Below are 144,179 nucleotides of genomic sequence, written 5' to 3'. Positions count from 1 at the left end.
AGTGAGCCAGGTGCCACAGCTGAACATGTCATCAAGAATCTTTTACAAATTTGGTACATAATTCATATAATACAGATTAATCCTTTTGAATTGTATAAGTACATAATTTTTGGTATTTTCATAATGTGAAACTATCAGCAGTATCTAACTTTAGAACATTTTTATACCCACAAAGACGCTCCAGACTCATTTGTAGTCTCTTTCATTCTTTCCTTTGTCTAACTACAGACAAGCACTAATCTAGTTTCTCTCTCTATGAATTTGTCTGTGCTGGTTCAATTGGATCTTGGATGTGGTAGACTTGAGGCATATTATTCATAATATAGTCTCTGGACATATAAGGACAACAATATCTATGTTGTTGCATGTCTCAGTATTTCATTCCTCCTTAATTTTTAAACATTTTTTACCTAGCCAGGCATGGTGATGTATGCCTTTAATCCCAGCACTTGGGAAGCAGAAGTAGTAGAATCTCTGTGAAATTGAGGCCAGCCTGGTAATACAGAGTGAGTTCCAGGTCAGCCTGGGACAGAGTAAGACCCTACCTCTAAAACACAGAAACAGAGCTGGAAAGATGGCTCAGCGGTTAAGCTCTTGCCTGTGAAGCCTAAGGACCCTAGTTCAAGGCTTGATTCTCCAGGACCCATGTAAGACAGATGCACAAGGGGGTGCGTGCATGTTTCTGGAGTTCATTTGCAGTGGCTCAAGGCCCTGGCATGCCCATTCTCTCCCTCCCCCCCCACCCGCCTCTTTCTCTCTGTGTCTGTTTGTCAAGTAAAGAAACAAAAATAAACCAATTTATTTTTTTAAAAAAACAGAAACAAAAATTTTACCTGGTACAAAAGAATGGCTCACATTTATGGGGTGAAGGGTGATTGTTCAATCATGGTACAGTATGTAATGGGATGGGCAAATCAGGGTAATTACCATTTCCTTCTCCTTAAGCATTTATTATTTTTGTGTTGCAAATATACCATTCTCTTATAAGGCTGAAGAATACTCCTTGTATTGGCATGCTTCTTTCTGTTCATCAGCTGATAGGTATTGGGTTGTTTGCACTTTTGGGCCATTCTGAACAATGCTGTTGTGAACATTCCTGTACATGTTTTTGTGTGCTATATGCTTTTAATTTTCTTGGATGTGTGACTAGGAATGGAGCTACTAGGTCATAGACAGCTCCTTTTTTCAATTTTTTGAACACGGCCAAACTTTTCCAAAGTGGTAGCACCATTTTATAATCCCAGCAACAGTATGTGAGAGTTCCTGTTTCTCTATAGCCTCAATACTTTTTATTATCCATGTTTCTTTTTTTTACTTGAATTCTATTTTTATTTACTCATGGTTTTGCTGTTGCTATTGTCATTACTGCTTTGTTATTTAGCTCCCTTGTTTTGTAAAAGGGTCTCCCTGTATAGACCAGGCAGGCCTTGAACTCCCAACCTCCCAAGAACTGGGATTCCAGTCATGAGCCACTGCGCCTAACCCCATGCTTTTATTTCTATCCTTCAGTTATCTTTTTTACAATATGCCTGGTTTGTACTGTCAGGGTACTTAGGTTGTGCTATATGACTGATGGGAGCAAGGTTTTTGTGGGGTAAATGCACTTGGCAGGGTCAGATTTAGTGTAGCTTCACCTTCTTTTTTTGTTTTTTTTTTTTTTGAGGTAGGGTCTCACTCTGGTCCAGGCAAGCTTCACCTTCTTAATACCATTCTCCTTGTCAGAAAGTGTCAATCCCTCCACCTTGTCTTTACCCTCGGATACCCTGCTTGATCCCTTCTATTGGTAAGGCTTTCTATAGAGCTTTTTAAAAAAATATTTTATTTATTTATTTATTTAAGAGATAAAGTGAGAATGGGTGCACGAGGGCCTCTAGCCACTGCAAATGAACTCCAGACATATGCATCACCATGTGCATCTGGCTTACATGGGACCTGGAAAATTAAACCTGGGTCCTTAGGCTTCTCAGGCAAGCTCTCCAACTACTAAGCCATCTCTCCAACCCTCGATAGAGCTTTTTATTTGACTTACTGTGTTTTTTATTTCTAGTATTTTAATTTGGTTTTCTTCAGTCTTTCTAACTTTTTTCCTGGTTTGTTTTTTTTTTTTTTTTTTGAGGTAGTATCTCACTATAGCCCAGGCTATGTAGTTTCAGGATGGCCTCGAACACACACCAAACTTCCTACCTCAGGCTCCTGAGTGCTGGGATTCAAGACATGTACCACAATGCCTGGCCAGTATTTCTAACATTTTTGTTTGTTTGCTTTTGTGTTTTGACCTAGGGTCTCACTCTAACCCAGGCTGACCTGGAATTCACTAGGTAGTCTCAGGCTGGCCTCAGACTCACAGCAATCCTCCTACCTCTGTCTCTCGAGTGGTGATATTAAAGGCATGTGCCACCACACCAGGCCAGTATTTTGAACTTTTTATTGAAGTCCTCTTTCATATCTTGCATTTTAAAAATTTCATTCAGCTGTCTGTGTTCTCCTGGAATTCAGCTTATTTTCTTCTTTGATTTATTTGAACATACTTATATTCATTATTTTGAGTGCTCTTGAATTTCATCTAATTCACTCTCACTGGAGGACATTACTGTGGGATTGGTCAATTTTTTTCTTTTCTTTTCTTTTCTTGTCTTGTCTTGTCTTGTCTTTTTTTTTTTTTTTGTCTCTCTCCCCCTGACCCCCCTGCAGTATCCCTCTCCCAGCAACAGGTGGGATTGGTCAATTTTGAGTGATAATGCTTTAGTTTTTCATATATTCCTATATTACTGCATTGGGATTTACACATCTGGGGTTATTTTGTTACTTGAGTTGCTTTTTTGTTTTGTAATCAGCTATATTCTTTCTTTGAAGCCAAGATTATTATTAATTCATTTATTTGAGAAAGAGAGAGAGGGGGGAGGGAGAAACAGAGAATGGGCATGCCAGGGCCTTCAGCCACTGCAAATGAACTTCAGATGCATGTGCCATCTTTTGCATCTGGCTTACGTGGGTCCTGGGGAACTGAACCTGGGTCCTTTGGCTTTAAGTGCCTTAACCACTAAGCCATCTCTCCAGTGCTCAACTATATTCTTGTTTGGTTTTTTGAGGCAGGATCTCACTCTAGCTCAGGCTGACCTGGAATTCACTATGGAGTCTCAGGGTGGCCTCGAACTCATGGCAACCCTCCTACCTCTGCCTCCTGAGGGCTGGGATTAAAGACGTGTACCACCACGCCCGGCTCTCAACTATATTCTTTTTTTTTAAATATTTTTTGTTCATTTTTTATTTATTTATTTGAGACTGACAGACACAGAGAGAAAGACAGATAGAGGGAGAGGGAGAGAATGGGCGTGCCAGGGCTTCCAGCCACTGCAAACGAACTCCAGACGCGTGCGCCCCCTTGTGCATCTGGCTAACGTGGGACCTGGGGAACCGAGCCTCGAACCGGGCTCCTTAGGCTTCACAGGCAAGCACTTAACCGCTAAGCCATCTCTCCAGCCCTCAACTATATTCTTTAAGTTGAAGTATTCCTAGGGCTCAATTGGAGCTTGGATGTGGTAGACTTGAGGTGTATTATTCAGAATATAGTTTCACACTGCAAGAGCTCAGGAGACCTAATGTGACCTCTCTGTTACTCCCAGAGTAGTTTCAGCTATGGCAGCAACCACAGCTGCTGGATGTGCACACTATGCAAACGTCATAGTAGCCAACTACCCACAGTGGCCGCTTTGATCTTAGTGCTATCCAAGGATAAATGAACAAGCATAGAATGGTTCATTCTAGGGCTTTAGGTACTAAGAATAGGTGTAGGAGGGAAGTAGTTAAGGTGAGGCTAGGGATATTATGAATTTCTTCTTTTTCCTCTTTCTCCTCTTCCTCCTTCTCCTTCTTCTTCCTCTTTTTCCACTTCTTCTTCCTCCTCCTCCTTCTTCTTTTTACTTTTGTCTCCTTCCTAGGCAGAATCTAACTCTACTGAACTTACAGCAATATTCCTACCTCAACTTTCTGGGTGCTGGGCTATAGGTATACTTCACCCCCCAACCCTAACTAGGGTTAAGTATTAGATTAACTTTGAAAACAATGAGATGGGAAAAGTAGATGGGATATTGTTAGTGTTCACAGATTTTAGACCTTGTTAAAGCTAAGGAAGGTTTGTAATTAAGAATGATATATAGGAGAGAATATGGAAGAGGGAAAGCAGACAGGATTAAGAAGGAAGGAAAGTCTATGAGACCTATGTGAGGAAAACTACATTAACAGCAGAGGGGATGGAGACCTAGCCTAGGTGCACAGAAGCAAAAAGCAGAACTATTATGGGATATACATGCAAAATGGAGAGTAAAAAGTACAAGATAAATAAAAACCACTTATGAAGTGAACTACTTGCCCTGCTATGCTGAGTTGAAGGGGAATTCGCAGCTTCTTTCCCCACCCTGGCAAGCTCTGTGGTGCTGTTGGCTGAGGGCCGCATGAGAGCCCAGGTCCCAGTGATGCAGGATTTTTAGGGCTCAAGGAGTTTATGAACCCTAACTTTCAGGCTTTTGTCAATTTCAGCAAAGAATTGAAAAAAAAAAAGACTAAGAAGGGTAAGCTATGAAATAGTGAGTTTATTTAGAGATAAATTATGAATTATGAGGTTTGTTCAGGGAAAATGGATATTTAGGGAAAGGTTGGAGCAATTTAAATACACACATGGAGGACAGGATTGAGAAGCCCATGCCAGAAGATTTAGGGGGAAAAAAACCCCACTCATGTGGGAACAAAGCATAAAAGTTCCAGCCCCATACTTCCACATAGACATGAATTAAGAGACAAGGAAGTGAAGGGCTCAGGCTTAAGGAAGGATAACAGAGAGAAAGTACCATAGCAGGAAAGTACCAGGAAATTCGGACACCTGGAAAATGAGTAGTGAAGAATGTCAAGGGGGTTATTACGCACGTGGGGAGTGCAGAGCGCAGAGGAATTACAGAATCCATGAGAGGACCTGACAGAGAAGTACCCAGACAGGTAAGGAGATGCCCCTTTATCCAGCCAGGCTGGGAGAGGAGAAACACTCACTGTTCAGATGAAAGGACCACAGGTCAATCTGGTGACCAAAATGGAACAGGAGGCCATTATTCTCCTTCCCGCTCCTAACCTGGCTGGGAAAGGGGGAAGAAGAGAGGGCCAGAGCTGGAGCCAGGAGAATACTGCCAAGAGGCCTGCCATACTTTCAAAAAGCCCTTTATAAATTAGAATGGATTTTGTCATCAGACCCAAATACGTAAGGGGATGACCTGATTGGTTCATAGATTCAGGGACAGGAGTTGATCCAGAGGCTAGCCCACCTAGGTATTGTGCTAAATTGGGGAAGTAATAGTGGGCACTGTGGATGAGTCTGAATCAGATTCTGAATTCCAGTTCTGCCAAGGTGGGTGGGGTGACATCTTTTTGTTCTCCTTGGACTCCTGTCCCTAACTGTCTCCAAAAGTTATCTTTCTCCTCTTTCTCCTTCATTAGCACCTGGGTTTCTGCCTGGTTCTAAATCCGTGGTGGTTCTCTAAAGCCTGAGCCAGGTCACTGGACCCAGCTCCTCCTCCTCCTCCTAGACTTCTGGACTGCAGCACAGATGTGTGCGAGAAGAACTTCCGGGACTGTGTCCTTTGACTTTTTCTGGCGCAGCAAGATTTGGCCCTACTGGGTGCAGATTGGAGAGGATTTGTGGCCAGATGCCAGCTCCTAGGGGTTTACACCTGTTTGCTCCTCACACACTCCTTAATAAGTTTGCTTATAGATCTTGCCTCTTGCAGAAAAACAGATTATTTTGACTAGTTTCTTCCACCAAGTTTCACAGGTGAAGCTTTTATTCCCCATAAGTCTCCTGGAGCAGTTTCACTTAAACTGCACTAGCAGTCAAGGAAGGTGATCAAGCTGATAACTCCTAAACCTGTCTTCTGGTTTGGGACTTTAGTAGTTTCCTTCTCCTTGCTGGAAAACGCCTGGCCAGAAGCAGCTTATGAGGTGGGGTGGGGAGCTTCGTTATGACAGGGAAAGCACATCATCGGGATCTGACAGTCAGACGTCATGTCACACCTACTGGGGCTGGACTGAACCCCTAGGCCCACCTCTAGTGACATGCCTCCTCAAGCAAGGCTCCGCCTCCCAATGACTACCAGCTAGTGAGTAAGTATGAGACTCAGTCACAAGCCCATGAGGCTGCAGGGACACACCACAGTATGTGTTTTGGGAGGACAGTTTAATAATATCCCCCCCCCCATGTGCTCATAAAGCATTCATATGGCTATATGTCTTACGCCTTGTGTTCCTTGGACCACTGGACATTCTTGGAATTTTCCCATGGCTCTTCCAGATCCTAAGGTTCTGATGAAATGGTGGTACTGAAGAGTTTAGTGAAGTTATGGGTGAACAGATAATAAAAGCAGAAGCAAATTTCTGTGAGAGTCGTCATCTACTGTTAGCAAACTCCACAGAGGTTTGGAACTTCTGCTGTCCTGGTTGTGGAACGCCCAGCAACACGTGGGCCACTCTTCTGGCACTGGACTGGCAGGCTCCATCAGTGTGTGAGTAATTAGCAGTTAGTGGTTACTGGGAAGTGTTAAAGAGATACTTCAAAATGGACATGTAAAGAAGGCAAATGGGGCTGAGGAGATGGCTCAGTGGGTAGAACACTAGCCCCAAGCATCAGAAACAAAGCTCAGATTCCCAGAACCCACATAAAGCCAGACTTGATAGCACGCATCTGTAATACTGGCACACTATGGAGGAATAGAAGGCAGAGACAGGAGAATCCCAGGAAGCCCACAGGGCAGCTAGGCTGGTAAGCACAGAAGGCAACAAAAGATCCTGCTTCAAACAAGGTGAGAGTCCAAATACCCAAAGTTGTCCTGTGACCTCCACAAGCACACTGAGGCATGTGCATGGACACACACACACTTGCTCATACAAAATAGTTAAAAGGACAACAAGGCAAACAGAGGGATAGTATTCACGGATAGAAAGAGAATGCTTTGAAGTCAGAGTTAGAGAGCAGAGGGGCATCAGGGGTTACGATGTGGAAGAGCTGGACACTGGGTGGAGAGTTTGTTAGAGTGGTTCAGGAACATCACTGGTGAAAAATGAAGTCCACAGGACTGAGTCCAGGGTATTAGAAGTAGGTACAGGGGTTCCTTAGTTCCCGGCCAAAGATCATGGGCACTTGACCACTTAATGGGTCATAATCATGGTGTGGCCACCATGGCTAACTGCAAAGTGAGGCAGAAATCTTTAAAGGTGTCATGAAGCATTGCTGGGTTAATATGTCTCGAATGGGTAAGGACAAATAGCTGGCAAGAGAAAGTGATGTCTCTTTACCCTTTATGTCCCCATAGCCCTCACAAGAGACTCCAGACATGACTTACCATCTACATCTCACAGATGCATAAGCTGAGATTTAAGAGAAGTCAGTCAACTTCTTGAAGACACTTGTAGAGCTCAGGTTGTAGCCCAGGTCTTTCTTTTTCAGGTTTGAGTCCAAGGCCTAAATTTACCCACTCTGTTCTAGTGCATTGATATATTATGGAGTTAGATGAGGACAAAGACAAAGCTACACAGCAACTTGCCAAAGGGCCTCATTGATTTGGAACTCAGCTACTTGGCAAACTAGTTTGCATACAAAAAATTAGAAAATCAGGGAAAAGGCAAAAAGGGTGTATAAGTAGCCAAAACAGACTCTTTAAACTTCATGCAGTAAACATCATGCATGAAAAAATTCTGAGACTCTGTAAGCTTAATTGACTAGTTCATTTAAACGGAATTCCTGTGTCAATGCAAATCAAAAGCTACAGCTGGTCACCTGTCCTGCACACACCATGGGCGCCAAGGTTCTGGAACATTCTAATATAGTTAAGAAGTTAGTCAGCTGAGATCATGTAGGTGACCTCTAGGGGGCAGTGCTTCCTATTTTCACATAGTAGCCAGCAGAGGCTCTGATCTGATTTAGCAGAAGTATCCACCACTCCCTAGCCCTGGAACTTTTTTTTTTTTTTACATTATATACGTGTTATTATACTTTGTTATTGGTTTTCTCCCCCATGCCCCTTCCCTTCTCCCCTCTGGCTGGTTCTTTTCTTCTCCCACACACCCCTTTCTGCTTTCTTATCAAGTATATTCTATGACTTTCTATTTTTCCTCTCTCCTTGATATCTTTATTTATTTATTTATTTATTTAACAGAGAAAGTAGAGAGAGAGAGAGAATGGACACTGCAAACAAACTCCAGACACATGTGCCCCCTTGTGCATCTGGCTAACGTGAGTCCTAGAGAATTGAACCTGGGTCCTTTGGCTTTGCAGGCAAACGCCTTAATTGCTAAGCCATCCCTCCAGTCCATCTCCTTGGTATCTTGCTTCTCATGATCCCCTTTCTAATTTTATGACCTATACATATATACACAGACACATGTATGCTCATACATATCATTTTAAGTCTAGGTTTCACATATGAGAGAAAATATGGCATATTTGCTTACTTTGGTTAACATAATTATTTCCAGTTGTATCTATTTTTTTTTTACAAATGTTATGATTTAATTTTTATTTACAGTTGAATAAAATTCCATTGTGTAACACTTTGTGGTTTTTGTTTGTTTTTTGTTATTTTGAACTAGGGTCTCACTCTAGCCCAGGCTGACCTGGAATTCACTACATAGTCTCAGGCTGGCCTTGAACTCATGGCATCCTCCTACCTCTGCCTCCCAAGTGCTGGGATTGAGGTTGTGTGCCACCACGACCAGCTTTCCTCACTATTCCTTGTGAATAGTGAAGCAATTAATACAAGTATGAAAGCATCTCTGTAATATGTTAACTTAGACTCCTTTGTGTCTATACCCGAGTTATTTTTGTATTTTTATTTCATTAAAATGAAGTAAAACAATAATTTTATTAAAGCATATATGCACATATATAAATCAGGTTTTCAATAATATGTTTTTTTTTACAAAGCTAATATATCCTACATTTACTTTGAGTTCCTTTTTTAGTTTTATTGATAATCTCCAAGCATATATATACATAATGTACCTAATCACAATCCCCTTCCACCACCATCCCTATCCTCCGTATTCCTCCTCCACTGAACTCTGCTTCTTTACAACTAGTCCATCTTCTGTTTTGGTGTTACTTTTTTATATTTTATTTTTATTTATTTTTTATTTATTTGACAGAGAAAGAGGGAGATTGAGACAGAGAGAGAGAATGGACGCACCAGGGCCTCCAGCCACTGCAAACGAATTTCAGACGTGTGTGCCCCCTTGTGCATCTGGCTAACGTGGGTCCTGGGAAATCGAACCTGGGTCTTTTGGCTTTGCAGGCAAGTGCCTTAACTGCTAAACCCTCCCTCCATTCCTGGCGTTACTTTTTGTCCCCTCATTTTATGCCGGTCTTGTACAGGTCAAGTCAGCCACTGTGAGGTCATAAGTGTAACCATTACTTTGTGTCTAGAAGACAGCATTTCAAAGCACTCCTCCCCACCCTTTGGCTCTAAATTCTTTTGGCCATCGATTCCTTAAGTCTTGGAGGGTGTACCAGAGATGCACAGTTAGTACTGAACACTCATCTGTCACTTATTCTCACTACTTTGATGAGATTTGAGTCACCCCAGAGGGCACCAAATCTGAAAAAAAAGAAGCTTCTCTAATCAAAAGTGAGAGAGGATAGCAATAACCTTTGGGCATAAACATAACTACTTTGAGGGCAAATTGGTGGGCATAATATATACATTTAGCCAAACAACAGTAATAGCTTCAACCCCAGAGCTTATGACTTCTGCAGGCATAGGCTTTGACTAGATTTTTAGTACAAGGCATGAATTCCCCTCCTGTAGAGTGAGCCTCAAATCTAGTCAGAGAACAGTTGGTTATTCCCATAGCAGATATGCCACCATGGCATTAATAGACATATCTTGTCCTGGTTGGACCAGTTGTATAGTTATGCAGTTGGTTAAGACTTTTGGTAAATTTTGATGAAAAGTTCTGGAGAGCCTGCATAGCACTAATTAGCAGAGAGAGGAGGCTTCCAGCTCAGCTCCAGCTTCATTTTTCAATGTCCTATGGTCAAAGCATGTGGTGTCTTCAGCAGTAGGATCTTACCATCTCGTTCTGGTGGGGAACCAAGAGCCTCAACAATCACCTGTGTTGTTTTGGGGGCCTTAGGGGCTTCCCTGACCAACAATTCACTGAGAGGTATCACCTCCCTGATACTAGGATTTTTTCTGTAACAACCTATGGCTTGTGGGTGCAGTATTATGCCCCTTCCCACATATCTGCAAGTTTTATATCAGGGCCACATGTATTTATATTTTTCATTTTTTGAGAAACCTCCATCTTGATTTCTATAGTGGCTGAACAAGTTTACATTCTCACCAGTAGTGAATAAGGGACCCTCTTTCCAACATTTGTTATCATTGGTTTTCTTGATGATAGCCATTCTGCCTGGAGTGAAATGGAATTGCAAAACTTTTTTTTTTCCTAGTAGAGTCTCTCTAGCCCAGGCTGACCTGGAATTCACTATGTAGTCTCAGGCTGGCCTAGAATTCAAGGCAAGCCTCCTATCTCTGCCTCCCACTCCCCGAGTGGGCTTAAAGGCATGCACCACCATGCCTTGGGGGCAAAGCAGTTTTAATTTGCATTTGCCTTTTCACATATTTATTGGCCATTTGCATTTGTTCTTTTTAATACTATATATTCAGTTCATTAGCTGATTTATTGACTAGATGATTTGATTTTCTGGTGTTTAATTTTTATAGTTTGTCATATATACTAGATATTAATCTCCTGTCTGATACCCACTTAGTAAAGCTATTTTCCCATTCTGTAGGCTGCATCTCCATGCCAGTGATAGTCTTCTTTAGTAAACACATTTTTTTGTCATCATTAGCTTCCCATGACACTAGTGAGCACACACAAGCTCATGGATGCACATAGGTATATTCACAGACATATATAGTATATTTCTCTGATGGAATTCTATATTGATACAAAAATAACTAGTATAAAACATGTGTAACAATGTATGTATATCTAATATACAACATCTACCATTTATTGAGGGTTTTCCATGCTCAGGGCCATATATTTTTTTCTGTATATTTTATTTTTACCTTTTTATTGACAACTTCCATAAATGTATACAATATACCATGATCATAATCCCTTCTCACCACCCTTCCTTTTTCTCCTCACAAATTCCTCCTCCACTGAATCCTTTCTTCTTTCCAACTAGTCTCTATTTTATTTTGAAGTAATCATTTTCCCCCTCCTATTATACAGTCCTTGGGTAGGTAGCATCAGTCACTGCAAGGTTATGCATATTAAAACTGCTTTGAATCTGGAAGACAGTATTGTAAGTATCCCTCCACTTCTTTTGGTACTTATATTCTTTCTCCCACCTCTTCCACAATGGTTCCTGAGCCTTCAGGGCTTGATAGTCTCACTTAGTCCTGAACACTCCACTTCTCAGTATTTTGGGACATTCCACTGTTACTTCTCAGCACTTTGGTGAGTTTTGAGTCACCCCAGTGGTCATTGCCATGTGAAAAGTGAGGCATCTCTGACCAAAAGTAAGGGCAGCATTAACATGTAGGTATAAGTTTAAGTATTTAAAGGGCAGTTTGGTGAACATAATATGTCCATTTAGCCAGACAACACTAGTAGTTTTCCTTCTAGGGCTTATGACTTCTCTAGCCACAGGCTTTTGATTAGGTTTTCAGTACCAGGCGAGAATTCCCTTCCCTGGAGTGGGCCTCAATCCCAATTAGAAAAAGCAGCTGGTTTCTTCCATAGTAGCCATATCACCATTTCACTGTTGGTACATTTGGCCTGTCCTTGCAGGGTTCACTGCTGGTAAAGACTGTTGACTTTTCTCCTCCAACAGGCTACATAGTGTTGGGCCCTGAAAGGCCTAGGCGTGAGGCCTAGTGGAACTTCCTGAGCCTAGCTAAAGTTTGGCGACCTGTCTCTGGCCAGCTATGACTCAGCAGGATGCCTAAGGGCTTCTGGCCTGCTACTTCCTCGTGGTGGTAATTGTAATTACCATTTCAATAGTTAAAGTTTACTATTGGCCCTTACCTCTTCTCCCACCCTAAAATCCCCGCCTTCGTCCCCAACATGATATAAGCAACTGCTCAGAGTAATAAAGCGAGTTGTTCCTGCATTGCAAAGACTCCCGACTCAGTGTGGTTTGTCTCCGGTGGCCAGGAGAGGTTTCTGAGTCGTCCGACGCTCATCATCCCCTCAACCCCTAGGGAGGAACCAGCAGGCCTGGTCCTTCCCTCGGTACTACCTGTGTGGGAAGGAGCCCCGCAACATAGCCTTTCGAGTATCCTATCAGTTAGTCAATAGGGAAGCTCCAGCTTGATTTCTCAGTGACCTGCAGCCCCAACATGTGGAGTCTTCAGCAATAGCATCTTACCATTTAGTTCTGGTGAGCAACCAAGAGCTTTTGCAACAGTGTATAATGTTTTGGGGGCATCAGGGGCATCCTTGGTCAACAACTCACTGGCACTGAAATTTTTCTATAACAATTTATGACATATGGGCACATTATCCACCTCCACAGGAGACTTTTGCAGCACCATATAGTAAGTATGTTATGGATATTGCTAATTTCTGTTTCATAATAACCATGTAGGGGAGAAACCAGACCTATTGAAAAGTCTCTTTTAAAACATTATTCCTTCATGCTTGTGTTAGACGAATTTCTGTCACTCTGAAAAAGTACCTGGGATAAATAGCTTGTCAAGAAAAAAAAATTTACTTTGGATTGTAGTTTTAGAGGTTTGGCTTCAGATTTGTTTGGGTCTGATGTTTGGACTTGCAGTATGTCAGAATACTATCATAGGGAGTATGTGATGTAGCAAATATTATCATCCTGTGGCATCAAGGAATGAGAGAGAGAGAGAGAAAGTAAGAAGAGGAAGAACAAGAAGAGGAGGAGGAGAGGAGAGGAGAGGAGGGGACACTAGGAGCTTAAAGGGTATGCCTCCATTGGTCTAATTTCCTTCCACTAGACCCTATTTCCTAAAGGCTCCATCACCTTCTAATAGAGAAACAGGCTGGTGACCCAGCCTTTAACAAATGGTCATTGGAGGTCAGTGAAGATTCTAACTAGATCAGTAACCCCTGCTTCTTTCTATCTTTTGTGGATGACTTTCCATTTTTACTTCTTAGGAAGATAAAGGTAAGAAGCTCCTAGCCAATACCACATCCTGAGCTTTTCATAGCTACCCTAAACTATCTCCTCTTTATATGACGCTAAGCAGAAAATAAAAAAGGAACCCTGTTACAAATTGTTATGTGTACTACAATTTAAATTTTAAGCATGTTTTCTCAAAGGAAATTGTGGTGGTTTGATGAAAAAAAAAACATAGCCTTATGTGTCTGAATGCTCAGTCTTCAGCTAGTGACACTGTTTGGGAATATTGAACAACTTTTAGAAGGTGGAGCCTTTGGTGGAGAAAGTGTGTCACTGAGGCTGGATTAGGGTGTTATAGCCCAGCCTCACTTGCTGCACTCAGCTCACACTCTCCACTTTCTACCTGCTGATGTGAAGATGTGATGCTTACCTGTCTGCTCCTGCCATGCTTTCCCTGCTATGATGAAATGTCCACTTGAAACTGTAAGCCAGGAGTAAACCTTTTCCTGCTATAAGCTGCTTCTTGTTGGTGTTTTGTCACATCAATAAGAGGGTAACTGCTACAGAAATAAAAATCTAGAAGTAAATTTATAGAGTTGATAGCTTTCTGAGAAAAGTAGAGTTTTAGATGAATTTGGCCCCCAATAGGCTGTAATAGAGTTTAATTGTTCTTATAAGCTTAGACACTTTAAGCTTTTAAAGTAAAAATAATTGTGTTCTCAAATGATGGTTCATTTTCTTGTCCTAAAGCATTCTTTATGGTTATCATAATGTTGTTTCCTCTATTTTAAAATATTCTGAGCAATGAAAATGTCATCTACAACATTTGCAGAAGTAATAGTGATTAAGCATCAAAGTTTAAGAGTTTAAGGAGAGAAATAATAGTAATTCATAAACTCACCAGTACAGTCTGTTGGAGGTGTTATCTTTGCATGCATTGTCTTATCTGAGTTTCAGGGTCTGAAAAGTAGAACTTCAACTTCCTGAAAGTTGTCCTAAAAGCCAGTTCCCTAAAGGTTCAGGTTAGCTACAGCTCTACCATATTTACCCTCATTACCATATCTACTGACTAGTTTATATACCCCAGCAAAAAGCCATAGGGTACTTGGCATCTACATCATCCATCCATACTAGACACATGCAGAAATAGCTGTACTATGCAGCTGGCTGAGTTCCTCTAGTAACCAGAAGGGAAAGGCTCATGGCAAGATTTCTTCTGCACCTCTCCCAGCCCCTCTAGGCTGACTTCTTCTTTCTGCTTAATAGGAAGGGCAATTCTACTTACTATTGCTAAACAACAGGTGGTGAAAGATGCCTGCACTGAAGGCTCTCCCAAATGTGGCAGTAACAAGGCAGCAGCTAATACTGCCCCCACCAGGCCAAAAACTCAGCGTAAGCTGCATCTTTAACTCAGACTCCCAACACCTACCAGGAAAAAAAAAAAAAAAAAACCTCAAATGTCACTTGTCTTTTTAATGACTGACATTTTTATGATTACAAAACAGTATAGAAAAAAGAAAAAATCAAGCTGGGTGTGGTGGCTTATGTCTATAACCCCAGCTGAAGAAGGAGGAGAACCATGATTTCAAGGCCAACCTGGGCTACAGGGTGAGTTGTAGGTCAGTTTAGCCTGGGCTAGAGTGAGACCTTGGCTCAGATAACTAAAACTATAATAAAATAAATAAAAATCACCAAGTCTTTTCAACCAGAAATAGCCACTAATATACATGTATATGTAATGTTTATTTATATAGTAAACATTTACATGATATATTTAAAATTCCTGGTCTTTAAAAGATATGGAATATATATTTTAAAAACATGTATGTGAATTTTATTTTAATTCTGACTCCTGAAAAATCAGATTGATGTACTGTTTCCCATTTTATCCTTAGTTAACATCACATACATCTCAGAATTGTATTAACTATGCTGCAACAAAGCTTTGAATGCTTCATGCCTGACAGCAGAACTTCAGACCCATTTCTTGCTGTGTTCTCACCCCAGCACATCTGACTCCTCTTCCTATATGCCTGCACTCCAGAGAACCCTGGCTCTTAACACTGTCTGGCTTCAAGAGAATTAAGCACAGGAAGGGGAAAAGCAGGCCATCTGTGCAGGAAGGTAAAACCAGTGTAGATTAAATGAGGTGTGAAAAAAGGGTACTTACTCTCTTTAACTACGTGCTGCTTGAGAGAAGAGCTTACCTGTGTACAGAGCTAATCACAGGACACACAGAGCTGAAGACCAGCTCTGTGTTCTTTGTTCAAACAGCAAAAGCAAATCCCCCCCCCCCAAAAAACCCCTAAATTTTGATAGCTCCAAATTGATCTCAGGGCATCTGATGAAGCATTAAATATTTCAAAGATGATAAGCCAAACACACAATGCCTCTTCCTATGTAGGTAGCACCACTTTTCTCCAGGCTCAGCTCATTTGTTCAGAGCATTTGGAACGTTTTGCATTACTCCAGGGCCACCTGTTCACATATCACCATGGCCTTCCCAAACATTACCTGATAAGGTTTGCTTCACCCTGTCTTCTTCTGTCTATCCCAAAATGCAGTTCTCTGTGTATATTGGAACACCTTGGTGACACATGGTTCAGGAGAGCTTAGAATTTGAAAACACACAGAACATTTGATTCTGTCGGTGACAACTTGGGGAAAGTAGCAGATGTGCGCTGTCCACGCCCCAGCATGACTCCTGGGGATGACAGTACCTACCTCCTGGGGTGGTCATGAGAACTCAGCTGGTGCCCAGTGTACAGTGAGTGCCTGACCAGTGCTGCTGTCTTAGCACTAGAGGCACCGCTTCCTATTTCCCCTGCTGTATAGTCTCTCAGCCCTCCAAGAATAATGACAGCCTTCTCGATTGCCTTGTTTAGAGCCTGCTATGGCTCAACAGTGGCATAATAAACTGTGGTCTATTCTCTTCTCTTTCCTTCTTTCTTTTTCTTTTTCTTTTTAAATACATTTTTGGTTTTTTGAGGTACAGTCTCACTGTAGCCCAGGCTGACCTGGAGTTCACTATGTAGTCTCAGAGTGGCCTTAAACTCACAGCAATTCTCCTACCTGTTCCTCTAAAGTACTGGGATTAAAGGTGTGTGTGTGTGTTTAAATTTATTTATTTGAGAGAAACAGACAGAGAGAGAAAGAGGCAGAGAGAGAGAGAGAGAATGAGCAGAGTGGGTGCGCCAGGGCTTCTAGCCACTGCAAACAAACTCCAGATGTGTGTGCACCCTTGTGCATCTGGCTAGCATGGGTCCTGGGGAATCAAGCCTTGAACTGGGGTCCTTAGGCTTCACAGGCAAGTGCTTAACCGCTAAGCTATCTCTCCACCCCAGGTTTTTTGTTTCTATGGGAGAGAGTAAAAAAACAAAACAATTCCTGAATCAAAGATACAATGATTATTACATATAGGGAAAATTCTGCAACACATCATTTGAACAATTTCTCACTGACAAACAAGTCTATCCAAGGTGGTCTAACTGGCTGGGGTGCTTGAGACAGCACTTGTCAGGCTTCTATGTGCATAGCAGCCGTCAATTAGGGTCCTGATCAGAGACAGATTATGGTTTCAGAAACCTGGGGTGGAGTCCAGGGTGCTACATCTCTAACCAAGGTGCAAGGGAGGCTAGAGCTGTTGAGCCGTGAAGAGCAGGGGTGAGTAAACATTCGGAGGAAAGAAACTGAAGAACTCATTGAAGTCAAAAGAAAAATATTAACTGCTAGAGAAAAATGAAAATAATTTACAGAAGACATATCAAAGTTGTACAGGATTTTGTGTACAAGTGTGATTGTGTGCATTTTTTTTTATATTCTCTTTAGACCATAGCACTCCTCTCATACCCCTCCTCTTGACCCTCTTTGGTCACTCCTGCCTGCCATGTCCACTAACACTTTGAAACTAAGTTCTTTAGATGGTGGCACCTTTTTGGTACTTGTTCAGAATATTTAGGAATTGATGGGCTGGAAGAGGGGAGAGAACAAGTGGAGAAGTCTGCATCAGATACTCTAAGACAGTGGGGTGGTGGTCCAGAGTAAAATCTTTTCCAAACAAAAATTGGACACAATTCATGAATCAAAGGGACAGCCAAAGAGAGGGGGCCATATGACTGGAAGTCTAAAGCACAGATTGACTTTGTTCTTCCCTGTTGGTACACATAGGGGGATGGTTGAAGGAACTGTGTGGACTAAAGCAGAGAAAGGAAAGGGAAACACAGACCCTGGAGCCAGTGGCCTCAGTGTGATGGTGGAGGCTGCAGAGAAAATACATGAGAAGTTACTCCCCAACATTTTGAGCATCTGCCATGTGGCAGAGGGTTAAATTGGGTGGAAGGAGATGGAAGAACAGAGCTAGGATAAACAAAATCACCTCAGAATGTCATAACAAACCTCAAGAGACTGGAAGACCACGAACCAGGCAGCTATCACAATTATCACAGGAGGAATATGTTATGGAGAAGTTGCTTGTAGTTTGGCTTGGGATGTTAGTTACTTTTTAAGCTGACACCTGAGTTACTAGTGACAAGTGCAATCCATTCAGGGAACTTGTCAAACTTCCTAGGAGTCTCAAATCTACTGGCCTGAACCCCTTCCTCTCTGCCTCTTCCTCATGATCCTATGGCTCTGCTCCTTTTCTCCCAAAGTTTCTTGTGGAACTGAAGTAGCAGAAACTGACTATATGCATGGTGACAAACTTTTCTACTGGCTGGATGAAGCTCAGAAGAAGAGAGCACGTTTACCATGTGTAAGACCCTGGGTTCTACCCCAACATTAAGGAAGAAAAAAATTCTGAACCAATATTAAAGAAGAAAGGAAGGGAGAGAGGGAAGGAAGGAGGTATGGAGGAAGGGAAGAAGAACACCAAAATTCCTGCTTTGCCAGAAATTGGTCGAGGGAGCAGATCTCTGGTGTTGGCTTTCCTGAGCACGGCTCATATCCCACCTGCCCCTGTGTTGAGAGAGCAGAAGAGCGGCAAGGCCCCACTGTCCATCTGCTGCGGCTCTCACACTGTGGGGCAGACACCCAGAAGGGAGGCCTGAGGGCTGGAGGCAATAGATCAGGCCTTGCTCCTTTGACAGGGAAGGTGCCCTATGAGGCTTTGTACCCATTGTTGTCAGCAGACATTTTAATTACTTGAGCAAGAATACACTGCTAAAATTCATTCATCAGGGACAGGACATAGGAGAGGCCCTGATAGCCACAGAGGATGAGAGAGGCAGAAGGAATGAGAGGAAGTGCCAGGATACCCTGGTGTCAAGCTGGCTATGACAGGCCAATCCTTCCTCCTGTCTTATCTTGCCCTTAGATTCTATGATAGAGGTTGGTTCTGTTTCCCAGGGATATAGTTGGAAGTAGAAAGGATTTCAGCAGGGAAATGGCTAGCTGGTTTTCTCAGAGAAGGATTGTAACTGATTGTAGTATGTGTGTGTGTGTGGGGGGGGTGAGCACACAAGCCTGCGCATGTATGCACATCAGCATGTTCGTGTCCATGTCTAAGGGTACATGTGTTTTGTAACTTCAACTGATCGGGAGAAGTTCATGCCTCCAACAACCCAAGAATGTTTATTATTGGTGGTGGTGGTGGTGGCAGAGGCGGCAGCTAACATTTATGTGGTTCTTTCTATATGGTGTTGCTCCAGAGGCTTTATATATGTAAATTCGATTTCCTCAACACTATGAGTAGGAACTGTTTTAATTCCCAATTTGCAGACAATGGGGGCATCTGGGAACCACTTGTTTAAGTAACTTGGCAAGATCACACAGCCAGCACTGGTTTGACCAGGCTGTCTATGCCAGTCTACTTCCCAACCACCAGCTGCACTGTCTTTCTTAGCAAATACAGAAGAGTTAAATAAGCGCTCAAGTGAATAATACTTATTCCTATCAACAGTAAACAAGTATCAAACACTAATGTTAGCCTTTTGTTCCTTGTAGGTCAGAATTGTGCTATAAACTTGTGTCGTGTGAAATCCACAAACCAATGTCATGAGGGAGTGCAGCAGGGAAGCCCCTACCTCACAAGTGAAGAAACTCAAGATTAAGGAGGTTAATGAGCTGACCTACAGTGTCTGGGACAGGGATATAACTGGACTTTAAGTATATTTACAGCAACCCATGCTTGTATCCAGCACCCAATGCCAAAAGTAAGGATGACTAATTTGCTATTTTGAAGTTCTTCATTAAAGTCAACAAACGACTCAGGAAAGCTCCCCCTAAGTAGTTGATCTGCTCTCTTCACATTCCACTAATCTACTCAGCCTGAATTAGAAAAATGGGTCTCAATCCATGCCACTACTTCCTGCTTTTATCTCCAAAACTCTACCTCAGAGCATGATCTATGCTTCAAGCATCTTTCAGATGCTGGCTCCACACACACATAGGGAATGAACAAATGGTCACAGGCCTTTCAGCCACTGTACCCTGTGCATAGGAGTGACACAGCAAAGCCAATGCCCAGAAATTAAGAAATTAAGGGGATTTATAAGTGCAGTATCTCAATACATTGCAATTTTACTCAGTCCATGAGGAAACCTGTACTTAGCTCATCTCTTGTTCATCTCAGCAAGTACCCAAGCATACCACAAACACATATCAAAGGAAGGAAGGATACAACTAGAATATTGTAGAGAAAAAGTGACTTCTAAAGGCGCCCTCATTTTCACAATAAACAACATAAAGATATTAGATTATCTTTCCTATCTGCCCTTCAAATCCTGCTTTTATACACAGGGATTAGTGTTTGTTTCAAAGGTTGCTGTGAAGGTGAAACAAGCAACGTTCCAACATAACCCAGAGCTGGGCACTGCCCACAGCAGCACCTACGCTTGCGTTTCCACCTTCTGTTTTCCTTCCGTCTCTACCCACTCTTCCCCTGTACCCCAACCCTGCTCATAAAGAGAGAGAAAACAAAACTACATTTCTTAATATTGGATGTGTAGCTGTCAAAGGCTGCTCTCCCTTTCCTCCTCGTCCTGGGGATGCCTTGCACCTGTCTCAATCCCAGCTCCTTCCCTCTATTCTTATTATGATGCTTCACTGTGAAGGGAAAGATTAAAAGTTCTTGCATTCTATGGTGTCAAGCCCAAGAATTAGATACATGACAAAACCGAGAACCTTAGAAACTCTTTTATATTTTCTTATCTGTTTACAACACAAAATACACTGGGCTTTTTTTTTTTTTTGAAAAAAATTCTCTCAGCAATTATTGCCTACTTTCCTACTTTTAAAAGTTTGTTTGAAACAAACAAGTCCCTGTAGAGTACACATTGGTGATATGGAGGTGTAAGAGCTATTTTAAGTCATGACTTAGTGGATGCTGTGACTCACTTCCCCCTCCCTCTTCAGGACAGCTGCTGGCATGGTGGTTGGCAGCAAGGTCTGACTATCTGCCCTCTTAAGGAAGCATCTCTTTCTGGGAGAGCTACTTTGCCCAAGGTCACACTCCCTTGGCCACCTGCATCCAATGATTGGCAATGTAAGAATGAAATATGTGGCCATGTGGCCCCTACCCTAGCTCAGGACACACTGCTCGGGGGCGTCACAGCCTCAGAGCTCTCTGTAGCATTGGCTGAGTGAGGCCTTTGCTGCCAGCTCCACTCTGTTTCCCCAGCCTGCATTCCTCTTCCCCCTCGTTTATTTCTGAGGTAGGGTCTTGCTCTAGCTCAGGCTGACCTGGAATTCACTCTGTATTCTCAGGATGGCCTCAAACTTACAATGATCCTCCTGCCTCTGTGTCCTGAGTGCTGGGATTAAAGGTGTGTGCCACCATGTCTAGCTCTTCTTCCCTTTGCTCAAGTTCAGACCCTAAGAGTACTCCCTCATAAACTTTCTGCTTATTAATCTTGCTCTTAGAATTTATTTCCCAGAGAAATCAACCTATGACAGACACCTAAATGGTTCATTTTCAAACATTACGGTTAGACTATGATTCATTTCTACACCATTTAGCAAATGCAAGCTTTTTTTTTAAAATCTTTTATGTTTTATGTGTCTTTTATGTTTACCTATAAAACAAGGATGTCAACAATTACATTGTAGATAGTTAAAAGTCAAGCACAGAAGGAGTCTATATCCATGCTTTCCTAATATAGAAATGTAATTTACCAAAAAAAAAATGATAATCTTGGATGTCCATGTTCAACACAGTGCATTTTTTATTGAAAATAAATAGAATTTTGTGTGTGGTCACTTTGCATAAATTAGTGCAGGATAAATTCACAACTTGAAATTATTCAGATGTGTGGTCTATTTCCCACATATTCATATCTACAGATATGTATTAGGAAGTCTTGAACTTTAAAAATATTATTTATTCATTTGCAAAGAGAGAGGGAGAGAATGGGTGCACCAGAGCCTTCTACCACTACCATGAACACCAGATACATGTACCACTTTGTGCATCTGGCTTTACATGGGTGCTGGGGAATTGAACTCCAGTCATTAGGCTTTGCAAGCAAGCACCTTTACCACTGAGCTATCTCTCCAGCCCCCATGTAGATTTTTTTGGGGTGTTGAGGTAGGGTCTCACTCTAGCTCAGGCTGACCTGGAATTCACTATGTTGTCTCAGAATGGTCTCGAACTCATGATGATCCTAGTACCTCTGCCTCCCGAGTGCTGGGATTAAAGGCGTGTGCCACCACGCCCGGCTCCATGTAGATTTTTAACTCTCACTAGATCAATTCAAGAATCAAGTAGAGGAAGCCAGGCATGGTGGTTCATGTCTATAATCCCAGAATTCAGGAGGCTGAGGCAGGGGGATACTGAATATGAGGCCAAACTGGGTTATATAGTCAGATTCTGTCTCAAAAAAAAAAAAAAAATGAATGAAACAAAATTAAATACAGAAAAATAATCCAAGTCATAAGAGCTAAATCCAAACTGGCGAATAGTGAGTTAGGATGATATGAGAAATAGCTGTGAAGGCCTAAGAAAAAGCTCAAGAGTCCATTGACATAAACTTAAATTTTTAAGTCAGGGCTGGAGAGATGGCTTAATGGTTCAGCACTTGCCCATGAAGCCTAAGGACCCTGGTTGGAGGCTCAATTCCCCAGGACCCATGTAAGCCACATGCACAAGGGGGCGCATGCACCTGGAGTTCATTTGCAGGGGCTGGAGGCCTTGGCACACCCATTCTCTCTATTTCTTTCTATCTCTCTATCTGCCTCTTTCTCTTTCTGTCTGTTGTTCTCAAACAAATAAATAAAAATTAAAAAAAAAAACACCTTTTAAGCCAGATGTGTGGCTCATGTAGTAGGCTGAAGCAGGAGCTACATAGCAAGACCACACCTCAAATAAACAAAACACTACATTTTAAACCTTTAAACATAAAAATGACAAATCAAAAAATAATGTTCAATGGAGGAGGATAGAAGAGAGGAAGAGGTAAAGTTATGGTTAATCAAAGTTAAAGATGTTATGAATAAGCCATATGAAAACCTATTTCTTCACTAGCTAAAGATGTGTGTGTGTGTGTGTGTGTGTGTGTGTGTGTGTGTGTGTGTGTGTTTGTGTATGTATAATACATTATTATTTTTTTTTTAAAGAGAGAGTTTGGACAAAAGTACCCTGTGGAAGTGGATAATGCTGTGCTCAGAAGCCACAGGTTGTCACAGAAAAATTTCAGTGCTGGGGTAGAATATATCTCAGTGAGTTGTTAGTGTCCCCAAAACAATACAGGTTATTGTCAAGACTCTGTTTGCCCACCATGACTAGAATGTAAGCCTTATTTTATTTTATTCTTTTTGTTTGTTTGTTATTTCAAGGTAGAGACTCACCAGGGTGACATGGAATTCACTATGTAGTCCAGGGTGACCTTGAATTCATGGTGATCCTCCTACCTCTGCCTCCCAAGTGCTGGGATTAAAGGTGTGTGCCACCACACCTGGCTAAGACTTATTTTTGAAGACAACATGCTTGGGCTAAAGGACATTGAGAAATCAAGTTGGAGCTAAACTAGAAGCCTCCTTCCTGTTAGCTAGCTGTCATAGAGATTGAAAGTGTTATGCCCCACTGGGAGAGGAAAGTCATCAACAGTGTTAGCCAGCAATGGATCCTGGAAGTTTTACAGTTAGCCAGTCAGGCCAAACATACCAACTGGTGCAATGGTGGCATGCCTATCATGGAGGAAACCAAATGCTGTCTGATTGAACTTACGGCTCACTTCATGGGAGTGAATTTGAGTGAATTCATCCCTGGTACTGAAAACCTAGTCACAAGTCTATTCCTGGGTTATAACTCTAGGGGAGAAGCAACTACTTTCTTTTGGACAAATGAATATATTATGCCCACCAAACAGCTCTGTATATATTTATGTTTATGCCCATATATTAATGTGACTCTCACTTTTGGTAAGAGAAGCTTTTCTTTTCATATGGCAGTGACCACTGGAGAAACTCAGAACTCACCAAAGTGTTAACAAGAAGTGACAGTGGAAAGGCTGGGCAAGAGGGCTCACACCTTTAATCCCAGCATTTGGGAAGCAAAGGTAGGAGGATCACCATGAGTTCAAGACCACCCTGAGACTACATAGTGAATTCCAGGTCAGCCTGAGCTACAGTGAGACACTACCTCAAAAAACAAAACAAACAAACAAAAAAGCGATAGTGGAGTACGGAGCACTGAGACATCTCTAGCTCCAAGGCACAGGGATAATTGTAGAAGAGGTGGCAAAAAGAATGGAAGAGCCAAAGAATGGGGAAGAGTGCTTTGGAACACTGTCTTCTAGACAAAAAGTGAGTGTTGTATTCATGACCACATAGTAGCTGACACTACTTCTACAGTTAGTACATGATATGAGGGTATAGAAGACACGTTTAGGTTGCTGGGATAAACTTCCAAACCAGGCATGGTTATGAAAGAAAGGGAATTAATTGAAGATAGAGGGGCGTTCCATAATGGCAGAAGCAGCTGTCCACCTTTACCAAATCTATCCACAGAGAGAAAAGCAACCACACCAGCACCACATGCAAGTACACTTCAGGAATAGGAGGCAAAGCTCAAGTACTTTGCATATCTTTAGGCTGTAATTCCAAATCCACCCTTACACCCCAGGGTTAGACCCTAGCATCTGCCCACTGACACCAAGTTACAGGCTTGAATAAAACTCCTGAGTCTATTGAGGGGCATCCATTCAAACTACCACACTCTTTCCCTGGCCCCCAATGGATTCATAACCATTTCACATTGTAAATTGTATTCAATTCAATTCTAAAGGGCCCTACAGTCTTCACCAACTTCAGATAGTTCCAAAATCCCAAGTATCCTATGAAATTTAAGATTGTCTCTTAGTTAGGAGTCCTATAAAATCGAAACAAAATTTATATATATATATATAACATATAAAGGCACAGAGTAAACATTTCAACTGTTATAAGGCATAGCAAGGAGAGACTACAACAATGCAAACTCAATAATCATCAAGAAAACATCAAACTTCTGTAGTTCAAGTCCAATATCACTAGTGACCAGCCAGTGAGGAGTCTCTGAATTTTCCAACTTCACCCCTCCATTCCAGCTGAATAGCATGGGAAAACTTCCATCCCTAGCCAACAGCCTCCATGGTAGCTCTTGCACAGTCTTAGTATATCAAAACACCTTTAGGTCTCCATGAAAACCATGGTCCATCTTCCAACGGCTTTGCTAGCCTATTAGGGTCTCGATGCCCTGCCTCATGCCATGTCTAAGCAAAAGCACCTAGAACCATGTTACTTTACCTACTCCATGCATTGTTTATGCTTCCAAAACCAATATCAGGTATTTAAATCTAGGGATGAAATAAACCAGTGATTTTGAAGAGCAGATTTTTGTTCTTTACAGATATGTCTTTTCAAAAGAGTTTGTATTCCTACCATTCATTCTTTCTGGGATGGGATCAGCTCAGGCATTCTCTCTATTGTTTTAATGTAAAGCAATTGTGCCATCTTCCTTAAGATTGTTAATATGTTTAATAATAGCAGCTTTAGTAACCTAAAAGTAATTTCTATGACAGTAAATTTTAAACTTGTTTGAGTTTTTCAACTTATTATTATTATTTGGTTATTCAAGGTAGGGTTTCATTCTAGCCTAGGCTGATTTGGAGTTCAATATGTAGTCTCAGGGCAACCTCAAACTCTTGATGATCCTCCTACCTTTGCCTCCAAGTGTCAACTTAAAATTTTAAATATTTCAGTCTTATATCTTTAGCCAAGCACATGAGTCCATCAAAAATTTAACCTTGATCAAACCAACTGGGTATGGGCATTAGAATACAGCCAGCCCTTATTTCAGAATCCCAATTTTAACAAGGTCCTCTGCAGTATTTCCTTCCCCTTAGAAAGTTCATAAGCCAAGCATCTAAATATAATTTTCTCTGCACTTAGCATTTTTAAATTCTCATCAGGGCTGCAGGGATGGCTTAGTGGTTAAGGCATTTGCCTACAAAGCCAAAGGATCTTGCCTCACTTCCCAGGACCCACATTAGCCAGATGCACAGTGGGGCGCAAGCATCTGAAGTTTGTTTGCAGTGGCTGGGGTCCCTGGCGCACCCATTCTCTTTCTCTCTCTCCCTCTCTCTTTCTCTGTTAAATAAATAAATAAATAAATGAAAATATTAAAATTCATCAGAGTAGTCCATAAAACTTAGTTTACCATTCCTGAATGTGTTTTCAGTGGCAAGCACCAAGATTTTCATTCCTCCAGCACACAAGCTCCAAAAGACCAAAATCCACATAGTCAGATTCATAGTATAGCACTCGACCCCACTTTTGGTACCAATTCTGTTGTAGACAGCTTCAGGTTTCTGGGATGAGCTTCCAAACTAGCACAGTTATGGAAGGAAGGGAATTTATTGAAGATAGAGGAGAAGGTCCATAATGGCAGAAGCAGCTGTCCACCTTTACCAAATCTACACACTGAGAGAAAAGCAACCACACCAGCACCACAAGCAAGTACACTTCAGAACAGGAGGCAAAGCTCAAGTACTTTGCACATCTTTAAGCTGGAATTCCAAATCCACCCCTACACCTTAGGGCTGGACTCTAGGATCTGCTCACTGACACCAACTTACAAGCTTGAATAAGACTCCTGAATAACCCATCAATTTGGGGTATATCCACTCAAATTACCACAGATAAGAAAACAAAAACCTAGAACCAATTGGAAAGAAGAAGGAATTCAGTGGAGGGGGTGGGGGGAACAGGAGGATAGTGGGATGTGCCACTTTGTGTATCTGGTTTTATGTGGGTACTGGGGAACTGAACCCTGGTTGTCTTACTTCCAGGCTTGGCAAGTAAATAAATTTATACCTTTAATTGCTGAGCCCTCTCTCCAGCCCCTTTATATTTTAAAATTGTAATTTATTTCACATAAGATTCAAAAAGTTAATTAGATAGCTATGTTTTATATGCTTGTATAAGCTATTGAACTTTAAGAACAGGTAAATGTAAATATGATAGTTTGCATATCTTTCATGTCCTTTGTCTTTTGAAGGACCTAAATGAATACTAAATACAAAAGAATTAGAGCCATTAACAGTAAAGATATTTGATTACTCCTTCATTCAGCTTGCATGTCTGCTATGTGTTAGATGGTTGGAAATCATGGAGAACTTGTTATCTGCTACTGTGAAGCTTGCAACTTGCTGGGGATGGCAGTCTATCTAACAATTTCAGTACATAGAAACATATCGGCTAGTTTGGCTTAGCAAATTCTAACCTTTGTGGAAAGACTAGGTGGTCAAGTGTGGGTAGAGAGAGATCCCAGTTAAAAGGCATTCATGGAGAGTTGGGCATGGTGGCACACACCTTTAATCCCAGCACTCGGGAGGCAGAGGTAGGAGGATTGCCATGAATTCAAGGCCACCCTGAGAATACAGAGTGAATTCCAGGTCAGCCTAGACTAGAGTGAAACCCTACCTCAAAAAAAAAAAAAAAAAAAAAAAAAAGGCATTCATGGAAAGCTAAGTATGGGTCAAAGTGGACTGCAGGGAAAAGATACTGGAACTCCAGTTCATGTTAATAGTTTGATGGTGTTCTTTACCTTTGCCCCCACATCAGATGGCTCTTGTCACTTACAACACTCTATGTTCCTTAAGGAAGGGAACATGGGGTGATCATGTAACTTTGTTGATTTGTTCCCTTTTGTTGTGTTCACACATACTGTGGTTTCTGTGTGCTTAGGTGAATGATTTTACAAATTATATTACCTGATTTATGTTGTTCAACTTGTCCTCCCAAGATGGATCATCAGATTAAAAAAATTCCTATAAGAAAACCTCACTGAAACAGAAATAATATGAGCATAAAGAAGCAAAAATAGTCAAGTGGACACTGCAAGTTCTAAGAGCTGTTTGGTGAGTGACAAGTGAGGTAAGGCAATTGTTATCCATTCATTTGCAACAAGAAATCTCTTCCAACACATTCAGAATTAGGAAGTAGGATTCATGGGTTTACTCCCATAGTCATTAATGATGACCCTCATCTAAGTGTACATTTATAGACTAACAATAAAAAACTATAAATCCTCCTAATTTGGTGGATGGGACAGACAAATGGATGGCTTGATTTATGATCTCACAGTCCATGGGACTGTGGCCTCATTTGGGTTCATTCTAGCTGTAGTAGCCATTCAACCCAAAAATCTAAATAAGCCAAATTTGGAGCTAGACAGACTTTGCTACATCACTCACCAACATGTTAAAATTTTAATAACAGTTAGGAATATATTATTAGTATTAGAACAAAGTATTATTAAAAATAAATCTGAAATCACTATTTCAATGTTCACTTTTGTGACTGCCTACTGAACATAATAAGCAGTAGTACAAATACATCATTGCCAACATGTGCATGTAGGGACAATGTTGGGTAGGTATAATGAAAATGTTGTCAATAAAGAGGTGTGTTATCAACACTCTTGGGGGAAACCTTGGCCAGGAGTTAGCTGATAGAAACACATGCTAACAGTTAATATGAAGATAAAGGAAAGGGAATACATGCCCCAAACTCTAAGGAGGTGGAATGATTGGATTGGTTTTATTCCTTTGGCAATGTGTACTAAGTAATGTCTATCATGCCACCCTTAGCATAAACAGAATAGAGTCCCAAAACAGGTCACATTCCCAAGGGAGCCTTCTCTGATCCCTAGCACTGGACCTGCCCTTCTGACCTCAGAGATCTTCTCTCCATGTGCCTTTGTCCACTTACTGTCAAGACCATTTCAGCAATATCAGTCTCTCAACCTAGTGCCAAGCACTATGACAGACTTGTCGAATACCTGGCACTTGGTAAGTTTTAGTTAAAAGAATGAATTAATTAGATGTGAAAAGTGAAGGAGACCAGCCAAGATGCCCCCCGGCCCCCACCACTCCTGGCTTATGCCCATGTGGTACCATTTCCAAAGACGAGGCTTATTGGAGAAGAGGATTTTGGTAGAGGAAAGAACACTGAGTTCAATTTTGACATGTTTCCTTTGAGTGAAAACTCTGGACATTTGTTTTAGAAGCATGTAAGTGTGCATGTATAAATAACCACAAATATAGATCTATAGAAGACTATCAATTTTAAATCTTTCTCGTTAATATTACCCTTTTTGTGATTTTGTGATAGCTTTGTATGCTTGAAATGTAAAAGTCAAGCACACTGAAAATTATCTTGTTTCTTATTTTAAGAATAGTCATTTAGAATGGAAGTTCATTTTACTAAAGCATTTTACTTAAGTTATAAATAGAAAAATTTCCCTAAAATTAAGTCAGCAGTAGAAAGAAAACAAAAAGCCCAAACCTTCACAAAATAATTTACACCTAAAGTACCCCTTTAACAGAAAATTCAAAACCTTATTTTTACCTATTAGCACTAAACAGGACGCAACGGCAGCACACCACCGATGCCCCGAGAGGAAACAACAACTCCTGTCCAGAGAGCCTATGCTGTGCACTTGGGACTGGTCTCAAGATTCCTTGCTCTTGATCTGGCTGTTTCTTTTCCTGTTTCCTTAGAGACTTTCCTCTCTTCTTAGCTATCACTTTCATTTCCCAGATCTTAGATGAAGAGTCTTTCTCCAGTTACCTTACCTCTGGATGCCCAGTCTTATAAATAAAAAAGTAAGACTGATCACACTGGACCAAAACTAAGGAATAGCTCTGTATCCTGTTTCTCAAAGCATCTGTGAGGGCTTATGGAAGGTGTAGGGCCTGCCTAAGCCTAGCCACCCAGGAATTTGATTTGGATGCCATTTATAAGTCTGTTACACTTTCTTTGGAATTTTAAAAAGAATATTTGATTTGTTTATTTATAAGGGGAGAAAGAGAGAGAGAGAGAGGGAGGGAGGTAAAGAGAATGGTCATGCCATGACCTCTAGCCACTGCAAATGAACTCCAGATGCATGCACCACTTTATGAATTCAGCTCTACATGGGTACTGGGGAATTGAACCTGCATCATTAGACATTTCAGGCAAGCACCTTAACCATTAAGCAATTTCTCCAGCCCAGGAAGAATATTTTTCAAACATGCCTTCTAACTTTGCTTCCTTTGTGGTCAGGCCCTTAACTTCTGTGCTGTTGGGAAGCAGTTCTGCACATCATTCCTAAGACTCACCCAGGCCTGACACATACCCACCTAGGCTTCTCCTACTCTGGCCCAACTGCTTTCTGATAATAATAATTATTTATTAAGTACTTAAAATATATGGTGACTCCTGTAAGTGACACGCATATATTCCATGTACCTATGTGTATGTGTATGTATGTATGAATGTATGTATGTATGTATGTATATATTCACATGACTATGCAGTAGTGCGTAGCTAAAAGGTCTCTCGAAGGGTGCTAAAGTTTTAGCTGTGAGCTGATAAGCTTTTGGGAAGTGATTAGATTACAGGGGCTCTGTCCTCATCAATGGATTAACTCATTAGTTCATAATAGGATGGGCTATTGGGAGATGAGAAAACTTGTGTGATATAACCTGGATGGAGTGTGCCCTTATGGACTATATCTTGTCCCATGACTCCCATTTTTTCTGATTTTTGTGTGTGCTGAGCAGCCTTATCTACCACGCACTCCTGCTGGGATGTCCTCTGCATTGCCTCAGGCCGAGAGATGGAGCCAGCTGACCATGGACTAAACTACCTGCAGCCAAAATAATCCCTGCCTCCTTTAAATTGTTTTTCTTAAGTATTTTTCATAGCAACACAAAGCTGATTAACACAGTAGTTACTATTATTTCCTTTTTAAAATATGAGACAAAGAATACCAAATAGGACTAGAGAAGAAATTCAGCCCATAACATTAGAGTTAAAACACCAAACAGAAGGTAGGTAAGGCGGCACACACCTTTAATCCCAGCACTTGGGAGGCAGAGGTAGGAGGATCACTGTGAGTTTGAGGTCACTCTGAGACTACATAGTGAATTCCAGGTCAACCTGGACTAGAGTGAGATCCTACAAAAAATAAAAAAATAAACACCAAAAGAGAAAACAGAGAATATTAAAAGCTACAAGAGAAAAACAGATCCTCCTCTACAAAGGTAAGCCCATCAGAATTACATCTGATATTTCAGTGGAAACTCTAAAAGTCAGAGGGCTTGGAATGGAGTATTTCAAGTTCTGAAAGACTATAGTTACCAACCCAAATGACTATAACTAGTAAAAGTATCCCTCAGAATAGAAGGTGAAAGAAAGCTTTGCTGTGATAAAAACTCCTGTTAATGAATATGAGCACTAAGCCAGCCCTACAGAGAATACTGGATGCAATTATCTACATTGAAGAGAAGAATAAGCATACATAAGAAGCTATAGGAGGAGAATAAACAATAATCAAAGCTAGAACATATGAAAGCAAATGAAGATCAAGAAAACACCAAACTTCACAAAGTCTACAACTTGACACCTCTCAATTATAACTCTGAACATCAATAGACTCAACTCCCCAATCAAAAGGCACAGGTTAACAGGCTGGGTCAGAAAACTGGATCCATCCATTTCCTATGTTCAAGAAACCCAGGTTAACATTAAAGATAGACACCACATTTGGGCAAAAGAATGCAACAAGATAGTCCAAATAAATGGAAATAGAAAACAAGCAAGTGTAGCTACACTAATATCTGAAAAAATAGACTTCAAATCAAAAGTAAAAAAAAAAATAAAGAAGACTATGTTATACTCATCAAGAGGATGTTATACTCAACAAGAGGATATTATAATTGTAAACATACATGCACCAAACACAGGTGCACCAAATTTTATAAAGCCAAATTTATCCGACATTAAATAAGAAATCCCAACAAAATAATAGTGAAAGATTTTAATATGCCACTATTGTCAGTAGATAGATGATCTAAACAGAAGATAAACAGTGAAGCTAAACAAGATCATAGATCAAATGGACTTAACAGACATCTACAGAACATTTTGCCCAAAATCTATAGAACTTTCTTCTTAGTAATTCATGGAACATTTCCTAAATTAGATCATACATTAGGACATAAAGCAAGTCACCACAAATTTAGGAAAATTGAAATATGTCCCCATATTTTTCTGACCACAATGCAATAAAATAAAAATCAACAAGAGAACTAGAGAGATTGCTCAGAAGTTAAAGGCACTTGTTTGTAAAGCCTGATGGCCAGAGTTCAATTTCCCAGGATGCATGTAAAGCCAGATGCACAAAATGGTTTGTGTACCTGGAATTTGTTTGCAGTAGCAAAAGGCTCTGGTGCACTCATTCCCTTTCTCTTTCTTTCTCTCTCTTTCTTTCCCTCCCTTCCTGTACCCCCTGTTTGCAAACAAACAAACAAATAAATAAAATATTAAAAAAGAAATCAACAAGAGAAACAGCATAAAATATATCAACTCCTAGGGATTGAACAACAATACACTATTGAGCAATGAATGTGTCATTGACGAAATTAAGAAGGGAATAAAAGTATCCTAGAACTGAATGAGAATGAAAACACAGCATACCAAAACTTATGGGACACAATAAAGGTAGTCCTAAGAAGGAAGTTTATATCTCTCAATGTCTACATTACAAAAACAGACAGACTTAAATAAATAGCTTAATGATCCATCTGAAGGTGTAGTGGTTTGATTCAGGTGTCCCCCATAAACTTGGTTGTTCTGGCTGCTAGATTCCCAGCTGACAGATATTTGGGAATTAACACCTCCAGGAAGTAGTGTTATTGTTAGGGGCAGGCTTATGGGTATGATAGCCAGTGCCCCCTTGCCAGTGTTTGGCACACTCTCCTGTTGCTATTGTCCACCTTATGTTGGCCAGGGGGTGATGTCCAACCACTTCTCATGCCATTATTTTTCCTGCCATCATGGAGCTTCCCCCTTAAGCCTGTAAGCCAAAATAAACCTCTTTTTTCCCACAAGCTGCTCTTGGTTGGGTGATTTCTACCAGCAATATGAACCTGACTGCAACAGAAGGAATTGTTAAAACAGAAATAACCCAAACCCAGGTGGAAAGAAATAATCAAGATCAGGGCAAAAATCAATGAATTGGAAATAATGAAAACAATTTCAAAAATTGATAAAACAAGGCTGGAGATATGACTCGGCAGTTAAGTCACTTGCCTACAAAACCTAATGACCCCAAATACTCATGTAAAGCCAGATGCACAGGATGGTACATGTGTCTGGAGTTCGTGTGTAGTGTCTAGAGGTCCTGAAGCACCCATTCTCTTTGTCTGTCTCTCTTCATCTCTCTCTGCTTGCAAATAAATATATAAAATATTTTTAAGAGCTGGTTCTTTGAAAAAAATTTTAAAAAATTGCTAAACCATTGGCTGGATCAATCAAAAGACAAAGAAAGACTCTAATTAAAAGTGTTAGAGATAAAAAGACAATGCTACAAGAGATACCAATTAACATGAGACTCATAAGGACATATTTCAAAAACTTATATTCTACCAAACAGGAAGAATATGGAAGAAATGGATGAATTTCTTGACTCATGTTACCTACCAAAGCTAAACTCAAAAGAGATATATAATCCAAATAAACTATATTATCTAACAAGATTGAAGGAGTATTTAAAACTCGTCTAATTAAAAAATGTCCAGTTCCAGGTGGATATACTGCTGAATTCTACCAAACCTTTATAGAACTAAAACCACTTCTCAAGTTATTCCACAAAGTTGAAAAGGAGGAAATATACCCTAACTCCTTATATGAAGCCAGAATTGTACCAATACCAAATCCAGAGAGTGACACAAGAAAAGAAAATTTTAGGGCCAATATCCCTGATAAACATAGATGCAAAAACTCTCAGTAAAATTCTTGTAAGTCAAATCCTAGAAAACAACAAAAGTATCATCCACTTTGATCAAGTAGGTTTCATCCCAGGAAGGCAGGAATGGTTCAACCTATGTGTTGCAGTCAGCTTCTTGTTGCTGGACAAACACACAGCAAAATCAGCTTATGGGAAGACAGGGTCTATTTCAGGCTTACAAATGCAGGGAAACAGGGCTGGAGAGATGGCTTAGTGGTTAAGCACTTGCTTGTGAAGCCTAAGGACCCCAGTTCAAGGCTCGTTTCCCCAGGACCCACGTTAGCCAGATGCACAAGCAGGCGCACGTGTCTGGAGTTTGTTTGCAGTGGCTGGAAGCCCTGGCACACCCACTCTCCTTTCTCTCTCTCTCTCTCTGCCTCTTTCTCTCTCTGTCACTCTCAAATAAATAAATAAAAATAAACAAACTCAGGGAAGCACCAGGAGTGGTTGCTCCCTTTCATAGACCCTACCAACAGCCAGCACCACAAAACACAAGCAGCCACATCTCAAACTGTTCTCTACAACCTTAGGGCTGCACTGAAATCTGCCCCCAAACACCTTGGGGCTGGACTCCAAGATACATCTCTCATGATACACCTCTTCCCCAGTAGGGCTCTACCATTCAAAACTCAAGAGTCAAGCTAAAATCTAGAAGGTGATGTATTTAAACCACTACAATATGGAAATCAATAAGCATCATATAAGTAGACTTGAAGTCAGAAATTGAACAATCCTTTCAATAAATGAAGAAAAGACCTTTGACAAAATGCAACATCCCTTCATGATTAAAATACTGAAGAAATTAGAGATAGAAGGAACATATCTCAACATAACAAAGGCTATATACAACACACCTAAAGCCCATATTGTATTAAGTGGGAAAAAATCTGAAGCATTCCTGCTAAGATCTAGTACAAGATCTCCCCACTGCTATTTGACATAGTGTTCAAAGTCGTGGTTTGAGCAACTGACAAGAGAAAGAAATAAAAGGGATACAAACAGAAAAGGAAGAAGTCAAAAGCCTTATTTTCAGATTATATGATTCTACACTTAAGAGCCTAAAGACTTCACCCAAAACTCCTAGAGCTGATAAATTCAGCAAGGTGGCAGGATATACAATCAACACAGAAAAATCAGTAGTCTTTGCAGATACCAATCATTACAAATATATGGAGAAAAAAGCAGTCCCACTTATAATAGCCAAAAAAATTAAATATCTTGGGAAATCCCTAACCAAGGAAATTAAAGACCTATGCAATAAAAACATTAGCACACTAAAGAAAAAGTGAAGAAGCCATAAGAAGATGGAAAGGTCTCCCATTTTCATGGAATGAAGGAATTAATATCATGAAAATATCCATCTTACCAAAAGCACTGAACAGATTCAATACAGTTCCAACCAAAGTCCAGCATCATTCTTCACAGAAATACAAAAAACTCTCAAAATTCATATGAAAGCACAAAAGGTGTCAGATAACCAAAAATGCCCTCAGCAAAAAGAATACCAGTGGTGGTATCGCCATACCTGAGTTCAAGATACTGTTATAGTAAACATCAGCAGTACTGGTTAGGAAGCTAGAAGGAGGCATGGGGAGAGCAGAAGCATGAGGGGACCAGAGGAGGGGAGGGGACAGTAGGCAGGCAAGCGGAGGGACAAAATAAAGAGTATAGAAGGACTTGGGGGGGGCAGGGATAAGGGAGGGAGGAGGGAGATAAACCAAACTCATGATGGTATTATCAGTGCCATAAACATCTACCTCTTTGTTAGCTAATTAAAGATAAACTCTTTTAAAAAGAGTTAGAGATCTGGGGTGATAGCTCAGAAATTAAAGGCACTTGCTTGTAAAGCCTGCTCGCTTGGGATTGATTTTCCAGTACCCATACAAAGCCAAAAGAAAGTAGTATATGCATCTGAAGTTTTTTTGCAAAGCTCTGGTATTCCCATATTCACTCACTCTCTGTCTCTTACTCTTATTGTTTGTGAATAAATAAATAAATAAACATATAAATAAAAATTAAAAAAGAGAAAGTTAAGGTGCTTGCCTGCAAAGCCTAAAGACCCATGTTCAACTCTCCAGATCTCAGGTAAGCCAGATGCGCAAGGTTAGACAAGACCAAGGTCCCACATGCCCACTAGGTGGTGCAAGCGTCTGGAGTTTGATAGTGGCTGAAGCCCTGGCATGCCAATTTTCTCTCTCTCTCTCTCTCTCTAAAGAAAAAACAAAAAAGAAAAAATAAAGAAAGAAAACGAAAAATGAAATGGTGTGGGGTGGGAAGAGAATGAGGAAGGAAGGGGGCTGAGTAGCAGTTCCCTGCAAAGGTGTAAAAAGCTTTACCCTAAAACTATAGGCTGTTGCTGGTAAATCCCAGTGCTAACCCTATCAGTTCACTGTGGGGGAGGGGGCACAATTCTAGTGCTGGGATTTAGTTATCCACCAGAACTAAATGGTAAGTTCCTATTGTTGAAGATACCACAGGCTGTTCAGAAATCATGTGCTAAAACTGAGATTGAAGTCAGCTCCCTGACAGCTAGCTGTGATAATGGTAGAAAGCCCTACTGAAGCTGCTGGGGAACAAAAGTCATCAACAGTGTGACAAGCAGGGGATCCTACAAGCTAAAAAAAAGTTAACCAGCCAGGCAAGAATTATCCATCAGTGCAATAGTGGCACACAGGCCACAGAGGTAATCAACTGCTATCTGACTGGATGTGAGTATAAGGCCTGCTCAGTGGGAAAGAATTCATGCCTGGTAGTGAGAACCAAGTCAGAAGTCTATGATGTAGAAGGCCATAGACCCTAGAGGGAAGCTCCTGTTCTTTGGCTAAAAGGAGAGGTTATTCCCATTAAAAAGTCTTCAAGCAGGCCATGGTGACAAACGCCTTTAAACACAGCACTTGGGAAGCAGAGGTAGAAAGATGTACATGAATTCAAGGCCAGCCTGTCTACAATGGTGAATTACAGGTCAGCCTGGGCTACAGAGAGACCCTACCTCAGAAAAACAAAACAATAACAACAACAACAAAATTATAGGTAAGCCAGGCCCAGAAAACAAAACGCCACATGTTCTCTCTTCTGTGTGGAGCCTAGCTACAAATGTATACACTTCTGTGTGAGCTGGAACCAAAAGGAAGTAGCAGAGACCAGGAGAGGGAAGGTTTTAAGTGTTTGGTATTGCACATATATATTGTATATATGTAAGTAGAAGAACAGATTACAGGGAGGGGAAAGGCTTAAGTGTGGTTAGGGGAAGAGATTGCATAAAAGAAGGGTGGGGGGGAGGGTCAATCAAAATTCAAGATACTCTGAATAAGACATATGAAAATCTACTTTCTTCAATAATAGCACAGAAGCCATAGATTGTTACTAGAAAATTTTCAGTGCCTAGTATGGGATACCTTCCCCTGAGTTTTTGGCCAGGGAGGTCCCTGTTGCCTCCAAAACATTATAGGCTATTGCCAAGGCCCTTGGTTTTCCATGAGAAAGAGATGATAAGACCCTATTGGTGAAGACTTCACATGCCTGAGAGGCACAGTCATTGAGAAATCAAGCTGGTGCTGGGCAGAAAACTTTCTGCCTGTAATCCAGCCAACTGAAAGCTGGAAAAAGCTGCACTGTATGCAGTGTTATGGGAGACAGAAGACATCAGTGGTGAAAACAGTGGACACTGGAAACCTCAAGTTTGGGCAGACAGGCCAAATGACTGAACAAGTGCAATAGTGGCATGTCTGCTCTGGGAGAAACTGACTGCTCTCTAATTGGACTGAAGGCACACTCTATGGGAGGGAATATGTGCCTGGTACTAAAAACCTAATCAAAAGCCAATGGCAGGGGAGGTCATGAGCCTTAGTGGTATAAAGCCTGCTCTTGTCTGGATAAATATATATATTACTCTCACCAAATTGCCCTGAAAGCTCTACAGTTGATGTTCATACTCATATATTATTAATGCTACTCTCACTTCTGGTTAGAGAAGCTTATCTTTTCAGATGGCAGTGACCACTGGGATGACCCAAAAGGCAACATAGTGCTGAGAAGAAAGGGCAGAGGGCTGTCCAGCACTGAAAATCTCACACCCTCCAAGGCTCAGGGTCCATTGCAGAAGAGGTGGCGGAAAGAATGTTGAGCCAAAGGAAGGGTACTACTCCTTACATACAACTGTCCCAACAGAATTTGACCTCTATATCCAAGACTTCTCAGTCCCTAGCAACACTCACACAAGACCCTCATAATAGGAGAAAAAGATTACGACATCAAATTAAAAGAGAGACTAATGGAGAGAGGGAGGGGATATGACAAAGAGCAGAGTTATGAAGGAGAAAGTGGGGGAGGGGAGAGGAGAGCAATACCATGGTTTGTTGTCTGTAAGTATAGAAGTTGTCCATGTATGTATGTGTGTGTGTGTGTAGATATATATATGTATGTATGTATATCTATGGATATACATATATGTGTGTGTGTATATATATATATATATATGTATATCTATGGATATACATGTGTGTGTATATATATATATGTATATCTATGGATATACATATATGTGTGTATATATATATGTATATCTATGGATATACATATATGTGTGTGTGTGTGTATGTATATGTATGTGTATATATATATATATACACATATATATATATATCTCAACAATAACAAAAAGAAAAATCTTTGAAATGTCTATGTTTAAAGCCCCTCTGATCCATGCTACTCTCACTCTTACCTACAGAATTTGCTTTTTTAAAAATTTATTTATTTATTTATTTGAGAGTGACAGACACAGAAAGACAGAGGGAGAGAGAGAGAATGGGCGTGCTAGGGCTTCCAGCCACTGAAAACGAACTCCAGACGCGTGTGCCCCCTTGTGCATCTGGCTAACGTGGAACCTGGGGAACCGAGCCTCAAACCGGGGTCCTTAGGCTTCACAGGCATGCGCTTAACCGCTAAGCCATCTCTCCAGCCCGAGAGTCTGCTTTTTATAGATGGCAACAAATACCAGGGAGACTCAAAATTCATCAGAATGACAAGAAAAGAAAGCTGACTGCCCAGCATGAGATGAGTCATCTCTATCATATTTTCCAAGACATCCAGGAAACATGACAGAGGAAGGGGAAGACTGAATATGAATGCTGCTCTCACTGCTAGACTGAGACCCTCTTCCAAGGAGATCATTGTAGATACCAAGGAGACTCAAACTCATTAAAGCAGAAAATTAGAGGCTGCTGAGAGCTCAACACTACAGGAGACTTTTAACATGCCTTCCAAGGCTCAGTGAACATTATAGAAAATGAGGTACAAGGATTGTAAGACCCACAGGATGGGAAGGTATACTCTGAGGCATTGCTTCCCCCTGCCCCCACAGAGACTGTGTATCCATGACCACATGGTGATTACTGATGGATAACCCCACTGAAGAGGGCCCTCAGTGGAACTGGGGTAATGGAGAGGGCACATAAGAGAATAACCTGATAGAAATATGACCAATTTGTAATAAGATTATATATATTAAAGTTCTCAATTAAAAATAAATTAGTAAAAATATAAATGAATTCATTGCCTTTGTGTATTTGTGCAGAGTGTACAGAATAATAGCAAGTGCCATTTTCTGAGCACTTGTTATACACTGAGTATTGTGTGTGTACTTTGTAGCCACTGAGCCATTTGACCATCAGATGGGTATTCACTACCTCATTTTGCAACAAGCTAGGGGATTGCACTCACAGTTGACCTACATCGTGGTGCATAAATGCCAGGAAAATTAGACGCTAAATTTCTAGGACTGATCAGCTGGTTAAATTCAATGAATGGGCCCATGTTAGCAGTTACAAGACCTAACAAGCCTCACCTCCAGCTCCCCTAACAATTAAACAAAAACAGATAAGTGATTACAGGGCTGACCTAGGCCCAAACCACACACTTATGAGACTCACTCTGGAATTTTGATGTAAATTCTGTTTGGAGTCAGTGTGGGTTGATGATTTCTTTCCATAGCTAATGATAAATCTGGGGAGGTAGCATGTCCATCACTTACTGGAAATAAAAGTGATCCACTCAGTGCTACCTACCCAGAGGTTTTCAGCACAGTCATGGATCTGCAGAAGAATGGCCATGACAACTAGGGGTTCCTGTTACTGAAAATTTACTTCTATGTTTTGGTGTGTATGCATGTGTGGTGTGAGTGTGGACATGCATATGCATGTTTGTATGTGTGTAAGTGCACTTGTGTGTGCAGACTGAGCATGCATATCTGTGTGGAGGCCAGAGGTCAAGGCAGGTTGTCTTCCTCAATCACTCTCCACCATATTGTTTGGGGCTAAACCTGCAATTCACTGATTTGACTAGACTGGTCAGCAAGACCCAGAGATTCTCCTGTTTTCACCTCTTTAGGATTATAGACACACACTGCTGTTCTTGGTTTTTATGTGACTGCTGGGGACCTGAACTCAAGTCTTCATGTCTGAGTGGTAAGAACACTACCCATTGAGTCAACACCCCATCTCCAATTTACTTTTTGCTGTGGTTGTTTCACTAACTACTAGTGTCAAACTCTTGTGGTGCTGGAGCAATGGTTCAGTGGTTAAAGCTTCTTGCTTGCAAAGCCTACCAGCCCAAGTTCAATTCCCCAGTACCCACATACCACCAGATACACAAAGTAGGTGTTGTGTCTCGAGTTTGTTTGCAGTGGCATGCCAATTCTCTCTCTTTCAAACAAATAAATATTATTGTTGGGTGTGTATGAGATCCAGTGATCCTTAAGGATGGTAAAAAGGGTTAATGAAGCAAGGAAATGTGGTTCTATCAGTCAAGAAAACCCAGTGACTTTAAAGTCTATTGATCGTTTTAGGGAAGATCCTATGAATGGGAATAAAAGACTGATTTCACACTAAACAAATTATTTTCCACCAGGATCTGACTTACTGTCTGATGGCAGGAGGGAATATGCAGGACACTGGCTCTGAAATGACCCCACCAGTTAGTTGACTTCCTTATTCAAATTCAGATTGTTCTAATAGTCCTTTACATATTAAAATAGTTTTGATCTTATTGTTAAAAATTCTTATACAAGAAGTATGCTATCAGACCAGATGTATTTGGAAGGCTTTAAATTCCTGTAGGGGTGAGCTTCACAGCTATCTTCATGAGTAACCCAGACAGGAACAAATGGTGTTTGGGTGTTACGGAGTTATACTGGGATGAGAATAGATGTGGCTTCAGCTCAGATTTAACCCTCTTCTTCAGACTGCCATTTCCTCCTGAAGCTACAGAGAAGGGGCTTATGGACTACCAGAAAACTCCCAGGTAAAGTTACCCAATTCTCTCTTTTTAAAAAATAATATATTTATGTGTGTGTGTGTGTGTGAGAGAGAGAGAGAGAGAGAGAGAGACAGGGAATATGAGCACACCAGGGCCTCTAGCCACTGCAAACAAACTCCAGACCATGTGCCCCCTTGTGCATCTGGCTAATGTGGGCCCTGGAGAATTGAACCAGGATTCTTTGGCTTTTCAGGCAAACACCTTAACTGCTAAGCCATCTCTCCAGCCCCCAAATTCTCTTTTTATAATATGAACCCCATCCCTAGGCTCACTTTTATAGCAGAAACAGAAATTTTATTTTCTCTGATCCTGGGGCAGCCTGTGATGAAAACTGCCAATGTGTCCTAACTACTTATAGTACCATGTTGGGAAATGTGCTCAATCAGGAGAGGTCAGCAAATAACATTTGATACTAACAGTAGTGTTCTTGGAGCTCAGAAACTTAATGCAGGGCAACTTGACCCCCAGGCCCTCTGGAAGAAGCATGTTACATCCAAAAGCAGAGTGGCCTGGACCCTTCCCATCTCCTAACCCTTCAACGAGGGCATTTGCACAACCCAGAAACCTTTCAGAACCAGATGTGGATAATTGGCTCTGGGTTCAAGACTTAGATGTAACCATCAGAACTGTATGGATTTAAGCGGATAGGTGGTTTGGTGGTAGAATTCTCTAGAACTGTGTAGACTTGGAATAAATCCTTTCACCCATGAATCTGGGATTAGGATGGCTTGTCCTCTTAGCAATGCTCTAAGGATGGAACCAGAGGTCCTGTGTAACATGCTTAACCTGTTGCTGATCTCTTCCTAAGTGCACAGTCAACAGCAGAAGGCATTCACATGACATTCCTCAGAACCTATTTGAGACCATAGCATTGGGTCTATGTGCTGAGTTTCTGAAAGGGCCTCAGCAAAGACGTTTCCCCTACAAGTAGTCCTGGAGAAACACACAGATGTTGCCCCTCACTGACCCCAAACACACTTCAATTCTGAAACTGATGAGCCCCTCCACTTCCAGGGTCAACCTGCTCCCTGGCCTTTCCTGGCTCTTAAGATTTGCAGAAAGCTATCTTTCCTGACCACCTCCTTCCACCAGGTGTGCCCAGGACCAGTTAATGCCTTTCAACTGTTAGGGAATTGACTAACTCTTATGTCCCAGAGCCTGGATGAGGAATGAGACCTCCTTCTGCAACCCTGAGTGGAGATGTGCCAATACAAACCTCACTTTCCTGAGGAAGCTTCTGCAGGCACTCCAGAGAGAGAACCCTAATAATCTAGATCTCCAAAATGAATGTTTGCCTGACATACATACACGTCATGTAAGCTTGAGTCACAGTGAGCTAGAAATTGGCTAGGTCACCCAAAGTGAACAGTTTTTTCCTAGTCTAAAAGCAGGAAATGCTTTTGAGCCTAGAAGGAGAAATCTGGTTTTTCCTTACCTCTTTTTCTTTAAGGAAAAAAAAAAAAAAAAAAGAACACCTGATAAAGCACATGGACACCTGGCATGGAAAGTGGACTGACCAGCCCAGCCTCCACCAAATAAATTTCCATAAAAAACCCAAAATTGGAGCCACTAGATGGATCAGATCCTGACCCCTCCCAATATGGAAGCTTTCTGCTTCCTTTTCCTTAAGGGGTTCTTCCCATCTTTGGGCACTCTGTCCTGTAGTACAGGGGCTCTGCCTTCTTTCCTTCTCTTAGGATCTAGCATAAAATCTAAATGAACCCCTGTATGGTCTGTGGATTCTATTCACTTAATTCACAAGACAAGAACCTGGAGGCCGCTGACTCAGTGGAAGTTCCGAGTGACTAGCTGGCACACGTACTCCTGGATTAAAGCCCAGCCAAGAGCCAAGAAAGGCGCCATTGATCTCAAAGACACTCCAAATTCCAATATCAACCAATATTCACCCCCTCCTCCTTCCTAAAAGCCCTAACACTCCCTCCCTTGGGCTCCCAGTCTTTCACCTCTCTTGTTTGGGATCCTGTCAGTCTCTCTCAGAGATCCAAGGCTTCTTTCCCCTTTGCTCTGGCTCCTGCTGTTCTCTCCTTGAGCTAAATGAAACCTTGGGCCCAAAAAGCTGTCTGAATTGGTCCTCTTTTGTGAACCCCAAACCCGACCCTGGCCAACCCCCACCCTGGATTTGGAGCGCTACCCAGGCGCAGGCCTCCACTGTAGTCCCGTGGGTCTCCAGGACACCAGCCGCAGGCCCCGCACCTCCCAGACAGGTGCGCGCTCCCAGCTCTGCAGCTCCTTCCGGTCACATCACACGCAGTACCTAAGAGGTCCAGTGCGCAGATGTCACCAAGGGCTGGGGAGGTCTGAAGGTGCCCGGTACAGAAGAGGGGAGGGGCCTCCGGCTGTAGGCGAGGGACAAAGGATTTCCAAAGGTGTCCACGCGCCTCGCTGTCCCAGCCATTTCTGCCCCTTTACCAACCGGGCCGCCTGAGGGCCGTCGCAGAGCGAACTCCACTGCTCTCTTGCTACCCCGAGCCCTTGGCTGTGTCAGCGAGCCGCGGGGCACCTCGGCCACCAGCCATTCCCGGGGCCATCCTCGCGTTGCTCCCTTCCCACAATGCAACTCCCTTGCTCTTCGGCCCAGGCTGGGCACTGGCGTCTCCTAAAACACAGCCCTTCCACACAAGCACTCAGTCGTCCCCTCCTTCGCCGATGGCCGGTTAGCCGCTCCGCCTCCAGCCCCAAGGGTGCGGGTTCTCCAGCTGCCGCTGCAGCTGAGCTCGAGGCGCGCCGCCCGGCCCCGGGAGGCGCGGGCAGGTGCCCGGGCGGCGCGCAGCCTCCGTTCCCTCCGCCGGTATCCCTGCGCCGGCACCCGCGGCCCTACGTCCCCTCCACCACCCCTTCCCCGATGCTCAGTCTTCTCCAGGCGCGGTCACTGCATCGACAGAAAACCGAGAGCCAGGCAGGAAGGCGCGGCCGCCGGCAGGGAGTGACACCATGTGATGGGCACGGCGCGGCTCCACGCAGCTCTGGTTAAACTGCGGGCGCGCGAGAAGGGGAGGAGACCGCGCGCGGGACGACGAGGAGGAATGGCCTGACTGTCCCGGTTCAAGCATCACGAGCTATGGATGCGAAAAGGAGTCGCGTCGTCTAGTAGCTGATGTGTCTGACTGGGGACCCTCGGCGTCCAAGCGTGTCCATGTGAGGGAGAGGCGAGCCACAGCGAGCGGCGTGTGTGTGTGTCTGGGGGGGGGGGGGACTCGGGCCACCTCTCGCCAGCCAGACCTTGACACAAAGGACATCAAAACTGCGCGGGGGGGCATCCCGTAAGGGCGGACACTTTGGCGTCGCCTTTTGCCACCTTTCCCTTTCTTTCCCGAGGTAAGGCGATTTTTTTTTTCAGGGATGGGGGTGAGCGGAGGGATGCTTTAGCGGCGAGAGGAGTCGCGAACGGAGAAATGCTCTCCGCGCGCGTGGCAGGAGGGAAAGCGCGGCCGGGCCTCGGCCTCCTTCGACATTTGCTTTTTCTGAAAGACAAAGTCCAGGTCCCGCGTTCCTCCCGGACGCCAAGCGGGAGCGCGGGGACCCCGGAATCCGCCTTGGCGCGCTGGGGCTCGTTCCATCTGGTTTCCTGGTGGCTCTGTGGGAAGCCGGTCTGCTTAGATTTTGGAGGATTGGGGATCAGGCAGGACGCGGGGAGCGCCAGAGGTGAGAGGGCGCGAAGTTGTACCCGAGGAGTGACTGCATCCCACCTCCGGAGGACTCTCCTGGGTCCGCAGGGCCCCGGGGGGCGGGGAGGGAGAGCGCGGGGACCCGGGCGTGCTGCGTGCGGGTCTGGGGACTGGCCCGGGCGATGGATTCTAGTAAACAGGAAAGCGTTGGCCACCCTACTCACTCTGCCCTTGTCGGCATTGAGGAGGCAGGAGAGGATGTGGTCAATGACCCACTGTCTCTTCCCGCCCTGGAGGTCCTTTCCAAAGTGCAGAGGGGAATAACAGGGTAAATTATTTTGGAATTCACCAAGGATGGGCGAACAAAAGGCCACCGCTAACGCAAGACCCCGCGGGCACCGACTGTGCTCCCCTCCCGCCTCCCCTCCCCCCTCGCTCCAGGCTCCTTGCTAGGGTCTCTCGACGTTGCGGCAAAAGGCCTGCCAACTGGCCCGCGCCACGCCACGGGGAAACCTAGGATCTCGTGTGCGCCCCGCCCTCGCCCCGACCATCCGCCCCCCGGGCGCGTGCGGCCCCTAGGCAGCCCCGGAACCGCCCAGGTGCCCTGCTGCCTGGGCGCCTCTTCCCGCCTGGGTAGCCTGCCAGGGGTTTCCACCGAACTGGGCTCGCCACTGAGGACAGGAGTGCATATGGTGGCAAAAGGAATTTCGCGGCAAGCGCGTCACGCCGTCCCCGGTGCCTTTCACAGGCTGGCTCGTGTGACCCGGGGAAAGTGGTGCTACGATTCTGGTCCTTTGTGTCTCGCCCTGCGGCGGGGACTGCGTTCTTACTAGCCTGTTTCTGCCCGGAAAACAACTGGCCCTGGGATAGCTTTCTTTCTCAGACGAATGGATGGTGGTGTACGGGTAAGAGTGCAAAAGATCCACTTCTAATCAACGGTATTCGTGTGCAAGGAGATCTGACATCTCCGATGGTTTTTTACGTTTTTCCCCCCCTTCATATGAGAGAGGGGAGTAAATTAATGGTTTGCAGAACGCAGGGTCCAGCTAGGCTGTAATTTGTCACCTTGACAAAAGAAACTGCAGCAACTCGTGCTTTTTCTGACGTCAGGACAACAGAAATAAAACCTGAGCTGGCTGGCCTCACTGTCACATATTCACACCGGGTGGGTTTCCCCCTGATCTACAGGACACTGTCAAGTTCCGGCACTGATCTGGGGTACACTCCCACGCCCCATTTTGGCTCAACCTTTACCTCAAAATGGCTTTGTACTTCAAAGCACCTAATTCTTAGTTGGCGTCTGAAAGTAACTGGAAATTGGCCTAGTTTGCTTTGAGTTCTTAATCTTAGTGAGCTTTATTCGTTTAAATTTTTAAATTATATTTATTCACTGGAGTGGGGGGGGGGGGAGAAATAACGGGCATGTCAGGGCTTCCAGCTGCTGCAAAAGAACTCTAGACGCATGTGCCACTTTGTGCACCTGGCTTTATGTGGGAACTGCGGAGTCCAACCTGAGTTGTTAGGCTTTGCAGGCAAGCGCCTTAACCACTTAGCCATCTCAAGAGCCATATATATAATTTTTTTAAAGCATACACTGTATTCAGTAAATGTCTCCTTCCAGAAGGCTTCCTATGTGAGTGGCGACAGCTAAGCTGATCCAACTCCAGCTTCCGTGAAGCATCCTTTCTGGAGAAACTGATCATAGTACTGTATGTAGCAGATGTGCCAGGTGTTACAGCAATGAAGAAATAAGACAGAAGACAGGGTCATGTGATGAGGAGGATGCTTAAGATAGGGTGACCCATTAGGAGGAGGCGTGAGAGGTTGCCATAGGTTTTCAGGCTTGAATGATGAGAAAAGGTCAGCTCTATAAGTAAGTAGGGGAAGAGGGACATCTGAAGGGACAGCAAATACAGTTGTGTTTACTGTACTATAATCCAGCAGACAAACTACATTTAAAGGAGTTTTTAATTCTTTAAACGTGTTTTGTTGCTCATGTATATTTTTCCCTTGCTGCATGAACTAAGGTTGTATGATGAGAGAAGTGTTTTTCTTAGAAGGCCTGGCTTGGTGTCTGCTATCCTCTTTTCCTCCTCTAATATCTTGCACACTGGACTTGCTTATCTTGCTGGATGGAGACCTTGCCCAAGCCATCTCATCTGCCCTTTTAAGATACTGCTCAGCATCCTTCTTTTCAGGGCCCCATAACCTGTTCCCTGTCCCCTAAGGTTGTGACTACAGTCTTTCCTTCTCCCTTCCTATGCTCCCCACTCCTGAGCAATGAAAACTGAAAATGCCCCTCACCTGACCCCATTCCCAAATGTTCAAGCCCATGTCCTGCTCATCAGACTTAGACAGATATTCAAGTAGAAGGTTGGGATATAAGCATCAATAAGCAGATGTGGAGGTGCATGAAGAATCTGGTAGTGAGGGAGACAGATGCAAGCTTGGTTAGGATTGAAGGAGTCAGTTATGGAGGGGATGTGATGGCTTCTCATTTGTCTCCTCCATACCAAACTCTGCTGCCCCACTCAAGCTGGACACTTCCATGTGTATTATATCCTATACTTTGGAATTTTAGAACTCATTTCACTTTTTTTTTTTTTTTTTTTGGTCTTTATTCGGTTGGTTGTATTTTGGTTGTGGCAGCAAGGTAGAGACTTAATCTAGCCCAGGCTGACCGGGAATTCACTATGTCTCAGGGTGACCTAGAACTCATGGCAGTCCTCCTATCTCAGTCTCCCAAGTGCTGGGATTAAAGGTGTGTCACCACATCCAGCTCATTTCACATTTTTAAGGACCTTGCTTCTAAAAAGCTCCACTGTATTCCCAGGTACTGGGGACCCCACACAGTGTGACTCCCTGGCTCCTTCTATCTCTTCCAACTGATATGCCCTTCCTCCTGGTTCATACTCCTGCCCTTCCTGTTACTTTTCTGCCTCAAAAACTATGTGGATTCCAATGGATGCCTACTAAAATCCTGTATAATTGTTATACATGCTAATTTTCCCCCCACCTCTTAGAACACGTGTTCACTCACCATCGTCATTGACATTTTCATGTGAATTTGTTGATGTTTTGAATTGCTGCCGCTCCACGTGGTGGAAGGTAGAGGGTAAAGGCTTAGTCTCTGAACCACATCTACATACCAGGCATCAACTTATTAGCCCAGGGAACTTGGGGCAGTTGTTCAGTATCTTTAACCTTCAGGATTTTTTTCTCTACTACTGAGGCAGATACTGATGCTGATTGTGGCCAATTTGAGTTCTTCTGAAGATTTAATTAAGATAATGGTGGTGAGGTGTTTAACACAGTGGAAGCACTTCGTATATTAAGCAATAAGGACTTCGGGTTCCTCAACTTTTAGCTGACTACTAAAGCTCCCCTTACTTTCACAATTCTGACCACTCGATCCTTTAAAAAGATTTTTCTGAGAATGATATCTGAATGGAAACCACTTAAATGATTTTCAGTCTCTGGGAGAATGTACATCTGTGAAAGGTGGTGTGGGTGTGAGAAATATGTATGTAGAAGGAAACACATTCAAAACCACATGATGGCCTTCAAAAGAGACAGCATGGTGCATGTACCCAAACCTTGCCATATTCAGTTCTAGGATTTGATGGCATAGTTAATTGGTTTTCTCGCAATCACAGGTCTCAAGGTTAATGACTCATGGTAGAGGAGGAGTTCAGTGTCTGGAAAGGCAATGTGGCAGCATGGGCTAAAGTGAAGAGACTGCTTCTAGTGAGGTTGCTGTGTGTGCATCAGAAACTAGCTGGGAAATTCATTCAGTAGTTTTATGCCTCATTTTCTCCTAAGGCCAGTGCTGTTAATAGTATTTGAGCTGCCTACCTTACTGAGTTGTGAGGATACAGTGAAAATTGAGCAGGGAAGATTCTTGGATAAGATAGGAGAATGAATCAAGATAATAGAAATATAAGCATACACCCACCTCCAGGTTTGGGTGTTTAAATTGGGGAGTTTTAGATTAGAATTCTCAGCACTGGCTCCACAGCACACTGAGTTCCGTGATTTTTTCAAATTGGCCAATGCTCAGACTCTATCTCCAAAGATTCAGATTCAGTTGACATGGAAGGAATTGAGATATGGGAATGAAAGGTAGCAAAACCGAAGCCAACAAACAAAAAAATCCCAAGAGGGATGATTCTGAAATGCTTTGGTTTGGATTCGAAGCAAAGCAAAGCAATAGAAACAGAAGTGAGGACCTCCATGTGTTGCTTGATGACGTCTTAGCAATGTGAAGTCATGAGCTTGACTGACTTTCCCCTGGATTTTACTAAATCTACCCAGTCGTTGGCATCATGGAGCCACAGCCTCAGGTTACTGTTTATAATGGTCATTTTCCCAGGCATCAACCTGTCTAGTGATACAGTCAGGGTCGCATGAAGATTTAATGTGTGGATCTTGGTTTCCATTTTAGGAATGACGTTGGCAAACACAGACTATGGAAAGGAAAAGGACAGGAATAGGTTGTGGCAGCAAGAGGCTCGGAGGAAAAGAGGGCAAAGCAGAGGAAATCCAGTTGGTTTTGTTTTGCACACTAGTGGCTGGGGCCTAAATAAGCCTGTGGGCATATTTTCTGTGACTTATGCCTTTCTTTTTAAATTGTTTGGAGGAAGTTGCTAATTAAACATTAGAATTTCACTTCATATCTGGATTTCTGGTACTTCTTGATGAAAAAGTTCAAAAGATCTGGCTCATTTTTACTACTAGTTGGACAGGGCATGTGTTCTTCAGTGCCAGATGCCCACCCTGCTTTGCTCATCCAGCTTGCTTGCTTACCTGGACCCTGGCTGCATTTGGCCTTAAACTTTCATCTCAATCCATATGTCTTAAGGCCAGCTGCCCATTAGGACTCCCTGGAGAGCATTTAAAAAACCTGAGCTTGGATGCCATCCTACTTCTATCAAATCAGAAACTGGTGTGTGTGTGAGGTGATGCCCCATCCCTGCCATTTTTACAGTTCCTCAGGTGACTCCATGTCCAGTTAGAACTGACAAACTGCTGGTCTACTAGGTCAGCTGTTGAAAAGGTGCATCCATGAGTTTATCTCCTTGTCTTTGAAAATAAACCTTTAAGAAGCAGCCCATAAAGAGCTGGACTATATTATACTAAGTGAGGTGATTCAGGTGCAGAAAGGAACAGTCCATGGAATTGTCAGGGTTTAGACTTGGGACAGATCTGGAAAGAGCATCAGCTAATTGAACCTTCTAGAGACCCACAGAGAGAAAGGAATTATTCAAGTTCTGTGTTGCCATTTGATTTGGAATCATAAGGTACCTTACTACTTTTTCAAGCCTCAAATACAGGTATATATTTAAAGGTTTCTTTGTATTGATGATCCTCAAAGTTTTACTTTGAAGTAAACTTCTCAATGTTTCTGTTTTCCCCCAAGGCATTTTGTTAGGCATTAACTGTCAGAGTCAAGCTAGGTTTCCAGTGTCAACCAACGAAACTGCAAACTGCTGTTTTTAGTTCAAGAGCAATCTTTGGTCAGAAATAACTTTAGAACAAAAGCCCTATAAAACACAAGCGAAGAAAAATAATTTTGTTAAAGGCTGAAGTATTTTGAAGTTGTTTTCAATTTCTTATGTTCTTAGTAATTTTATACGTTCATTTTCTGCTGATGAGAGTTTTAGTATAATTTGTATTCACACCAATATCTCACTGTTCTAACTAAGCTAAGCTTCAAAAGTTGTTGATTTTTTTTTTTTTCACTGTAATAGATGCTCGGTTTTTCTAGATAAAAAGTTATAGGTTGACTTGACTTCTGGAATTCCTAAATTATTATTATTATTATGTGTGTTGGTCAGAGGACAACTTTCAGGTCCATCCTCACTGTTCTACCTTGTATGAGGTTGGGTTTCTCTGAATTTCATTCTGCTGTTGTTCTTTGTACTGTACTCACTGAGAGGTAGGAAGAGTCTCCTGCCTCCACTCCTATTTCACTGCCAGCCTGCTGTATTTACAGAAGCCCACCATGACTTAAATTTATTTATTTATTACAGACAAAGTGAGAGAGAGAGGAGGAGAAGGAGGGAGAGAATGGGTGCCCCAGGGCTTCTAGCCACTGTAAATGAACTCCAGATGCATGCACCACCATCTGGCTTATGTGGTTTCTGGAGTGTCGAACCTGGGTCCTTAGGCTTCACAGGCAAGCACCTTAACCACTGAGCCATTTCTCCATCCCAACTTCCACCTTTTTATGTGAGGTCTGAGGCTTGAATTCTGGTACTTAGGCTTGAGCAGCAGGGTTTTTTTTTTTTGTTTTGTTTTGTTTTGTTTTAATCACCCTGGAGCCATCTCTCCAGCCCAACTTACAGAATTTCTATCATAAAGAAATTAGAGTAGTTCCCAAATATTAAATACATATATTAATTCCCAGACCTCAAAGGCTGGGAAAGCAAGACACTGAGAAGACCCTATGGGGGCCTGAATGTAAGTGGGATTATGGGGCAGGGAGAGCAGGAACAGAGCACTGCAAACAAGAGAGGGCAGAGACAGCCTGTCCTGGCCCTTGGTGAGCTTCCTTTAACACTGCAGTGTTCATCCTCCAGAACCAACCTTGCCACTGTGAGCCACGTGGCTTTTTTCTATGAAGTTGTATTGACATTTCTGTTTCTACTTGCTGGAGGCCTACAACAATTTATCCTTGTGACAACCAAACATGTCTCCAAACTATGCCAGATATCTCCTGATGATCAAAACTATCCCCAGTGCAGAAGAGCAGCTTTAATGCAGTTCTTCCTCTGAACGTTTGGAAACCAGGCCAAGGATTCTTAAACATTCCAATGGCAGGATAGGTATGAAATACACCTTCAATTACATAGTACTTTACAGTCTTTAATGTATTTTCACATATATCTTACACATCCAGATTTGATGTAACAAAATTAAGTGGCAGAGTTAATGAAAATTATGAAGTAAGGCTTCCATGTTGTTTCATGTTTCAACTTTTATTTCTTTTTCCTGGAGAAATTGTACTGGTGAGGATCATTGAACATAGTCTGCAACTAAGAGAATCAGAGCTTTTTAAATGTTTCTTCAGTCATCTTTATTTTTGACAAATGTCTACTATCTATGCTAGTGATAGGAATTAGGAATGAGTTAGCTCCCATTTTGTAGGTAGTTAGGATTAAGGGCCCCCAAAAAATATCACTAATGAGCCTGGAGAGATGGCTCAGCAGTTAAGGCACTTGCCTGAAGAAGTTAATGAGACTTGAGTTTGATTCCCCAGTACCTACATAAAGCCAGATGCACAAAGTGATTGCATGCATCTGGCGTATATTTGAGGTGGCTTGAGGCCCTGGTATACCCATTCTCCCTGTCTCTTCTATCTCTCTCTGCTTGCAAATTATGTGTGTGTGTGTGTGTGTGTGTGTGTGTGTGTGTAAAAAAGAGGGCTGAAGACATAGATTAGCAGTTAGGGCCTTTGCCCATGAAGCCTAACAACCCAGGCTTGATTCCCCAGAATACATGTAAGTCACATGCATCATTTGCAGTGGCTGGGGGACCTGCTGCACTTTCTATCTCCCTCCCTCGCTCTTTAAATAAGTAAATGAATAATTTTTTCAAAAAAGAATATCAGTAATGACAACTCCAGAGAACAAATCTCTTGCACCCTTGTTTCCTTTTTTTTTTTTTTTTCCAAGGTAGGGTATCACTGTAGCTCAGGCTGACCTGGAATTCACTATGTAGTCTCAGGGTGGCCTCAAACTCATGACAGTCCTCCTACCTCTGCTTCCTAAGTGCTGGGATTAAAGGCAAGCACCTTTTAATTAAAAGCCCCCATACAAATTCAAAATAATGCCATCCATCCTCATTTGTTGCCTAATTCACATCCTTAAGGATTTAAGGACCTCTGATCCAAGTCACCAGGTGTGTGAGTCATTTGGGGCCCCTCCTATCTTTACTTTCGTTCCTAAAATAAAATCTTGCTTACTTACTTACTTACTTATGCTTGTCCATTATTTGCAAATTGAAAGACAATGGACTTGAGATCCATTGACTTAGGAAGTTCTAGTGTTGAGTGTCTGGCACTCGAACCCATTAAACTAAGCCCAACCAGAGCTGAGAAAGGCTTTGTCACTTGCAAGCCCCACAACATATTTTGAGGTTTCCACCAGGATATGGAGAAGGGTAAATTAATAAGCCTGCATTCATTTTTTCTCAGGGTTATTCTAACCCTAAATAGTCCTTGAAACTCTTTACAAAAACACCAGTACTACATGAGCAAGATGAGAGTGACTACTGTGACTGTCAGTTCTTTAAAATCAGAGGTGAGGTTTTGCTAGGAAAGTCTGAGTTACTCCCCCAACGTCTCTAACATTGGGAATGTTGGTTCTGCACTCTGCACTGACCCAGTCTCCTTTCATGGAGACCAGTTGACATGAAATTAGAGGAAAGCCTTACAGCCAACCAAACGCTTTCTTTTTTAAAAAAAACTAGAATTCATTTTCGGCTCTCCAGCCTGGGTGTCAGACTGGGAACCCCACTCTGTTCATATCCTTCTTAGCTTATCTGTTTGTCACATAAAGTCAAATAACAGTTTCAGAGATGGTTTCTAGCAGGAAACTAAAGGTCTTTCTAAAAGGTCAACACACAAAAAAACACTGTACATTCCAGCTAGCAGAAGGCTCTGACTGAAGTTCACTGCCTGTGAAGGACAGAAACCTCACTGTCTCTTATCTGTGGCTCACCAGCCAGAGTCAAGGCTGCATGCTCCTCAGAGTTCAGCGAGAACCCACACTGGAAGCGGGACAGGCCTTCCTTATCTCCTGCACCAGCCCCGTCCTAGCCAAGCTCTCCAGCCCACAGGTCTCTCCGTTTAACCTGCCTTCTGTCACTGATCTCTTTATCTCAACTTTATGCCAATACCTTCTGTCTCCGTGTTGCCTGTATTCGATCATGGGTGGTCTAAATTATTTTTGTCCAGTGAAACAACATTACTGTTGAGTTTATAATCCCAGTGAGAAGAGTTCCCTCTTTTCAAACATAGAAAGAGGCTGGGGTGGGGGGAGGGGCTGGAGAGATGGTTTAGCAGTTAAGACTCTTGCCTGCAAAGCCAAAGAACCTAGGTTCAATTCCCCAGGACCGATGTAAGCCAGATGCACAAGGTGGCACACGCATCTGGAGTTTGTTTGCAGTGGCTGGAGGCCCTGGTGTGCCCATTTCCTCTCTATCTGCCTCTCCCTCTGCTTCTTCCTCTCAACTTAGTAAATAAAAAATATTTTTTAAAAAGAAAGAAAGAAAGAAGCTAGGGGGCTTAGAATGGTTGGATGGCATAGTTCTGCAGGCACACCTCATTGCCTTCACATTTCTGCTTGTCTCTTTGCCCTTCTGCTGTCTGCCCAAGCTTCATTCCAACCTTCTAAACCAAATACTTCCTGCTTATTTTTTCAGAGTGCACTTGTAATATATTTTATCTTGGGTTATTTTAACTTTAATTTGTGGGCACTAGAAATTTTCTGTCCTTCACCATTGTCATTCTTTCAGAATCAGAGAGACCTCAAATAAAATTAAGGGACAGTGAGGAGAACAAACGAAGTGGCTGGCCAGAGCCTGCTCCATGTGGATGCTAACACTCCTGACAGAATAACTTCTGTGAGAATTGGGGAGCCAGACTCTAGCAGGAACATGACTCCAAGGTCCCCAGGCATTTGCTTTTCTGACTGTCTTGTGCCACACAAGACTATTTGGACTTTAATTCAGGATTAAGTTTTTTTTTAATAGCTTGATCTAAAATATTTGATTGACAAACCTGAACATGGGAGTTTATGCCTCCCCCTCCCCCCACCCCCCCCCACCTCTCCCTCACCCCCCCCCCCCCCCCCCCGCTTGCCTGTCCTTTCTCATCTGCTAACGCAGTCCTTCTTCTTTAGGGTCATGGGGCTGCTTTAAGGGTTTTGCTCTGTGCCACCGAGGCTAGCAACAGTGAAGAATGGAACAGCTTTCCTCTTGTCCTCCTCCTCAAGGTCCATTTCTGATAGCTCTAAATTTTCATGTAATTTATGCATAAAATTTGTTTTAAATTGTTTTCCTGACTTTTGTTAGGGTGTGTTCCTTTAGAGGCGTGTTCCAGACAAAAGAGTAGATTTCACAGGGGAAAGGTCATTCAAAAAGCCAGGGCGCTAAAGTGCATTTGGTCAACATCAGAATTAAGTCTGGCTATCATTTTCTTGGGTTACCATTAAAAACCAACCCATACTTTTACACTATTTCTAACAGAAATTTTGGGAGAAAGATGCCCTTTCCTGGGTAGGCTGATAAGAAATCTGTCACACTGTTGTTCCCATTGGCCCTCTCCCACAGAACACATTTCTCTCAGACTTACTCTTTATTTGAAAGAAAGGGGCATTTCTTTAAAGTAGAACCTTGGTGACAAAATTCTAAAGAAAAATAATGAATTCTAAACTAAAAGGTACAATAGCTGAGAAAATTTTAAAAAAAAGCATTAGAACTGAGAGATTTGGGGGCTAAAGAGGTGGCTCAACAGTTAAAGGTGTTTGCTTGCAAAGCCTGCTGGCATGGTTTGACTACCTAGTGCCCACATAAAGCCAGCTGCACAAGGTAGAACATGCTTCTGGAGTTTGTTCATAGTGGTAAGAGGCCCTGGCACATTCATTCATATTCCTTCCCTTCCTCCCTTTGTGTGTCTATCTCAAAGAAATAAAAGATATTTGAAAAAACAAAATGTAGAGATCAATATGACATTTGAGCTATTAAAAAAAACAGACCACAGGATGGGCTGGAGGGATGGCTTAGTGGTTAAGGCATTTGCCTGCAAAGCCAAAGGATCCTAGTTCGATTCTCCAGGCCCCATGTAAGCCAGATACACAAGGGGGGGGACGCATGCGTCTGGAGTTTGTTTGCAGTGGCTGGAGGTCCTGGCATGCCCATTCTGTCATTCTCTCTCTCTCTCTGCCTCTTTCTCTCTCTCTCTCTCTCAAATAAGTAAATAAATAAAATACATATTTTAAAAATAGAACACAGGACATCAACAGATTGTTAGTTACCTAGTCAATAGGATGACTGGTATTAAGGCCAAAGCAGTTTGGATTCAGCTTCTTTCTGGGGCAGTCTAAGAAGACATAACAAAGATTCCAGATTAGACACAGGAAGTTCAAATAAAACTTGCCCTTTGGTGTACCCTAAGATTGGGAGCACAGATTAAGTTGAGTATTGTTTGTCAAGGGTCCTTTATCTGGGGTCTCATTCAAGAGCAATCTGACTTTTCATTGAGATGAAATGCATCCTTCCTAAGTTGAATTACCACTTTTTGGGCAACACAGTTATTCTGCAGTGGGGTGCAAGCCTAGGAGAAGAAACAAGGAGTCCTAGTCCATAAAACGGGGTTCCAGCAACTAGTGAAGTTTCCCACATAGTCTAGTTGGCTCCATTTCCTCAGGTCTCTTGATCATTGTCTGGAATGGCCCAGTTGACCTTAGTATCTTCAGGGGATCCTCTGAAAAATGTATCTTCAGACTTTTATGAGTCAGGAAAAAAATGAGTAAAAATGCCTGTTGTCTTGGGCTGGCCTCAAATTCTTGGTGATGCTTCTATCTCTGCCTCCTAAGTGCTAGGATTAAAGGCATGCACCTCCATACCTTGCCTTCATTTGGATTTTTTTCTTTTTCTTTCTTTTTGTTGCTTTTTTGAGGTTGGGTTTCACTCTAGCCCAGGCTGACCTAGAATTCACTATGTAGTATCAGGGTGGCCTCAAACTCATGGTGATCCTCCTACCTCTGCTTCCCAAGTGCTGGGATTAAAGACGTGCACCACTTTGGCCTGGCTACTCATTTGGATTTTAAAAGGGCTTTTTTATTCATTTTTTTCCTGACTCATAATTTAACAACATCTAGACAGGAAACCTTTTTTTTTTTTTTTTGAGGTAGGGTCTCACTCTGGTCCAGGCTGACCTGGAATTAACTCTGTAGTCTCAGGGTGGCCTTGAACTCATGGCGATCCTCCTACCTCTGCCTTCCAAGTGCTGGCCCAGCTAGACAGGTAATCTTAATTTGTTTCATAATGCCATGAATATAATTGAGATTCAAGTCTTTTAAATATGTTGGTAAATTTGATTATGATGCTATGTCTTATGATACAAAGATTAAGTTTCAGTTCCCTAATATTGATCTGCTCATGATAACATTTATAAAAACTGAATTTAGAAAGGGGGAGGGGAAAAGAAGATATAGCTCAGTGGTAGAGCATTTGACTGCAGAAAGGGAGGTGGGGGCTGGGAATGCTCAGGCAAAACAAAACAGAACAAAATCCTAGGGCCTGGGGAGATGGCTTTGCAGTTAAGGTACTTGCTTACACAGCCAAAAGACCCAGATTCAATTCCCTGGGACCACATAAGCCAGATGCACAAGGTGGCACCTGCGTCTGGAGTTTGTTTGCAGCAGCTGGATGCCCTGGCAGGACCATTCTCTCCCCTCCTTTCTCTTTCTCTCTCCTCTCAAATAAATAAATACAAGTAAAATATTTAAAAAACTAGCTTTAACCAACCAATCAAGATGGTAAGCCATCAGGAAATTTTGTAGAAGAGGGGATGGAAAGAATGTAAGAGTCACAGGATGGAAGGAAATGTCCAGAGACATTGCCCCCCTCCCACAATGCCTGGCTGCTGCTGTCACAACTCATAACTCACAACTCCATGGTGAACACCAGCAAACCCACTGGGCAGGGCAGGGGGAGGCTCAATGGAGTTGGGACAGAGAGGAGGGGAATCATGGTACCAACATTTGAGATATACATGCAAAGTTTCAACTTAATAAATGATTAATAAAAAATATATTCTCTCATTGCTATTTAAAATGGAATATATTTTGAGGAAATAACAATTTGATTATGTTACATAATTTTAAAAAGATAGCAAACCAGGAATAGTGGCACATACCCTTAATCACAGCACTTGGGAGGCAGATACAGGAGGATTACTATGAGCTGGAGAACACCTTGAGACTAATAGTGAATTCTGGGTATGTAGTCTCAGGCTGGCCTCAAACTCACAGTGATCCTCCAACCTCTGCTTTCCTGTACTGGAATTAAAAGCATGAGCCACTATGCCTAAAATCTGTCAGGTTTTTAACTCCTGGGAAAACTGAGTCTTAACAAAATTAAGACTCATTTAAACAGTTTAGTTTCTTATCTAAGTTTTATCTTAATGTTATATCAAAGCCAAAACAGATTCTTAAACATTTTAATTGTTTCACTTAATTTTTTTAATTGACAACTTCTATGCTTACAGACAATAAACCATTCCCTCCCCTACCCCACTTTCACATTCACAAATCCACTGTCCATCATATGGTAGTCATTAGTAACAAATATAATAAGACATAAAATTGTTTTATGTTAATCAGAGTACCTCTAAATAATATTCATTAAATTAATTGCTATAGATTTTCTCTTTCAGGATCAATATAAAAGACCAAATGTAAAGTTTTTATCTTATATAAAATAATAACATTTTAAAATTTTGATAAGTGGTGCACACCTTTAATTCCAACACTTGGGAGGCAGAGGTAGAGGATCTCCATGAATTCAAGCCCACCCTGAAACTACATAGTGAATTCCAGGTCAGCCAAAACAAAACGAAAAAACACACACTGGGGTAAGCTTATTCAGATCTCAAAATAAAATCTTGCTTAATTTGCCTTTCTGCTATGTTTGAACTTGTCCATTCTTTGCAAGTTGCAAGACAGTGGAGTTGAGAGCCACTGGCTTGGGGAGTGTGACTGTTGAGTGTCAGAAACTCTAACCCCTAAATTAAGCCCAATCAGAACTTAGAAAAGCTCTGTTACTGTTAACACTTGCAACACCAGGGACCTAATGAGGTCGATAACTCCTACCCCCATTGAGTTGAAATTGTAAATAAAACTACTATTAAAATATAAGCAAAATCCAGGCACAGTGATTCATGCTTTTAATCCTAGCACTTGGGAGGCCGAGGTAGGAGGGCCACTGTGAGTTCAAGGCCAATATGGACTACAGAGTAGTTTCATGTCTGCCTGGGCTAGAATGAGACCCTTCCATAAACAAAGAATAACAGAAACAAAAACATATAGGCAGGCCTTTGCTATAAACCATCAAAGAATCTGCACAGCAGGCTTGTACAAATTCAACACACATAAATAACCATATCTTGGTTACTAGAGAAGAGCCTCCAAGAGGCAAGTGACTTTCATACACCATACAATACTACACACGCACACACACACACACAGCAAGCAAACACTACTTTGAAAGAAGTGTCATTCTTCAGTCTGCAGGGCTTGATGGAAGGTGGGGAGAGTCTGGACAGGGTTAGTGGATGGTGTGAACAACATGGGAAATGACATTAGAACAGACCCATTGCAAAGTTCTGGCAAATTGAAAGGAAAAGTAAAGAGATGGTTATGAACAATCTTTGTTTTGAATTCTAGGTTTCAGAAATTAATTCTGTACATAGTTGGTGTGAATAAGACAGGAAATGGCATAGGAACAGAACCATTGCAAGGTTCTGGCAAATGGGAAGGAAAAGTAAAGAGATGGTTATGAATAATCTTGGATTTGAAGTGTAGGCTTTAGAAATTGATTCTGTAGATACTTGGAACCACAGTGATTGGCAAGTGGGTAAGAGAAAGGTGCAAGACATGAATTTTCAGGAAGAATAATTTTCCACAGCATATAGGAACCAGGCAGGCTAGTAAGCTCTATGCATGACTAAATCACGGAATCTTTACAAGTGCATGAAGGAGATAATGCATTCTCTCCATTTTGCAGATGAGGAAACTGAGGGAAGAGAAGTTAGTCTTTTTGTCTGGCATCACATAGCTCTTCCATGGTGAAGTTACAATTTGCCAGTCAAACATGATTTTAGGGGAGCAATGAAGACAAGAACAAGAAGTTCTGAGGCTCTGGCTGTCAAGAGAGTAAGGGTTCTGGAGATCAGAAGCTCTGAGAATGGAGGACAGAGGTCAGGAAGCCAAGGCAGAGGACAAGTAATAGAGGGTCCTGGTGTAGCTGAGACTGTGAGCTCTGGTTACTTCAGGAGTCTTAGACAAGAAGAAACAAAACACTCTTTTGAGATAGTTTGCTAGCTCTCAGCCATTTTGCTACCAAAGATCATTTTTATTCCTCACCTCCCAGGAATCTCAGGTTTTCAGATTTTATCAATTTTAAGTGTTGAATTGAAGCATACATTATATATACCACAATGTCTAGACTTTTGTTTTTGTGAGACTGGGTGTTGCTATATATCCTGGGCTGGACTCATGATCCTTCTGCTTGATTATAGGTAAGAGTCACCATGCCCTGAATGAAGTTTTCTTTTCATCCCTGGCTTATTTCACTTAGCATAATACCCATCCAGTGGCAAATGCCAAGATCTCCCACTCTTTTAATATTGGGTAACATTCATGGAGTGTGTGTGTGTGTGTGTGTGTGTGTGTGTGTGTGTGTGTGTGTGTCACAGTTTCTGTAACCATTCATCTGTCAGTGGACACTGGCTGTTTCCATGTCATGGTTGTTGAAATGATGCTACAATGAACACATGAATGCAGATACCTTCAAGAGATAGTGATTTCATTTCCTTTGATGATATGCCCAGAAAAGGGATTGCTGGGTCATATGGTAGTTCTATTTTTAATTTCTTTAGGAACCTCAATTTAAGTTTCCACCTACAGTGTCCAAGGACTTTCTTTTCTCCACACCCTCACAAATCCCTTTTATCTCTTGAGATGTTAATAATCACCATCCTAACAGGTGTGAGCTCACTGAGGTTTTGACTCACATCTTCTTGGTTATTAGTGATGCTGAACACCTTTTAGTTTATCTTTTGGCCATTTATATGTCTTCTTTGCCTTGTCTTTTAGCACTTTCTCAGAACTACCTATCTAGCTACAATAGTTGATTTTCAAACTGAGTATGGGAACATCAGGACCTCCTGCCTCTGCAAATGGACTCCAAATACATGTGTCACTTAGTGCATTTGGCTTTATGTAGGTATTGGCAAATTGAACTGAGGTCCTTAGGCTTTGTAGGCAAGTGTTTTAACTGCTGAGCCATCTCTCCAACGTGAGTCTTACTTTTGAAAGTTGTAGCCTGAAAAATTCTAAGTGGTAGTAGGTAGGGGTAAAAATGCAACAAGATTATCCTAAAGTGAAAGTCTATTTTGATATATGTTTAAAATTCCCCATAAAATGTCTTCAAAGAAGGATTGGAGGTGTAGTTCAGTAGTAAAGTGACTCCATAGCATGTGTGTTCAATCCACAGAAACAAAAATAAATAGGTAAAGTGGAAGAATGAATAAAATTAAGGAACTCAGTCATGATTTACTTCATTCAACAAAATCTCTATGTGTACTGTAGTACTTTTCTCTTTGTGGACAAAATACTGGACAAAAGCAACTTCAGAAAGGGAGGTTGACTTTGGCTCAGTTTGAGAGTACAGTCCATTGTGACAGAGAGGGCATGAGGACGGGAGTGTGAGGCGGCGGTCACTGCATCACACTCTGGAAGCACAGGGAAACGAGTGCTGTGCTCAGCTTGCTTGCTTTACTTTTTATTATTATTCAGTCCAGGACTCCACCCCATCAAATGGCACTGCCCACATTAAAGGTGGATCTTCCCTCTTCACTTAAACTACTCTGAAAACATCCTCCCAGGCACACAAGGTGTCTCCTAGGTAATTAAATTCAGTCAAGTTGACAGTGAAAATTAGCCATCACAATCTGCTAAGCAAAAGGGATTTAATATGAGGGATTAAGAGCTTATAAATTTGTTAAAATTGCTGGCAGAGCAGTATCTAGGCTTGGTCTCTGGGAACAGTAACTGTGATGTTACTATTTAAGTAGCATGCTAAGGTGTACTACTACCTTGGGCCTCCATCAGGAGCTCAATGGAAAGCCATTCTCTTAACTACAAGTTTCAAAAATGTGTCACTTGAGCCAAATCTGGTGACCACGAATTGCAGCTGACATCATTGCTACTTGTTGTCTTGCACCTGCTGGAGTTATACCAGGAAAACCCTGCCCCACCCCCTCTGCTACTTTCAGATGGAGAATTTAATCATATCCAGAATGCTCTATGCAAGGGAGGATGGGAAGTGTGGCTTACAACATTATATACTTTGCAAAACTGGATGGGAAAGATATGGGAACAAATACTGAGCTGGTCTCCTCTAGCATGTTAGAACTGTTTCTATTATGAGTCAACTGAACTTAACCTGTCTTTAGACACAGTTCAGGTTCTCTCTCCTCAGAAAACCTAACTTGGTTTTTCCAGGCCCTGTTTATTTCTCCCCCTTTCTAGCTTCTTTCCCTCCTTCATGCATGTATACATGCACATAATTTAATCTTCACATATATGTATATTTCTGAAATCTTTCTGGCCTTTATTGTTCTTCTAAACAGTTTGATCTCTAGCCCACAACATCTTTCTTGGTATACTGACATTTTATGTGGGATGACCTTGTTTGCTTAAACTCCAAGTGACTTGAGGCAGGACAGGTTTGCTCTGTATTTCCTCCTTTGGTGTGTGCCACAAAACAGAATAAAGATGAAGTTTCTGTATTTTACTTTGGCACTCTTGTAAAATAGACCAAGATAGTAATGCTTTCTAAGTTTCTTTCAAGGTTATAGTAAGGATTAGATGTAGTCTGTTCTGAGTAAACTAATTTGTAGCCTGTTATAAATGCTGAGATAGTAATTATGGTTAGGTTAGCATTAAAATCTTCACACAATGACACCAGTGTGCACCTTAATTAAATGCATAGTTTCATAATTGCTTACTTTGCTTATTTAATTTATTCATTTATTTGTGACAAGTCTCTGTGTAGCCCAGGGTGGTATTAAACTGTCTGTCCTCCTGCCCCAGTTCCCTAATGCTGGTATTACATGAGTTTGCCACTATGCTCAGTATTGATACTGCTTCTTATCTTTTAGTGACATTGTAATAATTCTGTTTTTGTTGTTATTGTTTTGGTTTTCAAGGTAGAGTTTCACCCATGCTGACCTGGAATTCACTATGTAATATCAGGCTGGCCACGAGCTCATGGTGATCCTCCTACCTCTGCCTTCCAAATGCTGGGATTAAAGCTGTGTACCCCCATACAAGGCTCTAATTCTTTGTTTCTTAAACTCTACCAGCACTTTCTACCTCTGGGTTGACCATGTGTTCCTTCTACTGAGAAGTTTTAGCTCAGGTCTCATCTCTACCTGTCAGTCTCCTCTCTTTCAGATACATGAACACAAATACATCAAGCACTGGCAGTGATGGTGTAGACCTGTGTTCACTGACAGAATGTAGTGTGTCAATAAATATATATTTTTAAAATGTCAGAGCCAGAGATTGTGGCACACATGTATAATGTTAGCCCTTGGGAGGTGTAGGCAAGATGATCAGAAGTTCAGGATCATCCTCATCTATATAGGGAGTTTGAGGCCAGCCTGGGATACATGATAGAAATCTCAAGCCAGGCACGGTGGTGCGTGCATTTAATCCCAGCACTCGGGAGGCAGAGGTAGGAGGATTGCCATGAGTTTGAGGCCACCCTGAGACTCCATAGTGAATTCTAGGTCAGCCTGGGCTAAAGTGAGACCCTACCTCGAACAACCAAAAAAATAAAAATTAAATAAAAATAGAAATCTCAATAAAAGTCTCAGTAAAAAAGAGAGAGAGAGAAAAAAAAAACCCTCAGTGGAACTGGAGAGATGGCTTAGTGGCTAAAGCACTTGTTTGTGAAGTCTAAAGGTGCAGGTCTGATTCCTCAGGACCTGCATAAGCCAGATGCACAAGGGGGCACATGCATCTGGAGTTCATTTGCAGTGGCTAGAGGCCCTGGCATGCCTATTCTGTCTCTCTATCTGCTTCTTTCTCTTTCTCTCCCTTTCACATAAATAAAATATTTTAAAGAACATATTAAAACCCCTCAGTAATTGTTTGGTATGCTTTGCATCTTTGTTTGTATACATATTTTTTTATTTATACTCCTACGTTTATTTAGCACGTATTTTTTGAGCGTGTCCTGGGTGCCAGGTGTCATATCTATGTGCTAGGAGAACCCTGGAAGAGCATTTAGCAATCCACACGTGGTGACCACTTTTGCTTGCTGAGATAACAGGCAACTTGTTCTCCAAAACTGTATTTTTATTTGCAAACATATTTATTACAAAGAGCTAATACTAAAAAAAAAAAAAAAAAAAACCCTCTTGTTCTTCAAAATATGGACTCCACAGAAAAAGTAGGTTGGCTATCTAAAATACTCAATGTTGGGGCTGAGGAGATGGCTCAGCAGTTAAAGGCATTTGCTTGCAAAGCCTGTTGGCCTCCCCCAGCACCCTTGTAAAGCCAAATGCAAAAAGTGATACAAGCATCTGGTATTCATTTTCGGTGGCAAGAAATCCTGGAAAACACACACACACACACACACACACACACACACAATTAAATAAAATATTTAAAAAAGAAGAAATGAGAGCAGGGAGATTTAAAAAATAACCCTTTATGTTAAATTAACAAGTGGGGAGGTAGAGGTGGAAAAAGAGAAAAGAAATAGAAAACGAGGAAGAAATGCATTAAAATCTAACAGTGAAAATCTTTAGCAGTGAAATTTCTTACAATGTTTGTTCTATATCAAGCCTCTATTGTTCTTAGGGAAAAAAGAAATTTCAAGGTCCAATCCAACGTAAGTTTTCTATGAGGCTGCTTCAGGTCCTTGACCTGAACATCTTTCAAACTCTTTGAACCTCTTCATCACTTAGGACTCCAAAACTAAATGGTGAATTGACCAGGTCATATTTTCTAAGTAGGGTCAACCTTAATGGCAGGTTCCATGAACATTTTAAAAAATATATTTATTAGCCGGGCGAGGTGGCACACACCTTTAATCCCAGCACTCGAGAGGCAGAGGTAGAAGTGGTTCATTGAGTTCAAGGCCACCTGAGACTACATAGTGAATTTCAGGTCAGCCTGGGATAGAGTGATACCCTACCTCATATATCCATTTATTTATTTGCAAGAACAAAGAGATAAAGATAAACGGGGGGGGGGGGAGGGGAGAGAGGGAGAGAGAATGGGTGCACCAGCCTCTGCAAATGAACTCCAGATGGATGCACCACTTTGTACTTCTGGCTTTACATGGGTACTGGGGGATCAGGCCAGAGTCTATAGGCTTTGTGGCAAGTGCCTTAACCACTGAGCCATGTCTCCAGCCCAGGTGTCATGAACTTTGTCATTTCCCTGCATCTGCATTTTCAACAGCTAGTTAGATTTCAGAAAGTTTATACCAGTGAAAATTTATACCTTGTGATTTATAGTCAGTTGCAGAATTTAATTGGCCAGACTTCTGTAACCTTTTGTTTTTGTTATCTCTTTACAAAATATATATGTTGCTTTATATTACACACACATACATATATATATGAAAGTTGAACTGCAGCCAGTAAACTCCAAATATTTTATCAATCAAACCTTGTTATCAGAAAAATTTTCACTGATGCCCTATTTCCTTCTAGTTTGTAGAGAGAGAAAAACTTCTTAGCCCAGATTGGAAATGCTACCCCTTTCTGTCAGACCTGTAACTCACTACAATAACTTTGGAGGCTGTTTTACAAACAGGAGTTAATGAGGCGAGACTAGAAGTTGCCCTGCCTAGCCCCTTTGGACACTTTCATCAAAGGGGCCAAGAATGAGAGCAGAGCTCAGCCACCTTAGTGCATTTTAGCTTTTGCGCAGTAATGAAGACTACTGCCCCCCGTGTGAGGCACTGAAAGCAGCCAGACTGGGCCGACTTGCAGCGCCATGGTGGCTGGGCCGGTCAGCCCCAGACTGGGAGGAATGGGGCTCTGCTCCCCGCCCTGGCTTCCTGCCTTCCAGGAAAGGCCCAGTGCTGCAGGAAAAGAGGTTTTGGGAAGCCCAAGCATTAGAACATGTTTGTGCTGTGGGAATTTCATTCTACATAGGAGATTTTTAAGGAAAAGATCTAGTGTCATCTCGTGTAAAAAGGAATACCTAAAAGTGTATCATTCTGGGGTGCTTTCCATGGGTCCTGGTGGTATCGGTGAGTAAACGGGTTTCTTGCTGTATGCCAGGATGTCTGGGTGGGAGCACTGGAGTTCTCTTAACTATGTTACCATCGTTTTATGCCACCAGGATGAGCAAAAACACCAAAATGCTATATAATGCCACTGGAAGTATACAAAAAAGAGCAATATGTCACTGATGTTCTGTCCTCTCAGTATCCCCACAAGCCTTACTTGGGAACATTCCAGTGAGATGCCCATGTGTGTTTCTTGCCTTGTTTCTTTCTTTTTTTAATGCTCCCCCACTTTATTTTCTTAGTTATTTTCAAGCAGTGTCATCTTGCCTTTAATTCTAAATCCAGCACTCCTGGTCTAGCCTCGCTTTTGAAGTTCCATTTGCATCTCTGACCAACTTGTATGATACTGTGTCCCTTCAAATCCTTTCTATCCTATTGGTGAGCCTCTCAGGAATTTAAACCACAGTCATCCATGTGGGAGAAAATGGAAACCAATTGTCTTTTTTTTCTGATGAAGAAATAGAGTAGCAGGTGGATTAACCAAAATCCTCTGAGAATGAGTTTTTAATTCCCTAATTCCCCAACAGGGAATGATGTCATGGAAGAGATTGATTTAATCTCTTGCAGTTGATGTACAAACTATTTGCTAAATTTCAAAACAAATTTTTTCCTCTGTCTGGCTGACCACCAGGTTGTTAGATGATCCTTGGTGATGCTATTTATGAAGGATTTGCATTTCTAGTAAACCAGGAGTGCTCCACGGGAGGTGCTTTGTGCCTGCAGTCTGCAGCAGCTCTGTGCACGCCCTGTGAGCCAGCATTCCAAAATAACTGAATCCCTTTTGTTGTAAACACCCCACTTCATAAAACAACATGTTTATTGCCTGCAGCTAACATGGCATTCCTTGAACCATGAGCACAAGGATGATGGGTCACGGCTCACTTTACAGTTAACAATGGAGGAAACTTTGCAAAAGGCTCAAGATTAGAGATGAGTTTCTATCATGCAGTGTACAAAGATTGTTTTAATCCATCTAGTAGCAAAATGAAAAGATTGCATTATCAGTAAATTTACTATGCATTTGCTTGTAGTAACAGTTCATTTGAAATCGTGGGTGTTTTTCATATGTTTAGTAATTCTTTATTTTGCTTATTTTGCTTTGTTTTAGGAGTGTACCTATATTTGATTATATATTTTTGCACATATACATTTGTTGCTGTCTGCTTCTAAATATACCCAGAACAAGAGAAAGTTGGGCTAATTTTGTGACTACAGATATCTTCTAAACATGATGCATTTTAAAAGTGGCCTCGAATTAACAGAGTTGCAGAACATGACAGTGCCCGAAGATGACAACATCAGCAATGATTCCAATGACTTCACCGAAGTAGAGAATGGACAAATAAATAGGTAAGTATTTTTCCACGACACTTGCTATCCAATGAAAGATATGGCTCTAGAATATTATTCTGATTTTCAGTTGTTCTACTGAATAATTCATTATTAAAATTATGCTCCATTTGAAGATGCTATTTGAATTTCTTATGTGACATCTGTTGGGTATGGTCTGTAATAGCAGATGAAGTGAACAGAAAAGCAATTTATTCACTTTTCCCAATCTTTCAATTGAGTCTAATAAAAATGTATAAGTACATTGGAACCCAACCAACCCAAACTTCTCCAAAGCTCTATGCTTATGAATGAGATAAACTGTTGGAATCTCATTGCCTCTCATATCCGAGTGTGTACTACAGTCATTGGTACATATTAATAGGAAGTTAGTCACATTTACATGGTATTCCTGCAAACAGGTTAAACTACAAGTATACCATCACTACAAGTTTTATGTGTAGTGTGAATTTTAAATAATAGTTGTACCTGAATGGCTCTTTAAGAGACTATAGTAGGGAAATAGGATACAGAAGAGAAAGGAAACAAGTGGGAATAGATAGAGAGGAAGAGTGGGGAGGAGGCTGACTTGAAGCTTCAGAGCCTGAGTTTGACCTTGGCCAAGTCCTTCCCACCCCTGAGTCTGTGATGATTACGTTATAAGCATGGAACCAGATATATTTATTTTAAATGATTTAGGAGCATTCATTGACTTAGTGACTTGTTGGCTGTTTTTGTGTGTCCTTAGTAGGAAGTTTTCCAGGAAGCTTGGGAATGGGTGGGACAGGATAATGAAAGGGCTTGGAGAGAAGTGACCATGGCAGGATTCAACTAGAACACTACACTTTGTTTGGGTCATGAGAAAATCATATGTCAACTAACCAGGGATCTTTATAGAAATCTTTAATGATAATCTGCTCTCACTGCGTTCTGACATGGCATGCGATTGAAGGCTCAGCAAAGGACTGTCCTTGTTTACACAGCCTGAGAAGTTCCTTTTTCCTTCCTTCAGAGAGGTTGTAAGTCCAACTCAAATACTTCCTCATTACCACCCAAGCGTTGCTTACTGTGTTAGGTGACGTGTCTTATTGCTAGACTCAAGTATAGTTATTTTTTTCACCTTCCTTGAGCAATAATTACTAATAACTGACATTTCTTGAATGCCAAGTGTTTGTATAAATCACTGTACATCCTTACAACCAGCACTCAACTGAAAATGCAGATAATATATATATATAGTTTTGTTTTTGAGGGAGGGACTCATTCTAGCCTAGGCTGACTGGAATTCACTCTGTAATGTCAGGCTGACCTCAAACTCAGTGATCCTCCTACCTCAGCTTCCTGAGTGCTGGGATTAAAGGTGTGAGCCATTATGCCCAGTTCAAATGAGAAAAAAATTAAAAAATTAGTTTACAAATAGGAATTCTGTACCTCAGAAAAACAAAATCACTTGCCCAAGGGCTCATACAGATCTGCCTACATCTTCTTTTTTCTTGATCCTCCTACTTCTCACTATAGCACTGGAGCATTGGTTAGAAAGCCAGGCTTTAACAGTTCCAAATGACTGTACTCCTGGGGGGCTCTGTAGTTACTACTGACCTCTGATTAATAGTGGCAAGTGGGACATTTTTGATTTTATAACAAAGCTTCATTCTCAAGGCAAGTCAGCCTAGAGGGCCTTAAAGTGAATCATTTATAGCAATCAGTTTGGAATCTGTGCTCAATATTGGAAAGTTTTACTTCTTAAAGTTCTTCCATTTTTTAATAATCTGGTTTCACTTGGCATACCGATGCAATTTCCCCCCATAATAAATGCATAGTTCTAAAACAATCTTACTTGTCATTCAAGAAGAATGTGCACGAACACCTATGCGCAGAACCCTGTAAGCTGACAGCACTCTCCAAGCTCAGAAGCATGGGCTGTTACTGAAGAAAAATGTAGCTGGCATTTGCTGTGGTTCATGTGCCCCCAGGCCTGAGATGAGAGGTGACTGACCCAGACACATGACTGCACACAGACAGGAGATCCACTGGCCTTGCTACAAGCTAACAGGAGACAGAGCCTTGTTGCTAGGTTGTTATAGAGGTGTTCTAGGAATGTCTGGACTATGTAAGGCACAAATACATACAACTCCAGTCAGAGGTGAAGCACTTTGGATTTTTTACTTCTTTACACAGGATGAATTCTAGGTCTGTTGTATACTCACAAACTTAGTGACTCTGCTGCTTTAAAAACAAAACCACTCCTAAGTCCTCAGCTTTCCACTGGCCACTGACGGCTGACCTGTTTTGGTTTCTTTGTCTGGAGTGTTTGAACTTGGGTGACTTTTCCTCCTCTGTGCTCAGCGGAGACCTAGATCAACATTTGCTTGTTTCAAACTCATCAGGAAGGCTGAAGAGATGGCTTAGCAGTTAAGGTGCTTACCTGAAAAGCCTAAGAACCCAAGTAACCCAGATGCACAAGGTGGCACACCCATCTGGAGTTGAATTTCAGTGGCTGGAGGCCCTGGCATACCAATTCTCTCATAAATAAAAAGAAATCAACAGGAGAGAAAATTTGTGTTTGTGGTATCTATAAAACCATTGGCACAAGCATGGGACAGCTCATTCCTACAGGAGTACTCTGCTTTGTTTATAGGCACAATCGCTTTGCTTTGCAAAAGTGCGGATTATTTCCAGAGCATCAGTGAGATTTTTCTATCGTATCAAAAATGTGCTTGGCCTGGGACACAGCTGAGTGACAGAGCACTTGCCTTGCATCTGAGGCCCCAGTACCACAAAAAACAGAAAAGCAAAGGCCATATAATGTGCTTATAGCAATTCTTACTACAGCTCAGCCTAATGGCTGAATCTAACCACATGCTGCCTCCCAGTTATAAACAAACGCGCTGACAGGTTTCAATTTACCCGAGTGGGTGCAGCACATTTATCAGCTACTTTCTAATCACCAGAGCCACACCAAACAACATGTCAAGAGACAGTGCATTTCCAAAGCATTATACACACACAGGAGCATTGTGTTTATAACACAACTGCCGCATTTCTGCTGAAGTGATTCTAACTCGCTACTCCAGGCACTGCAGCTAGTTGCCCTTCCCATTCTCCAGGGTGGCATCTCTCCATAGGGGCGCATGTCGGATGTGGCCACCCGTTGTGGAGGCTTGTTAGATGTGACCTCATGGTCATAAGCTGACTTCCCATTTTCAAGCTCATAGTCTGTTGCAGAGGCAGAAATACTTATTCTTTTTTTTTTTGTGGAAATGCTTTTCTGATCTGGCAAAATTGCTCAAGCACTTTTACCAAGTTAGAAGTGTTCATGTCTCTCAGTGCTGCCAACTGCACTCACTTCCTTTGTTATTCTGTCCTGATTTTAAGGAACGTGTAGAATACTGGGGACTTTATTTCTGTGGTCACTTCATTTTAGACTTCTCCTCTTTATTCTGTGATAGCTATGAAGAATTTTGGCTTCTCAATTCAACAGTTCAATTCCATGACATGATGTGTAACAAGTGATCGAGTGTGCCGGGCGTGGTGGCGCACACCTTTAATCCCAGCACTCGGGAGGCAGAGGTGGGAGGATTGTGAGTTCGAGGCCACCCTGAGACTCCATAGTGAATTCCAGGTCAGCCTGGGCTACAGTGAGACCCTACCTCGAAAAACCAAAAAAAAAAACAAAAAAAAAAAACAAGTGATCGAGTGAGCACATGAGCAAGCCAGGGATGGTGGTACTGAGGAGACAGTGGGGAGGAAACCAGAAACACAATGCTGAAATGCTCCTTACATTTAGAACAAAGCTGAAGTAAAACTTCAAAGAATGGGCTCATTTTTTTGTTGTTTTGGGGTTTTTTTGTTTGTTTGTTTTTGAGGTAGGGTCTCACTCTAGCCCAGCTGACCTGGAATTCACTCTGTCTTCTCAGGGTGGCCTCGAAATCATGGCAGTCCTCTTACCTCTGCTTCCCAAGTGCTGGGATTAAAGACGTGCGCCACAACGCCCAGCTTGAATGGGCTCATTTTAATCATCGTAATAACCAAGTCAAAAATATTATCTTTTAAATTAAAAAAAAACTTAATGATTAAGACATCATAATGTTGTAACTGAGGGAACGAGGAAGCACTGATTCAAAATGATTTTCCTTTTAAGTTGAGGTAATTAGGAATCCTTCCAATTCCAGGGTTTAAGCATGAAATCCAGGGGCTCACTTTTGTATTTTTAGCTGAACTCAGCAGCTGATGAAAAGAGCCATCCTAACAGAAGAGCAATGTGAAATAGCTGTGCTGTGAAGAAGTGGTTGCTGTCTACTTGGAATGTCCTTCGGGATCCATTCCTCTGTTCAAGCTGTGGATTCCTGAAGGCTTCTAAGCATTTAACTAATTCTTTGCTGGCTGAAGGGGCTGCAGCTGTTTCTCCACACATAAACTGATCTTTGTCCTAACTCACTTTAATAATGAGAGAGCAGCTAGGACACGTTGCTACATCTTCCCCATTCTCCAAGTCTTCCTTGGCTATGGAGGAATTGTCATCACACGGGCACGGGTAGAAATAGGTCTCCGAGTCTTCCACATACCTGAAGTCCTCGTTCTGTACCATGTCCTGTAAACTCCTGTGTCTCAAGATCTAACTATGCAGGTGTCGGTTCGGAGCAGCCATAGTGACCCACCTGGAAGCAGAAACATTGCTTCCAGTGCACAGCCAATGATGCCCCCCGAAGTTCTTCCATTTATACATGATTACCACATGCAGTCGATCTAAGGACTACCCTTCCTCATCCAGAAGGGGGTTCCAGCGCAGTTGGCTCATTTCCCCACAGACCACACGAGCCAGGAGCTGGAGCACAGGGAGGGCTTTGGCTGCTGAGCATTGTGTTCTTTTTCCCACAGAATTTGGTTCTGTTATTTCAAAAGCACCACAATCTAGTTCTCCCCTTTTTTGCCTTGTTTTGTCTTTTTTTCCCTCCTGTGTTTCACTAACATAGTTCATGAATCTTGCTTCATTTATGTTGGTATTAATTTTTGTACATGCACGTGTGTGTGTGTGTGTGTGTGTGTGTGTGTGTGCACGCCACTCTCTTGCCACTACAAACAGACACCACATGCATACACCACTTTTTGTGTATTGCTTTACATGAGTGCTAGGGAATTAAACCCAGGCCCACAGGCTTTGTAAGCAAGTGCCTTTAACTACTGACCTGTCTCCTCAGGCCTCAAGTTTTTGTTTTTTTTTTAGTTTTTTGAGGTAGGGTCTCACTCTAGCCTAGGCTCTCCTGGAATTCACTAAGTAGTCTCAGGGTAGCCTCAAACTCATGATGATCCTCCTACCAGTGCCTCCCAAATGATGGGATTAAAGGCATGGGCCACCATACCTGCCTTCAGGCCTCAATTTTAATTTTTAATTTTTGAGGTACTAAGAATCTACCACTGAGCTCCTTGCTTCATTTCTGGCTCAGACAAATACAACATATGGTATCATGAAGCTAATAAAAGTAAGTGTACATCAAAAAAGACCCTTCCTGTTTTTACTAAAGACCCTGTTAAGTGACCCACATTTCAGAGTTGCATGTTCCAGTGGTCCATGGCTCCAGCCCAAGCTTAGCCCAACTGCCTATTCCTTAATCTCACATCTGTGAGGGCCAGGCAGGGCAAATTACACCAATGAAGCAGAACAGTGAGCTTCTAGATAGCAGTGTCTCTTTGTAAGGAGCTAGAGAAAATGTTGACAATGATTTTATCTTGGCTTATCTGTCATCTAGTTGATAGCTTTGCCTGGAAACGCTCCACGAAGGTGCAAGAAAAATCATTTTCTTAGGTTTAATTAATGGCAGGATAAGAGACATGTCATTTTGCCTGATATTATTCCAGTTGTTTTATGCCCTAAGCATGGACTCACGGTCAAAAACCTGTACCTGCCCTTGGAAAGGCAAACCTTCCATAGTGTCTACTAGCCCAGTGTTGCAGACATTTTAATGTGCATATAACCTGTGTAAAAATGCATATTCTCATCCAGTAAGTCTGGGATAGGGTCTGATACTAAAATTTTTAGTAAAATCCAAGTGATACCCAAACTACTGGTCTGTGGATGACCACAAGTAGCCCTTTCTACAGATGATGGCCTCTGGGAGATGGCACTGTCTCACTCATCTTTTTTTTTTTTTTTTAATAAGCTAATTTATTTGCAAACAGAGAGAGATTGAAGAGAGACAGACATAGAGAGAATGGGTGCACTGGGGCCTCCAGCCACTGCAAATGGACTTCAAATACATGTGCCACTTTGTGCATCTGGCTTTACATGGGTACTGGGGAATCGAACGTAAGTTGTTAAGCTCTGCAGGCAAACCCCTTAACCACTGAGCCATCTCTCCAAACCCCTCACTTATCCTTTTATCCATTTACTCATTATATAGTACCTAGGACAGAGTGGATGTTGAAAATTTTTTCTTGAGGGAAGGAAGAGAGAAAGAGTTAGGGAGAAAGAGGGAGGAAAGAAAGAGGTAGGGAGAAAGAGATGCATAGAGGGAGAGACTGACGGGAAGTAAAACACATGGCTTTAGATCTAGACTTGCATTGAATCCTGGCTCTGTCATAGATCTCATGTGACTTTTGTGGGGAACTTCAGTTCCACCCCTGTGAGGCCAGAGGGATTGTTAGGGAATATATATTTCAATACATTTTGTAGGATAAGAACTCGGCCGTGCAGCCAGCCTGTTGAGGATGAAGTCCTGGCCCAGCAGTTTGGTAATTAGCAATGTAACCTTGGTCAACTTACTTAGTTTCTATTAAATAATACCAACCACATTTAATTATCATGAAAATACATGAGCAAATCCATCTAAAGTGCTTAGCCGGTATCTGGCAGTAGCAAGTCTCTTAGTAAGAAAGGCTGCATCAACAAAACTCAAGTCTTCTCTTTGTAGAGCTCCTTTTTTCTCTACCCAAGGAACAATCTGCTTTTGATATGGGATGGTTGTTGTTACTGCTGTCTTAAATTTGGTGAAGAAGGACTGAAGAGATAGCTTAGCACTTAAGGTGCTTGCCTGTGAAGCCTAAGGACCCAGGTTTGATTCCACAGTACCCATGTAAAGCCAGATGCATAAGGTGGCTCATGCATCTGAAGTTTGTTTGCAGTGGCTAGAGGCTGTGAAGCCCCATTGTCTCTCTCAATCTGCCTCTCTCAATCTCTCTCTCTGTCTAATAAATAAATAAAATACTAAATTTGGTAAAGTATTTGTAGGTTATCCTATGTATCCAAAACAATCTAGAAATATTTTTGTATTTATCTCCTGAAGTTGTCCTCACTGTCTATGTATTGTTGTTATTACAAACCAGGATATCTTTAATGAGATTTGATGAAGATTTGCTCTTGAAAGAACTTGGGCCAAATTTTTATCACTATACTCTGAATCAACTTAAAAAAATTTTTTTCTGTAAATTTTTATCACTTGAGAAAACCTGTGAAAGGTTATCCTTACTTTTCTCCTTGTCTTTTCTGTACTTTGAAAAAGAAGAACCCTATGCTTCATTTTCATATGAGAAACTTCTTCCTTTACCTACTGGTGTGGTGATTCATACCTGTAACCCCAGCTCTCAGGAGGAGAGGCTGAGGTCGGACGGTTGTGGTGAGTTTGAGGGTGTCTAGTCTCCACAGTGAGCTCCAGGTCAGTGTGGACTGGAGTGAGACCCTGCCAAAAAAGAAAGAAAGAGAGAGAGAGAGAGAGAGAGAGAGAGAGAGAGAGAGAGAGAGGGGGGGGAAGGAGGGAAGAAGGAAGGAAGGAAGGAAGGGAGGGAGGGAGGGAGGGAGGGAGGGAGGGAGGAGGGGGAAAGGAACAGAAGGGAAGAGAGAGAGAAAAAAATTATTTCCATCCTTCTATCACTTCTGTTACACTTAAAGCCTCTTTTCTCCTATGGTCACTGGAGTTTGTCAGTTAAATAAGGTTTTCATTTTTGCTTACCTCTCAGTCTTCCCTTTCAATGCCTGCTGTTGTTTTGGTTCTGTTTATATATTTGCTGATTCTCTTCCCATCTTTTTTTTTTTTTTTTTCTTTAGTCCAGGCTGAAGTTGAACTCATAATCTTCTTGCCTCCTCCTCCTGAGTTGCTGGTATTGCACATATGGTCACCATGCATGTCCCTGATCCCTTCCCCCTTGTTTCTTGCTCCTCTTTCTCTTTTATTTTTTAGTAGAATGTCTTACATTTCAGGGTGAAGAGTAGAAATAGGCACTGAAGTTCAGCTGTTCCTTTCTGTCTCTTTTGTATTTTGACTCCTCAAATGAAAGAGTATCATCTACTAGGAACCTTACTGGTAGAGATTAAAATAGGATTGTCTTTCTATTGTACCACACATCCTTAATTGGTCTTTTCTTTCTTTCTTTCTTTTTCTTTTTTTTGGGGGGGGGGGCAAGCCCAACAGACTGGCCTTTTTTTTTTTAATGCGAGAGAGTGAGAGAGAGAATTGGCATGCTAGAACCTCCAATTGAGCTCCAGACACATGCGCCCCCTTGTGTACATGTGCAACCTTGCATGCTTGCATCACTTTGTGTGTCTGGCTTACGTGGGACCTGAAGAGTCAAACATGAGTCCTTAGGCTTTTCAGGAAGCACCTTAACTGCTAAGCCATCTCTCCAGCCCTGTTGTTATTACTTTTAACTTTAAGTAGCAGCTTTATATTGCATGCTTCTCCTCACATTGTATCTCAATATAATGCCTAAATCCTTTTAAAAGATGTTTGCTTATTTAGGGTCATTAAATCTCCTGTTGTAGGATTCTATTTTGTTTTATTCATGGAGCAACTGATGGGTGATCAAATTCTGCTTTATGGGTTCAGATTGACCCAGTGAAGACTTTTTAATACTTTTCATCATCCGGAGATCACATGTCACAGACACCTTCTCCCATGGCACACTTTAAGTCAATAAAAAAATCATGTCAACTTCATTGCCAGAGGTCAGTGGGTTTTAGCAAGTAGCTGCCTTTTTAAGACAGTGTGATCACAGAAGCTTATAATGAAAGCTGCTCCACCTAGTTGTTTGTAATGGAGTTTCCCATTACAAGAAAATGGTTGCTTTTCTAACCTTTTTAAGTTTACAGGAATACAAAGTAAAGATTTAAAGACTAAAGAGAAGAAAATGTTATGTTGAAGCAATGAGCAGAATAAAGGAGCTTTCTTTAACTACTGAATTGTTACCTAACTTTCCCTGAAGCCTAAGATACTCCCTAATTCTCAATAAAGGATGCCTTCTCAGCTCCTGGAGGCCTCTTCTGAGTGGCTATCATGTGGGAAGGCACATGCTCTGGAGTAAAGAGACACAGGGCACTATGAAATGTCTTAGGTGAGTTCAGGGGTACCTGGCATGCTGCACATAGGATAGTAAGTAGATCAGAGTTAGCAAATCAACTCAAGCCAGTGTGGACTGGTAGCAGGGGATTGGAGCAGGGAAGAGAGAAGACCTAGGGGAGAGTAGAGTTTCACTGTTGTCATGGTTTTAACATTTATCTCAGAATGAACTGATTTTGTCTCAATTCTCCACCACACTTAGTAGGTACTCTTCGGTTGTGAAGTAGACGAGATTGGAACACTGAGACAAAAGCAAATTAAGTAGCCTCTGAAAATATGCAAGGGAAGTTGTACCTAGAACTTACTGGAGAAGCCAGTGGAGATTTTTGAGAGATCTCTTGTCATGCTGCACAAAAGAATCAGGGTGCTTGGAAAAATGTTGTAATGTACTTTTTGTTTGTTTGTTTGTTGTTTGAGGTAGGGTCTTATTGTACTACTGTACCCTGGGCTGATATGGAACTCACTGAGTAGCCCAAGCTGGCCTTGAACTTAACCATTATTCTCCTACCTCAGCCTCCTGAGGGCTGGGCTGATAGGCATGAGCCACCACTCCCGCTCTTGATGTACTTTCTAATGGTTCCATCAGAATGCTCTGTCAGCATCCTTCTCAGTCTGCAATTCTGATGGGATAGCCAGTCAGACAGACCTCCATTTCCATGCCGCCTAAGTGCAGTGCCTGCCCCTGCTGCATGCCGCCCTTGTCTAGCGCCCGCATCCCTTTCTTCTCTGCCCAGCAGTCCTCTGTCACCAGCTCTGGAGATTTACGCCACACCAGGATGGGAATTGAGAACTGGTATAATAGGGATTTTTGTTGTTGTTGTTGTTTTACTGGTGCTTTTTTTGGTTTATTTGGGGAGGAAAACCCCTTCTTGGGTTTTCCCCTGGATTGAAAAACAGAAATTTTCTTTGGAAAACAAGCCTAGTCCACAAGAAGGTGAGTGGGACTTGCTGGGTAAAGGTACTATAGACTTGGATTTGTTATTAAATTTAGCCTGGTTAAATTCAGTCCTTACTGAATGGCAACACTTAACCATGAGGCAGTTCATTCTGGAAAGCCCAGGACACCCATGTGCTCGGGCTGCGTGTGTGGGAGGGAAGGCTCATCTTGATCCTGCCTTTCTGCAGTCAGATCTGTGAAGCTTCATTTCGTGGAAAAACTGAAAATGTTAGGGATGCCAAATACTTAGGCCAGATCAGTCAGTCGCCAAGATTCAATGTCTGTGTTCTCTGTCCTTCTCCTTCTGGACACTACAATATTACTCCTCAGTTCCTGCCTCTCAGTTCGCTCTGGATGACTCCTTGCAATAGTAGCCTTTTCTTCCCTGGATACTTTATCTCACTTAACTTTGAACAGTTAGGATTCCTATACAGTGTTAGCTAGTGATGTGAGTGCTTGCATTACCAGCCACCAAGGTGTTCTTCCACATCCTTTTGGTCTCTAGGTAAAGGCAGGGTCTGCAGACCACGTCTTACATTAGGCAATGGCCCTAGAGAAAGTTGATCATATATGTGTACTTCTAGCCTTTGGCTTATTCTGGTAAAATAATGCAAAATTGGAGAGACCCAGAACCCTTGGATTAAAGGTGAAAAAGGCAGACAGATATGGCCAGCATCAGTGATGCATGTGGTTCATTTAATAGATGCTCTATGGAGCAATATAGCACCATTCAAAACAGCAGACGAAAATATAATGTGTAGTTTAAAGATCCATGCTTCATTAAAATGGTTTGCTTCAGATGTGTCAGGTCATAGACACTGTCTCTTTTAAGAGGACAGAGGTGGGCTGGAGAGATGGCTTAGCGGTTAAGCGCTTGCCTGTGAAGCCTAAGGATCCCGGTTCGAGGCTCAGTTCCCCAGGTCCCACGTTAGCCAGATGCACAAGGGGGAGCACGCGTCTGGAGTTCGTTTGCAGAGGCTGGAAAGCCCTGGCTCGCCCATTCTCTCTCTCTCCCTCTATCTGTCTTTCTCTCTGTGTCTGTCGCTCTCAAATAAATAAATAAATAAATAAATAAATAAATAAATAAATAAATAAATAAAAGAGGACAGAGGTTAGTCTTATGGAGACAAAGTAGTATTCCATATTGACCCCAGGTACAACCAGAAAGAAAAGCTGACAGCCTGGGCAGGATGCAGGACCAAATATCACTCAGGTTTATGACTTTGTTACCTATTCTGAGCCTTCTCTCAACCCCTAACACTAAGAGCCATGTCACATCCACTCTGTAGTAAGGCTACACAGACCTCCCCCCTTAAAAGGTTATAAAGTAAGGCATTTCCTTTGTCCCAGAGAGCTTCTGCCTTGGACTATTTTCAGGGTCTCCCACTGCAGAGTGGCTGTTTTAATAAAGGAATTCCACTTCTCACCTAGAACCAGGTCACAATCTTTATCAAGGTGGAAATAAGATAGAAATTTACTAATGAAAAAATTCACTGTGATTAGTTCTAGCTGTGACCAGATCACTGAATTCCCAGATCTAAGAAGCACCAAAAATCACCCTTAATATGTCTTAAGAACACATGTAACTGTTTACCAATGCCTTTTTCTTTGACAAGAAACCTCTTAATGAATAATTTTTACAAAAATTCTAAATCTAGACTATAATGTTCCAAAATTAACTCTTGATACATTTGTAGGTTTTTAGAGCATTTTGGATTCTTCTGTGTGGCTGTATGTGGTCTCTCCACTCAGCTTGTCTGGATCTTTCTTGTCCCAGGTCCAGCCCCCTCTCCAGAGGAATGACTAACCCCTGCCAAGCCCACTCTGTATCTGTATTGGATCATTGTTTTACCCATATGCTCATTTCATCTCCTACTGATGCTGGGAGACAGTGAAATCCCACAGTGTTCCTCCCATCTCACACATAAAGAAACTAAGGTGGAAGGCTCAAACCTTCAGAACTAGTGAGGATTTGAACCCAAGCTCTGATTTCCATCAGCTTTCTTAAATCTCTGGCTTTCACCCTAAACATGGACCACTTACTCTACCATTACCCCAGTCTAAACCCCGGTAGCCTAGAGTCCACACCACTTCTTCCATTAGTTCCCTGCACCCCTCTTTGCCTGTTCCCATGTCTTGCATGTAGCAGGTGCTGACAGAATGTTTGATGCTAAAACAGTGGTTTTCTTAATTGCAGGAAAAAAGAAATTCCTATTTAGTAACCTTATACTCAAAGAATGTAAACTCAGAGGGAATGTTGCCTCCACTATTCTTTAAAATGCCATATTTATAATAGTCTTGATATTATATTGTTTTCCACTTGGACACATAGCTACATAAAAGTTAACTCATATTGTATATGGTGCTTTCGTTTATTATGAAAATGATTCAAAATACATAGCTTTTTTCAATTATGGTAGTCTTTTATTTCATCCAAGATGTGCAACTATTGGCTATTTTGGACTAGAGGATAAACATGAATGAGGCAAAGTTCATGCCCTTGAAGTACTTGGGGTTTATTTGATAAAACAAGAATTTTGGCAATTAACACACACACACACACACACACACACACACACACACACAGAATCCGGGAAGCAGTGCTGAGTAGGATTACAAAGTCTCAAGCAACCGTTGGATAACTTTCATGTGCCTCATATTTCAGTAAGTAATCATTTAATCTTGATGCTTAATTTTTAATCATTATCATAAGGTTAAATGTGTTGTGCATGTCTTTTCAGCAAGTTTATTTCTGATCGTGAAAGTAGAAGAAGTCTCACAAACAGCCACTTGGAAAAAAAGAAGTGTGATGAATATGTAAGTGTCATTATAAAAGTGTGTGCTTATTTTAATTCCATCGACTGAGATTGATGTTTATAACTTATCGCATAGTACCAGATGCATGGCTATTTCCATTCCCTAAGACATACCTCATATCCAAAAGGTTTCTCCTAAAACCCATTTTTTTTCTTTAAAAAAACATAATAATTAGACCTCAAAAAGTGATTTTATTTATGTTTTAGAAGCTTGGCTTGATAAATTGCCTTGGAATGATCTTGCTAACGTGCATGTTTGTTTCTCTGCTTAGATTCCAGGTACAACCTCCTTAGGAATGTCCGTTTTTAACCTAAGCAATGCCATTATGGGCAGTGGGATTTTGGGACTCGCCTTTGCCCTGGCCAACACTGGAATCCTTCTTTTTCTGTGAGTACTGATGTTACTATACATTCTATTTTAAATCTACTTTCTGTATGCTTCTGTGATTACATGGTTGAAATTGGAAATACTTTTAAAGTAATTTTTACTTATTTCCTTATTTATCTCTTACTTTGGCTAAGTGACCAGTACATACTTTTATACTTGTTGTTTGAATGACTTTCCCAAGCACACTTTATGCTTAAAAGAAAACAATCAGCCAGGTGTGGTAGTGCACACCTTTAATCCCAGCACTTGGGAGGCAGAGGTAGGAGGATCTCCAAGAGTTCAAGGCCACCCTGAGACTACATAGAGAATTCCAGAACAGCCTGAGCTACAGTAAGACCCTATCTCAAAAAACCTAAATAAATAAACAAATAAATAAATAATATAGCACAGCATATTTGTAAGGAATATTACAACATTTGAAAATAATTTTTTAAAGACTCTACCTGTTACTTTAAATCTCAGCTACATGGTCAGAATATTAAGACACATTTCATCTAGTCAGTCACCAGCATTGGTATTTAAACGACTGTAGAGCACATACTCTATCCAAAGGTGATTACGGATCTGCTATAATAAATGTTGAAAAAAGCAGAGAAACTTTCTGTTTTGAAGATAAGACATTAGTGTGCACCTTCATCTGAGGTTCAGTAGAAACAGGGGGTTTTCTCTGCATAAACTCATCTCTAACTGCTGTAGGGGACTGTCTGCAAACGTTTTCATTTGGAACCTGATGACGACACCATAGGCTGCATTCCAGGGAAATACTAGTCCTGCCTGACTATGCTCACAGCTGTACCGCAGAGCTGCTTGCCCTCCTCCCGTCACCCCCGTTCTTGTTGCCTCTGCCCCCTACCCTTCATGTAAGGTCCTTTCAATGGAACATCCTTTTATCAGAAGCAGTGACCAAAATGTCTACTAATTAAGAGTAAATGATAGAATTGGGCTAAAGAGATGGATTAGCATTTGCCTTCAAAGCCAAAGGACCCAAGTTCAATTCCCCAGGACCCATGTAAAACAGATGTACAAGGTGGTGCATGCGTCTGGAATTCATTTGCAAGGACTGGAGGCCCTGGCATGCCCATTCTCTCCCCCCTTCTCTCGCTGCCAAATAAATAAATAAAAATAAAATATTTTTAAAAGAGTAAATGATAGAATTAGACAACATATTTCTATGGTGACTTTTTTCTCTATGTGAAACACTGACTATTTGAAGACGCTGGTTAGCTACACTTGCATTAACATGAGGCACCTGTGTTCTAGCCCTGACTCCTCTTCTAAATGGCCATGTTCTTTTCAGCAACTTAGGTGCTCTCAGCTTCCATTTCCTCCTCTTTAATACCAGAAAGTTGCAATGGGAAAATCTCAGAACACTGCCAACCCTTAAAACCTATGATCCAATAACTACAAAGCTAGATGTATGCTTCGTTCAGAAATCTATATTACACCAATTTCTTGAAAGACAGTTGGATGTTCAAATCAGTACTCAAATAGGATCTATAGAATGCAATTGGTTGACATATGTCTTAAGCCTCTTTTAATTTTGACAGCTTCCTTTGAGTCTCTCCTTTTTCCCCGTGTACTTTACTTGTTGAACAAACCGGACCATTTGTCTTACCTGCCATGTGTATTTTACTGATTGTAACCCTGTGGTACAAGTTGCTTTTTGTTGTTTATTTTGGGCTCCGTTTTCCATTTCACTCTGTGTTCAGGGTCAGATGCTTCCTCGTCTGCTCTGTTTAAAACTGGGGAAAACAAGTCTGGGTGGAGCCTGGTGTGCATATGCAGAACCCATGGGCAGGAGCTTCCCTCGAGGTGCTCCCAGTTGTCCTTTATTCAAGGATCCTACAGGGTCAGGCTTTGCAGGATGCTTTCATTGGCTGTTCAGATCACGTAGGCCGAATATGATCTGAAAATGGGATCTTCTTTGTGGTGATCAAGAGAGGGAAAGGAAAGCCGGGTGTGGTGGCACACACCTTTAATCGCATCACTCAGGAGGAAGAGGTAGGAGGATCTCTGTGAGTTCAAGGCCACCCTGAGACTATATAGTGAATTCCAGATCAGCCTGGGCTAAAGTGAGACCCTACCTCGAAAAACCAAAAAAATAAAAATAAATAAATAAAAGAGAGGGAAAGGAGCTGAGGTGGATATCACAACACACATGTGCTCCCTGAATATACAATTTTCATCACAAATCATACCTATTCCATCACCTGAAGACCATTTTCTTTTTTTAGCCCATACTGGCCTCCAACTCGTGATCCTCCTGCCTCAGCCTCCTTAATGCTAGGATTACATGTGTAGACCACCATTCCTGGGTGAATTTATGCTATATGTTGTCCAGTGTCTTCATATTTTGCCAAGATGGGAGAGCATCCATCACTCAGCCTCCTCCTGGAGTAGAACTGTGGTTTGGGATTCTAGCTGTTTCTTCAAGGAAAGTTTAACTCCTCCTACCCATTGTTTCTTACTTCTGGTAATGCTGCCAGTACCTTTGGGGAGGTCTCTGAACATGAACTGGATTGGTCTTGGCTTTCATCACTATCAGTTCGGGATTAAGGTCGGACTATTTTCATCTTCCAAAACTTTTCTTGTATTCTTACTGTCCTAGTAGCTTTACAGTGAATGAATAAATGAATCAGTCAATGAATGAATGAATAAGTAAATAAAATCCCATTCCCCATATATAAGGAAGGAGCAGGAGTAAATCTTTCATCTACTCTGCCATTCCTGAAAGTCAATTGATTTCTTATTAAAATTGATTTTCAATTATACTGAGTCAAGAATAATTGACCTTCTAGTTTAATACTTTTTAATTTCTGAAGGAAGCAATGAATTGGGTAAACTTTGTGCTTATCATTGAAAGATTCCCTGGATGAAACTATTACAGAGCACTTAGTTGATTTTGGGATACATGAACAGCAAATACACACATCCAATCTTTGGGTGAAAGCTCATGAAGGTAGTTATACAGAGACTCAAACTTGAAAGTTCTTTCAAAGCCTAGAACTTTGCCCCCTCAGTACAAGGAAATATTCTGTGGCCTTTGCAAAAGCCAGCTGCTCCTACAGCTGCTCAAAGCCAACACGCAGTTGGCAAGGTGAAGACATTTCATCTGCTCCGGGCCCTGTTCCAGGCTCATTGGCAATGCTGAGGAGTCCAAGACTGTCCCGGCTTCTTTAGAAGCGCAGCTGGGAAGGCTCCTCTGAGTCGCACTGGGCTGGGTGCGGAACTTTTCTGGGGTCATCTGGAAACTTTTTGTATTTTCTTTTTCTTGGATGAATTTTGGGCTCCTTTTTTTGTTTTTTGGGGGTTTCTTTTGGTTTTTTTTGGGGGGGGGGAGTTGGACCTAGCATAATGGCTATCATCTTCTGTAGCACTCATCTCATTCAGTTAGATCCAGAGAGTTCTGCCCTATTGTAAGGATCCTGTTAAATTATGTATTTTGTTAAGTTCTGGGGCCTTAGAATTCTGCCCAAGAAACAGGAATTATTGTTTGTAATGTATGTTTCCTATGGGAACAAAGTGGCATTGTAGCGTGAGGCAGCAGCGGGGGCCCTGCAGTGCAAGGACCTGCACTGAACTGTATTTTACCAGCAGTGGGCATTCCACAAGAAGTAACAGCTACCAAAGAAACCTCCTGATATAATCTACTCCAGTCTTTTTAGACATAACTCCCTTGACTTCATCATAGCAAAAGTAAGAGTTAAAAATCAGTGTAGCCAGGCGTGGTGGCTCATACCTTTAATTCCAGCACTTGGGAGGCAGAGGTGGGAGGATTGCCGTGAGTTTGAGGCCACCCTGAGACTCCATAGTGAATTCCAGGTCAGCCTGGGCTACAGTGAGACCCGACCTTGAAAAACCATAAAAAAAAAAAAAGAAAAGAAAAAGAAAAACCAAAAATCAGTGTAGAGCTGAATCTGGTGGCACCTGGCTGTAATCCCAGCATTTGCAAGCCTGAGGGTAAGAACCACACGTTTAAGGCTAGTTTACATAGCAAGACCCTGTGTCAGTAGCAACCCTGAAAAACCAACTCAGTGCCCTCCAAATTAGTGTTGACATGGAACAATAGTATGCTGTGTTTTTTTTGTAAAATAAAAAAAAAAAACTTTTTAGAAAGGTTTTTTTTTTTTCTTTTTGTGGCTAGGCATGGTGGCACACGCCTTTAATCCCAGCACTCAGGAGGCACAGGTAGGATGATTGCTGTGAGTTGAGGCCACCACCCTGAGACTTCATAGTGAGGGTAGAGTGAGACCCTACCTCAAAAAAACAAAAAAAGAAGGGTATTTTTTCGTTAAAGGCAGACTTTTTAAAAAAAATATTTTATTTATTTTATTTATATGCAAGCAGAAAAAGAGAGATAGAAGAGAGACAGACAGAGAGAATGGGCATGCTAAGGCCTCCAGCCACTGCTAACAAACTCCAGATGCATGTGCCACTTTGTGCATTTGGCTTTACATGGGTACTAGGGAATTGAACTGGGGTTGTTAGGCTCTGCAGGCAAGTGCCTTTAACCACTGAACCATCTCTCCATCCCAAAGCATACAGTTCACAGTAACTTAATCTACTTTGATTATATCATTTTCTTCATAGTACTAAGTAAATGAAATATTTATTGAACTTATTGAATTTATGGAATCTGGTGAAATAATAAATGTCTTGTGTTTTTTCTTAACATCTTAGCATGTTTGATTACTTCTTATTCTAATAATGTAACCCTTAAATTTGAAGCCATGAAAAAATATAGTTTAACCCACACTTCAGACATAAACTGAGTTTTCTGCATACATTTATAATCAATTCTTTTGACTTGTTGCTTGTGAAGTAGAATTACAATCTGTAAAAAATAATAGTTTAAGTTTATGTTGGTTGATTGTAGTGTCAGATGCTGTTTATGAGTCTTATTTTCTGAAAATTTCTATCTGCTTGGGAAGTGGTCACAGAAACAAAAAGACAATGTGTCTAAAAACACACTTTGAAAAGTGGCATGTAAGAAGCATTTTATTAATTGGTGCTAACCCCACAGGAGAGCTATGAGGAGTAAATGAGTATGTGGAATGTGTGATGTGTGTCTTCACAGGTGTGTGTGTGTGTGTGTGTGTGTGTGTATGAATGTGGATGAGAAATGCATAGGGTGCTATACAGCTTAGTGTATTAAAAGCACTATATGACGGCATTTGTTAAGCTACTAGGTTATTAGTCACCAAGTGAGCTTTCATTGGACAGTAACTATATAGGTGAGCATATATGACATATTATCCTATTTAATCACTATGAGGTAGGTATTAGTCCCAACTATCAAATAAGCTAATGGAGCCTTAATAACTTATCACTGACCATGAGTTAAAATACAAAGGAGCTAGGGGCCCAACCAGGCACATCACCTCCTATGATCTAAAACACCAGATGGTCTTTTACCATAACCTTCTTCAAAAGCCAGACTCTCGGGCTGGAGAGATGGCTTAGCAGCAAGTGCTTGCCTGTGAAGCCTAAGGACCCCAGTTCAAGGTTCGATTCCCCAGAACCCACTTTAGCCAGATGCACAAGGGGGTGCACACATCTGGAGTTCGTTTGCAGTGGCTAGAGGCCCTGGAGCACCCATTCTCTCTCTCTCCCCCTCTTTCTTTCTGTCACTCTCAAATAGAAATAAAAAATAAATAGGGCTGGAGAGATGGCTTAGCAGTTTAGCACTTGCCTGTGAAGCCTAAGGACCCTGGTTTGAGGCTCGATTCTGCAGGGCCCACGTTAGCCAGATGCACAGAGGGGTGCACGCGTCTGGAGTTCATTTGCAGTGGCTGGAAGCCCTGGCATGCCCATTCTCAATCTCTCTCTCTCTCAATCACTCTCAAATAAATAAATAAAAATGAATACAACTATAAAAAAATAAATAAATAAAATTAATAAACAACAAAAAAGAAAAAAACATTAAAAAAGCCAGACTCTCTTAATGTATAATATTGCAGCAATTATATCCTTATCAATGGATTTTTAAGTTAGCAGGGTTTTTTTCTTTCCAGTGTAATTTAGATTAAAAATTCCCTACAAAATCATCAGCATTCCTGAATAATCTGGCTCCTGTTTCGCTGAAACCATCTCCTGCTAACAGCAAGTAAACTATGCCTAAAGTGTATTGCAGAACCAATCAGCATTCTGAACTACTTCATGTCTTTCATGTGGATTGCCTTGCTTTACCTCATATGAAATTCAAGATTTCCTACTGTCAAGAGGAACTTGAACTTAATTCTTTTTAAAACCTAAGCTTTTTGTTAAAAATTATATACCAAGTAATAGCATAGTCAAATAATATCACCATTAGGGAGAGTAAAACAGACTTATATGGACCAGTATGGAGAGATTTTCCAGGATTAGGGTTAGTATGCAATATGGTATTATCATAGGCAAACACGCAAGATTGGATGGGAAGGAGTGTGGGAGGAAACTACACAGCTGTATGTATTATGAAGAATATTTGAAGAGGAGACACAAGAAAACTGTTGGCAGTGGGTACTTGCCCAGAGTGGCTGAGAGGCTGGGGGTACAGTGGAAATTGAAAGTTTTACATCTATTTTTGCCACAAAAAACTAATTGAAAAAAGTTGTTTATAGAGAATATAAAACCAGTACAATTAACTTTTCCCTTTTCTTTTACCTGAAGAAAATTTGAGAATGTATTTTTCATGTCTGTAAGTAGACTGTGTGTGAGTGAGGATGAGCCTCTGTGCTATCACCTGTCCCAAACTCCATTTTCAGTCCCACCTCTGCCTCCGTCGCCAGAACCTGCAGAGGCCACCGGAAGCCTCTGTCCGCTCCGTCCCGTTCAGTGCTTCTCAGTGCTGCCGCATGCGCAAGGCCCCGTTGAGCTGCTCGCTCCTTCACGGTGCTGTGTCCTCCCAGCTGGAGGGAGATTGCCCTTCTTTCTCTTTCCTTTAATCCCTTCCAGTATTTACAAATATATTACCTTACCTACAAATTCTGAATCCTACAAAAGCAGTTATAAAAATCAAATTCTTCCTCCTTCAAATCACATTCCTTACACTCAGTGAGGATCTGAGCAAGATGGCACACCCCTGGAATCCCAATACAAGGGAAGCTGAGGCAGAAAGATTGAAAATTCCAGCCTGGGTGCAAAGCAAGGCTCTTGCTCCAATAAATTAATTTTTAAAAACCAGTACCTGTAAAACAGTGTTTGCATATATCTGCTTTTCTCCAGTAAATGTATTGAAATGAATGAATAAACATGTAAGTTAGATTTTGCAAGACTCAACACAAGACATTAGAACAACATTGTGGCTTCCACCGCAGCTACACCTACAGGAAGAGTCCACTGATGCATTTAGTTAGCTCTCACAGTGTTGTAGTCTATGGTGACGAAGTGCTAACAAATCACAGGTAGTGTCAGGCTCTCTGCTCTTTGTTTATTTCCTTAAGGATGCCTCTTGCAGGAGGGGATATGATGGAGAATGGAGTTTCAAATGGAAAGTGTTGGGGGGGAGGGAGGACATTACCATGGAATATTGTTTACAATCGTGGAAGATGTTAATTAAAAAAAAATTATAAAAAAAAAAGAAGCCTCTTGTGCTGGTAGTGCATGCCTTTAATCCCAGCACTTGGGAAGCTAAGGTAGGAGGATCACTGTGAGTTCGAGGTCAGCCTGAGACTAAATAATGAATTCCAGGTCAGCCTGGGCTAGAGTGATACCCTAACTCAAAAAGAGTGGGGAGGGCTAGAGAGATGGTTTAGCGGTTGGGATGCTTGCCTGCAAAGCACTCTTCAGGTCCCACGTAAGCCAGATGTACAAGGTGATGCAAGCGTACAAGGTCGCACATGCACACAAGGTGGCACATGCATCTGGAGTTCAATTGCATAAAATGAAGAAGAAGAAGAAAGAATGCCTCTTTCATTTGAAAATTCAAATTAGTGCACAGATTTAAGAAATGCTCTGTAAGTGCATTAGTTGTGAAACTTCTGTTTGCAAAAGGGACAGTTTAGAGCAATTGCCTTCATTTAGTGTTGGACTGTCTGATTCAATTGCAGATGAATTCTTATTCTACCTCTCTGTCTCTCCCCCTCCCTCCCTCCTAATATTTGCCTTGGTAGACCATTTGCAATTATCCTTCCACCATTTTATTGTGTATAACTATTATTAAATCAGTAAATAGCCATGATAATAAGGATAATTTCTAAAAATTTAATTAATTTATCTATTTTAAGAGAGAGAGAGGCAGATAGAGAAAATGGGCATAGCAAGGCCTCCAGCCACTGCAAATGGATTCCAGATATACCACCTTATGCATCTGGCTAACTAGAGAATTGAGCCTTGGTCCTTGCGCTTCCCATGCAAGTACCTTAATCTCTAAGGCATCTCTCCAGCCCAGGATTACTTTTTTTTAAATTTCTTGTTCATTTTTATTTATTTATTTGAGAGCAACAGATAGATAGAGAGAGAATGGGTGCACCAGGGACCGCAGCCACTGCAAACGAACTCCAGACACAAGCACCCCCTTGTGCATCTGGTTAACGTGCTTCATTGACCCTTGAACCGGGGTCCTCAGGCTTCACAGGCAAGCGCTTAACCACAAAGCCGTCTCTCTAGTCCCAGGATAACTTTTTTTAAAGGGAGGATGCTTAGTAAACTAAGATTAGACTAGTCCCCTTCTTTCTTTAAATCCACTATTTTGCATTTAATTTGCATCAGAGGTAGACAAGCCCAGCAATACATTGTCCTAAGTCCTTGTATATACATTATAGGAATCTGATCATAAGCCACACAAAAATATTATCTTTCTTTAAGATGTTTCTATTCTTTTTAAAAATATTTATTTATTTGAGAGAGAAAAAGGAGCATGCATCACCTTGTGCATCTAGCTTACATGGGTTCTGGAGAATTGAACCTAGGTCCTTAGGCTTCACAGGCAAGCACCCTTAACAGCTAAGCCATCTCACCACCCCAAGATGCTTCTATTCTAAAGTAACTGCTTTTTAGCATAGTTCTGTTACCTCTATCAATCTTTCAGCTAACCCTCTATAGTTGGGTGGAGAGTGTAGGCAGGTTTGCAATGGTTCTTTTTGTTCTTGAACTGCCATACTTACTTCCTGTATATTCCAAACAGGTGGAATGATATCCACAAAGATATTTTTGCTGTGAGCAGGAGATGGTCTTTATGACTTACCCAGTCTTTCCTTATTAATGCTGTCTTCTCTGTGCATGCTTAAGGAAAGACCAAATGTGGATCACATGATATAGAGTGATACCTGGCTAGAGCAAGACCCTACCTCTAAAAAAAAAAAAAAAAATAGTATGGCTAAAGGAAGTCCATAAGGAAATTTTGCTCTTCCGGATGATCCTAGGAGGTCCATGTATACAGTCAATGAGTTACTTGTTCTGAAAATTCTTTGACTTATCGTCATGGTTCCTTAGAAATGATCTGAAGAGAAAAATGTTTTCCTTCAGCTGGCAGCAAAAATAATTGGCACCACAGTCCCTTGTTTGGGAATAATAATTCTGGAAGGGGTGGAATGGCACATTCAGGCTTGCCAACAGTTGAAATTCATGAAAAAGGACAGTGGCGGTACCACTGAACTCTATTGAAATTCTTTGGATTTAAAAGCTTTTCAGAAATAGACAAATGGGAAAGTAGTTAGTGTCATGCTCACAGTGAGGGCCTGTTTTGTAAACAGAAAGAGCTGGCTATTATAGAGCTGGGGTGGCTCTCACTCATTTTATAAGAGTTGAGCCCTTGCTGCTTAGTTTCTGAGTCATCTAGCCGGAGCTCTGATCTCTCTAACAGACTTCAAAACTTTATTCATTTCATGCAGATTTTCCCTTAGGAAGAACTGGGGATGGGATGGCAGATCAGCAGAGATAAGACATGGGGAGGCAACAAATAAAGGAGTATGAGAAAGAAACCAGCAATAGGGGTATCACTGAAAGAAGATGACTGGCCAAACGACCTGAAAGTCTTTTGGTACCCTTAAGGATATCCTTAGGACTGCTCCATCTATGGACTGCTGTGTTGATGCCAGCACCCTTTGGCAGTGCTCCTGAAGGCAACTTGATGCAGTGGGGAGTCAAACTAGTTTACAAAGTACAGAGAAAGATATTTCAATACAATATCATCTGACAAAAATAAGAGGAAAAAGGGCTGGAGAGGTGGCTTAGCAGTTAAGGCACATGTCTGTGAAGCCTACAGACCCAGGTTCAATTCTCCAGGTCCCACATAAACCAGATGCACAAGGTGGTCCATGCATCTAGAGTTTGTTTGCAGTGGCTAGAGGCCCTGGCATGCCCATTCTCTCTCTCTCTCTCTCTCTCTCTCTCTCTCATAAATAAATAAATAAATAAATAAATAAATAAATAAATGGAATAAATCTTTAAAAAACTAAGAGGAAAAAAGAGGAGGAAGAATTAATACATAGTGTTTTGAGCCTCCAAACCTGTTCAGAAGTAAAGATACAGGGGTACAGCTAGAAGGAGTTGCCCAATAATTTGAATGAAGCAGACAAGGTTTGGCTTTTCACATGGTGACTCTCAGTATCCCACAGGAATAGTGATTCCACTGTAAATTCTTCCTTTTATAGTCAATGTCAACTTTACTATGATCTGTGGCAGGTAGCCAAGCTATAATATTGGCAAGGCATCTCCCTGCCGACAGCATTGCAGATGATGTAGCCATAGCACAGCATTTATGAAAACCAGTAACAACTGAAATGTGTATACCACAGGGCCAGAGCTTGAGGCTTAAAACTCTGCTATTCCAAGAGTAGTCCAGCAACACCAGCATCTCCAGGATTCTTGTCATAAATGCAGACTCTCAGGTCCCACTCCATGACCCGTCAAATTGGAATATTTACTTGAACAAGATCCTTAGGTGATTAATATACACACTAGAATCTGAGAATTTTTACTTTCAGGTCTGGCAAGGGAGAGTCATGCTAGGCAGGACTGGGAAGGCTCTTTGTTCATCAGAGAGGAATGAGCCTCTGAGGAGGTGAAGGTATCAGCTGCAAGGCAGCCCCTAACACCCCCATCCAAGCTATTTCTGGATTCAAAGCAGTAACAGCTGATTCACCTCCACTCCTCCCAAGGACTCTGGTGCTGTTGGGGGTGCCCTATGCATTTCTCTATAGAACTAGGACTTTAAAATAGTTTCATATCTCTTAAAGTTTCAAGACATGACTATTTGTTGTGGTAGTGTAGGTATACAGTAAAAATCCTCAATTTAAAGGGCATGATTTGATAAGTTTACATCCTACAGTTGTGAAATCACCACCACAGTCCTACTCTAGAACATTTTAACCACCATAAACATTTTGGTTTCATTGGTTGCCACAGCTTTCCATTTTATTCGTACATAATACTAAAAAAATGAAGTTATCATAATGTCATCTAATCATTGAGAAAGTTATGGAAATCTAAAGAATTATAATCATGTCAATAATTCAAAACAGTGACAAGTAAAAAGGGTATAGATACCAACAGACCCAGTTATTCCCTTACTGGGCATCTACCTTAAAACCTTTGAACCACAGGCCAGAGAGATTTGCTCAACTGTGTTCGTAGCAGCTCAATTTGTAATAGCTAAGGGCTGGAATCAACCCAGATGTTCATCACTAGAAGAATGGATAACTAAGATGTGGTATATCTACACAATGGAATTCTATATAGCAGTAAGAATTTTCCTAAATAGTCACTAAACTACCATCACAGTTTGAGATAAATGGAACTATCAGGTCACAAGACTCTTGGGTTGAGCGAGTCCTGATTTTAACAAGATTATTGGCATTGTATCACATAACTTGCAAATGAGATCCTGATATTTGTAAGTTTATTGGTTCTCAGGAAACAGGTGTTGGTTATAGATAGGTGAGTAGATAAACAAAGCTGTCATGGCCTGGCTTCTAACTTCATGGTGAAGACATAATAAAGCAGAAATGTGATCCTGGTTGCGGGGAGAGGGTGGAGCTGAGGAGGTTAAAAAAGGGAGGCAGGTAATGATTGTTGGTTTTCCCAGAAATTAAAGGTGATGGTACCTTGGTTTGCATAAATTTGGATATTTTGGAGATAGGAATAAAGGATACTCACTGCTGAGTTAGATACGAGGGGTGAGAGGGCAGGTGAGAGGTGAAGAGTGATTGCCAGGTTCTGGTTGGAACCATTGGCTACACTATGTCCATCTCTGGTGATCTTGTTTCTCCTGGGTTCCCACCAGTGGCCTGGAAGAAGGCACACTGAAGACAGAAAGCTGATGAGATGGCAATGGAGAGTAAGAAGGGTTCAGATGTCACAGGACTTCACAGATCAGTCGAGTCCTGTCCCTCTCAAAGAAGCACACAGGACAGAGCAAGTGGGCTTAGAACAGTGACATTTTACAGTCAAGTCTTCAAAAGAATGTGAAGCATGGGCTGCAGAAATGGCTTAGCAATTAAGGCGCTTGCCTGCAAAGCCAAAGGACCTAGGTTCGATTCCCCAGGATGCACATAAGCCAGATAAACAAGGTGGCACATGTGTCTGGAGTTCAGTTGAAGGCCCTGGCATGCCCACTTTCTCTTTCCCTCTCTCTCTCTCCCTCTTTTTCTCTGCCTCTTCTTTGTCTCTTAAATAAATTTAAAAAAATTTAAATAAAAAAAGAATGAGAAACATGATGTGACTACTATAAAAATGAATCCCAAAATACATTACCTTAAAATATGTATGCTCTCCAACTTGAAGATTTAAAAATTCTGTCATAGGGCTGGAGAGCTGGCTTAGCAGCTAAGTTGCTTAGACATACAAGGTGACAAAAGTGCATAAAGTCACACATGAACACAAGGCACACACATCTGGAGTTCGATTACACACACACACACACACACACACACACACACACACACGACCAGTCTGTCAGGCTTGCCTGAAAAATAAATTAAAATAAAATAAATCCGGGCTGGAGAGATGGCTTAGCGGTTAAGCGCTTGCCTGTGAAGCCTAAGGACCCCGGTTCGAGGCTCGGTTCCCCAGGTCCCACGTTAGCCAGATGCACAAGGGGGCGCACGCGTCTGGAGTTCGTTTGCAGAGGCTGGAAGCCCTGGCGCGCCCATTCTCTCTCTCTCCCTCTATCTGTCTTTCTATGTCTGTCGCTCTCAAATTAAAAAAAATAAATAAATAAAATAAAAATAAAATAAATCCTATTGTACTTTGTACTGTTTGCACAAAACCGATGCTGTCTTTGTGTTTGTTTCGGCAAAGAGCCTTTGAAAAGATGGTTGAGGAACTGACTATAGCTGAGATGTAGCTTGCCCAAGCTGTCAGAGATATGTGGCTAAAAGTGCTCATGTCAAAGAGCAGTCACAAGAGCTTTAGATGGAAGAAGGATGAGATTTCAAGTAGACTTATTTAAGCAGCTTTGGAGGTAAAATGAAGGAAGGATAATGATTTTAGTTCAGCCTTCATTCTAATACTCAGCACTTTTCAGAAACAGAACACATGGTATAGTGTATTTCTCTGTCAGATGACATTGTACAAATGTGTGTTACCATGTATATTAGTTACTTTCTTGTTGCTAGGTTAAAACACCTGACCAAAAACAACGTGAAGGAAATGTTATTTTTTATTTCCCTTGGATGTCATGAATTTTGTGTATCAAGACATCTCTGATGTGGCTTTCCTAAGCCATTCTAGAATATATTAAAATACCTTATACATACATATAAAATGTCATAATGAAACTATTGTGTTCAATTAATAAATGCTAATAAAGAACTCTAAAAAATCAGCTAGATAAGAGGAGATCAGTGTTTTGGGAGGAATGAAGGGGAGACTGTAGATATTGGATGGTTAAAGGCAAGAGCTATGGGACTGTCACTCTAGACCACTTTCTGCAGGGTGCCACATACCTCATTAAACGTGTAGAAAGAGGGATATTTCTATCACTGGGAAGACCTCATTCTGCTGCTTCATATGGGAACAAATGTAAGGGAGCACCCTGCTAGAACATGCCTTAATTGACACTTCTCCCCACTGAAAGAGGGATGACAAGAACCTCTGAAGAGTTTTTTTTTGTTTGTTTGTTTTGTTTTGTTTTTGCCTCCTTGACATTGGGTCAGAGGCCCACTGAGGTTCATCTACAAAGAGATGCAGCCCACAGAATGTGTAAAGAGTCGACTCTATGTAAGAACTAGGTAATTCAAGGAGCCCTTAATTACCTAAAGGAATACTGCAGATGTTTCCTCCTTTGCTACGAAGCACTCAGCTTCTCCCACGCTTATAGCCTTTGGCTAGTCTTCCTGTAGATGTTAGTAATCAGTCCTTTCTGATGGGTGCATCTTCCTCCTGTAAAGCCATACCCTTCATTCATTACCATTGGGTCTGTGATGATGTCTCCTTCACTGTCCTGGCTGTTCCTAGCAGAGTGCCAATGGCCATGGTCACCTCTGAATGGCACATGACATGTAGTAAGGTAGCAACCATACTGTCCACCCTGGGAACCCCAGACTACTCTGTGTTCCAGGGCTTGTCACATGTACATGTAGAAGCTACCTTGGTATTGCAAAACATTAGTGGAGTCTAAGCCAAAGTCAACGTTTATTTCTTCAACATGAAAATTATTGATAAAATGGAAAAAACATCAATCTACAATTTGGTTCTATATCTTTTTCTCTTAAAGCAGGACAAATAATGCTCTATTACATGTATCAAAACTCCTGGGTTGGTTAATCAATGCTCAAAGTATTTCATATTCCTCAGTGCCTCAATGGGGATAGATCACAAGAGACTTACTTCTTAGCCAGAGTACTCACTCAAGGATCTCAGTCCAATATATAGTCATAGACATTGTTACTTTAAGAGGACAGAGGTTGGCCTAGAGAGATGGCTCAGCAGTTAAGGCACTTGCCTGCAAAGCCTAACAATTTGGGTTCAATTTCCATGTAAAACCAGGTGCATAAAGTGATGCATGCATCAAGACTTTGGAGGCCCTTGTGTGCCCATTCTCTCTGTGTCTCTTCTCTCTATCTCCCTCTGCTTGAAAATTAATAATTTTTTTTTAAAGAGGACAGAGGTTCATCCCATAGAGATGAAATAGCCACACCCCTCTGCAGCTCCTTCTTGAAGGAGTTAGTAAATCTTTTTACTGAGGTTCTCAGGGATTCAACATACTACTGCTGGACACCAAAGAGTCTGTCCAGAGATCACAGAATTGCTCCCCTGCTACCTTGAAAGACAGCAGCCTGTTTACTTATGACCTCATTGGAGCAGGATACTTGGCTTGGCTATCTTGTAAGAAAGAAGTTCATTTCTGTCACTCACTGATTCTTCTCATGCCCTCCTCCTCCCTGCCATTCTCTGCCAACATTTTGAGATATATCCCTTGCACAAAAGCCATGCGGGGTGTGGGGGGAGGTGAAGAGATGGCTTAGCAGTTAAGGTGCTTGCCTGCAGGACCTGTGGACTCAGGTTTGATTCCCCAGTATCCATGTAAAGCCAGATGCAAAAGGTGGCCCATGTGTCTGGAGTTCATTAGTTTCAGTGACTAGAGGCCCTGGCACGCTATTCTCTCTCCATCTCTCTCTCTCTCTCTCTCTCTCTCTCTCTCTCTCTCTCTCTCTCTCTCTCTTAAATAAATAAATAAATAAATAAATAAATAAATAAATAAATAAAATAATATTTTAGAAAAGCCATGTGGGCACTTCACATTCCTGTTCTTAGGACTGCTAAAATGTGATGTGTCCCTCTTCTGCCTCAGAATAAGAGATGTTTACCTGCTTCTTCTTTTCAAACTTGCCTTGAAAACCTTATCCTTACCCTTCTGACCACAGGTATAGCAGTAGAGAAAAGCTGAAGGCCTGTCTGTACAGGACCCAGGATCAGATAGAGTATGATTTATGGCTTTTTGTTTGTTTGGTTTTCGAGGTGGGATCTCACTCTAGCCCAGGCTGACCTGGAATTCACTACGTAGTCTCAGACTGGCCTCAAACTCACAGAAAACCTTCTACCTCAGCCTTCCAAATGCTGGGATTAAAGGCATGTGTCACCACATGGCTTGGATTTATGACTGTACCCTATCCTGTACCTTTTCTCAGCCCCTGTAACCTGAGTCCCATTCCCCGCATCTAGCAAGGCCTTATCTCTAGTTAGATACCTTTTCCCTTAAAAGGTTATACAAGTAAGGCATTTCTCTTGTCCTGAGAGCTTCTGCCTTTGATCACCTTGAGAATCTCCCACTGCAGAGTGGTTGGTGTTAATAAAGGAATTCACCTAAACATCTGTTTCCCAGCCTTTCCCTTTAAACCACTTTGAGATCTTTATTAAAATGGACTTCTTTAATAAGTGTAATTAACCTAAATGTCCCTTTGCCAGTGGGGTGCTTTTTTTTTTTTTATCAGTGTCAGATTTTCCATTCTCCCTCCCAGAGTATGTTTTGCCAGTGTAGAGCTCTGTCCCTCTTATTTTCTGGCCAGTATCTGGAGCCCATCTGTTCTGCTGGTGAACATTGTATACTTCCTGTTCATCTATCCAAGACTGCACTGTACCCAGGAAAGCAAAGTGTTGTAGACTCACAGACCTAAGGACCAGTTATCTTGCCTCGGGCCAGGGGAGGAGGAGAAGGAGGAGGCTTGGGAGCCACAGATGTGCAGTGGGGAATGATGGGGAGCAGTTCATGCAGAAGTGCCTCGAGGGCTGTTGAAAATAATTGCCTTTAATTATGCTGGTTTCTGCTAGTGCCAAAATGGAACCAATGGAAGCAAATGTATTGTTCCTTATATTAGGAAGTAAGTGGTTTCATTTGGGGGATGGAATTTTCTTTTCTTTCTTATAAACAAGCTGTATTTTCAGTTATCATGTCTGTTTTATTCAAATGATTCAGAAATATCTGTGTAACCTCCCACATTATTTTAAGTGTGCCTTTTCTTGAGAAGTGGCTGATAATGAACCAGATGTACTAAAACAAAAACAAGTTCATTTTGCATCATACTTGATTGTCTAAATTTCTCCACCTTTGAAAAGAGGTTTACATCTCTCTAGGAGGAACCAGGTGCACAAAAAATGATTAAATAAATGGCATAATGAATAGATTCAGTAGTGGTTCTGGAGTGATAGGTTATACCATTTGGCTGCATCCATGTGAGGAATACAGAGAAGGAGGAAGTGGACTGAAGTCACTTGGTCTTTCCCCCATTGATCTCCCACATACACAAAACCTCTCTCTCTGGGTTCTCACAGGAGCATGCACATGCTATAGAACACAAAATCTGTCTTTCATAATGTGGCCTTAAAATCATGTCACCCAAAATGTTCCCGGTTAGCTGTTTGGGCTTTGAGTTTTGTAAAGGACTGGAACTGGTACAGTTACTCAGATTCTAATGAGTACTTCTTTATCTAGTAGGACTTTTTGTTTGTTTGTTTATTCATTTGAGGATTTAAAGCAGGGTGACTAATAGGTTCCACATTTTAGGTACTAGTAATAAATAGAGTTAACCATAGATAGACCTTTGCCCTTTCAAAACACTAGGTCAGAATATAATGTTTTCTGGTTATTACCAATTCATTTTCTTTATTCTAGGATATTGTTGACTTCAGTGACATTGCTGTCTATATACTCAATAAACTTACTATTGATCTGTTCCAAGGAAACAGGTAAGATGAGATGTCTAATTTCCTTAAAGTCAAGATGATTGATTTTCATGAAATATTGAGAACAAATGATTATTGAAAAGAAAGACAACCTTGACCTACAGTAGCCAGAAGTCTGATGGAAGTGCTCAGATAGAGACACAGGCAGCGAAATTTAAATTGTCATACAGTGAGCAAACCCTGTTGTCATTTACAGTGACCTCTCAATTGTTCCTCCTGTTCTAGTTTGACAAGACTCCATTTTCAAGACTTCAGTTTTTCCTTAGGACTGTATAAATCCTGAGGAAAGATACCATGCTTTGATATCATAGCCTCCCAGGTTTTAAAAGTAAACAGACCTTTTCTTCCCTTTTGTACATATTCCAAGGGGAAAATGTCACTCCTGAGGCAATGTGGGAGTGAGCAGCTACCAAGAGCTTCAACTTCTCTGGGCAGTATAATACCTGAAGTGTTTATTTCCAATTCCGTAGATACTGGGTCATGTTTGTAATTCTTTGACTTTTACATTAGCTAAAACCACACTGGGAAGGTTTTGTATACAGATGACTGGAACATTTTGTCATAAATTCAGGATCTAGTCATTGTCTAGTTTAAACACCAGTCTTACAAGAGATTAAGCAAAGGTTTAATTATAACCTGACCCAGATTGCTTTTTTGTGACCCTTTTGAAAATGTGAATTGCTACGAAGAAGCATGCATTTCTTTTCAGTGAATGATTCAGAATTTGACTCTTTATTGGGATAAGCTGATTGACTACTTTAGAATTTTGTTACAGCAGAAGTTCTCTTTGGACCGATTCTGTGTGCTTCTTTTGTTTGAGAGCTGCACATCTCTGATTCACATGTTACATTACATGTTATGATCAGATTTCTTATGTAGTAGCTGTTAGACCTTTCTGAGCTTGTTACTCTATTTAAGACAAGGGAGAATGATGAAGATGATGAACATAAGTTTCATTAGCCTCATCAGTTTGGGTAATTAGCTCAAAAGGGATCTTTTTGTATAAACATGAGCTCTTTTTTGAAATCAAATTGCTATTTTCATGGTATATACCAAACCTGCAAAAAGATAAGAGTAGACAACCCTCCCCACCCCCTAAGGTAGAGATAATTAAAAATAAGTCTTTATGCAGGGTATGGTGGTGCAAGTCTTTAATCCCAGCACTCAGGAGGCAGAGGCAGGAGGATTGCCATGAGTTCAAGGCCACCCTGAGACTACATAGTGAATTCTGGGTCAGCCTGGGCTACAGTGAGACCCTACCTTGAAAAAACAAAAAAAAAAGTCTTTATGATTATGACCTAATAGTTTAATTGTAGTGATCTTGTAACCAACTAGGAAAAGAAGAAATAATCTGACATTTCAAAATGCCAGACATTGTTTAAAATGACAGTGCCATGTGTGAGCTTGCCAAAGGCACAACATGGCTTGCAACAGTTCACAGCAGGATGGGGTGTTGTCTGTTTGAACTTCTAGAGTTTTGTCTTCAAATGTGTTCTCACATTTCATGTTCAAATAGGCTGCATGGTCTATGAAAAGCTTGGAGAACAAGTCTTTGGCACCACAGGGAAGCTGGTGATCTTCGGAGCTACCTCTCTACAGAACACTGGAGGTAAAAGGATATGTTTTTCTATACATAACTTACATGTGTGTGAATATCGTGGTCTTTTCTAAGTTTGGTAGCTGGGTGTCCACATGAAATTTAGTATAATTCAAAGTTAGAATCCTTGGTGTTAAGATGACACATGGATAGAAGGCATACTTAGAGGCAAATACAGTGCATGGATAGTTAAAGCCATCTGTGTATCTTGCTACAGGTGAGCCTGGGAACCGGCTGGCATCTTTATGTAGCATGCAACATGAGTCTTGGTATCATCTTTCTAAAAATGTTCTCATTTTCCTCCAGCAATGCTTAGCTACCTCTTCATAGTAAAAAATGAACTTCCCTCTGCCATAAAGTTTCTCATGGGAAAAGAAGAGGAATTTTCGTAAGTGAAAGAAAAGACCCTTGTATTTTTGTATGTGTGTGTGATATAACTGAAGTGACTTTAGCTTAAATGCATGCTGGCCAGATCTTGTTTCATGAAAATTTTAGAAGCAAAAATTTTGCTAGACTTTTTCCCTTGTCATTTCAACAATAAATTTCTTTGGGATGATGTACATGGAAGAAGAAGTAGGGAGAATCGTTTGAATGTGGACATGAAAAGGTGAATTCATTGGTCATGCTGCAATTGGTAGATGCTGTGTTTTCCCAAGGGCCTGAAATCTATATCTAGTTTCTGTGAAATAGATCGGCTATGGACTATTTTTAACACAGAAGTAGAACATGCAAAGAAAAAAAAATGAAGACCCTAGCCTCTTTCTTAAGGAAGTCTTAGCAATTTGGGGGCAAAATTCACATGAACTAACATCATTAAAAATGTAGCTCACACACAAAAAAAGTAACTCACCATGGAAAATGCTTCCAGTTAACATTTGGCACAGCAATTATGTTTTGACTCATTGTTTAAGAGTTCTTGTCAGCCTTAGTTCTCTGCTTTCCTTCAAGAGAGAACTGTAGAAGCCAGGGTTCTCAGTGATACATGCTAAGAATTCAAGGTCAATCCCAAGAGGGCCAGGGAAAGAGAATTGCCTACCTGTGGTGACTTGATTCTTGCTACTATCCAAGCAAAACAAAAAGGAACTTTCTCTTTAAATAATTGATAGGACAAGTTGTAATCTGACAGAATGCAATGTATGCATTCAGCTTTGAAGCCACATAGATAATTCATAAGAATGCCACATTTAACCAGGGGGGGGAGAGAGATAGAAAAAGAAAACCATTCTTCCATTACATGAGAAGCAGGAGCAAGGGAGTAGTGTTGGTTTCAAGTGTTTGATGAATAAGCATGAAAAAGTGAATGATCAACAATACCATAAAAATTAAAATGCATTTTACAATTTTATATTTGAGGGCTGAAGGGATTGCTTAGTGGGTAAGGTGTTTGCCTGCAAAGCCAAAGGACCTAGGTTCTATTCCCAGAACCCACATTAGCCAGATGGAGGCACATGCATCTGGAATTCATTCACAGTGGCTGGAGGCCCTCATGTGCCCATTCTCTCTCTCTCTCTCTCTGAAAAATAAATAATAAAATATTTAAAATTTTATCTTTGAGAGAAGAAAAATGTCACTTTCTAAATGAAAGCTATAACTTTGCTGCTTCTCTGCCTTTCAGAACCTGGTATGTGGATGGCCGGGTCCTGGTGGTGCTGGTTACCTTCGGCATCATTCTTCCTCTTTGTCTCTTGAAGAACTTAGGTGAGGAAAGATCTTGGCCTTATCTTGGTCCTTCAAATGCCCAGATGAATCAGAACTATAAAAAGGAACCATTCTTCCCTGTTTTCACTTATCATGATAATGATGAGATGAATCCTAAATAGCAAGTGTTAATCATGCCTGATGTTAATGTGAAATAAAACACTGAGTATGTGACTTCTGAGCAGTCTCTCTACTGAGCTGGAGAAGACTCTGCTTAAGTTGTCCAGGCTAGTCTCAACCTCAAAATCCTCCTGCCTCAGGCTCCTAAGTAGCTGACATTACAGGTATCTGCTACCACTCCTGGCTTGAGGTTAAAAATACTTTGATTATTTAGACCAGCAGATTTCAAATCTAATATCAAGGCATAGCAGAAGTTTTATAAATCATTCTTCCATGAAGAGTCTCACTGACTTCCCTTGCTAAAGGGAGAAAAAAAAAAATGGCCAATGAACTCTAAGAAATCCATTTGGTTTTAACATTTGTTTTTATTCTTATGCTTGAAGACAAGTATGCCCAGAGTTATGGAAATTTCATACATTCAACAATGAGGGCAGATTTCCATCTGGTCAAAAGCCTCTAAATGTATTGTCTTTAAATATGGGCTAGTTCAAGGCAAAATTTTGGATTAGCGTTCTTCCAGAAGTAATTATGAACTACAGTTTCTTGTCTTGGTTTGGTTAAGAAATGTCAGAGCTTTATAGATTCTTTGGAATTTCTAAGTCGATTTTTAAACTCCTTGACTTTTTGCTTTCTGGATTTCTATAGGCTTTTCTGTGCCTACAGAGGTAGTTTGTGTAGAGAAAGGTTCTTCCTCAGGGATGAGAGCAGTACAGTTCCCAGGAGGCCACTCCACCATGCCGGAGGTTCTGGCAGCCAGCTGGAGCTCTCCCGAGCATTCTAAGGGGATAGAGAAAGATCCTCAGGTACTCCATTTATGCCTAGAAATCCCTAGCATGTACTCTAAGTGCCTCTCATTAGCAGAGAAGTATCATGACTGACATGCACACAGGAAATACACAAGAAAGCACTAACAAGATGGATGCAGTAAATGAACTTAACATAGAACTCAGTTGAGTATCCCAACAGAGACTAAGAGCCAAACCCAGAAGGCTGCTTTCCCTGGATTCTGGTAATTCTGCCAGGGATCTCTAGAATCAAAACATATAATATAATGCTGTTATCCAAATCTTATTTTTGCCAAATAGAGTAGCAACTATCAAATATGTATTCAACTAGGCATGTGTGTATATTATGAGAGCTCCAAATAATGCTTGAAATAATTCATTCAAAGAAATAAGGTACTTATCAAAATAATCCCTTTTGTTTTACTTTTTTTCCAGGGTATCTTGGCTACACTAGTGGTTTTTCCTTAAGCTGTATGGTATTTTTCCTGATAGTGGTAAGTCCTGATTAAATGATTGGTTTAACTTTGACTTTGGACAAGGTCTTGTAATAGTTACTTATGATTTTGCTTTAATGAAATCTATGTTTATTCCCCCATATTTTTTATTCCAGGTTATCTATAAGAAGTTTCAAATTTCCTGTATTGGTTCAGAGCTAAATTCAACAATGAATGCTAGTGTAACAGACATGTGTACACCAAAATATGTGACCTTCAATTCAAAGGTAAGTTTTCTTATCATTTAAAAATAAATATGTGCCGGGTGTGGTGGCGCACGCCTTTAATCTCAGCACTCGGGAGGCAGAGGTAGGAGGATTGTCATGAGTTCAAGGCCACTCTGAGATGACAGAGTAAATTCCAGGTCAGCCTGGACCAGAGTGAGACCCTACCTCGAAAAACCAAAAAAAAGAATAAATAAATAAATAAATAAATATGAGTTGGGTGTGGTGGTACATGCCTTTAATTCCAGCACTTGGGAGGTAGAGGTAGGCAAATTGCTGTGAGCTCAAGGCCAGCCTGACATTACATAGTGAATTCCAGGTTAGCCTGGGCTAGAGTGAAGCCCTACCTTGAAAAACCAAAAAGAATAAATAAAGAAAATAAATGAATAAATAGAATAAATAAATGAAAATAAGCAAATTAAAATCTAGTTTTCAGTAAAATATACAAAGAGACAGGAAATTATGGCCCATTCTTAGAAAAATAAATAAATCAATGTGAGTATCCACAGAGCTGGAGTTATCAGACAATGGTATCACAAGAAATACGTTCAAAGAACTGAAAAAGCCAGGCATGGTAGCATGTGCCTTTAATCCCAGCACTTGGGAGGTAGAGGTAGGAGAAATGCCATGAGTTTGAGGATACCTTAAGACTACACAGTGAATTCCAAGTTAGCCTGGGCCAGAGTGAGACCTTATCTTGAAAAGAAAAAAAAAAGGAAGGGCTGGAGATGGCTCAGGGGCTAAGAGCACTTTCTGTGCAAGCACGAGGGCCTGAAGATGGCTGCGAGACTGCTGCAGTTTGATCCTCAGAACCCACATAAACAGCTGGTACAAGGAACAGAGAACTAAGAATGGCTATGGCTTCTGAGAAAGAGAAAAAAATGGCAAACTCTAAAAACATTAAGAGACTCTGTCTCAAATAAGACCAGGTGGAGGAGGGATGAAGTTGGAGACCCAACATTCTGCTCCAGCCGCCACAGGTAAGCACACAGGGCATTGCATGGGCACATACACGTGCATACTGCCACACACATAGCAATAACATGAATATGTTTTTAGTCAAGAACAGTATCTTTATCATGCTAGCACTTATATCATTTTGAATGTATTCATTAAGAGAATAGATGGTTCCTTTGCTTCTATATTTCACAATCCATTTAGATACTTTTGAGAAATACGCAAATATATTTGTCACACACTCACACTCTGCCTGGCTTAGAACAACCTTACACATTTTCCGTGAAAAATTTCTCTTTGGATAATTGTCTCAGCTTCTCTCTTCCTATGTAGAGTACTGGTATGATGTTTTAAAAAGCAGACTGATAACATCTTTAGCCTACTCATTCTCGTGATGGTGGCAGAAAAGAATAGCACAAACTTCCTCAGTTTACACAGTTAAAATATAGATACTGCCCAAATGGGCACTACACAAATCTTCACTCTACCTAAGGGTAATTGGTAGCATGGGAAACAGTGGTCTCCGCAGTCAGTCAGGCTTGGATGGAAATCCTCAGGCAGGACATGCAATCCCTGTATGAAAATGAGGACTCTGTGTTTTACAGTATTCTGCTGGAAGGTACCTGGTACAGTTAACATAAGAAATGTATTACTTCTCTCTTACCAACTTATTGTTGCATGCAAAGTTATACTGAGTTTGAGAGTTTAACATAAAATTTTAATGTAAGAAAATAATACATTCTTTATAACTACAAAATTATATTCAAAGTAGTGAACTTTGAAAATAATAGTTTTAGATGCTGTCATTTAAATATGTTCTGGGCAAATCACCTAACTTGTCAGAGGGAGTCAGAGAAAAATAATAGAATGGCCAGTGGTCTCAGTTGCCATGGGGAACTAGCAAGACAATGTACAGAAAGTGTCATGTCTCTGGCCAGTGCCCCATACACATGGGTACTGCTGTGCTGGGTTACTTAAAACTTGCCATACTGACTAGGAATGTGGCTTAACTAGCATCCATACAGCTCTGGGTTCATTTCCCAGCACCATATAAAAACTGCGGATGGTAGCACATGCCTGTAATCCCAGTACTTGGTAGGTAGAGGCAGGAGGATCAGAGCGTCAAGATCATTGTCAGCTACCTAGTGAGTTCAAGGCCAACCTGAGCTACATGAGACTGTTAAAGCTGGGCAGTGGTGGTGCACGCCTTTTATCCCAGCACTTGGGAGGCAGAGGTAGAGGGATCGCTGTGAGTTCGAGGCTACCAGGCTAGCCTGGGCTAGAGTGAGACCTTACCTCAAAAAACAAACAAACAAACAAAAAGGAACTGTTAAAAAGAGTCTCAAAATTTAAAAAAAACAAAAACATAAAAGCAAGATCCAAAACCCCTCTGTCAGAAGTGCCTAATGGCTCAGCTAGATAAGCCTTTTTAGGAGAACCACTCTTCTGAGACCAAAACCCTCCTGATAAGCACATAATCCAGGGCTGCTAAAGGGCTGTCAGATAAAGGCAGCTCAGAAATACTGGGGCTGCATAATTTTAATGGTAAGGAATGTCTTTCCTTAATGCATATTATTTTCTTTTAAATAGACCGTGTATGCACTCCCAACCATTGCATTTGCTTTCGTCTGCCACCCCTCCGTGCTGCCCATCTACAGCGAGCTCAAAGAGTAAGACCTATTCCACTGTGAGAAGTTCTGTGTGAGCATAAGCAGATCTGTCATCTGACTGCAGCGTTTATTTACAAGATATTCTGCCCTTCTTGAGCAAGTTCTGCCCAAAAGCTACACTATTTTTTGGCCACAAATATAAAGTGACCAACCATGTGGGATTTTTAATTTCCTGTTGTGTTACTTAGTAATTTGTGTTATTTAGTAGATATTACCTGTTTACATTGATTTTTGTCACATGATGGCTTTACAAGTGAGTTAATCTTCAGGCAAGTCTATAAAGTACAAAATACATTCTCTCTCTCTCTCTCTCACTCTCTTTCGATGCAGTATATCATGTAGCCCAGTTGAACTCAAACTTACTATGTAGCTGAGGATGACCTTAAATTCCTGATCCTCCTGCCTCCACTCCCCAAGTGCTGGAATCATAGGCATGTGACATCATGTACAACCTAAATGCATCATCTCTGACTCACTTGTGGGTTTGAGTGGAAAAGGCTGATAAATCAGACAATAATAAATTAATGTCATGGCATAAAAATAAAACTGTTGGGCTGGAGAGATGGCTTAGCGGTTAAGCGCTTGCCTGTGAAGCCTAAGGACCCCGGTTCGAGGCTCGGTTCCCCAGGTCCCACGTTAGCCAGATGCACAAGGGGGCGCACGCGTCTGGAGTTCGTTTGCAGAGGCTGGAAGCCCTGGCGCGCCCATTCTCTCTCTCTCCCTCTATCTGTCTTTCTCTCTGTGTCTGTCACTCTCAAATAAATAAATAAAATTTAAAAAAATAAAAATAAAAAAAAAAATAAAACTGTTGTACATTTGAAATTGTTAGGATGATTTTATGTATTTTTATTTATTTACTTTATTTGAGAGTGAGAAATAGAGGCAGATAGAGAGAATGAAAAAAAGAATGCAAGAAGAAAAGTAAAACTGACAAAAAGAGAGAGAGAGAATGGGCATGCCAGGGCCTTCAGCCACTGCAAACAAACTCCAGATGCATGTGCCACCTTGTGCATCTGGCTTACATGGGTACTGGGGAATTGAACCTGTAGGTAAGTGCCTTAACTACCAAGCCATCTTTCCAGCCCAATTATATGGATTTTTATTTTTCTCCTCTTTTGGTTTTGTTTGAGGTTTTTTGGTTTTTGTTTTGTTTTTGGCTTGGCTATTTTTATTTTTGTGGTTTTTTTCTTGAGGTGGGCAACTGCCTTCAAACTCACAAAACGACCTCAGTCTTCTGACTGCTGGGATTGTAGGCAGGTACCACCATACCTCGATTTCCATGTCTTACTTTTGATTGTTTTAAAGATGAATAAAGGTCTGTTTGTAAATTTCTTGTGTGTCCTCTATTTAGCTTCCTGTTAGCAGACTTATTCTATATCAAAATGGTTGTTTTGGCATAGTCTTAAACTCAAAAGGGGACCTGTGCCATGGCTGTGTATTTCCATTTTGAGATTACACAGTTGAGGTCACAGCAGTGAGTTCCCTCTCAATCCTTCACCTTTCATGTTTAATCAGTACAGGGTAAAATTGTGTACATACATGCCTATGTCTGTGCACATGTTCTTCACACCTTAACATTCTTGTTGATAGAGTATTTAAATGTGTCATTCAAACTTCACCTTTGGGGCTGGAGATGGCACAGCACTTAAGGCGCTTGCTTGCAAAACCTAACAACCTGGATTCTATTCCCCAGTACCCATGTAAAGCCAGATAAACAAAGTGGTACATGTATCTGGAGTTTGTTTGCAGCAGCTAAAAGCCCTGGCATGCCCATTCTCTGTCTCTCTTCTCTCTTTCTCTGCTTGCAAATAAATAAATACAATTTTTTTTTTTAAAAAGTAGCTGGGCATGGTGGCACACACCTTTAATCCCAGCACTCAGGAGGCAGAGGTAGGAGGATTGCCATGAGTTTGCGGCTACACTGTGTTGCAGTCAGGTTCGCATTGCTGGTAGAAATTACCTAACTAGAGCAGTTTGTGGGGAAAAGAGGTTTATTTTGGGTTATGGGCTTGAGGGGAAGCTCCACAATGGCAGGGGGAAATGATGGAATGAGCAGAGGGTGGACATCATCCCCTGGCCAATTTAAGGTGGACAACAGGGACTGGAGAGTGTGCCAAACACTGGCAAGGGGAAACTGGCTCTAACACCCATAAACCTGCCCCTAGCAATACTGTGCCTCCAGGAGACATTAATTTCCAATTGCTATCAGCTAGGTAAACTAGCATTCAGAGTACCTAAGTTTATGGGAGACACCTGAATCAAACCACCACACCCTGAGACATCATAGTGAATTCCAGGTCAGCCTGAGCTAGAGTGAGGCCATACCTTGAAACAACAAAAATAAAATTAAATAAATTAAAAAAATAAACTTAACTTCTTTTTTTTTTTTTTGGAGGGGGGTTAGAGGTAGGGTTTCACTCTAGTCCAGGCTGACCTGGAATTCACTACATAGTCTCAGGGTGGCCTTGAACTCACGGCGATCCTCCTACCTCTGCCTCCTGAGTACTGGGATTAAAGGCGTGCACCACCACGTCCAGCTTAAATTTAATTTCTTAATCTGAATAGTCCAGCATTTAGTTTGTATTGTTCTCAAGTATGTCTTCAGTTTTCTTTGTTCTGTAGGCCCATACCTAATGTTGCTTGATGGGTTTAGGAAGTTAAAACCCAAGCAACAGCATTGGGCAGAATGCCTGAGGCCAAGCTCTAGCTCTGTCTTGGTCCCGGGTGGGGGTGGGGGGGTGGCTGGGAGAAAGAACATTTGACTTTTTTTTCTGTCCTTTTTACTCTGAGCAGGTCAGTGCTGAAATCATAACAATCGCCAATACTAGAGAGCACTGTCTGGCTTTCGGGCAAGAACGTGATGTTCTTTGAAGAGCCCAGGGAAGGTCACTCAAGGAGTATAATTCATGGTTCTGTCTCACAGCACCCATTTGATATTATAAAAGTTATTTTAAGCCAGTATAACTGCTCATTTGAGCAGGCCAGGTGTGTCCTAACCTGAGGAAGGAATTTAAGCTAGTATATTGTTTAGGGTGAACCTGGGAGTGTTAAGCTAATAACATGATTTTTAATTGTTTTCAGTCGATCACAGAAAAAAATGCAGATGGTTTCAAATATCTCCTTTTTCGCCATGTTTGTTATGTACTTCTTGACAGCCATTTTTGGCTACTTGACATTCTATGGTAAGTAACATTTGTGGTTCATATTTATCCATATTTGTAATTAAATTAGTAAAAATCAATGCTAAATTAGCCTTGAGGTCAAAAAATACAACCAAATTACCCACTGGTTTTCTGGATTTTTTTCCCATCATAGCAAATGGCATGTTCCTTTTACATATTCATGCAAACTGTATAATAGAATGATTGCTCAAAAAATATACTGTCATTTTTTTCTCTTAATTCTGTCCTTAAAAAAATTGCATTTTAGAATCATGCTATTTTTACTTAGGAAAGTTTAACAGTACATCAGATAAGGCTTTCCTAACTGACACTGTGAATTGGGTCAGATTCCATTAATAGAAAAGAGAGACAGAGACAGATCCAGAAAGTGAGAAGCAAAGCAAATGCACTCATGACACTCTGTGGTAATTAAAAATAAAATTTCTAATTGTTCACCAGAACTTGGAGCCCTGCAAAAAAGGGGGAGGGGGGAGGCGGTGATGTGGAAAGTGAGAAAAAAATAAAATCTGAGAAGGAAAACAGGTTTCTTTGTGCACTCCTGGCCCTGTTTGAAGCGATTACCTGCATTCACTTCATCTTCAAGTTATTTACAGCTGTGTGACCCTCTGTCACCAGCATTGTCAGTGGGAGACTAATTTAAATATATACATTTCAGTCTTTTCTATTAAGTGATATTTCTTTGAGGCATTTTTCCCATAAATGCCTCAAAATTTAAATATATTTACAAATCATCTCAGCTTAGAGAAAGGCTACCTTTATAAGTTACATTATCATTTTCATAAGCAATAGAGGATAGTATTGTATAATAAATCCATAACTGTCACAGCTAGCTTTTTTATACAGAAATGCTGCTTTATGTGTATGATAAATAGAGGAAGACACCTCCAAATGTGCACACACAAGATGGGCATCTTGCACACAAACCAAACTGCACATCCTACACACACACACACACACACACACACACACACACACACACACAGTATTCTCAGGGTTCTGCAGTCACAGGCTGGGGTGGGTAGAGGGAAAGAGAAAGGAGAACTGATGTTCAAGCCTTGAGTTTTCTTTGTAAACCCATTTTGTCCACCTACAATAGAACAACAAACCCTTTTATACTTTTAGATTGAAATGTCACACCCACTAAGGCTCAGGGAATTTGGGGGAAGAGGTAGTGGAAATATTGGAAGAGCCACAGAGTGGGAAGGAATGCACAGAGGCATTGCCCCCCCCACACACACATACATAATGACTGACTGCTGCTGTCACAACTCATAACCCATAACTCCATGGTGAATACCAGAAACCCTGCTGAGGAGGACCCTCACTGGAATGGGGCAGGGAGGAGGAGAATGGTACCAACACATGATGTGTCCATACAAAGTTTCCACTTTATAAAAAAAAGAAAAGTCTTGGGCTTGCCTGCAAAGCCAAAGAACCAAGGTTTGATTGCCTAGGACACATGTGAGCCAGATGCACCAGGTGAAACATGCATCTGGAGTTCATTTGCAGAAGCTGAAGGCCCTGGCATGCTCATTCTCTCTCTCTCTCTCTCTCTCTCTCTCTCTCTCTCTCTCTCTCTCTCTCTGTCTCTCTCTCTCTCTCTCTTTCTATTAAATAAATAAAAATGATTTTTTTAAGTTTTGGCTATTTTTAAGGCTATGAATTTTGAATCAAGAAATTACAACTGGGCTGAAGAGATGGCTTAGTGGTTAAGGTGCTTGCCTGAAAAGCCTAAGAACTTATGTTTGAATCTCCAGGTCCCACATAGCCAGACACACAGTGACACAAGCATGCAATGTTGCACATGTGCACACGTCTGGAGTTTGTTTGCAGTGGCTGAAGGCCCTGGCATGCCCATTATGTTTCCTATGCCTCTTTCTCTCTCAAAATAAATAGTAAAAAAAGAAATTAGAACTAATGATATTTTCATTATAACATCTGGATCCTTTTTTAGAAACTGAAACCATGCTCTATGGTACAGATTAGAATTTGAAGTCCTCACCAGGTGTGGAGGCATGCACCTTTAATTTCAACCCTTGGGAGACAGGGATAGGAGGATCACTGTGATTTTGAAGCCAGCCTGAGACTACATAGTGAATTTCAGTCCAGCCTGTGCTATAGCAAGACCCTACTTCAAAAAAGAAAACAACAACAACAAAAAGAATTTGAAGTCCTTGCCTGGACCCTTGAGATGGAGCATTGATGAGCACTTGAAGGGATGAGTGCCGCACAGGGAAATGTAGTCTCAAGAGAAAGCATTTGCCTGCTCAGCATTGGTAATCTTTGAGATATACTCTCTGCAGTTGTGGGTTGAGGAAAAGTCAAAGTATTACATAAAGTAAATACTGATTTATAAGAAAAACATCTGTGGAGGAGAAGAATTCTTTCCTAGTGGTTATGTTAGCTTATCCTTTGTTTGGCCAGGAAGGTGAGTCACACAGTAAAAGATGGAAGGAAAGACACTATTGGCTTGAAATCCCACAGCAAGGTGGAGGCTGCTTGGAGCTGGATGAAGAAGGGCTTTGTGCTTCACATATGTGTACGTGCAACTTAACACAGACCGACAGCTTCTTCTAGCCATGCCTTTATACTCCTGCTAGCTGAAGTGACATGTGCACAGTGACCCTGTCTCACATGGCATGTTTCTCTCACCTTTACAAATTGTTCCAATGGATGCTTCAAAACATTGCCTCCCTGGCTCTTTGTAGATTCTTAGTTGTTTAGGAAAATGGCATTTAGCAGTGTACTTTGTCTCCCTTTCAGACCCTTTACTTTCTGTTGTTTCAGAAAATGTGCAGTCAGACCTCCTTCACAAGTACCAGAGCAAAGACGACATTCTTATCCTGACCGTGCGGCTGGCTGTCATTGTGGCTGTCATCCTCACAGTGCCTGTGTTATTTTTCACAGTGAGTAAGAGGCACTAGGGTAATCGGAGAAAAGATGAGTTCTTGCCTTGCCTGCTGCCTGCAGGAGCCATTCCAGAAGATCCCTGGCATGGGTGACTTCCCTGGCCATTGGCATGTGGGTCAGCCCAAGTCTCCACAAACTTGGGCAACAGGTCTGATCTGTGAGGTAGTGCAGCCTCCATGGGCTGAATTTGATTGTTCAGCCCCTTTCAGAAAAATGGGGATAAAATGGTTACATCTCAGTTCTACCTGACAGGAGACCATAGAGACAAGAAAAGATCAGTAAAACTTATTTAAAACAAATAAATAAGCACACCCAAATAAAACTTAACTATTCACACATGGAAAATACTTTCCATCCAGTCCCCATACCTCCAAAATTGTTCATCTATCTCTAACTTCTCTAGATATTAGCAAAACATTTCAGAAATTCTATGCACCAAGAAATCAGTGATTCTGCTGAGAAATGTGAAGGTAGATGTGCTCTTTAGACCCTTATAGAGTCTTCATTTGTTTTTCTCGTAGGTTCGGTCTTCTTTATTTGAGCTGGCTAAGAAGACAAAATTCAATTTATGCCGCCATGTCTCAGTTACCTTTGTACTCTTGGTTATTATCAACTTGTTGGTGATCTTCATACCATCCATGAAGGATATTTTTGGAGTTGTAGGTATGGTTTTGTGACTTAGCAGATAATTAGCCTCTAATATATAGCAGCTGCTTACAGTAAAATTTCACAATGACAACCCTGAACTACTTTTTTTTAATTTTGCAGGAGTGACATCTGCTAACATGCTCATTTTCATTCTTCCTTCATCTTTGTATTTAAAAATCACAAACCAGGATGGGGATAAAGGCACTCAAAGAATCTGGGTATGTCTCCCACCAGCCACTCTGATTTGATTAGTTTTCCACCTAAAGTTGTGAATAGTCTATCACCCTACCTTTTGATACTACTTTCAGTTGCCTCCAAGGGAGCTTGAGCACTGTAGTTTCCCCTTGGAGAACAAAAGGTCTACATCAGAATCTTCTCCATCCCTCATGGAGTTGTTTCCAGTTTTACTTATATTGTATTTTAGCACGTATTCTGATCCAGGGCGTAGCCTTCTGCGAATGTTTATACTACAGTGTCTCCATAGGGTGATTCTGTCTTTAGTGAGGGACTCAAAGATTCAGTGTAGTCTACTGTTCTGTACGATTTCTGGCCAAGTAGCTCCTTCATGCAACCCAGGGCATATTCAATGCCTTAAATAAAATGTCTCAGCTAGCATAGTCTTGGTTGGACAGAAATGCTTTGGAGCAAGCAGACCTGGATTCAAAATATACCTTTCTATATTGGGATTCTTGTTTCCAGGTGTGGTGAAGTTCAAGGGCATCACTTGGAGACAGTGAGGGGAGCAGGGTGAAGTAGCAGCGACCTGAAGCCCTCCTGCAGCACCATGGTACTTGCCATTGGAGGAAGCTTTCAGCTGGCCTCACAGATAGTGTAAGCACTGAGACTGCACATCTCCTGAGGCTGCAGACTCAGAGGAGAGCCACAGACAGGAGGGGCTCTCCCTGTGCACTTAGGAAAGGCGTTATTGATACTGGCAGAAAATCTGGTTCCCCTAGAGAATTATCCCTCAACCCATAAATCCCAAATCTTTTTGACCCTTCTACAGACTCTTCACACAGATGGGGAGGAATGAATCTTTGGGGCAGGCAGTGAAACCTATTCAGATGGAATGTACAAATGGTGGAAGCCTGGTCCCCATGAGCTCTCTAGGCTTCTCTACCCCTGCTCTCATAATTAAACTGGGTCTTCCAGAGGGCTGTTAGGGACTGTCTGAGTAGGCACACTTGGGCGTTAGACTAGCCAGCCCCACTATTTGCCTCCTTTCCTGCCTTGGTTCTCTCCCCATCCAGTTTCCAGGCAGGTCCTTGGCCCTTACAAGGCTCCTTCCCCCTGTAAAGCTCTCCTTAGATATCCTCAAGGCCAGGCAGTGCGTAAGCACATGTTCTCTAGATGCCTGTGCCTTTCATCAGCCCTTCAAGTAACTTAATTTTAGACACCTATTTCCAATTTTCTTGATAAAATTGACTTCGCTTTTATATGTATTTGCTATACTCTTTCAAAAACAATGTTCACCTTACAGTGATAACCTAGGTTGGTAAGTAACAGACAACAAAATGCCCTGGATATATATTTCCCAAAGCTTTTTTAAGAAGTTATATTTGCTAGGTGAGGTGGCACACTCTTTTAATCCCAGCACTTGGGAGGCAGAGCTAGGAGGATCACCGTGAGCTCAAGGCCACCCGGAGACTACATAGTGAATTCCAGGTCAGCCTAGGCTAGAGTGACCATACCTTGAACACCCCTCCCCAAAGTGCACAGTTTTAGAAAATAATTTGACAGTTCAGCAACAGTTGTGATAAACTCCAAATACAAAGGGACACAAAGGGAAAAAGCAAGAATGATTACTTTTCTCCCAGGTACATAAGGAAAATGTTGGCTGCACTGAAAATAATCCATGTTTTTTGTTGCTCCAGGCGGCCCTGTTCTTGGGTCTGGGGGTGCTGTTCTCCTTGGTCAGTATCCCCTTGGTTATCTACGACTGGGCCTGCTCATCGGGCAGTGACGAAGGCCACTAAGACCAGCAAGAAAAGAGAAGCATTCTGATCGGGGCTCACCAAGTCACCACAACACACACATCAGCAACCCCTCATCACTTCTTTTGCAAGTTTACACAAGTGAACAAATGTACATGATAGTTACAATGGAATAACACTTTGGTGTCGAAGCAGACCTATTTCTATAATGGGTCATGTCCCTCTAAGATTTGGGATCTCTTTAGGAATTATGGATTTTTTTCCTCGATTTCATGCAATCCACGTTTCCAGTACTTTCCACAATCAGTTATTTTTCACTGTCCGAACTGTTTCGTGGCTTTGAAATCTCTTAGAACTTTGGAAACATATTCATAAACCCTGCTTCTTTGTTATACATCTATCTATATTATAAAATAATTCGCCTACTGGTGTTCAGCTCTATCTGTACCTTTTTAGAAGAGGAAATAACTTTGAATTGTATATATTTATTTTGCTTTACAGAAGAAAAAATGGTTTCATAAATAAGTTGCCTATTTTGGTTAACATAGCACACAGGGATAACCATAAGAGAGACCTAGGGTTAGTGCCATTGCTGGGTCTGAGCATGCCCAATATTTGAGGCAACTCTGATCACCTAGCAGCCACATGTGGTCCTTCCAAGACCTGCTGGTACTATACCCTGCTTCTACATAGAGATGTTTCCTGTGCATGTCCTCAGCTGGGAAGGGCTGGGGATGGCACTTTGGTAAACATATTAAAATACACATTTGGGTAATCACACAAATGAAGTTCTGTTTCCCCCTTCGCATTTGATGTCAAAGTTACTCAAGGCTGAACCAACTTCTGCTAGGGGGGCTCATGGCACCTGCAGATAAGATTGTCCAGAATGCCTAAGAAAACACTCCATTGATGCACATAGTCTTCAACTTTATGCCTGTATTATTGAAGGAGATACATGTGTTATTAGTTTATAAGCCCAGCAGCATTTAGTCATGTCCCCCAGCTTTTTGCCACAGAGAATAATGTGTACCTAAGTAAAGATAACCTAAGAAAAATCATTCCTGTTTTATATTGTGTACCTTAGGGGAGTCTTTAGAGGACTTATTTTATATCTTTAAATCTAGGTTATTACAAAGTATAAGATTTTTGTATCTTAAATAAGCCTCATTTCTATTTGTTCTCCATTAGCTATCCATTCAGTCTTAAAAACAAACCCTCAGAGATAGTCTTTGTGGAGAACCTCTTTTGAAATCACTGTGTACCTTCCTACCCCCCAAATGGGTAAGACAAGAGGGCCTCTGTACTGTTTCTTCCTCTCTCCTCACCACTCTCTGTCCCATATAGAAGGACAGAGATGCTCAGGCTCTTTTCCTAGATCTAGTACTAAAGAGAACAGAAAGTAACTATAAGAAGACCCAAAATGAAGAGCGCTTTGGACAGGATAGCTAGGAAAGAACTGGTTATCCCTGACGGAACCAGTGCAGCTCTCCCTAAACGGGCTGCTATCTGTGACTGGACTATATCTCGCTTATGTATAGTAAGCGGTGTGCATGCTCCATGAGCCGCTCTCTGCAAACAGGGCTGTGGGAGCTATATGGACTCTGAGTGTATTTTCAAACACAGAAAGGTACCAGTGCACTGAGCAGATTTGTTTCTTGGGATAGGTAGAATCTGACTGCAGACTGTTTGGCAGAGTCCAGTACTTAGCTCTGAATTCTGTTCCTTTCCACTCAGATGCCTAGAAACCTTCACAAGTCCCATGAGAGTCATATGGAGCTGTCCTTTTAGAGACTAGTGTCCTCCCACAGATAAGGCGGGTTTCCCAAAGCACCTGCCATCCTCTTCCAGGGGGAGAAGGAAAGGTTGCTTCTGGTATTGCATCATCATGGCTTTACAACAGTGCTTCAGGATCACATCCCCCTCGGGCTGGAGTTAGGCAAAGAGGTAAGCATGACCTAGATAGGAAAAGCCACAGTCATCTCTGTCCTTTTTCAAAGTGGTTTATAAGTTATAGGAAAATAGAGAAACTAAGCAAGACAATATTCAGCCAACCACTGGAGCTTGAATAGAGAACCAAGTAATGAAGTTATCATTACCTGGGACACATTAATCACATCAATGTGGAACAACTCTGTAGCAGAGTATGTATAATAGTTTGCTCTTATAATGTTATGCTCTTTCTCTCTTTCTCATTATTCTGTAGCAAGTCATTTTACCTTCACAAAGTAACAGCAGAAAACTATCATTAACTCTGGAATGTGTCATGATGTTGGATTTCTAGATTTTATGTATAGGTGCAAGAAATATTTTATTTAAAATATATTTATTTAGAGGAAGCACAGTGTTACTGAGGTCTGTGATAACATGTTTGTAAGACCTCCTTCATATGTTGATCTCAATTTCTTGTTGTCATATGTCAGATATCACAAATTAGGTTCTTGGTTTGTGTGATAGTAGCTGTAAAGTGTACTCTGTTTTAATTCCTTTCAAAATAGGGAACTACTAGCCAAAACATACTGATTTCACAGATTTTTAGGTAAAATTTAAACAGCACAGTCAAATGCAATAGATTTTTTTTTTTCTACTCAATTAGTAGCCAGAAGAGTAGTAGCCCTTAGCCGCAGAAAGCAAAGCGTTCTTCTTTGGTCTCAGCACTGTTCTGCTGGAGCACCGGAATGCTGCGCATTCCTCACTTACTCAGTGTTACTTGCTAGGAACGGGGGTAACAAAACATGCCTAGGAAAATCTACTTTCTAGGCACAGGCCACCCTAACTTATAGGGAAATCATATTCCAAAACTTTGTCAATTGGTTATTTGCATCCTAGAATGTATCTTCTTTTAGAGATTGGGTTATTGGAGGCTAGGTCCCCAGACCAGCTGGAAAAGTGATCAGACTTGTTTTAGATGAAATGGAGTCAGGTAATAGGACTGTAAGAACAAAGTCCCCACATGGACAATAGAGTCTGGGGACAAGTGGTCAGAGTTACCAGTATGTCACCACCTGCTACTGGTGGCATCTGGACTATCGCTCTGTGTGCTGGCCAGAAAGCCTGGTAGTAGGAGGAGGGTGAAAGAGGATGGGGTGGGGGGCTTCTGTGGGGTGTCAGCATCCAGGGACATTCCTCAGTCCGCACCTTTTGTTTCCTTTGAAGCCCTAGGTTTGGATTGGCTGCTTCTGTTTCTATGACCTTTAGCTCCCAGTGTTGACCTCCTTCCCTGCCACTTACATAAAAAGACACTTCTTCTGCCATGTTCCAGCAGGAAGGGTATAGTACACAGCCCTTCTAGTGGCTTCAGTGCTGGTAATCATGATTGAACCATCCAGGAATCCAATGAAAGGCAGCCAACGATCTCCACCTACCTATATTTATAGAGTGTGTTGAGACACAGAAAAGCATTCACAGGGCTGGGTTGCAGTGGGAAAATTCTTCAGTATTTCAGAGGACACCTATGACAGCTACCCTAAGAATGGACTTGAACCTCCAAGCCAGTGTGGCGCCCAGACCAGCACGCCTGTGAAGATATTAGAACGCAGATTCTCAGGCTCTGTAGATACTCTCGTGGCTGCAGAGATCTGTTAACAGACCTCCAGGTGATGTCAGTGGTATCAAGTTGAAGAACCACTGTAAGCTCATTAGTGTCTTTGTCCTGTGCATTGGTCCTGCCTTAGATGACAGGACTCAGGGAGAGGAGGCTTGGGCCCCAGCAGCAAGAACCTCTGTGAGGGTAGGAGAGGGAAGCAATCTGTGGCCCCTTGATGGAAATAACCTATAGGGGCATGAACCTGCCCTTCAGGAAGACTTTGGTCTGAGGCAAGATATGTGAGTTGTTTTTTTTTTAACAGCTATGAAGAGATCAAGGGAAGCTTTTCTTCCCTTTATTTTCTTTATTATTCCTGAGGTACATGAAAGAAAATGCATTTTGTAAACGCAGTCTTACAGGAAATGAGTTCTTGTCAGGAGTGAACTCTCTAGAGTGTTGTGTTCATCATGAGGGTAGTCTGAGTTTTCACCCAGTGGTAGAGTGCTTGCCTGGCACCATAAAATAAATAAGTAAGTAAATAAAACAAATTTTCTCCTGAGCTGTCTATACCACCAAAGGAGCCACACACTGTCCTGAGATGAAAGTAGAGGAAATCCTGCCCCAGCGGGGCACAGGGTGTGGTGGCACTTCTAGGTACATGGGTGATGTGAGCAGATGCTTGATTTTACATCTCTCAGCAAAGCCCATTGGTCCCCTCCATTCATCTGTTTAAATGGCTGGAGGCCAAGAGAGGGCAGACTAAGAATGTATTTCCCCCATTCAAGTAAACACCTGTCCACTTGGAAAAAGAAGAGTATATTACTTAGCAATACTAGGAAGTGGTTTTCCTTAGGGACGGCAAACCTGAGAATCCTTTAGCAACCTGCTTTCTCAAAAACAGAGTAAGTTGTTTATAATGATAGAAAGCTTTGGGATACAACGTGAGGGGTGGCTAACGACTGAAAAATATCACTAAATCTAAAAGTGAAAGTTCTTGAAAATAATGCACAATCTACAAGGTTATAGAAGTCTCCCTTCCTTTGAGTTTCTCTGAGGAAGGGCAATGACACTGGGCCTATCTGTACACAGGTTAGAAGGTGTGTTTTCCGAGGAAGAATCTATGCAGCTGAGGCTTCCTGTAGGAACACTTCATGTGTGTGTAAATATATTGTACATAAATAGGAGGCTGTATATTTTTGCAGTTGTTGATCCACACTGAAATAGAAGTCACTAGTTTCTGCACATAAGAAATACATGTTTTCATGAGTATTAGTGGTTCTGTTTGGGAACTAGAACAATTTCACATTCTCTTCCATAGTTGTCTCAATGTAAACTTCAAATCTAAAACCTTAATTAATTGTTTAGAACAAAGGAATGTCTGAGAAATAGCCACATTGACTTAGTATGCTGGTATTTATGATCAATTATTTCAATGGTAGTTCTTTGAGCTATAAGTAAGGAAGATTTAGAACCAGACCATTTTCATATATAAACAGATGTGCCCCAAGTGACAAATGGTTTCTTTATAAAATCCTGTCATAATTAACACCAATGCCACAACACTGTACTTGTGAAAGCAGAGGTAGGGAGAGATTTTATTTTTCCTCAGAATTGAGTTGATGCATTTCCCCAAGCTTTGGGGTCTTTGGAGAGGAGGGGATGAATATTACTATGAGCACAAATTGAAGGAAAAGAAATCCTGTTATTTTATCAAGTTTTAAAAGTCTTGCATGTTTGCTTTTTCTTTTAGTGTTGACGCCAACACAGACTGTTTTATGTAATTTTCCCCCCAAAACTTGAATCTTAATCATTGATATGTAATCCAGTCTCTAGAGTCCAGTGTATGTATCTTAGACTTCGCCTGAGTCCAGTACATGTAGCACACCACTGTTTTATTCATGGAGAGACCTTGTAAATGAATTTCAGGTAGGCATCTTAAGTGAGTCACAAGTCACAAAATTTTGCCATTTCAGTTAACCAAATAGAGGTTGTTTTTTTTTTTTCTTTTTTCAGGATGTGGTGTAAATAAAGAAATGTAAGAAGTTCTGTTCTATAACTGCTCTGTTAACATAGTTTTTAAACATTAAAATGTGAACTAAAAGTATTTACAAACCTTGTGTTGATTTGGGGATGCAGTTGTGACTGGGCAGTCGAGTACTGTCTGCTTTACAGAGTGCCTGGGGGAAGAACTGTGTATATGCCATGGCTCTAGATCATGGAAGTTTATCTTTAAGAACCGAAACTTTAGCTGGGTCTTGTGTGCATTGCCTTTAATCCCAGCACTTGGAAGTCTGAGATAGTGGGCTGGAGAGGTTCAGACCAGCCTGGGCTACACATTGAGACCATATATATACTCGTATATATATTAAATTAGATTGGAATCTGTCTAGTCTAATACATATCATCTATTTCTCCATTCTTCATAATCAGAGTAGGTTGAATTTAATGTTCTCTTTTTTAAGCCAAGCTCGTATTTTTAATATGAGTGTTGATTTCAGTTCATTTTTTACATTTTTATTTATTTATTTGAGAGAGACAGAGAAAGAGGCAGATAGAGAAAATGAGCACACCAGAGCCTCTTGCCACTGCAAGTGAACTCCAGAGACATGGCCCATATTGTACATCTGGCTCTACGTGAGTACTGGCAAGTCGAACCTGGGCCATCAGGCTTTATGAGCAAGTGCCACTAATTACTGAGCCATCTGTCCAGCCCCCTCAATTTCAATTTCTGTCCTCTTTTGTAGAAGGCACTGTACCCACATCACAACTACCCCAAAAATGGGAAATTTACATATCTCTTGGAACCCCTTTTAAGAAAGTTCCCATACCTTTGTACTTCGCCTTGTCAATACCTGCTTCTCCCGTATCTTAGCATGGTTTCCTCAGAGCAAGGTGGCCAGGGTTGTATACAAATTTTTTGTGGGAAATTACTGTGGGGGTAGCCTGGGCTTTTTGTTTGTTTGTTTGTTTGTTTGTTTCAAGTCAAGGTCTTACTATAGCCCAGGCTAACCTGGAATTCACTCTATAGTCCCAGACTAGCTTTGAACTCACAATGATCCTCCTACTTCTACCTCCAGAGTACTGGGATTAAAGGTACATGTCCCCGAGCCTGGCCCAACCTGGGCCTTTTTTTGATGTGACTAGGTATGAATCTAGCTGTGGTTCTCCCAGGACTATTCATTGATGGCAGTCTACCCTCCAGGGCCATGATGACACAGTGGATCTCTAGATAGAAATTCAGAATATAGCAATCCATGGTATACCCTCCAACTCAACTTCAGTAGAAATACAGCTGCTATTTTCATCTTTACATGCCTCCTGTTCCTACTTCTTAATTGATCAGAATTGCAAAGGCAAAAATTATGAGCAAGCCGGGTGTGGTGGCACACACCTTTAGTCCCAGCACTGGGGAAGCAGAGGTAAGAGGATCTTGTGAGTTCAAGGCCACCCTGAGACAACGTAGTAACTTCCAGGTCAACCTGGGCTAGAGTGAGACCCTACCTCGAGAAACAAAACAAAACAAAACAAAAGTTGTGAATAATTATTGCCTTCAAGCCCAAGCAGTGATAAAAGGTCATGCACTGGAAAGGATGTTGAGAATATGAACAACTTTTTAAAAAATATATATTTTATATATTTATTTGAGAGAGAAAGAGAGAGAGAGAGTGAAAGAAAGAGAGAATGGGCATGCCATGGCCTCCAGCTACTGAAAACGAACTCCAGATGTGTGTGCCCCCTTGTGCATCTGGCTTATGTGGGTCCTGAGGAATCAAACCTGGATCTTTGGCTTTGTAGGCAAACGCCTTAACCAGGAAGCCATCCCTCCAGCCCATGAGCAACCTTTGATAGTCTTGACTTCCTCTAATACTGCTGTGTAGCCTCTGCATTCTGCCCTATGGAACACACAATTGTCCCTGCCCCTTCTCTGCAGAATCACTCCTGGTTTTTTGCAAGGTGCAACTTGGGCCCTATTTGCTTACCAGCTAGAATCATAATTATGCTCTGCTGAATTACAATCATCTGGAAAGGATAAATGAAGCCCAAGTAGTTTGGTCAATTTTTCATTTTGAGATTAATTCAAGTTGGGAGAACAATCTGCTCCTCTTTGGTAAGGTTAACACAACATCCTCATGACCTGCATAAATAAATACTAATGCACCATAAAGCTGCAGCACTTAAAGCAGCTTGGTTTGGCACAGCAATTCTCAGACCATCATAGAGAGCTCAGAATGACCAAGGTATGCATGTTGTAGAACTCATACACTTGAGACATGGTTGTAATGTTTCACTCTAGCCCATGCTGACCTAAAACTCACTCCAAAGTCTAAGCTGGCCTTGAACTCACAGTGATTCTCCTACCTCTGCCTTCTGAGAGCTAGGATTAAATACATGAGCTACCTCACACCAGCTACTACTGTCTTTTTAAAAGACAGATTTTCTCGGGCTGGAGAAATGGCTTAGTGGTTAAGATGCCTGCGAAGCCTAAGGACCCATGATCTCTCTCCAGATGCCATGTAAACCAGACGCACAAAAGGTAAGGCAAATTCAGTGTTGCACATGGTTACTGGGTGGCGAAAGCATCTGGAGTTTAAATGCAGTGGCTGAGGCTCTGGCACACTAATTCTCTCTCTCTCTCTCAAATAAAATTAAAATTAAAAAAATTTTAAAAAGACAGGCTCTCAGTCTGTAGCCCAGGCTGATCTTGAATTCATGGCAGTCCTGCCTCAGCCTCCCAAGTGCTGAGCTGGCAGAGGCATGAGCCATCTTGCCCAGTTTTAGCTCATTATTTATTAAGGAACAAGATGTTCTAAAAATGGTTTACAATGTCAGGCATGGTGGCACATGTTGGAGATGGTGTACTCAAAACGCTAAAGCGGGCAGATGAGACTAGCCTGGACTGCACAGTCAAAGGCTAGGCAGGACATAAAGTGAGACACTGACTCATTAAAGACAGGAAAGAAAAAAACAAAGAACAACAAAGAAAAAACAGACATAAAAGCTCCCAGAATGAATTTGTTAATCTATGCAAAACCAGCCTTGTTCCTTGGGAAATCTCTTATATATCAACCAGAACTCATGTGTATCTCTGAACAATAAAATTTTTTATCTCTACCAGTTTGCTACAATTTATAGGATTGTAAAATAGCTCAAAAACAAAAACAAAAACAAAAAAAATGAAGGGGGAGGTAAACATTATGTGTAAACTTGGATAACTCACATGGTATCCCTAACATTTCACAGGAAATGCATCTTTTTTTTTCTTTTCGCCTTTTTGAAAGTCTTTCCAATTTTAACTTCCCTTTTTGTTACCATAAAAGTCTCAAAGATTATTTCTGATAATAAAAAGGCTTTTAACATGAGGTTTGGCCTCATTTGCATAGGTGTAGTAAGGAGGTCAATTTATAACCTCCTATTCAATAGCTTCTGGAAATACAGAATTAGATTTTTGAAAGTCTATTATTTGCCAGTTTAAAGCTACGAATGTCAGTCTAAGGAACCTTATTGTATTTCACCTATACTCTCTGTAAATTTGGGTAAGTTCCTCTCTACTTGATTTGCTAAATTTGCTAAGGTTCCTGGTCTATCAGGATGTGCCTTTTCTTAGATGTATAAGGTTAATACCCCACCTTTGGAACTCTAAGGCTGGTCCCAGGCCACTTTCCTGGAAGGGCTTTTGTGGACAGTGGCTCTAGAATAAATCCAACTCTTGCTTCTCAGATTTGCTTGACATACCCATCCACTGACCAGAATTCTCCAATACAGCATTCAAGAAAATCCAGGGTTGGGCTGGAGGGATGGCTTAGCAGTTAAGGCACTTGCCTGCAAAGACAAAGGTACACAGTTCAATTCCCCAGTGCCCACATAAGCCAAATGCACAAGGTGGTACATGCATCTGGAGTTCATTTGCAGTAGCTGAAGGCCCTGACATGCCAATTCTCTCTCTCTCTCTCAATCATAAAAATAAATAAATAAATAAATACATAACACCTGAATCTATGGAAGACATACATTCAAATTACCACAAGATGACTGCAAAAACTGGGTCAGTGTTTAAACACTGCAGTCAGCTTTTTTAAAAAAAAAAAAAAAAAAGAAATCCAGGGTTGCACAATTTTGTCCAATTTAAAAAAAAAAGGAAAGATTTTTGTTGAATCTATGCATGTGACTAAATTGCTTTGAAGAAGTAAGGGCATTTGGTCAGTTTTTAAATTCAGGGTGCAGTGCAGAGATTGGTGAGAAGCAGAGATGTTTCTGGTTTGCAAAAGTAGAATCAACTGCAAGACTACAGACTAAAGCTAGCTTTAGAGGAAAGAGAAATGACTTCCTTATATGGCCATAAAGCAGCATTCAAATTGCATCTACAGAGCCACAGTAAGACTCTCCTCCTCAGGTCATCTCGACCTCTGCAATTTTGTTCTACTGAATTTTGGAGTAACATTCTGCTTTCATAAAGCTGTTTGCTTCTGGATTGCAAACAGTCCTTGAAGGTCCCACCTGCTCCACAGGTTCAGCCTGAAAGTAGTCTGGGGGATGTCAGTTGAGAGACTTGTACCCATGAACTGGCAAGAGTTGAATGTCCTTGGCACGTAATCTTTGTCCATGACATGGTGACATTCTTTCTTGGCCAAAGACCCCAATGTTGGTCAAGTTTGTAGCAGGTTCAGGCAAGTTTGAGGAAGCAAGAACCTACTCGATAATGTGACTAGACAGCTGTAGTTAATAGTCTGTAATAGTTCATGGCTGTCCATTTTATCATATCCATCTGCCATAGGTCTCCTTCAAATAACCTGGAAGGGCTATGTAATATTCATTGAAAGGTCACCCAGAAATCTCCCCTCCCCCATGTCAACATTCTTTGCAGTTTTTCTATCACAATGGGAGTACTTTTGTCTCATATAATATCTTAGAGTAAGGAGGGCCTTTTTTCGTCCAAAACACAGAAGCCACAAAGGAACTAACTGATCAATATGACACAAAAGTTAGTGTAAATCAAAAGTTGAACAGAAACACACACACACACACACACAAAAGGCGAGACCTGTCTTTCAAATTTAAGGTTCAAATTATTCAACATATCTTTCTTGCCAAATTACCAAGATTCCCAACAGCACTTACTTCCTCACCCCCAAACTAAGAACTCCGATATTTGCCTCCAGCAGTATCTACTCCTAGGATCCAGCCACCACTTCGGTCACATTGCACAGGCCCTGTGCAGTTGCTTGACCCATCCTGCTGTGGTCCATCTTGCATGTCCTCAACCCCATAGGGGCTGAACACTCATGGAAGGATGACGTATACCATGTAGTGCTGTGAACACAGTCACTTTGAAGACCTAGGTCACAAACAGCTTCTTCCTTTGCCTGTATCTCCTCCCATGTTGCACCCATGGGTCTTGTAGCTCAGGAGGGCTTCCATTCACCGCTGTGCACTACAAATGAAGGAATTGCATGGGTGACAATTGACCTCTCAGACACTGAAGCCTGCAATTCCCCCTGACCTCTTCAGCAGCCTTTTGTTCCCTGCAAAGGATATCTGGACAAGTAGTCATAAAAAACAGTTATGGCCTTCCCTGGGGGAGAAAGGAGTGCCTACTTGTTTCCTCCTAAGAAGTTAAGAGAGATCATTGATTGACTTTTTCTGGTTGAAATGTAACTGTCACAAAGAAGCACCTAGGGTTGGGGAGATGGCAGCAGTTAAAGGCTCTTCTTGCAGACTTGCCCACCCAAGTTCCATCTTCCTCTGTGTCCATATACAGCCAGATAGAAAGTCATGCAAGCATCTATTATCCCAACCTGCCTAAGTGGCAAAAGGCAGAGCCAGGAGAATCTGAAATCTCTCCAGCAGCAGCCACAAGAGAGACCCATTCTCAAAAGAAGGTGGAAGAAGAGGAGAAGCACACCAGATTACCCTCTGACCTCCACATTTATACTGAAGCACATGTGCACCCCCAACTACATGTAATGCATACACAAACATAAAAATAGGAAAAAAGCTGTTTTAAAAATATAAAGCACCTAGACACTGTAAAACTTTGCTTAAACATTAGAGGGAAATCCCCAAAGAAAAACAAATACCTGAAAAAAAGGTCAACTAACCCTAGCTCATAAGCAGATTGCTAGAATGGTTGTTAGTGTATTTCTAGTAAGAATGTATAAAGCAGGCAGTTTCATGTGCAGGAGGTGAGAGTGTGGTACCTGATGGTACCTGCCAGTGCTAACTCTGCCCCATCCACTCTGTGTCTGAATCTGTCCAACTCATATGGAGGCACGGGGATAACACAGGGTCAGTTTCTCTTTTTGGCCCTCACCACAATTCAGTCTGCTTTCCTACTGTTTCTGTCATCCTGCCTGCCATTTCTCCAACGTTTCTCTTTCTTAATAAATTCTGCAACAATCCTTATGTTAACTCTCATTCATCAACCCCAGCCTCTACCCCTTGACTCCCACTTTCAGGATCCCAGGGTAGGTCTGCTCTCTATCTCAGATACACATGAGATACTGCTCAGCCATAGGACCAGAAATCGGCTATAGCCTGGTTCTTTCACTGATTCCAACACAACAGTAGCTAAGCTTTGTGAATTTTAAGAATTTATGAAATCCTTGAAAGTAATTTACCTTACCAATAAGATCATATCCTTTAATGGACAGCCAGGAATGGGTCTAAAATGACCCAGGAGGGCTGGAGGGATGGCTTAGCTGTTAAGGTGTTTGCCTGAAAAGCCAAAGGACCCAAGTTCGATTCACCAGGACCCATGTTAGCCAGATGCATAAGGAAGCGTATGTATTTGGAGTTTGCAGTGGCTGAAGGCCCTGGCATGCCCATTCTTTTTTTCTCTCTCTCTCTCCTTCTTTCTCTGTCAAATAAATAAATAAATAAAAATAACTTATTTTTTACAAAATGACCCAGGAGTTAAGACTGAAGGTAAACGCCTGTAGTCTCAGCATTTGTTATGCTAAGGAGAAGGATGGTGGGTACTAACCAGCCTAGGCTACATGGCAAGATCCTGTCTCAAAGAGTAGGCCAGGGGTGGATCCAAAACTTTAGATGAAGAAAGGATATAATATTAGACTGGTACATGACTTGCTAAGCTCTCTCAAGATTGTTAGAGAGGTACAGAACTTGTACTTGATGTGCTGTTCATTACTGAGTAAAGGCTCAGATTGTACCACATTACAGGTTGTTAACTTAAACCTTTTTCTGGAAGAGATGCAAGTGAGTTCTATCAAGCAGAAGGATAACCTCAAAGCTTTCATATCTAATTTAGCCATCTAAGCCTATCATTCCTTTTAAGAATAATAAAGTCAAAATATTGCTAAAGAAAAGAGGAAAGAGCTTGTCTTCAAACAAAGAAATAGCAACAACCCACTTGTGGTCCAGGCAAAAAAGTCTGTGAGCAGACCAGGCTCCAGAGCACCTGCTTTGTGCAAACTGCTTAGAGCTTGGAACTGGGCATCAGAGAAGTTACGTTCCGTCCCCACCTTCTGAAAGGATAACTCTTCTGTGTGGTTTAGAAGCAGTCTTCTTTGGCCAGGGAAATCACTTGCTTTGATGGTTCCAACATGAAAGTTTGCATTTGAGGTAAAGGTTTATTTTCCTGTGCAATTCTGGGCATCAGTATAGCATGAAGGGGAGACTCAGAGCTGCTCTATATCTGCACCTTTCAAAGATACCTTTGACAATCAAATGCTGTCCTTCTGCCAGGTTCTTCCCTTAGAGACATTTGATGGACTTCATGTGTGGTCTGTATGCCTGGGCTGTTAGATGTCCCCCTTAACCTACGACTGGCAGGAATAATGTATAAGTGGCACAATGACCTTGCCACCCAGTGGGACTGAGGTGGAGGCAGGCAAGCATGACTGCCCAGCTTTATTGTGAATTGTGTTTGACACAGCACCTTCTTTGCTGGGCCTTGCTCAGATCCACTCCCTGACCCCTATGGATTTGCCTTAGGAATACTTCTTAATAAATAAATTTCACATAAATCTTGGAAAAACGCATCCATTATTTGTTAATAATGTTTATAGATTATATTTTGTTTCACTTCTGCCCTATTATTCTGAGTTTTTTGAGTGCTTGTTTTGATACACGGTCTTGCTAGGCAGCTTACAAATTTGTGATCCTCTAGTCTCAACCTCTTGAGTACTGGGAATATAGGCCTTATTGTCAAATCAAAATCTTGGTTGTTAAAGGGGGGTTCATTTTGCTTGGTGTGTTAGCAGGGAGGAGCCAGCATCACTTTAGTCCTGTGGGCCTCCTCCCTTGTTCAAAATCAAATACAAAAATTCCTTGTGGATTAAAATACTGACCCTACCGTTCTTCCAAAGTCCTTTCTCTAAATGACATAGCAATTACAAATCACAGAGAATGCACAACACATTATAACTGCAGTCTGTTCAGTTAGGGTCTAGGAAAATATTCTCAGGACCCCATTGGGCTCTCAGAGTTTCCAGGAGACTCTCTCAGACCACATCCTCTTCACATAATGCATGCAGGGAATGTCGTGTTTGCAGGTGCTGTGTGGAGGGAATGGCAAAGACTGTGCTGCCCAGTAACCAAGTAAATAACCTACTCTTAAATAGTTAGGATCATATCATTGTCTGTTCAAAGTTCTCCAATGGCTGCCCATATCACTCACAGAAAAAAAACCTTGTCTTTGTTAATATGATCTCATGACCTCTTACACCTCAGCATCCCCATTCAAAATTGGCTCTCTTGTCCCTTGACTATACCAAGCATGTGCTGACCTCAAAGCCTTTGAAATTATTGTTCCTTCTGCTGTCTCACTCTTCCCATAGTTACTCTCAGAGTTTACTCCTATGGCAGTGATCCTTATTGCCATCAAGTATTTTCTTAAATGTCACCTTATCACCAAGACCTTCCCTAACTGTTCTATAACAAATAACCACTCACCATCCCATTCATATTACACTCTTTGCGTCCCTTACTTTGCTGTCCTTTGCTAGTCTGCCCTTGTCTCCAGCTGAAATGCTTTCTTGTGCTGATTTGTTTATTGTCTCCTTGTCCCTACCTGCATCTGGCTATATCCCCGGCACTTACAACTGGGAAGCTGCTCAGTGCGTGAGTAAACAGTAATGTAGTCAGTTACAGCAAGTCCTTGTTCCTCACAAAGTTGAAATAATTAGATGCAGAACTCAACACTATGTTCCCAGACTTGTTTTTCTCCCTTAACAAGTTAGTAACTTAAGTTTTAAATATTTTTCTTTACAGATATTTTAAAAAAATGTGGGTTTCTCTTTGTAACAAACCAAACATTACAGAGATGTGTTAAGAAATGATTAATGGGGGGCTGGAGGGATGGCTTAGCAGTTAAGGCACATGCCTGCAAAGCCTAAGGACCCAGGTTCGATTCTCCAGGTCCCACATAAGCCAGATGTACATGGTGGAGCATGCATCTGGAGTGGCTAGAGGCCCTGGTGTGCCCTTTCTCTCTCTCTCTCTCCCTCCCCACCCTTCCTCTCTCTGTCTTAAATAAATAAAATAAAATAACTCTTAAGCAAGAGAAATGAGCAGGCCCATACTCTCTCTGCTTGTAAAAAAATAATAAAAAGATAAATATTTAAAAATAAAGTCCTTTTTAAAAAGAAATGATGGGGGCTGGAGAGATGGTTTAGCAGTTGCGGTGCTTGTATTCAAAGCCTAAGGACCCAGGTTTGATTCCCCAGTACCCGTGTAAGCCAAGTGCACAAGGTAGCACATGCATCTATAGTTCATTTGCTGTGACTAGAGGCTTTGGAATTATCTCTCTCACTCAAACATATTTTTTTAAAAAAAGATAAAAAGAATAGAAAAATAAATGATTTATAATCTCTCTTATAATTCTATCCCCTTGAGTAACTAAAGGCAGTATCTTCACCAGAGGCTCATATAGAGTCGCATAAATATAGGGCTGTCATTACTTTTGAACAGTAAAGTGATCATTGAAAGCTATAGCTTTGATCATGGTGGCTATACACATGAATTCTCCAGCCAGACTGTTTGGCTCAGATCTATTGACATGGCAACCTCAGATCTGTTCCTTAGTATAATCATACCTGTTTTGTCTCTGTAAAATAGAACCAATAACAGCCACTTTCCATGGGATTGATATGAGTATTGAATGATATAATTAGGTAAACAGCAACAACTTGGAATAGTTCACATCAGGTTGTAGCCAATGTAAATTATTTATGTTTCCCCACTTATTATAGAGCCTAGATATTCTTCCAAAACAATCCTTATAGACTTAACTCTAGGAACTCTATGAATCTTTGCATAGCATTTCCTAGTATGAATAAGCCAGATATATATATAAACTTTTATTTTTGTTTTTTTTGAGGTAGGGTTTCCCTCTAGCCCAGGCTTACCTGGAATTCACTATGTAATCTCAGGGTGGCCTCAAACTCACAGTGATCCTCCTACCTTTGACTCCCATGTGCTGGGATGAAAGGCGTGTGCCACCATTCCTGGCTCAGAAATATATTTTTAGTTTTTTCCCTTTTCAATCGCCATAGAGGTTTGTATAGTTTTTGTTAATATGTACAGTGCTATAATAAACATCTCTTATCATGGGTAAATTGGTATATTACTGGTTGGAACTGAAGTGCATTAATCTTAGTTATTTGTAAAGAATCCACACAGATCATCTTCCCATCCAAACCATGGCATATCTCTCAACTTCCATAGATTTTGTTTGATATATTTCAGAAATATCAACTCTCCATTGAACAGGTCCTATATTTTCCTTTAAAAATGTCTTCTTGGAACTGGAGAAATTGCTTAGTGGTTAAGGTGCTTGCTTCCAAAGCCTAAGGACCCAGGTTCAATTCCCCAGTACCCAAGTAAGCCAGTTGTACAAGTTGGTACATGCATCTGGAGTTTATTTGCAGTGACTAGAGGCTCTGGTGTGCCCATTCTCTCCCTGCCTCCCTCTTTCTTGCTCTCTCCTTCTTGAATAAGTAAATAAATAAAATATTTAAAATGTCTTTCTAAAGATTGTATAGACTTGTCACAATTACAAGTAGAATATTTTCCCATCCCCAGGTCTAACTACTCACAGCCTCCAGGCTCTTCATGAAGCCAGGTAGAAGTGTCTCATTCCAGACTTTCCCACCTTTCTCTGTCAAATCATCATTGGCATTCTTATTGCCTTTCAGATTTACTCTTAGTTTAGCTCTGCAACCAGTAAGTTTGGACAGCTGATTTCAGCTTCATCTCATATGTTTATTTTTAATTTTTTTTGTTTATTTTTATTTATTTATTTAAAAGAGGCAGAGAGTGAGAGAGAGACAGAGAGAGAGAGAGAGAGAGAGAGAGAGAGAGAGAGAGAGAGGGCATGCCAGAGCTTCCAGCCACTGCAAACGAATTCCAGACACATGCTCCCCCTTGTGCATCTGGCTAATGTGGGTCCTGGGGAACTGAGCCTCAAACTGGAGTTCTTAGGCTTCACTGGCAAGCACTTAACTACTAAGCTATCTCTCCAGCCCTCATGTGTTTTTTTTTTTAAATTTTTTTTGGTTTATTTATATTTATTTATTTGAGAGCGACAGACAGAGAAAGAGGCAGAGAGAGAGAGAGAGAGAGAGAGAGAGAGAGAGAATGGGCGTGCCAGGGCCTCCAGCCACTGCAGACGAATTCCAGACGCGTGCGCCCCCTTGTGCATCTGGCTAATGTGTGTCCTGGAGAATCGAGCCTCGAACCGGGGTCCTTAAGCTTCACAGGCAAGCGCTTAACCGCTGAAACACCTCTCCAGCCCTCATGTGTTTTTTTTATGTGACTCACATGATTGTCCTTTGCCTGGGATCCTCCTACCAGCCAAACACTGTTTGAGAAATATTTATGAGAAAGGGCTGGGGAGATGGCTTTGTAGATAAAGTTCTTACCACACAAGTATAAAGAACAGAGTTCAGACCCCCAGCACCCATGAAAATGCTGGGTGGGATTGGCAGCCATCAGTCCTGTGGACAAGCTGGCTGCTAGCCTGATTAGCTGAATCAGCCGGCTCTGGGTTTATATGAGAGACTCTGCCTCAGTAAATAAAGAGGGGATGATTGATGAAGACATCTGATGTCAACACCTGACCTCCACACACACCCACACATACATATAAAAAAGAAATGTTTAAAAACAAATACTTAGGGACTGGAGAGATGGCTCAGCAGTTAAGGCATTTGTCTGCAAAGCCTAATGATGCAGGTTCAATTCCTTAGAACCCACAAAAAGCCAGATGCACAGTGGTGCATGTATCTGGAGTTCATTTGCAATGGCTGGAGGCCCCTGCACATCCATATCCTCTTTCTTCTTACAAATAAATAAAAATATTTTTAAAACACAAATACTTAGGAGGTGGGTCTTCAAGTGGGTAGGACTTAGTATTAGACATGGAGGTGCTAAATAGTCACACAACATGGTTGAAAAGACTTGTTTTTACTGTGTTCGTTTCTCACTTCTCCCCTCAGGGGTATTCTCATAGCTCAACTTCTGGTTCAAGGCACAATGGGCCTCAGCAGCATGCGCAAGTAGGAAGAAGAGGAACAGGTTCTTTGGGGGGCAGCAATTGAGGCTGACAGGGAGCCCATGAGGAGCTGGAGGCCCAGCTGCAGGAACCCCTGCCCTGTCAAAGCCACAGGTGCCAAAGGAAAGAAGCGGGGCTCCTCCTAGTGGCGACAGTCTGACAGACACCAAGGCTGATCCCTAGGTCAGAATAACCATTATCTTCAGCTAGGAAACTCCAAGCAAGGGGATCCAGGTGATTCTACAAACTTCAGGGCAAGTGTGTAGTCCCAGCAGGGGCCACAGCACTAAGATGGATACGGGAATGGAACCCAGCAACAAGGCTGAAGGGCAGGATCTGATGTACAAGGTGGTCTGGGAGTCACTCTGCAGGCCAAGGCCTCACACCCTGGGCCAGATCTCTTAGTTCCAGATGTACCCTTCCTCAATGACTCTGCCCTTCCCTTTACCCCAGACCCACGCTGTATTATCTGGAGCTGCCATCACCAATAAGTGCAATTCCTCCTTTCCTCAACTCCATGCCTCCCATTTGTATTTGGGTCTGACTGTTTTTGTTTGGAGGGCTTTTCTGATTGTAGTCCAGGCAGGCCCCAAACTAGCAAATCCTCCGTCTCAGCCTTGTGAATGCTGGGTTTGTGGGCACCTACCACTATGTTCAGCCATGTATTCCTTTCTTTTCCTTCTTTTCTTTCATAGTTTCAGGGATTGAATGTAAGTCCCTGCACATGCTAAGCAAATATTCTACCACTGAGCTTTCTCCTTAGTCCCCTTTTCATTAGTGTTTCCCCTCCCCCCTCCCAGTGGATTAGTGCTTTACTACTTTGTTTTGAGACAGGGATTCACATAGTCCAGGCTGCCCATATTTTGTCAGTATAGCCTTGCTATGAATATTACACTCTGTTTCTCTCCTATGGTAGAGTGTAAGCTTTACAAGGAAGGGCTCTTTCTGTTTTGTTCATGGATGTTCTCAAGGGCCCAGAGCAGTGCCTGAAACTTTTGGTGTCACTTAAATACTGATTAATACATTGCATGTTGTTAAATGGATGGAAAATAGTTTAATTTTAAATTCTACTAGTTTGGGGGAGGGATCTATCTCTGTCCATGCCATGCTTATTTCACACAAAATGGAACCAAAGATCAGAGCTTAGAGTCTACCAGGATGGTCCAGATAGGAAAGTCTAATCGAAGTAGACATAGGTGTGGGGAAATGAAAAGGTCAGCAGGTACCTCCGACTTTAGGGCAGTCTTAGACTCACCTGAAAGCATCCTAGGCAATGTTGTTTAGGGTTTGGAGAATGCCATATGGCCCAGAAAATAACATAGGCCAAGAGTATATTCATCAACATAACAGGAGAAAGCCTTTTCTAATAATGAAATGTGTCTCATTAATTTGCGAAAGCATTGCTGGGTCCACAAATTGCGGAATGCATGTGGAGAGTGTTGTTGTTTCCCACTTTCTCTTGAACATACTTATATAATCCAGAGGGAATGAGATAATGTGCAAACCCCAGACTAAAGACTGGTTCCAGAGATTCTCTGCTCAGGCTTGCCTTCCCAACCCTTCATGAAGTTTCATCCCCTGAGGGAACACAGCCTGATGCACTAACTTCTATACAGACAGGCATCATTCAGTACACCTTAGTGTTTGTCAAAGTTTGGCCTGTGGATCACCTGCATCAGAAGAGTTGAGTGTCTCTTAAAAATGTAAATTCCTATATCGTCCTCCAACCTGCTCAGTCCCACGGTAGAGCCAGGAATCTGCACACTCAGCAAGGTCCCTGGATGGCCTTGGCACATACTGAAGTTTGAGAACTGCTGCTGTAGAGGAAGACATTTGCTGTGTCCCAAGTGTATATGATGTATCTATTATTCTGTGTCTTGTCCTTTCTATCTCACTTTTAAAAAGCACAAGAAGACTATCTTCTGAAAAATACTGTACTTTGGGATTGACTAGGAAATTACAGATGAATTTTACTTGATTCAACAATCACTGTGTCCCATTTTCCCCCCTTCATTTGCTTTTAGATAGGTGAGAAGAGTTTCCAATCTACATTCTGAACTTTCCCATAAACATATACTGCTGCAGTTACCTTCTTATTTCTGGGACAAAACGTATGACTAAAAGCAGCTGATGGGAGGAAAAGTTTTTATTTTGGCATATTTTATTTTGATATACCAGAGGCTGGACATCACCTCTGCTACAACAGGTGGACAAAAGCAGAAGGAGAGGGAGCCAAAATTTGGCAAGGTGGAGCTATCTATAATACCCCCAAACCAGCTCCCAACAACACACTTCCTCCAGCAAGTCTCCACCTTTCAAATTAGCATCAGCTGGGGACCGAGCATTCAAAACACACATGCTTATGGGAGACGTCTGATTCAAACCACCATACTTTGCCCCTGCCCCCCGTAAGTTCACAACCATTCATGATGTACAGTGCAATGCATCCAATCCAACTTTAAAAGTTCCCATACTTTTTCAATCCCAGTACTGTTCAAACATCCCCTAGTCCAAAGTCTCTTAGCTATAACTCTATAAAACCAAAAACATAATGGCACAGACATTCATACTGCCAGTGATAGCACTGTGAGGAAAACTGAACTAATACAAGATCTAAAACAAGTAGGGCAGGTATCAGATCCTGTACTCCATGTCTACCTGAGACCTCCATCAGAATCTCTGGGGTTCTAATTGTATCCCTCCAGCTAAGCTGCTGACACCCCAGGGAAAAATCTATCCCAAACCAGCAGCTCTTCTTGGTAGCCATGTCATAGTCTGGTATCTTCAAAATCCTGGGGTCTCCACTGTAATCCACAGTTCATCCCTGCCATCACTCCAGCAGGTCTCCAACAACACTGCCTCACATTGCCCAGGAGCCATTTTCAAAATAAACACATTGCAAATCCTGCATTTATTTCCTGCATTTGTTATACTTTCATAATACCAAGCGAGCTACCAAATTTGTTAATACAAGACAGAATAGAGCTGACTTTGAAAAGTAGAACACTTCTTCAGGCCCTGTACTTTCAAAACAGTTGGCATTCTTTCTGATGTCCCAATGTAGAACATCTAGCCCAGTCTCAATGGCAGCGATCTCTCTGAAACAATTGTAGCTGAAGCAGATTGTATCTTCAGATCAAATTTTGATTTCTTTCTGTACTTTCTGCTCATGCCAATCCATTTCTTCTAAATTCCACCCTGCACAAGAGCTCAGGACACAGGCACAATGCAACAAGTCTTTCACACAAATGGCTTCTAGCCCAATTCAGACAAAGCTTTTCCTTCCCTTTATAAGCCAAGGCCCGTAGTCCACATTTCTTTCAGCATTTAGGTCTTTTAGCTCTAACTAGAATGGTATATCAAACTCTGCTAACAGCACTGCAAGGTATCTCTTAGACCAAGGTTTCAAAGCCTTCCACATTCCTTCCACAAACCAGTCCCGAAATGTTAAAAGGTACACAGATCTTCAGCAGAAATGATCCCATTCCTCTGGTACCAGTTTTCTATGGAGTTAGTTACCTTCTTATAGTTGGGTTAAAGCACCTTACCAAAAGCAGCTAATGGGAGAAAAGGGTTTTTTTTGTTTGTTTGTTTGTTTAATTTTGGCTTACAGTCTCAAGGGGAAGGTTATGACAGCAGAAGAAAATATGGCACCTCTGACACAACAGATTGAAAACAGTAGCAGGAGGGTGAGCCAAACTCTGGCAAGTGGGGAGCTGTCTATAACACCTTTAGGCATACCCTCAACAGAGGAAGTTCACCTAAGAGGATCCTCCTTCATTTAAGCATCTCTCTAACATAAAATGATTCAGTCAGGCATGATGGTACATGCCTGTAATCCCAGCAATTGGAAGGTAGTGGCAGAAAGATCAGGAAATCAAAGCCATCCTCCACTACCTATTGAATTTGAGCTTATCCTGGGCTAAATAAGGTCCTGCTTTAAAAAACAAAACAAAAAATAAATAAGTTCCTGCTTCCCTCAAAGGAGCCTTCAGAGCAAACTCATTTTGCCCAACCCATCTGTTCATCATTAAAGCCAAAGAGAACTCAGCACAATGGGATGATTCCAAAAGTCCTTACCTTGGTGTTAGACCATCTTGCTTTCTAAATGATACCCTACCAATCCCTGACAATCAGGCAGACTTCCAAAGTCACCTAAAAGAATAGAAAATTTTCAACACACTCTGCCTCTTCAGAAGTCCATTTTAGAAAGAAGGGGTCTTTTATCAACTCTATCATTGGAGAAGGGCATGCTGAAGTGTTTGTTATTTGTTTTAGAATTACTATGTACTCTTTATGAATTTTTAGTTTGAGTTCTCAGAATAATTCTGTGAAATGGTTCCTATTTTCTCAGCATTTGGGGGAGAGAAGAATACTTTCCACATTTATTAAATCCAAGCTCCTACCTCAAACCATTTACTACAGAGCAGTTTGGTAAGGAAGGTCCCTTGTTCCTGGAAAGTGAATAAAGGGAACAGTTGACAGAGGGAACTGTCCCTAGAAGACAGTTTTGTTTTGTTTGTTTTTTCCCAAACCAGTACTGTAATCATGTCCAAACACAGCCTTTCATCAAACCCATGCGAAATAGGAGTTAGATGGGAAACAGGCCTGTTACGTGGGCACTCAGTGTTCCCTGCTTGATGGTGACCTGACGCAAGGCCTCCCTTCAGAAGGTGGTTAGTAGATGACTGGAGTAGAGTGACGCAAAGCGTCATTCTTGGGGTGAAGGAGCATAGCGAAATGATACGTCAGGACCATCTACCTGTGAGATTCAGGAAGGGCTGTATTTTGGAGATAATTCCTGTCCTAGGCAGGTAAAGACTCAAGTGAGCTCTTCACACTCCAATCCCATTGGCTTATGGGGAGAAAAACCAGACTTATAAGTGGTGTGTGTGTGCGCGCACACACACACACACATGTGTACTCGCAAAATGCCATTCTCTTCCAAGATTACACACAAGACTATTTAGGAGGTGGGAATGTGGATTTTTTTTTTTTTTAACTCAGACTCACTTTAGTTGAAATTCCACATTTACAAAAGGGAATGAGAATAGTGGCCTCTCCATAGTGTTTAGAAGGCATAAATCAGACTGAAAAGTCTGCTGTAACGTGTTTAGCACAATATGTGTCATATAGTTAGTGCACAGTTAAGACCACCCTATTACAATGACCTAATATGTGGGCCCATAGCCCTTGTTTCCTGAGCTGATGGAAGAAAGCAGTGAGAGAACTCAGCAAGTCCAGAATCATTGTTTACATCAGTGTTTTTTATTTTCTTTCTTTAGGCCAGAGTAAAAGCCAAAATACCATTGCAGTTAGAAAATCCAAATGCACCCCAAGCTCTTCTGAATTCCCACAGGGGCTACTCAAGGCATAACTGCCAGAGAGCCTGTGACTACACCACTGTAGCAAAGCTAAGCACACAACAGGCTTTAAAAAGGAGTTATTTTCACACAGGCAACTGCTTGAGACACCTGCCATACACAGTCAAATTAGGGTAGATTCTCATCAGGGAAGTATGCCCACAGCAAAGGCTCTGGGTAGAGGACAGATAGCATTTCGCTGTGACATGGGATGTGTGGCCACTTAGCTGTGGAGTAGCATCAGCATGCCAAAAACTTACCAGTAAAAATTAGAACTAGTTAAAAAAAATAGATCTAGTTGAAGTTTAAGAACACCAGACCCCAAGACACATGAAAACAAGAGAATCACGTGCTTCTTAGGACATGTGGGACAGCTGGCCTCTTTGGTGCCTGACATCATTACCAGATGCAATATTTTCCCACAATAATATATTAATTTGAAGATTCCAGAGGAGATAATATGGAAAGTACTAGGGGTGTACAAATGGCCCCTCATCCATAATCAGAAGTTGCGCATATTGCAATTAGATTGCCATTCTAAAACTGCGAGTCCCAACACGTCAGTCATGTTCTTGATGGCGTTAGACGCTCAAGCAGTTGTATTTATTTTGTTTTTTAACTGCCTTTGGCATTTGTCCAGCAATGCTTGTAGAGATGTGGTCTCTTGCCCCAGCCACCCCCGCCCAGGGCCCATTTAGCCTGTTAAACAAGCTGATTGAGCAATCCAGGCAGGGACATTGAAACCTTACTCACCTTCCCTCAACCTTTTCCTTAATTGGGCAATCAATTTGCTTACTTCCAGTCCTGGCTAGAGCGGCAGCACTGGCTTTCCTGGAGCACAGGTATGAGATGGCAGATCATTTACCCCCGTCCTCGCTTCTTGGTGACACACCCGTCACATCAAAGAGAGATCACATGTGCTGGCGCTAGCTCACTCTTCACCCTCCTTGACCCTGTAAACCATCAGCTCAAAGACAGAAACATGCTTGATAAATACATGCAAACCTTCGCTCATCTTGGGGACAGATTTGTGTCTGAAAAAAATCTCTGAGAAATGTCAATTTGGCTGATCTTAATGTCAGAAATGTACCTTTTATTTGAAAGAATAGTGAACTAATGTGAGATGTTTTGGATGGAGGGCTCTAAATGACTGGCTGCGCTACTATTTTCCAAATAGGGTCTTGCTTCACTTTTGTGTTCCCCCCTGGCGGGCACTCTCTAAACATTCAAGATGGATTAGATTGATTAGTTACAGACTTCTTCACATACCAGGGATGGTGATTCTCCCTCTCTCTGGTTATTTATTTGTTTATTATTTATTTATGTTTGAGATATGGGCACCCTTTGTAACTCAGGCTGACCTCAAACACAAGGCAATCCTCAGGTGTGAGCCTCAGATATCCAACTGGGACAGTGGTTCTCCTCCACCTGTATAAGTCTAGTACAGATCCAGGAGCCACTTTTATCACATTAGTCAAATAACAATGAGAAAATTAAGGACATGGAAGTGAGTTTTGTTCATATAATTGAAATTATTCCATTTAAAGAGCTGACCTTCTTCATTCAAGATTGCTAAGGCTATTTTGGAATTTTGATGGAGACTGCATTGAATCTGCAGACCACTTTCAGTGTTTTAGCTACTTTCACAGTACTAATGTTGCTAAACCATGAGTCTAAAAGGTATTACTATCTTCTAATGCTTTTGATTACTTTCTTCAGTCTTTTAAATTTTTCACTGTAGAGATCTTTCACTTCATTAGTTTTGTGGTTTGTTCTGTTTTCCCTAAAGCTATTCATGGTTGGAATTGTTTTTCTGTTTTGTCAGTATACTCATTATTGCTATTTGATAAAGCTTATGATTTTTTTATTGGTTTTTTTTTTAAATATTTTTTGTTCATTTTTTATTTATTTATTTGAGAGCGACAGACACAGAAAGAAAGACAGATAGAGGGAGAGAGAGAGAATGGGCGCGCCAGGGCTTCCAGCCTCTGCAAACGAACTCCAGACGCGTGCACCCCCTTGTGCATCTGGCTATCGTGGGACCTGGGGAACCGAGCCTCGAACCGGGGTCCTTAGGCTTCACAGGCAAGCGCTTAACCGCTAAGCCATCTCTCCAGCCCTTTATTGGTTTTTTAAAAGAGCTGACTTTTCTTCTAAAGACCTTCAGCTTTCTATTTACTTTTTTAAAAGGAGCCATTTATTTAATTTTTGGTGCTGAGGCTTGAACCAGCACCTTGTACATGCTAAGTGGGCCCTCTACCACTGAGCTATGCCATGGATCATTGTTGTATTTTTAATTTTATTTTTCCATGAAATCTAAGTTCCAGGAACCACTGCTGGCATGGCTGGAGTGTCAGAACTTGTCAGATGAGAACTGGTTGAGTGAGCTCACTATATTTGCATTGTGAAGGCCACAGAAAAGTTGGTGGCTCTCAGTAAATAATGAGCCGGCTCAGCCAACTGAAACCAGCTAGTCAACTCCACTCTCTTCCCAACTCTTGACCACCATCTGTCCCTTCATTGTAAAGTGTAGGAAAGATCAAACCAAACTCCTTTATGTGAGCCTAAGAGTGAGTGGTTCTGTGTCATAGAATCCTGTAGCATGAAGGAGGGGAGTAATATCCTCACTTCTCTGACAGTTACCTCCCACAGAATAAGTCCAGAGACAGAGGGCACTGCCCTGGTGCACCTCCCTGGCTTTACAATAAAGAAGAAGACATTGTGACAAAGAATTATTGTAACTATGAAGGAAAACACAAAATTTCAATCGAGCTAAGAATGCTTGCTATAGCCTAGGTGATTGCGTCAGAAGGAATTCTAGACACTCTGCATTGGTGTTATGCCACTGGACCTCTTAACATGATGCCTCGAAGTGAGCACGTGTAAACACTGCACCTCTGGGCTGAAGTGCCTAGAGAGTTTTATTCCCTAAAGAAAGGAAGAGTGTGTTTATAGCCATACCACCCTGAATGGCACCAATCTTGTTTGATCTTGGAAGCTAAGCAGGGTTGGGCCTGGTTAGTGCTTAGATGGGAGAAAGGAAGAGTGTTTGTTAGAATCCTTTGAAGAGAGAGGTCCTGGAAGGTGCTCTAGCTGGTATTCCTCACCTTGAGGGCTTCAGATTCTTTAAAGTATTTATGGCTCTTCAGTTTTTCACAAAAAGTATTTCCTTTTTTTGTTTTGTTTTTTTTTTTAATTTATTTGAGAGCGACAGACACAGAGAGAAAGACAGATAGAGGGAGAGAGAGAGAATGGGCGTGCCAGGGCTTCCATCCTCTGCAAACGAACTCCAGATGCGTGCGCCCCCTTGTGCATCTGGCTAACGTGGGACCTGGGGAACCGAGCCTTGAACCGGGGTCCTTAGGCTTCACAGGCAAGCGCTTAACCACTAAGCCATCTCTCCAGCCCACAAAAAGTATTTCTTTTTTTTTTTTTAAATTATTTATTTATTTATTTGAGAGCAACAGACACAGAGAGAAAGACAGATAGAGGGAGAGAGAGAGAATGGGCGCGCCAGGGCTTCCAGCCTCTGCAAACGAACTCCAGACGCGTGCGCCCCCTTGTGCATCTGGCTAACGTGGGACCTGGGGAACCGAGCCTCGAACCGGGGTCCTTAGGCTTCACAGGCAAGCGCTTAACTGCTAAGCCATCTCTCCAGCCCAAAAAGTATTTCTTATAGATGATATTTTAGGATTCATATTTTAGAAGATGGCTGCAAAGAAGTCATACCAATATAGCCTAGGGAGGGTTTTAAGCAAAACCAAAGCAAAATACACTCTTCATCTGAAAAGTGAAGGTGTATAGGTTTTTGTCAGCCAAAACTGAGAAGCAGGAGAGACTAAGATATAACAGAAAGGAGTAAACTGTCCAGAATCCCACCAAGGCACTTGCAGACCCAGACCCAATCCACACAGATCTGCACACCTGCCCGGCACCCAGCTGCAGGAGCAGAGACCAAACAAGGGGATTTTCCAACCTCATCGCCTCCTTGCAAAGTCAAGAAACCTGAAGGGGAAGACAGCGGAGATCAGCTGAGGAGCTGATTAAGGGAATACAGGCAGGACCAGCTGAGCAGTTCCAGTATAACTCCAGGCTTCCTACAGTCTTGCATCCCCCAACCGACAGTGTCACAACCCTCCAGAGAACGCATTCAGCTCCAGGCATCCAAGCATCCAGCACAACTGATCAGAACACCAGATTCACAGCACATCATGGATGGATCAAGGTGGGCACTCAGAATTGGTGAGATTTAAAGCATCAAAAGGTAACAAGGATGACTGACAAAAAAGCAGGTACATAGGCCTGCTCTGGAAGAGTTAACCTCTCTTTCCATGTCAGGGTACGTTATTGCTTACATATTCTGGGTTAGCTTTACCATTCTCAATTTAGCTGTATTTGGGGGTTGACTATTGTTGCCTTCGATGCTTTCAGATTCATGGGGCCTTTGTCTTTTTCTTCTGTCATTATTGGGAGCAGGGTCTGATTCAGATCTGGGCTGACCTGGAGCCCATTTCAGAACAGAAATCTCAACCTCTCAGCTGACAGGATTGAGGGTGTAGAGCAACACACACCCTTAGGGATTTTGGATTTATAAGGTTATCTGTTTGTTTCAGGCCCCACACTTGCACATGTGGTGCTGGCTTTTATTGAAGGTGTATATTGCTCAGTTGAATTTTAGAATTTTCCAGTAAATTGCTCTACCCAGCCCACTAGAATACTTGAATAGCAGGCAAACTCAACACCTAGGATTACTTCTGCCATTGGATTGGAGTACAAGAGCTACACTTGGCACCTTAAACTTCTACTCTGAAGATACATAAAGTTGGATTTCCAAATCTAAAAGCACCACAGATAATTAGAAAACCCAAGCATCAAATCAACCTAGTATGCAAAAACTGCTACATTATAATACAAGAAATACAAAGAATCAAGACAATACAATCCGACCAAAAATTATAAATCCCTAGAAATGGCCTCAATGAGACTGTTTTAGATGAAATGTCTGACAAAGATTGCAAAAAACAAAAGATTTTATCTTACTCAAAGAAGAAATCAAAGGAATCAAAGAAGGAAATAAAGGAATTAAAGAAGTAAACAAACTCCTGAAGGAATTCTAAGAAAGAACAGGAAACCAGCTTAATGAAATAAGTAGTTCATTACAAGACATGAGTAAGAAAAATAGAAATACTGAAGAAAAACCAGGCAGAAATACCAGCGCTGAAAAACAGTTAGTCAAATAAAAATCTCTGTGGAAAGTCTCACCAGTAGAATGGATGAAGGAGAGAACAGAATATCTAAACTAGAAGACCATGTGCCAGAGCTAATACAGTCCAATAAAGAGAAAGACAAGCTAATAGGAAGAGTTTATCTGAGTCTTTGACCAATAAGATGGTGGCTGCTATTATTCAGCCCAGGAGCTATTATTCTGTTGCCACTGGGTCTAATTTCTTTGATAGGTAAGCAGTTGGCCTCTTCCAAGGGCTGAGAGTTTGAGTCAGTACTCCTTTGGCTATGCCTTTGTTTTCATCCACATAAAGATGGAAAGGTTTGTGGATATCTGACAAAGCCAATGCCGGGGCTTCAAGTCACTGGTAGAAAAAGTGATATGAGTCACAAACTGCTGGCCATCCTGATGGCGTGTAGCATAATTGTGGCGGAGTCGGCCTGCCTCACAGTCCAGGTCTGTGTATCGGGAGGACTCGTCATGTTTCTTCCTTCTTCCCTCTGGGCCTGGATCAGCAGCTACCACTTGTGGTAAGGGTTCTAGCACAGGGGCAGGTACATAGGGAGGTGGGTAGAGGTCCTCCTCAGGGGCAGAAGGGGGCAGGACAGCCAGCGTGTGGTCCTTCAGTGGTCCTGACTCCTTGATTGACAAGATTTCTTGGGCTGGTGGTAAAAAAGGGGTTCAGCCAAGGAGGGGGGCTTTCCACTTTCCACATGGCATTGTCAGACCATGATGTATGGGACCTGGTCAGGATGCCCAGGATTCCCATACACAATACCTTTAACTTTGTAATGGTGGGGAGATGGAATGTGCCTCCCTCTGGCCATCCCACATTGTAAGTCTACAAAAGATGGTTAGTTTTCTTGACCATACTGTTGAACCCAAATTGTCTGCCAGGCACCAGAAATCCTTGAAGTGTGACTGGACTAGGTTCAGTGGGGTGGAAATCACTGCCTTACCCATGGTGTTCCATAAGAAAGTAAAAAAGGATGAACAAGACACAAATACACAGACACAGAAACAAATTTCCCAGGAAGTGAAAAAGAAACCAAAACGATGCTGATGGGGACCTATCCCGCGAACAGACTCCACCAGATGGGCACGACCCATCAGTATATATCAAAACCAGAGTCAGACTGAAGCACTCAGGCTCCAACAGCTGGGGGTCTGGAGTGTCCTCGGAACCTCCTGGCCCAGAGGTTAATTGGTGCATCTGCCCAACCTTCGTGGACCTCCAGATTGTGTCCAGACACCAGAACCAGATTTACCTGCAAAACAAACAGAGCAGAACAAAGATACACAGTACAGTGGGGTGCCCCAACTCACTGATTGGAGGAGAACCAATTATTCCCCTAAAAAAATGCTCCACTATTGAGTCTGGGGGTCCCCACTGATCTCCAATGAGCCCCCAAATGTAAGGGTGTAAAAATCAATGAAGAAAGACTCCAGACTCAAATAGTATGTAAAACCAAAGAGCTTTTATTCTGCAGAATTA

General features: G+C 41.6%; 1 protein-coding gene across 4 annotated transcripts; it reads left to right on the top strand.

Annotated features, from left to right (window-relative positions):
• The first annotated feature begins 43,516 nt into the window (after positions 1-43,516).
• Slc38a1 (solute carrier family 38 member 1) lies at positions 43,517-119,689 on the top strand. Of its 4 annotated transcripts, none has more exons than XM_045152002.1 (16): positions 43,517-43,865; positions 66,552-66,793; positions 79,777-79,852; positions 80,124-80,239; positions 97,773-97,846; positions 99,360-99,452; positions 99,747-99,828; positions 101,056-101,138; positions 102,479-102,537; positions 102,654-102,764; positions 105,309-105,388; positions 108,470-108,570; positions 111,358-111,476; positions 112,002-112,143; positions 112,249-112,346; positions 114,003-119,689. In XM_045152002.1, the coding sequence occupies exons 2-16, from the start codon at positions 66,672-66,674 to the stop codon at positions 114,102-114,104; spliced, it is 1,458 nt and encodes a 485-aa protein (XP_045007937.1). In that variant the 5' UTR covers positions 43,517-43,865; positions 66,552-66,671; the 3' UTR covers positions 114,105-119,689. The 4 variants fall into 4 exon arrangements, with proteins under 4 accessions (XP_045007937.1, XP_045007935.1, XP_045007938.1 ...); XM_045152000.1 differs by having other exon boundaries at positions 43,517-44,045; XM_045152003.1 differs by lacking the exon at positions 43,517-43,865 and adding an exon at positions 44,240-44,372.
• Positions 119,690-144,179: the final 24,490 nt, after the last annotated feature.

This window comes from Jaculus jaculus, chromosome 6 (genome assembly GCF_020740685.1).
Source record: "Jaculus jaculus isolate mJacJac1 chromosome 6, mJacJac1.mat.Y.cur, whole genome shotgun sequence".
NCBI classification, from domain to species: domain Eukaryota; kingdom Metazoa; phylum Chordata; class Mammalia; order Rodentia; family Dipodidae; genus Jaculus; species Jaculus jaculus.
This window is presented reverse-complemented; position numbering and strand designations above follow the sequence as displayed.

Excerpts from the sequence above, each read along its gene's own strand:
- Slc38a1 (XM_045152002.1), top strand. The coding sequence starts at position 66,672 with ATGATGCATTTTAAAAGTGGCCTCGAATTAACAGAGTTGCAGAACATG. Across the intron at positions 105,389-108,469 it reads ATCTACAGCGAGCTCAAAGA|TCGATCACAGAAAAAAATGC; the intron begins GTAAGACCTATT and ends AATTGTTTTCAG. Across the intron at positions 108,571-111,357 it reads TGGCTACTTGACATTCTATG|AAAATGTGCAGTCAGACCTC; the intron begins GTAAGTAACATT and ends CTGTTGTTTCAG.